The following is a 143,914-nucleotide window of genomic DNA, read 5'->3' on the forward strand; positions in this document are numbered from 1 at the left end:
GAGCTGGTTCTCCTGGAATACAGTGCTTTACACTACTTAATAATTCACTTGTCAGACAGCTGCCTGTTGGGGTCAGCATGTGGTACTGAAAAAGCAAAATGTTCAGGCTTTCAAGTCAGAGCTGCCAAGGTTTGGGTCCCACCCTGCCATGTTCTATGGTGTTGTGGGTTGGATATCTCAGGCTTGTGGGCTTCGGTTTCCCATTTGTAAAATGGAAACAATATCTTAGCTCTTAGGTTGCTGCCAATATCAAATAGTACATCATAGGAAAAGTGCTTTCTCACAGTGCCAGGCATCTAATATCTCAGTGAATAACAGCTGTCTGTCCTTCTCTGTATGTACCTGCATATTGCTGACGCAGATAGTAAAACCAAATAAGACTCACTGCTGGTGGGAAAGTAAAACTCTGGACAACAGTTTGGCAGTTCCTCAAAATGTTAAAATAGAGTTACCATATGACCCGGCAATTCCACTCCTAGGTATATACCAAAGGAATTGAAAACAGGTGTTGAAACAACCACTTGTACAGAATGTTCATAGCAGCACTATTCACAATAGCCAAGAGGTGGAAACAATTAAAGCGTCCATCAATGGATAACTGGATGAATAAATGTGGTCTATCCATACCATGCAACATTATTCAGCCATGAAAAGCAATGAAGTATTGATACATGCTAGGACATGGGTTCACTTTGAGAACAAAAGTGAAAGAGGCTGAACATAAAAGTTCACATATTACGTGTTTCCATTTAAATGAAACATCAAGAATAGGTAAATCCATAGAGACAGAAAGCAGGTTAGTGGTTGCCAGGGGCTCGGGAGCGGTGGAAATAGGGAGTGACTACCTACTGACCAACAGGTCTCCTTTTGGGGTAAAGAAAATGCTTTGGAACTAGATAGAGGTGGTAGTTACACAACATTGTGAATGTACTAAATGCCACTGAATTGTACACATTTAAATGGTTAATTAAAAATAAAATAATAGAATAAAATAACACACCTGCCTTACCTTTAGGAGTTCACAATCTTAGCTGGGTCTCTTTAGACTCTTAAGAGTTGGCTGAGGGAACTTCCCTGGTGGTCCAGTGGTTAAGAATCCACCTTCCAATGCAGGGGACACGGGTTCGACCCCTGGTCAGGGAACTAAGATCCCACATGCCGTGGGGCAACTAAGTCTGCACCACAACTACTGAGCCTGTGCACCACAGCTGGAGAGAAACCAGTGTGCTGCAACAAAAGATCCCACGTGCCGCAACTAAGACCCGATGCAGCCAAAAATAAATACATATTAAAAAAAAAGAGTTGGCTGAGGCACATTTGCAGCAACATGGATGGACCTAGAGATTATCATGCTAAGTGAAGTCAGAAAGAGAAAGACAAACACCATATGATATCACTTATATGTGGAATCTAAAATATGACACAAATGAACTCATCTACGAAACAGAAACAGACTCACAGACGTAGAGAACAGACTTGTGGTTGCTAAGGGAGAGGGGGTGTGGGGCAGGGATGGACTGGGAGTTGGGGATGGGCAGATGCAAACTATTATATATAGGATGGATAAACAACAAGGTCCTAATGTATAGCACAGGGAACTATATACGATATTCTATGATAAACCATAATGGAAAAAAAATCTGGAAAAGAATGTACATATATGTATAACTGAATCGCTTTGCTGCACAGCAGAAATTAACACATTGCAAATCAACTATAGTTCAATAACATAAATTAAAAAAAAATAAAGAAGAAGTTGGCTGAGGCAGAGACAGGTAGATTCCCAAGCCTCAGTTTCATCATCTGCATGCAGGGCCAAGAGTCTGGAATGTGCTGAGACTTCCAGACTTCATTTCTTACACAGAAAATTACCCATAATTCCTCTATCCAGAGACAAATGCTGCCAATGTTTGGTGTAACCATTCAGACTTTTCTCTCTGCATGCTTGTGTGTATTAATTACTTTTGTTATATTTTTCCAAAAATGAATGAAAACATATTGTGTTATAACCTTTATAGCTTGGTGCTATATTTTGACAATTATTTTTCATGTCCATAAGTCCTCCTCATTATTCATGGCTATGAGGAAGGTTGAAAAGCTTGAATGTAAACCAAGGCCACTGGGTGTTGAGGAAGCCACAGAAGCCGGTGTTGAGAATACAGGAAAGAGAGGGCAGGGACAGGTCAAGGACCTCTGGCCCCCCAGCTTGACTGTTAGGTTTCTGACTGGTTAGTATCAGACAGACTCATTAGGGATTCTCAGCTGAACTTTGGAGCCTTCTGTTCTCTTTCGATTCTTAGTTCAAGTTTTGCTTAACATTTAAAAAAATATTAAAATGTACTGAAGACAATGTAACATACCCATGGCTCACCACCCTGCCTTCATGTTAGTTAAACCCTTGTGGCCTTTCTGCATGCCGAAGATCTGGAGCCTCAGCAGTCTCCATCACCAGCCCTGGATTCCAGCTGCCAGGACGGCACCTTTGGGGTGGTCATGATCTTTCTCTCCAAGTCTGGTCTCTCTCCAGCGTCTTCCTAGATGCTCTTGCCAGAAATCTGGCTGTCATCTCTGACCACTTCTTCATCCTCATATCATCAACTCCTGACATTTCTGCCCCCAAAGTGCACCTCCAAGTGGGCCAGGTCACACCCATGGCCCAACTCTGGTCCAAGTCACTGCTTTCTCTCATAGGACCCCTGCTAGCCTAGATGGCTCCTTTGTGAACATAGAACAGGCACCCCCTTCACAAAGACACAACCTATTGGAAACACAGTTCAGTGAGCAGCGACACCTTTGAGCAAATAAGAAAAAGGTGCCTTTTCCTTTGGTCAGACTCAGCTCTGTGCCAGGTCTCATGGATTTTAGTTCCCACTAGCCTTCTTGGGTGAGGTGCTCTTTTACAGTGAGCAGCCCGCATATCTGTATCTGGAGGCCCGTCTTTTGCCTGGACTGCTGGGCTAGCCTCTGGGGGCAGGGGGATATATGCTTCCATTCCTGGTTCTTCCAATCCATTTTCTACATGTAGCCAGAGTAATAGACACACACCACACACCCCACCCCTACCCCTGGTTATGTTACTCCCCAGCTAAAAGCATAGCAATGGCCTCCTGGTGTTCTTGGAATAGAGTCCAAACTTCCTAACCTGGATGATAGGTCCTGCATGGCCAGGTCCCTGCTGCCCTCATCCAGCTGTGAAGCACCTTGTGTGCTGAGCCAGGGGACTTGGACTCTGGTCTGTGTTGACAGAGCACAGGGTGAGGGGCAAATTCCCCAGGGTCATAGCAGCTGTGTGGAGGGGCTGAGGGTGGGCATCAGAGAGCACCAAGGTGCTGGGTGAACTCCCACGGTGTGCGGTGTAGGCCGTCCACAAGGGCAAGGACTCCTGAGCTGTTCCAGACCCTGCGTACCCCTTCCAGGCTAATTCCCCAGTGACCAGAGAGTGCAGAATGGACTCCCTGCTCCATCATAGCCCAGCTACTTGAGCCTGGGATTTATGATGAACAATTATCCAGGAGCTGGCCAATGAGGTGCCATGCAGGACCTGGTCCCTGGCAGTGGAGCATGCCCTTGCCGTCTCTCCTGGATGCCAGGTGGAGGCTGAGGGCAGCGGCTTCCCTGGACACTCAAGGCTCTTGTGGTAGCAGGTGAGAGGCTATGGGTGGAAGGACAGTGTTCTTAGGTGTGGCCTGGAGCTCTGGAACCTCCTCTGGCTCTCAAGGCTGGTCTATTTTTGGTGTTTGGCTCTTATGCCACCTCAACAGCCTGAAAATTTGCAAACAAGTGGGAAGAAGCTTTTGTTGAAACTTGTACTTGGAAACACAGGACTACCGCAGTGTATGGTCCCTGGGAGAGGGACATATGCTTGGCTGCTGCATGGTGCCACCCCAATGTATGGAGAAGCTGCGAGAGCCAGGGAAAGGGGAAAGAGGGAGAGGGGAGGGTACTTCATAACCAGAGATTTGTATATGTTATTTTTTAAAATCCTCTAAACAACTTCAGAAGGCAGGTTCTTAGAGAAGATTATGTAACATGCCCAAGGTCATGCATGGAGACAGGATCAAATGCAGACCTTTCTGCTGACTTTACACCTTCTCCCAGTGGTTGTGGCCTATTTCCTCTTGGGTAGAAGCAGAAAGACACATCCTTGAGCAGGGTCATCCCCGGTTCTGGGGGGTGGGAGGATAAGCCACTCACATGGCTTCTTCTCTCTCCCCCAGGTCTGCCAGGAAGTCATACAGGGACTCCTACCTCTCTCTTGAACTTTGAGATCCAAACACAGAAGTCTTCCATGGCTCCTTATCAAATCCACAAATAACAGGAAAATTATCGCAGATGGGTTGTGGGCTTGTTCTCCAAGGTGATGACCGAGCACCTTCCCACCACTTTCCACCACATCCTAAAGCTGCCCTGAAGCCTTGTGCTCTTGCTCGCTGGGGCCCCTTGCCCTATTCCTGGTCTCTGGCTCCTGGGTCCTGGACTTCATGGCCAGCCTCGCCCTCCTTGCTGGCCTGAGGTTTCTTGCTGAACACCCCTGGATCCAGTTTGAGGTCATGTCTTTGCACACAGACATGTCTGTCATCACCAAATCCTACTTCAGTGAGAGTGGCTCCTGCTTCTGACTGGTGGAGTCTGAGGGGTAGGTGGTGGGCATGGTGGGAGCGCTGCCCATTAAGAAGCCCACTCTGTGGAATGAGCAGTTGCAGCTGCTTCACCTACGTGTGGCCCTGGAGCACCGTGGTCAGGGGATAAGTGAAAGCCCTGGTCAAGACTGTCCGAGTCTGCGTGGCACCAGGGCTACAGTGAAGTGGTCCTCAGCACCAGCACACTGCAGTACTCTGCCTGGCCCTTTACCAGCGCCTCGGCTTCTGGAAGATGGGCTAGTTTTTCTTCTCCACAAGCTACAGGCTAGGTGCTGTCCCTGCAATTCAACTTATCTACCGTCTCCCCTTTGCTCAGGTCTCTCAGGCACTGGAGCAGGGAGGGGGCCTACGATCTGTGTCGTTGTGGATTAGTTAGGAGGGGTCGGCTCTGCTGCAGTAATAAGCAAGCCCTGAAGTCTCACTGCGACGGCACAGGAAAAGCTTACTGCTTGTTCACATTGGAACACAGTGGCCTTGGTGGTGGGGTGGCTCTGCTTCATTCAGTTTTTTTGGGTTGCTACTGTTTCACTTATCTAGTGCCACGAGAATGTTGCACAAAAAACCACCACAAAATAATGATAAACATTTTTTTAGCTCATGAGTCTGTGGGCCGGCAGCTTAGGCTGAGCTCGGCTGGGCCACCCCTTAGATCTCCAGGTGTCATGCCCTGCCTCTTCAGTGAGAGAAAATGCGAAGTCACGTGGAAAGGGCGTGGAGCAGGAGTGTGAGAAGAATTCACGTGAGAAGGATCAAGGCCATCAATCTGCTATGGCCCCCAAGGTCTCTGCTGAAAGGTAAGAAGGCAGCCAGGGACAGAGTGTGGGGTTTGACATGGACTAGACCTAGAAGTGGCACAACCCACACCCCACTGGTCAGGACCAGGTCATGATTTAAATCAAGCTTCTGTTGCCTCTTGAGTTGTGTCTACTAAAGGCTAATGGCCCCGAAGGAAGCTGGAATGAGGCAAGGAGGTAGCTCTGGACCCAAGGCACCTGTGTCTGCTGAGAGTCTCTGGGCCCACCTGATGGCTACCCTAACCAGACACAGTCTGACACCAAGTCAACAAAAGGGCTCTCACCGTGTTATGCTGCATTTCTTTTCCTTGACTGGTGCTTTTAGATGGAAGTTCCCCACATACCTCAGGGAGACACTGCATAGCTCCCTGCACCTCTACAGATGGGAAATAAATAACCCTGTGCTGCTTGCTTTACTATGAGTCAATCAGAGGTTATTTTCTATAAAAACACAAACAAAAAGGGACTTACTCTTGCCTAGAATTAAGATAATACCATTGTAACAAACATCCCTGTGGGCAAGGCCACTGTGGAGAAAGTATTGCTCCTAAACCTAATCTTAGTCATCATTCTACCCAAGACTCTTTAGAAGGTTACTACTTCTAAATTACACATGGACCACAAGATAAGTTTTATTAAACCAGACTCATAAAAGTAAGGATTGTGCTCCTCCAGGCTGATAAAATATAATTCCAAGGCTCTGAGGAAAATACTCTTATGTCAGTTCCAAGGAACTTTTCTCCCCAAGAGTTGATTGGTTACTTTTGTGGAAGAAAAGAAAGGCAGGAAAGAAGTTAGATACTCTTTTGCCACTAGAGGCAGACAGCCACTCCTCACCCCAGACACGTTGCTGAAGAGACCAGCGTTGTTCTCCCCAAATCTTGTTTGTCTTTCCCAGCTACAGAAACTATGGTAATTATACAAAAAATACTTCCTGAACTGTTTAGGGAAGATGATCTGTAGTCTATTATAGTTTATACAGAAATATAGTACTAATATAATCCTAATAGACTAATCCATCCATCAGTTCACAAACACACAAGCACAATAAGAGGCCTGGCCTTGTGATGCTGACACACCAGACAGGCCATGTAGTGCCTGGGGTGTCCCCACTTGAGGGAGCCCAGCCTGAGCTGTGGTATGCGCTCCAGAAGCAGCTCTCCAATCCCACATCGGTCTGGTATGAGCTCGTCTCTTGGTTTCTGACTTTCAGAGTCCTCTGGGGGTGAAGTGAGGGGGTTGGGAAAGAAATGAGAACACTGAAGGATCTGGACCTTCAGGCATAGTAGCCCATCTGCTTTCTCAAGGAATTAATTGGTAGCAAGTCCCCTGGCCTGTGAGGTCCTTGGACTTGCAGTACCACTGATTCTACTGGGGCTGTGGGCAGGAAATGGTAGTGGCTTCAAGGTTCTGAGTACCCAAACTCCCAACTTGTATGCTACACTTGGACATTTTCCAATTTATTTAAAAAGTTCTAGTGGTACACGACTCACCCATAAGGGGCACAAAACTATCATTTGGGACTCTCGATGAAAACTCATCAGTTCTGAAAGATGTGGGCATTTCCAGCATGGCATCTAAACTGACACCCAAGTATGAAATTTGGTTTCATTCCAAATGTATGCCTGGAAGGTGCCTTATTTATTTATTAAACAATTTAAAAACTTTAAAACAATTTTTTTTTTTTTTGGCCGTGCCGTGCGGCATGTGGGATCTTAGTTCTCTGGCCAGGGATCAAACCTGTGCCCCCTGCAGTGGAAGCATTGAGTCTTAACCACTGGACTACCACGGAAGTCCCTGGAAGATGCCTTTTTTAGATTTGCCTTTCTAGATTTTCAGATTTGAAGTCTAGTTACAGGTGCTTTTATCTTCTAAATTTTAGTAGTGGTACAATGCGTTATGAGCTTAAGTTCACTTTCCAAATGTGGTTAAGTCAAACAGGTCAGATGTGTTTTTCTCAATTTCTGTTTCCCCTGATAAATCTCATCCATCTTGCTCTAGGACTGACTGACCCTTTTATATAGCTGGGCTCGCAGCCAGTATGACTTACATTCCAATCTCCTCTTTTCCTCTTCTCTCTTTTTCTGTACTTCTGGAAGCTGTTCATAAATCCTTAGAAATGGCACCAATGGAAAGACAGAAAGCAGTGAGGTCACCTGACCACAGGGGAACACGATCGTTCCTCCCCACATCTCCCTAAGCTCTACTGCTCTCAAGGCACTCAGTCCCTCAGACAGGCTGTGGGTCTGTTGTGTGCCCAGCTTCCTGTTAGACACTTGGACGCAAAGAACCCTGGCCTAGAGTGCTCATGATCTGAAAAGGGATACAGATAAAGACATAATAAAATCCTGCTAATAGTGGTTACTTATGGGAAAGAAGTGGAATAAGGGGTGGAGATGAACTTCTTTTCACTCTATATGGAAAAATGTAATGTTTCAATATAAGATAATGACTTTGTATTACTACAATTTTTTTTTTTTTTCGGTACGTGGCCCTCTCACTGTTGTGGCCTCTCCTGTTGCGGGGCACAGGCTCTGGACGCGTAGGCTCAGCAGCCATGGCTCACGGGCCTAGCTGCTCCACAGCATGTGGGATCCTCCCGGACCAGGGCACGAACCCGTGTCCCCTGCATCGGCAGGCGGACTCTCAACCACTGCGCCACCAGGGAAGCCCTTGACATAATTATTTTGAATTTGGATAGCGGTGATGGTTGCACAGCATTGTGAATGTATTTAATGTCACTGACGTATACTTGAAAATGGTTGAAATACTAAATTTTGTTTTATGTATATTTTACCATAATAAAAAAAAAGATGAATGAACAGCATAAACCAGAATTAGGTAAGATGATAGAACTCAGGACAGAATTCAAAATAAAAGAAAAAAAATTCAGAAAAGCCGACTAAATTTAAAATAATACAAGAGTGGGGACTTCCCTGGTTGTCCAGTGGTTAAGAATCTGCCTTCCAATGCAGGGGATGCAGGTTCGATCCCTGGTTGAGGAGCTGAGATCCCACATGCCGCACGGCAACTAAGCCCGCACGCCGCAACTACTGAGCCCACGTGCTGTGGAGCCCACGCGCCACAACTAGAGGGCCCACGAGCCGCAAGGAAGAGCCCACGCACTGCAACGAAGAGCCCACGTGCTGCAACTAATACCTAACACCTCCAAAAATAAATAAATTCAACAGAATAATACAGGTGAATGAACATTATGGATAATGCCTTAAGAGAAACAAACAAGGAAAGGAAAATGTTTTTTAAATCAAAAAAGATAAAAAGAATTTTAGAGAAATGGAAAACATAAAAGATAGGCAAAAAAGAGTCAGGACAGCTCTGAAAAGAGTAATGTAAGTACGTATAAGAATCTATTATACCATAAAAGTGACATTTCAAATCCGTGGGACAGATGAGTCAATAAATTGTGATACATCCATGTTGAGGTATAAATAGTTCTCTGAAAGGATCCACAGCAGGCAAAAGCAGATGCCTCTGAGGAGGGAAATGTGTGGCTGGGGAACGTGGGGAAGAGGGTGACTTTTCATTGAATACCCTTGTGTACCTTTTCTAATGTTCTGTCATGTGAATTTATTAACTCTGAAGGTCGCCTGAGTTCAAACCCCAGTTCCGCAAATTACTAGCTCTTAATCTTGGGCAAACTCTTCACACTCTCCAAGCCTCTTTATCTGTGAAATAAGGTCAGTAACGTAGCCTGGTGCTGCCTGGCACAGAATCAACTGTCAATAACTGGAGATTATTAGTGTAAAAAACCGAAATGCCCATCAATGGATGAATGGATATTTTAAATGTGGTGTATATGTGAAATATTACACAGTCATAAAAAGCAATGAAGTACTGACACATGCTATGACATGGACGAACTTGAAAACATTATGCTAAGTGAAGCCACACAGTGGTCACAATTGTATTATTTCATGAAATGTCCAGAAAAGGCAAAACCATAGCGACTGAAAGGAAATGAATGGTTGCAGGGACTGAAGGAGGAGGGGATGAAGAGGGCCTGCTGATGGTTACGGGGCTTCTTTTTGGGGTGATGAAAACGTGATGGGTTAGATGACGGTGATGGTTGCATAGGCTTGAGAATGTACGAAATGAATTTGCAGTTTCAGGAGGTAAATTTTATGGCATGTGAATGACATCTCAAAAAATTAATCTTGAAAATGAAAATTGCCAGTTTTCCCATGGTCACTATCCACGATCCACTCTCTCCAGCTCTCCGTTCTCCCCACGTCATTCCTTTTCACGCCCACCCCCTGCCGCTCTCTCCCCTCCTCACTCCCTCGAGCAGCCCCATGAGGCCTCCCAGGGAGCCCCTGAACCGCTGGGCGCCTGCGTCCTGTGGCTGTTGGAGCGGCTGCCCCGTGCACGTGCCCCCACCGCTCTCACCCGTGACAGTGGACGCTTCCATCGGATTTTTCTCGTGCATTTCAGTTGATGGTGATGTTTAGAGAGGGTGGCACGCGCCCTGGTCAGTGGAGGAAGCCCCTCAAGTTAATATTTAGGCCTGTCCAGAAGTTTGGGCTCGTCCACCAGTAACCTCAGGATGCTGTGCTCTGAAAGCCAGGTTGGACGCCTGCAGGCACTTGCAAATACTGAGGACTTCAGAGGCATTTGGGCCTCAAATTGAGGCCTTGCACCTCCACATGCGATGTGACCTCAGCCCTTTGCTGCACCTCTCTAAGTGAAGTGGCACAGGAATGCTGGCCTTGCCTGTCGTTGCCAGGATTAAGTGAATAGTGCATTAGCTGCCCTGGTGCTTAGGTGTTGAGTACATGGTGATTTGCATACCAGGCCCTATTCGTGGGCCTCCTGAGGCAGCACTTCCCTTGGCTCTGCCCCTGTCGTCAGCTGCCCCTAGGATAACTCTGAGCCCTAGCCACCTCTCTGGTAGGTTTCCCTATTCCCCCACTATAATCACACCTGCATAAGGCAACTCAAACATTTCAGCGATGTGTCCTGAACCCCTTGTTTTCTTAAATACCTATGTGGTGGTTGTGAGACTTAAGGCCAACCTCCCCAAGAGACTTTTTCTATTTCTCCTAGTAAACCTAGACTCACATTCTGTCATCTTCAACTCTACTCACATTTTGTTCTTTCAACCCTGACCTCTGACCCTGCTTTTTACTTCTGCCATTTCATCCTCACTCCTGCTTCCTTTCATAAATCCATAAATCTCTTTCGACCTTCCTAGACCTGGGCCAAGTTCCTTCCTCTTTCCTCAGTTTTTACCCCTTTCCTTCATTCTCCAATCCAACTTTCAGTCCTTCCTTTCTCATGCAGACTTTGATTCCAACCCCATCAAAAACAAAACAGAACAGAAAGAACTAAAACACACCACCGTTAGCAGCATCTCAAAATTCAAAAGGTTTATTACTCATCTATTAATTCTATTACATTTATTTATTCAGTTTTATTGTTTTAAAATATATCAAAGTAAATAGAGAAATTTATACCTATCTTATCTATATATGGAAGAGCAGCTGGTACCCAAGGTGGCACAAACGATCCTAGCAGCTCTTACTTTAAATATCTGTAGCAGTCAGCAATTTCCATTTCTTTTTCTCTCAATGAAAAATTGCAGTTTCCCCAAAGAGGTGTATTTCGCAGGCTTCTCACGTGCCTGTAGAGCCTGCCTCTTCGTGGCCTTCCATTCTGACTTCTGCTTTTGTTCGATGGGCTTTGACATGACTGGCTCAGGAACATTGGGTTCCCTCCATAGAATTCGTTGCTTGCTGAAGTCTTGGAGTAGAAATGGGGTTTGGAGCTTGGGTGGGGACTGGCGCTTAGTCACAGCAGGGGGAACAGGCTCCTGCTGGAGAGAAGTGCAAGATGAAGTTTTTGTAGGGTGCAGGCCTAGGAGCAGCAGAATGATGGACACTAGGCTGGGTATGGTCAGTCCAACCCGGTTGGGTTGGGTTGGTCAGTTGGCTGAGCTGCTTTGGCAGGACCTGGCAAAGAGGCAGGAGCTGGCTGGGATGGACTGGCTGCAGCAGGTTGAGCTGAGTTAGTAGAAGCAGGCTGGGCATGGTCCGCCACAACAGGCCGATGTGAGGCCAGAGACAGTGGCCTCCGAGGAGCAGGTCGAGCTTGAGGCTTGTCCCAGGCAGAAAAAGGCAGAGGTATCAACTTGACCTTCCCCGGAGGAGGCAGCTCATACTGGAATGGAAATGGACACTCTTTTTCAGCACTGCTGTCTGGTTTCTGGGCTTCGACTTGAGTTTTCTCAGGACTCTTACCCTCACGTGGGGTACACCACCATGGCTGGATAGCTGGGGGTCTTTAGGGTTGCTTGAATTTCCCAAGACCTGACAGGAAGAGAGCCCAGTTTTCTTATCATTCTTCTCTCGCAGTGCATGAAAAACCTTCCCAGACTCCAGCATGCGCATGCCTAGGGAGGTTCGAGGCTTTTTAAAGCTCTCTTGGATAAGGTCAGTTTGGTGTTCCTTTCGCTTCGTCTGGGGAATTGTTGGCTTCTCTTCTGCCTTGACTTTGTTCCCTGACTGCTTATTCTCTTCAGCCTTCTTTCTTTCTCTGGTCCTTGTGGTCCTTTCCTGCCCATGGCTCTTAGCTTTGCTCATCTTTCTGGATGCAGCTTTCTGAGGTTGGCCTTTAGAATGCTTGGCCGCGTTCACAGGAGCCCTGTCACTGACTGCAGCATTGCATAGAACCACTTCTCCCCCTAACAGGCACTCCGGATTCTTTGGCTGGATTTTGGCCTTGGGAGCACCACTGATAGGCTCAGACGCTTTATGTTTGTTCTTCCTGGGTTGATCAGAGGGAACCTTTATGACACTTGGCTTTTCCTGCACCTGATTCACCTTAATGGCTCTGGTGTCTTTGGCTTTGATCACGTTGGGACCTTTGGATTGATCAAGATCTTTCAAAGAATGCAAGAGCTGGGGAAGGTGAATATCCTCCGCCAGTGCAGTAATGTCTGCAAAACCACTGCTAGATTCCATCCCATTTTCAAGTGTCCCTCGGTCCTCAAGACTCAGGCTGTTCTTTCCCAGATCAGCATTTTCAGAACCAGGCTGCTCCTCTTGGCTGACAGGGTCAGTGCAGCCCGGGAGCTGGTGAATATCAGGGATTTCTGAAGGGAGTAGTGGAGGCTCTTGGTTTTCTCTTGGGATCTGGTAGGCATCCAGAGGCTTCGAAAGCTTGGTTTTAATATCTTCCAAGTTCTTACTCTCTATTTGTCCCTGGTTTGAAGCTGGAGGCAGGGCCAGGAGACTACTGGCACTCTGGACTGGAGCTGTCCCTGAAATGTCCCCAAGTTCAGGTGGTGGGTTACTCTCAAGTGTCTGAATATTTCTGCCCCTGCAGGACTTGGGGAGTTCTTGAGTTTGTGTCACACAAGATATCTGGCTTGAAGGTTGCAATCTCAGGGAGTTTTTCATCACCAGGGAAGTCTCCATCCGTTCCAAGGAATCAAGGTAGAAGTCAGTCCCTGGTAAGTGAGATGCTCCCCCTAAACACCAACACAGCAGTCATGTACCTTTCAAGGTACATGGTGTTTGGGGGCAAGATGGGCAAGGCATTTCTACTAACTCTTCTTAAGGATCATGGACAGCGTCCTATGCTATGAGATAAGCGGTGACTGTTGTAATTCTTACTGGTGATCATTTCATGTCACTGATTCTTGGCTTTCTTTGTATTTCATAGGGTTGTTATAAGTCAATTAAAAAATGAGTGTTATTTTTAAAAAATGAAATGTTTTACAAAGCCTAGCATTCTCATATAGAGTCCGTTCAATTCTCCCCACTTTCCTGAGAGGCGAAGAACTCTTCACACCATGAACTAGGAGAGGGAGTAGAGCCCTTCCTGATGAAATAGATAAACAAAGACAGAGTCTTGGCTTGCTTGCTCTGGACAGGATCTCGGACCCTAACGTCTTAAATCCTGGTATATATTAAGGAAGTGAGGACAGTTAAACTGGCACCATCATAACAAGAGTTCTGAAACACCTTCCAAAGAGACTCTAGCAGTAGATCAGGGAAGGCAGTGATACAGTGTGGTAGTACGGGGGAATGATCGGCTACAGCAGTGAAAAATGTGGTACCTATTGGTATGCTCTCAGGGTTCTTGTACATGTAGCATAGATGACCTTTGCAGTGTCCCTCCCACCTTCCCCCTGCATTAGGTGTTCTTTTTTATATTTACTTTTATCTATTTATTTTTTGAACTTATTTATGTATGTACTTTTTTGGCTGCACTGGGTCTTCATTGCTGTGCATGGGCTTTCTCTAGTGGCGGCTAGCGGGGGCTACTCTTGGTTGCGGTGTGCGGGCTTCTCATTGTGGTGGCTTCTCTTGTTGTGGAGCATGGGATCTAGGTGCGTGGGCCTCAGTAGTTGTGGCTCATGGGCTCTAGAATGCAGTCTCAGTAGTTGTGGCACATGGGCTTAGTTGCTCTGCGGCATGTGGGATCTTCCCAGACCAGGGCTCGAACCCGTGTCCCCTGCATTGGCAGGCAGATTCTTAACCACTGTGCCACCACGAAGCCCTTGGTGTTCTTATATAGAGTCCTAAAACAGAGAGCCCTGAGCGAAGATAGTGGTTATTAAAGGCTCAGGATCTAAATTTTACCTGTCTATACACCACTTCCCAGCTGTAGATTTGATCCCATTTTTGAATGCTGACCCCATTGTTCAACTTTCTTGCTGTTTGTACTCACCCTGAAAACTTGTCTCTGTGATGGGTTGAGCAGACACAGGGTAGTAGATTCCAGAGGTGGAAGCTGGTGGTAAGATATTTGTGGGCTAAATCTCCTTTAGTAACCATGACCATTTCTGGTTGCACAGAGGCCCTACTTCCTGTGTATGACACAGAGCCATAGGATTGCAGGCAGGAGCCAAGTTCTCAATACAGTAAAGACCCCAGTGTGCCTTGGTTATAGTAATATACCTGGCTTCCTTCCTGGTAGGGAAGTGACAGGCTGTGTCCCTGATTTGGAATCTGAGATGATGTTCCCTGAGCAAGGCTGCCAGAAGGTGATGGATATAGAGGGACCATGTTATTGGTGTCTGTAGTTTTATCATATGGGCTGCCATAAACATGGAGGAAGCAGCTGTGTGCTGGTCAGTGAGTGCCAGAGTAAAGTCTCCGAGTGAAGAAGAATTCTTTTCAGTGCTTTCTGTGATGCCCCACTCAAAAACACCTGGATAGGAAGCAGCTGAATTCGGGATCTGGCTCTGGTCAGTAACTCCAGATAACATAGTCGTGCTAGAATGTTGGTGAAGGTCGGCACTACCCATGAGTGTCTGGAAAGAGGTAGCCATAGCTGATGCCGAACTGACGGCAGGAGCAGAGACTCTGGAGAAGTTGCAGGCACTTCCTGTTAGGGAAGCTACATTGTTCACCACAGGAAGAGAGTGCTGCAGAGAATTTAGAGTTCCAAGTACAGATGGATTTTGGAAATTTTCTGTAAGAACAAGCGGGTGATGAAAAAATCAGGGAGATTGATAAATTCTCACTATGTTTGAGGAACAGCATTATCTTAAGGTTCTTGCTGTCAGGACACCTCTAATGTCAATACTTACTGAGAAACCAAAAATCAGACAGTTATGATGGTTGTAAGGACTGAGCAGTTTTACACTCTTCTGTATTAACTGCCTGTGCTCCCATCTTGGGCACAGATGGGCAGAGACCCAAGTGGTATGGTTCAGACATTGTTCTTCTCTAGGTATGGTTCAGACATTGTTCTTCTCTAGGCTGGAAGCAACCTTCTCCCTGCCCTATCTTTCCCTTCAGCCTGCACTAGTATTGACTTCTATGCTGTTTCCTAGACTGGAAGCATTTTAGAACTAGGAGGACCTTAGAGAACTTCTATTTTCACAGTCTCATTTCATGAGGAAGGAAACTGAGGCTCAGAGAGGTCGGGTTGACTTGTTCAAGTTCTCTCATTATGTTAGTATCCTCACCAGGTTTCAGAACCTAAGTATCCTGACTTCCTTGCCAGGACGCTACTCTGAGCATGATACTGCCAGAAAGCAGGAGAAACAGAACTTATAATATGGGCTTTTGTCCGTTAGAAAACTGTACGGCTCTTACCATTGTAATCTTCAGTGTCTCACTTTGCTTGTGCAGTTCCCACGCTATTACCTAGAGTTCACATACAGCTCAGTCCAACTGGTAAATTTAAAGAGTCATTTTTACCCTTTTCAAGCCTGGTTTCTCATCCTACCTCAAAATGATTACCTGAAAGTGAATTTCTTAAGTGCTTTTGGAAAGAAAAAAGTTATCTGATTACTTCAGATTACTCATCTGTAAAGTGGTTATAACACCACCACCAATAATAATAGCAGTAATAATTAATACATGAATAAACTGATATATAGCATATGATTTACATGGAGGAAGATACAATAAGTTCTAGAAAGACAAAGAAAAATCATGAAAAACATATTATATAACAAAAAAGAAATACACAGATATTAATGAAAACTGGGGTATGTGGCAAGTATCAAAGCATAATGAATTTAGTAGCAAATGACATTCTGTACCATACATGCGATATTATGAAAGTGTATTTTGCCCACTCTATTTTAGTGAATACTATTAACCAAAAAACATGATAGAAGGTGATTTTGAATGAATTCCTAGCCAATACATACAGACAGAGAAGATATATCAGTAAAAATGCATATAACAAGCAACAAGGTTCAATCAATGTGAATGTATAGGTAGCCACAATATATAGAGACAAGTATTTCAATTGAAACTGGTACAAAGCAGACAGCCAAATAATAAGTGTAAAAGAATTTCATTATTGTGCTCATTTATATTTTTACCCAGCAAGTAACAGGTATTAACCCTGGCAGAAATATATATTTCAAAGAATAGAAATATATCATAAGCAGAAAAGAAGCTTAAAAAGTATCAAGAAGGTTTCTGTATTTATCCTAGAACTTAGATTATAATCATCTTCAACATCCAAGAAGATGACATCCCAAAACCTAAAAAAACCATCATCACTAGAATCCAATTAAAAAAGATTTTCAAATGTAAGAAAATCCAAAGGACTCCACAATATTGTTTTAGATAAATGGTGTTTTTTTTTTTTATGCCATGCTGCGTGGCCCTGGCAGTGAAAGCACCGAGTCCTAACCACTGGACCGCCAGGGAATTCCCTCAATGTGTTATTAGAGATGTGGGGCTTGACTTTTTCTCTTTCTTCTTAGGTAGCTAAGATCTAAAAACGAACGGTGCCTGTTGATCAATGTGCTCTCTGCGTTAGGAGGGAAAGAACTGTAAAGATGAAAAGCAACCTTGCCTTAGAACCTACATATCACACAAAGGACATAGTCCTTCTGATTCAATTTAGAAGATATCATTTAAAAATTTTAATTGGTAAAACGTCTACATAGTTTAAAAATTAGAAAGAATAAAACATTGAAAGCAGACCCCTAGATAACCACTTTGGTTTCTTGTATATAGGAAGCATCATTTCTAGAACATATTTCTAAAATGTTTATATTCAAAACTGTCAAGTGCCAACTGTATTCAGAGAGGCAATAAAAGAAAAAAAAACTGCGTATGACTTTTCCGATAAGCAAAGATACCCTGTTCTGTCCTTACTTTCCTTCTTAGTCTGTTAAAATAAGGATTTGCTACAATCAACTTTGTTTTGCCCTGCTCTGAGCAGAATTCACTCTATGCTGTTTCTGCTTTAATTTAAAATCTTTGGTTCCCATCAACATTCCATTGCAAACTACGTTTTTCTTGAGAGCTCCTCTATGCTTTCCCTCTTCATTCTTATATTTTTTCCTATCACTTGGTTCCTGTTGGCCTGTGCTGATGAAAACAATCCTAAACTTCCTTACGTTTGACTCTGGGCCTCCCTATAGCCCAGTACTCTCCATCCTCTCTCCCTATTTTCTCTTTTCAACTAGTCGAAATATTAGTGGAGGGAGACCATTACACATGAAACATCTTGGTATATATTGCTAGTTTTCTGTGTCACCTGGCTTTTCTATGATTCTGTTGCAATACTCTGGAGAAGTCTCTGATTTCATTTTCTACATGGGTACCCTTTAAGGCTCAGTATTAGAAAAGAAAGGGATCAGAGTGATCAACCAATGTAGTATCCTAACCTAACAGATAAGGAAAAAATCAGGCTTTGTGAGACCGTCAATGATTTGTCCAAAGTCACACAGATAGTAAATGCCAAAGTGAAAACTGAAATTAGGTCTCCAGACTTCTAGTTCAATACTTTCCCTCATTATTCCATGCTATTTTGAATCTACTACTAAATTTAGGGGCAAAATAAATCTAACGAAAAACTTTAAAAAGTTTCTTTTCTTACCTGATATGGTCAGAGAAGAAGAGGAAACATCAACTGCAGATACAAGGGATGAGGTGAAAACACCAGAGGCTGTCTGAGTGGCTGCAGCTGAACGGCACGTGTGTCCAGTACAAAGGTCACTGCTTACTGGTCACTTGTGATGATCCAAATTTATTTACAGTCAACTCCACGGAAACCCGAAGACTCTATCAAGTGGTAGTAGGTTTGGTAGGAGAATGATGTCACAAGGCAGGCAGTTGAAAGGTATGAGATAGCCAATAGGGAGGTCCGATGCCCAACAGGAAGGCGGGGTTGGGTGGAGAGAGTGTAGGACAGCTAAAACAACACGTAAATTTCTGAGCTCTTGGGAGGAAATCCTAGAAGACAGATTTACTTCCCCCAGGCTCTTACATTAGGGAAACCATTGCAACATTTCTTACAGACGTTCATTAATATAATTAACTAACAGTTACTTATATTCTACAGAGTATTATATTTTATTTATCATATACTTTAAGCTATATATATCTTATTTAATATCCTTAGGAAGGAAGGAGCCATCTAGTTTGAACTATTACAGTTGTTCTGTAATCATATCTGTCTAATTAGTGAAGTTATAGCAGCTTTTAAGGAGCAAAAGCAGGGATTAAGAAGCTCTTTTTGTAATTTGGTTAAACACTAGGGTGAAATTTGTTGAGTGTACCTTGTGGAGAATGTTGTGGTCCAAGGCTCTTCTCTTTTAGTTTCTTCTCCTTGACTCCCACCTTCCTTGGGCTGGGCTAGGCTGGGCCTGGTTGGACTTACATTTCTCTTCTGCTTTCTTTCTTTCTTTCTTTCTTTTTTTTTTTTTTCCATTATGGGCATTGTTTCTAGGACAAGACTTGATCTTGCATTCTTACTGTCATGGATGTTACTTGCTATCAACTTCCAGCAGCAGGAGTCTTCTTTTCTGTGCTTGATGCTTCACAAAATAGACTGTGTCTGTTGGAAGCAAATACCAGAGAGCTAGGAGACAAAGCTGGTTGCAAACTTTCCTCTTCCAGCCTTTGGTGGCAATTCTTTTGCCCATAATTTGCTACCTCTGGTTCCTTGGGCCACATAGGTATCCTGCCATCCAGCTCTTTTATATGTGAGAGACATTCTGAATACTGTCCGTTTTTCTTTGCACAGAAGTATATACAGTGTGGCAGTTACTGTAATCTCCTCCCCCTTGCAAAGAGCCACTCTAGAATCTTGGACCTCTAGGATTCGCTGTCTTGCATGCTTGGGTGCAAGGCCAAGCAAAATGAAGAGGAGAATAATTAGAGAAGGAAGAGGACATTCGTGGAGAACTGGGAGCAGATAAGGTTAAAGGGCCCAGGAGAGAAGAGATTCATGTAGATTTTTTGGTTTCTGTGGGAAACAAGTTGACACACTTTGGCCTCATTTTGTATTACCAGAACAGAGTCATAGATATAAGTAGCTCGATAGTGCAGCAACTGCCATGAATTCTGTACACTAAAGAGAACAGTCTTACATATATTTCTCATTTTGTTTTATGTCATATTACCTTATTAATAGCATTCACTGGTATGTTTGTAGAATACAGATTTTTTAAAATGCTCTGGTTTTGTCTACATGGTTATTTCCTTGTCATATTTTTAAGGACTCCAACATTGTAAGACATATTGCATGTTTTTCTCTTGAGGATTGTTTATCTTGAATTATCATGAACGAACTTGACCTGTTGGATTTTGTGGAGAAACTTTAAAAAGGGTCTATGAAAAAGGCATTGTGGTGAGTCACATTATGCACCCAAGCGTAAGGAGCAGGTATCTGCCATCAGCCCAACTTGGCCTGGATTGCCTCTGTTTTAGTTCCCGTGGTTAGTGCTTTTCTCCCTAACCACTCTTGTGACTGTGATAATGTGGGTAAGTGCTGAGCTAATGAATTATATGTGAGGTAAGCTGGTATGAGGGAGGAAATCTATGGATCTAGTCATTTTCCTTGGTGGTAAGCTTTCACGGGTGCAAAGATCGATCTTTGGGCTTCCCTGGTGGCACAGTGGTTGAGAGTCCGCCTGCTGATGCAGGGGACACGGGTTCGTGCCCTGGTCTGGGAAGATCCCACATGCCGTGGAGCGGCTGGGCCTGTGAGCCATGGCCACTGGGCCTGCATGTCTGGAGCCTGTGCTCCGCAACGGGAGAGGCCACAGCAGTGAGAGGCCTGTGTACCGCAAAAAAAAAAATAAATAAATAAAAAAAAAATAAAAATAAAGATCGATCTTTCTGCGGACTTTTCTAGTACCAGGAAGATATCCCATAGATGGGACCTCCAAAGACACACGTTTAATTTTTAGGCCTATTTTTCCTATTATGAGATATGAGTTTTTTCACTGATGGAAATGATGCTTATCTGAGAAGAAATTGTGAAAGGTGTTGTAGTATAGAGATGTGGCTTAAGCTTTTAAGATTTTTCAAGGTTTTTCCCCTAAGCTTCCTACTTCAGATGGCCTACTTACATGATACTAGTATGCGATGTGAGGCTAACAACTTACTAAATACCTGCAAGCCAGATCAGTGTCTCTTTCCTCTATATTTCCATGGAAATCAAGGGACCCATAGCTACTGCAGGTTAGGGTGGGTGGTGTGAGATTGGGGGAAGTGTGGTAAGACACATTTTGGTATCAGTAATATGTTTACATATTAAAATATTCAGTTCCAACATTCAATTCTATTTATGCAAACCCGTAGTTAGGCTTTTCCTTGTTCCAAGCCTGTAACTTATTTTCTCTCTCTAGTTCCAGCCATTTAACTTTAGCTTGCAGGATCAGCATCATCTTAACCTCTAAAAGAATCTTACATGTAGGAGGAAGAAACTAAAGAGCTCTATTTCAACACTTAGGAATATCAGGCCCTACCCTGACGTAAACCTTTATTCTTATAGTTAGGGTATTGTCTTGTCCCGTATATCCACTTCCTGCATTTTGAACCCATCAGGTTAACTGAGACATGTTTTGGTGTAACATCCCCAGTTCATCTACCCCTGAAGCTCTCCTTAATTCTTCCCATTGTCACATTGTGATTTAATTAAATACTGGAATCCCTCAAACCCTTGCATGGTACCCGAGGCCCTATGGGATACTGGTAGATCATGTTAGTGTCAAATACTTAGCTGTCTGATTCTCCAAATATCCCTTGCTCCTATATTTTCCATCCCAGCATATTACATACCCATTAAGGCACTGTTTTATCTCATGTTTTACCCACTCCCATCCAGAGGCCTACACTTTGCTAGTTCCCATACTTTCTGGAAACCCTGTTATGGCCAGGTCTGGATTTTTTTGTGTTTCCACCCAAAGCCTGTATCTTTTAGCAAGCTGGAACTATAAGACCAACATAGATTTTCTAGTTTCTGATAGATTTATGTCACAATTTGTACATTGTCATGTCTACAGATGTTTGTATCATTTTTCTTTTTGGCCATTACATGCCTATTGGATATTTTTCATAAATTGCAAAAGAATATTTTATGACTTAGCACCAAATTGAATGTGCCTCATCGTAAGTTTGTAAACTGTGTTGTGCTAACTCGTATCTTTTCTTTGTCCAAATAGTAATTTATTAATATTGTCCCATTTGTAATTATGTGGAAGTTTTCAGAATTGTAAATAAATGCTTGTGGATTGAAACTTCGTTAGACTATGACTGTCCCAGATACGTTAAAGCTAGTGATCTTTTTCTCATTCATTCATTCATTCAATAATTCTGACCTTCCTGACTCAGTTTACCCAGCTCAAATGGCTGTGAAGCTTACTAACAGTGTACGTAAGGTACTTTCAGAAATTAGAAACCGAGACAGGACAAGATGGTGGAAGAGTAGGACGCGGAGATCATCTTCCTCCCCAGAAACACATGAGAAATACATCTACACGTGGAACTGCTCCTATAGAACACACAGTGAACGCTGAAGACCTCACACCTCCCAAAAGGCAAGAAACTGCCCATGTACCTGGGTAGGGCAAAAGAAAAAAAGAAACAACAGAGACAAAAGAATAGGGACGGTACCTGCACTAGTGGGAGGTAGCTGTGAAGGATGAAAAGTTTCCACACACTAGGAGCCCATTCCCGGGTGGAGACTGCGGGTGGCGGAGGGGGGAAGCTTCGGAGCCGCGGAGGAGAGAACAGCTACAGGGGTGCGGAGGGCAAAGCGGAGAGATTCCCGCACAGAGGATCGGTGCCGACCAGCACTCACCAGCCCGACAGGCTTGTCTGCTCAGCCGCCGGGGAGGGCGGGGCTGGGAGCTGAGGCTCGGGCTTCGGTCGGAGCGCTGGCGGCGTGAACACAGCCTGAAGGGGTTAGTGCGCCAGGACTAGCTGGGAGGGAGTTCGGGAAAAGTCTCGAGCTGCCGAAGACACAAGAGAGTTTTTCTTACCTCTTTGTTTCCGGGTGCGCGAGGAGAGGGGATTCAGAGCGCTGCTTAAAGGAGCTCCAGAGATGGGCGCGAGCCTCGGCTAACAACGCGGACCCCAGAGACGGGCGTGGGACGCTGGGGCTGCTGCTGCCAAGAGGCCTGTGTGCGAGCGCAGGTCACTGTCCACGGCCCCCTTCCGGGGAGCCTGTGCAGCCCGCCACTGCCGGGGTCCCGGGATGCAGGGACTGCTTCCCCGGGAGAGCGCACGTCGCGCCTCATGCAACGTCACGCCGGCGCGACGTCACGCCGGCCTCTTCCGCTGCACGCTCGCCCCGCCTCCACGCCCCTCCTTCCCCCGCGGCCTGAGTGAGCCAGAGCCCCTGAATCAGCGGCTCCTTTAACCCCGTCCTGTCTGAGCGAAGAACAGACGTCCTTGGGCGACCTACACGCAGAGGCGGGGCCAAATCCAAAGCTGAGCCCCGGGAGCTGTGCGAACAAAGAAGAGAAATGGAAATCTCTCCCAGCAGCCTCAGAAGCAGTGGATTAAAGCTCCACAATCAACTTGATGTACCCTGCATCTGTGGAATACCTGAGTAGACAACGAATCATCCCAAATTGAGGAGGTGGACTTTGGGAGCAAGGTAGATTATTTTTTCCCCTTTTCCTCTTTTTGTGAGTGTGTATGTGTATACTTCTGTGTGAGATTTTGTCTGTATAGCTTTCCTTTCACCATTTGTCCTAGCGTTCTGTCCGTCCGTTTTTTTTTCTTTTACTTTTTAAAATTTTTTTCTTAATAATTATTTTTTATTTTAATAACTTTATTTTATTTTATCCTCTTTCTTTCTTTCTATTTTTTTCTCCCTTGTATTCTCAGCCATGTGGAGGACAGTCTCTTGGTGCTCCAGCCAGGTGTCAGTGCTGTGCCTCTGAGGTGGGAGAGCCAACTTCAGGACACTGGTCCACAAGTGAACTCCTAGCTCCACGTAATATCAAACAGCGAAAATCTCCCAGAGATCTCCATCTCAACACCAACACCCAGCTTCACTCAATGACCAGCAAGCTACAGCGCTGGATACCCTATGCCAAACAACTAGCAAGACAGGAACACAGCCACATCCATTAGCAGAGAGGCTGCCTAATATCATAATAAGGCCACAGACACCCCAAAACACACCACCAGACGTGGACCTGCCCACCAGAAAGACAAGATCTAGCCTCAACTGCCATAACACAGGCACTAGTCCCCTCCAGCAGGAAACCTATATAACCCACTGAACCAACCTTAGCCACTGGAGACAGACACCAAAAACAATGGAATCTACCAACCTGCACCCTGCGAAAAGGAGAGCTGAAACACAATAAGATAAGCAAAATTAAAAGACAGAAAAAACACAGCATATTAAGGCACAAGGTAAAAAACCACGAGTCCTAACAAATGAAGAGGAAATAGGCAGTATATCTGAAAAAGAATTCAGAATAATGATAGTAAGGATGATCCAAATTCTTGGAAATAGAATAGAGAAAATGCAAGAAACATTTACCAAGGACCTAGAAGAACTAAAGAGGAAACAAGCAATGATGAACAACACAATAAATGAAATTAAAAATACCCTAGAAGGGATCAATAGCAGAATAACTGAGGCAGTAAAACTGGTAAGTGACCTGGAAGATAAAATAGTGAAAATAACTACTGCAGAGCAGAATAAAGAAAAAAGAAAGAAAAGAACTGAGGACAGTCTCAGAGACTTCTGGGACAACATTAAAAGCACCAACATTCGAATTATAGGAAGAAGAAGAGAAAAAGAAAGGGACTGAGAAAATATTTGAAGAAATTATAGCTGAAAACTTCCCTAATATGGGAAAGGAAATAGTTAATCAAGTCCAGGAAGCACAGAGAGTCCCATACAGGATAAGTCCAATGAGAAACACGCCAAGACACATATTAATCAAGCTGTAAAAAATTAAATACAAAGAAAACATATTAAAAGCAGCAAGGGAAAGCAACAAATAACACACAAGGGAATCCCCATAAGGTTAACAGCTGACCTTTCAGCAGAAACTCTGCAAGCCAGAAGGGAGTGGCAGGACATATTTAAAGAGATGAAGGAGAAAAACCTACAAGCAAGATTACTCTACCCAGCAAGGATCTCATTCAGATTCCATGGAGAAATTAAAACCTTTACAGACAAGCAAAAGCTGAGAGAGTTCAGCACCACCAAACCAGCTTTACAACAGATGCTAAAGGAACTTCTCTAGGCAAGAAACACAAGAGAAGGAAAAGACCTACAATAACAAACCGAAAACAATTAAGAAAATGGGAATAGGAACATGCATATCGATAATTACCTTAAATGTAAATGGTTTGAATGCTCCCACCAAAAGACACAGACTGGCTGAGTGGATACAAAAACAAGACCCGTATATATACTGTCTACAAGAGACCTGCTTCAGACGTAGGGACACATACAGACTGCAAGTGAGGGGATGGAAAAAGATATTCCATGCAAATGGAAATCAGAAGAAAGTTGGAGTAGCAATTCTCATATCAGACAACATAGACTTTAAAATAAAGACTATTACAGGAGACAAAAAAGGACACTACATAATGATTAAGTGATAAATCCAAGAAGAAAATATAACAATTGTAAATATTTATGCACCCAACATAGGAGCACCTCAATACATAAGGCAAATACTAACAGCCATAAAAGGGGAAATCGACAGTAACACATTCATAGTAGGGGACTTTAACACCCCACTTTCACCAATGGACAGATCATCCAAAATAAAAATAAATAAGGCAACACAAGCTTTAAATGATACATTAAATAAGATGGAAAAAATGGATATTTATAGGATATCCCATCCAAAAACAATAGAATACACATTTTTCTCAAGTGCTTATGGAACATTCTGCAGGATAGATCATATCTTGGGTCACAAATCTAGCCTTGGAAAATTTAAGAAATTGAAATCGTATCAAGAACTTTTTCGACCGCAAGGCTATGAGACTAGATATCAATTACAGGAAAAGATCTGTAAAAAATACAAACACATGGAGGCTAAACAATACACTACTTAATAACAAAGTGATCACTGAAGAAATCGAAGAGGAAATCAAAAAATACCTAGAAACAAATGACAATGGAGACACGATGACACAAAACGTATGGGATGCAGCAAAAGCAGTTTTAAGAGGGAAGTTCATAGCAATACAATCCTACCTTAAGAAACAGGATACATCTCAAATAAACAACCTAACTTTGCCCCTAAATAATTAGAGAAAGAAGAGCAAAAAACCCCCAAAGTTAGCAGAAGGAAAGAAATCATAAAGATCAGATCAGAAATAAATGAAAAAGAAATGAAGGAAACGATAGCAAAGATCAATAAAACTAAAAGCTGGTTCTTTGAGAAGATAAACAAAATCGATAAACCATTAGCCAGACTCATCAAGGAATAAAGGGAGAATACTCAAATCAATAGAATTAGAAATGAAAAAGGAGAAGTAACAACTGACAGTGCAGAAATACAAAAGATCAAGAGAGATTACTACAAGCAACTCTATGCCAATAAAATGGACAACTTGGAAGAAATGGACAAATTCTTAGAAATGCACAACCTGCCAAGACTGAATCAGGAAGAAATAGAAGATATGAACAGACCAATCACAAGCACTGAAATTGAAACTGTGATGAAAAATCTTCCAACAAACAAAAGCCCAGGACCAGATGGCTTCACTGGTGAATTCTATCAAACATTTAGAGAAGAGCTAACACCTATCCTTCTCAAACTCTTCCAAAATATAGCAGAGGGAGGAACACTCCCAAACTCATTCTATGAGGCCACCATCACCTTGATACCAAAACCAGACAAGGATGTCACAAAGAAAACTCCAGGCCAATATTACTGATGAACATAGATGCAAAAATCCTCAAAAAAAAATACTAGCAAACAGAATCCAAGAGCACATTAAAAGGATCATACACCATGATCAAGTGGGGTTTATTCCAGGAATGCAAGGATTCTTCAATATATGCAAATAAATCAACGTGATACACCATATGAATAAATTGAAGGAGAAAACCCATATGATCATCTCAATAGATGCAGAAAAAGCTTCTGACAAAATTCAACACCATTATTGATAAAAAATTCTCCAGAAAGTGGGCATAGGAGAACCTATCTCAACATAAAAAGGCCACATATGACAAACCCACAGCAAACATCATTCTCAATGGTGAAAAACTGAAAGCCTTTCCTCTAAGATCAGGAACAAGACAAGGATGCCCACTCTCACCGCTTTTATTCAACATAATTTTGGAAGTCCTAGCCCCGGCAATCAGAAAAGAAAAGGAAATAAAAGGCATCTAAGTTGGAAAAGAAGAAGTAAAACTGTCACTGTTTGCAGATAACATGATACTATACATAGAATATCCTAAAGATGCTACTAGAAGTCTACTGGAGTTCAGCAATGAATTTGGTAAAGTTGCAGGATACAAAATTAGTACACAGAAGTCTCTTGAATTCCTATACACTAACAGTGAAAGATCAGAAAGAGAGATTAAGGAAACACTCCCATTTACCATTGCATCAAAAAGAATAAAATACCTAGGAATAAACCTACCTAAAGAGGCAAAAGAGCTGTACTCAGAAAACACTGATGGAAGTAATCAAAGATGTCACAAAGAGATGGAGAGATGTACCATGTTCTTGGATTGGAAGAATCAATATTGTGAAAATGACTATACTACTCAAAGCATTCTACAGATTCAGTGCAATCCCTATCAAATTACCAATGGCATTTCCCACAGAATTAGAACAAAAAATTTTTACACTTTGTATGGAAAAACAAAGACTCTAAATAACAAAAGCTATCTTGAGAAAGAAGAATGTAGCTGGAGAAATCAGGCTCCCTGACTTCAGATTTTACTACAAAACTACAGTAATCAAAACAGTATGATACTGGAATAAACACAGAATTATAGATCAATGGAACAGGATAGAAACTCCAGAGATAAACCCATACACCTATGGTCACCTAATCTATGACAAAGGAGGCAAGAATATACAAAGGAGAAAAGACAGGCTCTTCAGTAAGTTGTGCTGGGAAAACAGGACAACTACATGTAAAAAAATGAAATTAGAACACTCCCTAGCACCACACACAAAAATAAACTCAAAATGGATTAAAGACCTAAATGTATGACCAGATACTATAAAACTTGTAGAGGAAATGTAGGCAGAACACTATCTGACATAAATCACAGCAACTTCTTTTTCAATACACCACCTAGAGTAATGGAAATAAAAACAAAAATAAATAAATGGGACTTAATTAAACTTAAAAGCTTTTGCACAGCAAAGGAAACCATAAACAAAACAAAAAGACAACCCTCAGAATGGCAGAATATATTTGCATATGAAGCAACGGACAAGGGATTAATCTCCAAAATATATAAACAGCACATGCATCTCAATATCAAGAAAACAAACAACCTGATCACAAAATAGGAGGAAGACCTAAATAGATATTTCTCCAAAGAAGACATACAGTGGCCAACAGACACATGAAAAGCTGCTCAACATCACTAATTATTAGAGAAATGCAAATCAAAACTGCAATGAGGTATCACCTCACACTGGTCAGAACGGCCATCATCAAAAAATCTAGAAACAATAAATGCTGGAGAGGGTGTGGAGAAAAGGGAACCCTCCTCACTGTTGGTGGGAATGTAAACTGATACAGCCACTATGAAGAACAGTATGGAGTTTCCTTAAAAAACTAAAAATAGAGCTACTATATGATCCAGCAATCCCTCTCCCAGGCATATATCTGCAGAAAACCATAATTCTAAAGGATACATGCATCCTGTTGTTCATTGCAGCACTATTTACTATAGCCAGGACATGGAAGCAACCTAAATGTTCATCAGCAGATGAATGGATAAAGAAGATGTGGCACATATATACAATGGAATATTACTCAGCCATAGAAAAGAACAAAATAGTGCCATTTGCAGAGAACTGGATGGACCAGATGATAGACTGGCATACAGAGTGAAGTAAGTCAGAAAGAGAAAAACAAATATTGCATAATATCACTTATATGTGGAATCTAGAAAAATGGTAGAGATGAACTTATTTGCAAAGCAGAAATAGAGTCACAGATGTAGAGAACAAACTTATGGTTACCAAGCAGGGGAGTGGGGTGGATGAATTGGGAGATTAGGGCTGACATATATACACTACTATGTATAAATTAGATAACAAATGAGAACCTAGTATATAGCACAGGGAACTCTACTCAGTGCTCTGTGGTGACCTAAATGGGAAGGAAATCGAAAAAAGAGTGGATATATTTATACGTATAACTGATTCTCTTTGCTGTACAGCAAGAAACTAACACAACAGTGTAAAGAAACTATACTCCAATAAAAATTAATTTTTAAAAATAAAAACTTTAAAAAGTGGCACAAGCCAATATAGATGGTGTTAATCTAAAGCCCAGGGGAATGGGATGATTCCTGCACTTGTTGCCAAGGGACTGAAACCACAAGGGCAAGAACCCAGATTTAGAGAGGCAGATTGAACAAGATTTTTGGCAGTTGTTACTAGCCAGTTAGATCACTCAAAAAGGTATAATCAAGCCAGCCATTGAGGGTTTCAAGCAAACTATTGCCCCCTTGGGAAACAGATATCTGTAATCGTTCAGTTCTTAAGACAGACTTCCAAGCCCTTATCACAGATAGTGAGTTCCCAAAGTAATAGAGTGTCCAGCTGAGGAAGTCTCCCAACCATCTTCTCAGGTATGATGACAAAGCCAATGAACCAGGGAAATCCAGTAGGAAGGCTCTGGAGCATCCAGACAGGCTGACTAAACAACCCACTGTATGGCCAGAGAAGGGATCCGAAAGACCAATAGAATGCATTATTGCCGTCTATCAGGCTGGAGGATGCTGCTTCCTCCTCTGTAATCCATTTTTAAATGTGGTTCAGCCTTGCCCCTCTTCCTTCCTTACCAACTTCCCCTCTCAGTATGAGGCCACCATATTATTTCTAGCCTTAGGTAAGTCTTCTATTCCTCTATCAGCTTAACAATCACTCAACTATACTGTAATCATAACAGAAACATACAGAAAATGAAAAGCCCCTAGGGGCCATGTCTCCATTCTCCAGTTTCTCACAATTCTCCAGCTATTTGAAGGGCCTGGCAAAAGACCATACCCAACTATATAAAAGGGCTGCTGTTTAGGGTAAGTGTAACCACAGAGATAAACATAAAACAAAAAAAAGATCTTATGTAACATTTATTTTTTATCCCAACTTAATTTTGGCTTTATTCCTCACCTCCCATTCCCATTCTTTTCTTAGAAATCCAAATGTTTTTTTTAACAAATTGTTTAAAATCATGATTACCTAGAGTCATAACAAAATTTTCTTCTCTCCAAAAGGGGGAAAAACACAGCTTTTATTCTTGTGCTGCATTTCCAAATGCATGTAGCATTAACTGCATGTTAATATATTCTTTATAAGCTATTTAAAATAAAACCTTCATCCTTTGAGGTTACTGACATTTTTCTAGTTCACTGACACATCTCCTATAATACATTATTCATTTTCATGAGTGAAGTGGGAACTGTAATAAAAAATAGGATTTTAATCCCTGAGGTTGCCATTGCAACACAAGATCGAAAGAATAGACCTTTAACAATAAGCATTGATCGTGCTATCTGGATCAAAATCACCTCCATAGCATGGAGTCATTTAGAAAGTTGCATTTACTGGGTTAAGTTAACCCTGCTCTTCCTAGCCCTCATGCTGTAATAATATTTCCTTTTGTAAAGAAATAACACATAGCAATGAAGTCTGCAGAAACTTCTGAGATCCTCAGAAATCAAGAGAAACCACAAGTTCCATTTCTCTAATCTCCATCCACATTGCTGGAGAAGGGTTTTCAGCACCATTCCAAGACCTGGAAAAGTTAATGAACCAACTTGGTTTTTCTACTTCTCCATAAATTTAGTCAAAAGGGAGAAATCAGTCCTCCTGGCTAGAAAATGGGAATGTCCTGCTTATCTCTGCCACCATAACATTAGCAGAGCTGCGTTCAACTCTTTGTGCCCGCCCTCCTTGTGGAACCCTTTCTCTACCAGGCGGCTAACAGTGGGGTGTGGATTCCTGCTCTTGCCCCTAGTAGTAGCGGTTCAGGCTCCTGGTGCCAGGAACCTCGGGCTGGCCATTCATCCAAATCTCCCTGATGATGCGTTCCCGCTCCTCTAGCCGCTGGGCACGCTCTAGCTCCTCGGCTGAGGTGAAGACGTTCTTGTTCAAAGTCCTCTCGAAGCGACGATGTCTCCTGACTGAGATGTCGGATGCTGCATAGGAGCTGCCATCCTCGCTGTCGCTGCTGTTGCTGCTGCTTTCTTGGTCCTGCAGGAACTTCTTCTGGGGATGCTGCCGGCAGTCTGTGTGGCAAGAGATCCTCATCACCAAGGCAGCTACGGTGAGGACCAGCCCGATGCACACACCAGAGACAAAGTACAGAGCTGCTCGCTCAGGATTTTCTGGAAGAGGAGGAGGAAGAGAACATTTGAGAGATGACCACTATATATGCAGAGAGCAAATATGACTCCAGCACAGGATGCACGCCTCTCACCAGACCTCAAAGCTTTGATGGTTACAAATATTGCCTTTCCATGTGACAAATTGCATAATGTTTTCAAAATATAATTTTCAACAAATGGTGAATGTGGGTAAAGAGTGTATGGAATTCTCTTACTATTCCTGTAACTTAACTTCAAAATTATTTCAAAATGAAAAGTTAAAAAAAAGAAAAAATATTATTTAGCATTTACTAGAAACAAGTAACTGTGCCATTTACTTATACCAGAAAAATCTTTGCTCCTGAATTTGCTCCTGCAACCCCTTGAATTACCTTTTAATCATAGTTGTAGGTAACTTCTGAGATGACACCCCACCTCTTGGTATTCATATTCTTATGCAAGCCCTTCCCTCCAAGGGCTGGACATAGTGGGCTGGACCTAGTGACTTACTTCTAACCCAAGACTGACTTCCAACTTACTCATGCTCTCTCTCTAACTTACTCACTTGCTTGCTCTGATGCAGTCAGTTCCCATGCTATGATCTGTACTACAGAGAGGACTGCATAGCGAGGAACTAAGGGTGGCTTCCAACAGCCTTCAAAGCTTGGAAGTGTATGAATATGTTTTGTGTATTTTAAATTTTATTTTGCTTAGCTGTATTTTTAAGTATTCTATTCTCATTGACATTACTTTTGTAATAAATAACATTATTTTACTGGAATTTAAAATTTTGAAGTGAATCATCCCCTGGTGGAGCATTGAGGTGGCCACAACCCTGGTCACGCAGCAGCCTTGTGGGACACCTTGAACCAGAGAACCCAGCTATGCCAATCCCAGATTCCTGACTTACAGACACAGAGAGATAATTAATATGTGTTGTTTTGAGGTACAGATGGTCCCTGAATTGCAATGGCTAGACTTATGATTTTTTAACTTTACAGTGGAGTGAAAGCAATATGCACTCAAGTAGAATTTGTACTTCTAATTTTAAATGTTGATCTTTCCCTATGCTATCAACATGCAGTACAATACTCTCTCCTGATGCTGGGCAGCAGCAGTGAGCTGTACTCCCAGTCAGCCATATGATCACTTACAGCCATTCTGAACATAGACAACCATTCAATTTTTCACTTTCAGTACAGTAGTCAATAAATTACATGAGATATTAAACACTTTATTAAAAAATAAACTTTGTGTTAGATGATTTTGCCCAACTGCAGATTAATGTAAGTGTTCTGAGCACATTTGAGGTAGGTTAGGCTAAGCTATGATGTTCCACAGGTTAGGTGTATTAAATGCATTTTTGTCAATATCAAAAGAAAAAACCCAATCAAACAATGGGTAGAAGACCTAAATGAGACACTTCTCCAAAGAAGACCTTCAGATGGCCAAGAGGCACATGAAAAGATGCTCAACATCACTAATTATTAGAGATATAATTACATTGAGATATCACCTCACACCAGTCAGAATGGCCATCATCAAAATGTCTACAAACAATAAATGCTGGAAAGGGTGTATAGAAAATGGAACTCTCCTACACTGTTGGTGGGAATGTAAATTGGTACAGCTACTATGGAGAACAGTATGGAAGTTCCTTAAAAAAAATAAAAATAGAGCTACCAATGAACCAGCAATCCCACTCCTGGGCATATATCTGTAGAAAACCATGGTTCGAAATGATACATTCACCCCAATGTTCATTGCAGTGCTGCTTATAATAGCCAAGACTTGGAAGCAACCTACATGTCCATTGACAGATGAATGTATATATATATATATATATATATATATATATACACACACACACACACACACACACACACACACACTGGAATATTACCCAATCATTACAAAAAATGAAATAATGCCATTTGCAGCAATATGGATGGACCTGGAGATTATCATACTAAGTAAAGTAAGTCAGACAGAGAAAAGACAAATATCATATGATATTGCTTATATGTAGAAGCAAAAAAATACGATACAAATGAGCTTATTTACAAAACAGAAACAGACTCACAGACTTAGAAAAAAACTTATGGTTACTAATGGGGAAAGGTGGAGGGGAGGGATAAATTGGAAGTGTGGGAATGACATATACAGATCTGTAATTTGCTGTGCAGCAATAGATAACTTATACAACCACAGATTGAAAGACAGTGTGGGCATTTTTGCATACCCTCATCAGGTTAATTTGTGGGGGAGTAATTTAAGCCCTTTCTTGGTGAGAGAAGAAAATAATCATTCTGCTGATGAGTAATATACTTAGTGGGCCCAGTGATGATCCCTGTACGATGTGTTCAACAGAATGGGAGGCTCTGAATGAAGAGCTCTCACCTTCTACATGTGAGAGCACTGGGACAGGCCTGGCCTTGAGTCAAAGGGCATGGTCAATCAGACCAGACCCAAGATTGACATCAGCAAATTGGATCCATAATCTATATTCACCTGTAGGTATGAATCATAATGTATATATTGTTTTGTGGTTTTTTAAAGAATATAAGTGGAATCATATATGATTTATATTTGCTTTTTAAATTTAAGAATATTTCTTAGAGAGGTTTCAACATATGTCAATAGTATTCTTTTTGACTGCTGCATATTTTTCTGTAGTATAGACATCAAAGTTTAACCTTTTCCTTGTTGATAGCATATAAATTGTTTCCTATTTTTCACTATTACAATCAATGCTAAAGTCAGTATCTTTTTGTCCTTGTATATATCTCTCTATGCATTGCAGAATTATTTCTACAGGTTAGTTAATCTAGAAACAGAACAGCTGTATCAAAGGGCTTAGGCATTTTCAGGTTTTATACATTTCAAATTGTACCCAAAAAAGGTTCTATCAGTCTGAACACAGAATACTGAACACATGTGTTTATGATCCCTCCTTCTCTCTGAAACCTCCACTGAAATGACAGTGATGTGGTAAAATATATACAAAGTATAGGTACAAAGAAAAGAATAGAGAAGAAAATAGAAAACACGCATCGTCCAATGTTTACTGCAAGGGAAGAAATGTATGCATCTGATTGAATACCAAAAGGGACGATGTGAAATAAAAACTGTTTAAAGAAGAAAAAAGAAAACACGAAGAGTCAACATAAGAGTAGTCAACAAACCATGAAACATAGTAAAAAGGGACTGACATTAACATCATGTTAGTGTAAGACATCCTTCCTCTTTGTACAACTAATGAGGTATCTATCCATAAATCACAGTGCCTCCGTGGGAATTGTGTGATCTAATATCATATGCCAAGGGACCAGGGAGAAGTCTTGCTTACCTGTTCATCTGGTAATAGACAGACAAACCCTGGTTTGGGCTGCAGAATCAGCAGAGCGAGCAAACCTGCCTCAACAACTCCCAGCCACGATTGGGGAAAACCTGGAGAGTGCTGACTTGGGCCGATACCCACAGATGAGAGAGAATTTGTAAAATTCCAGCGCCCTGGAGGTGATTAGAGCACACCACTGGAGGGAAAACACACACACACACACACACACACACACACGAGTTTGAATGCAGCAGAGAGGGAAAGAGGAACTTTTTCAGCTTTGCCCCTCTCCACAAGTTGACACAACAACAGACTGAACTATCCCGTGGTCACCTGTGCACAGGTGAAAAGGAGAGTACAGTGTGAGTGCCCGGCTACCCCAGCTCTGCTGGATGCTGCAAGAGAAATCCATTTTTCTCCAGCAACACTAGGAGTACTGGAAACAGGACCTCTATGACTGGGGGAAGGGAGAAGATCAGAAAAGGCTAATAAGAACATCAAAAGGCGTTAAAGGGGCATGATTCCTGCTGTCTGTGCTCAGGGCTTCAGCAGGAAGTCCACTCAAGAGCCCCTGGGAGAACCTCAGCCAAGGATATCCCCACCAGCTGGTGGTTACCCCCAATGCCCCAAGTACTAAACCCACACCTCCCCTCACTCTGTGGTGTCCTCTTGTTTGCACTCAGATTGGCACCAGAAGTGAGCAGGGTGAATGGAGTGCTATTAGAAAAATAGACCAGGATCTGTGGGCAAGAGAGAAAACACAAACTTGAGCTGTAGTGCTACCTTCTGGAAAAAACAAGAGAGATTTCTAGCAGCCAGCCAGGTGAGTTGTAAGAACCACAGAAGACATAAAAGCTTAAGAATTCTGCCACAGGAGGGAGCAAGAAGTACAGAGCAGGTGTATAAATACAAGGTCAGAGAGAACCCCAGATAGAACAGGATCAACAAGCAGTATACCCTATCTAGTAAAGATTTGAGGAGGTGTCTGAACTACAAGAAAGAGGAAGAATCAAGAAAACACATCATCACCAAAAGATAATAATCCTTCAATAACTGAACTCAAAAGCAAAAAATCTTATAATCTACCTGATAAAGAATTCAAAATAGCTGTTTTGAGGAAACAGTGAGCGACAAGAAACACAGAAGACAATTCAATAAAATCAGGAAAAAAATACATGTACAAAGTGAGAAATTTAGCAAAAAGTTAAAAACCATAAAAAGGAACCAAACAGAAATTGTGGAGCTGAATAATTTGATGATTAAAATGAAAAATGAAACAGAGAGAATCTGCAGCAGGGTAGATCAAATGGAAGACAAAATAAGCAACCAGGAAGACAGTAATTTTGAAATAACCCAATCAGAGGTGAACAGAGAAAAAAGAATGAAAAAGAGGAAAGAAAGTGTACATGATCTATGGGATTCAATCAAACATACAAATATATAGCATAACTGGAGTTCCAGAGGAGAAGAGAGGGGCAGAAAGTTTATTTAAAGAAACGCTAGCTGAGAACTTCACAAACCTAGGGAGAGTCTTAGACATCCAAGTTAATGAAACTAATAGATCATCCTACTATTTCAATGCAAAAGACCACCAAGAACATTATAATGAAATTGTCAAAAATCAAGGAAAAAGAGAGAATCCTTAAAAAGCCAGAGGAAGAAAGATAATAAACTTACAAAGGAATCCTCATTAGGCTATCAGAGGATTTATCAGCAGAAATGCTACAGGCCAGGAGAGAGTGGAATAACCTATTCAAATTGTTGAAAACAAAATTGCCAGCCAAAGAATACTTTACCTGGCAAAATTATCCTTCAGATATGAAGGAGAAAATATGATAATTAGTGACATGAAAACACATTACAGTATACAACGCACTGGTAAAGGTAAATATACAATAAATATACAGTTTCAGATTTAGAAAACTCTAATTCTGTACTATGGTGCTGTGTTAACCACTTAACTGCAGTATAAAAGTTAAAGGAAAAGGGTACTAAAATAACTAAAACCACTATAGTCTGTTAAAAAATACACAATATAAAAACAGGTAAATTGTGACATCAAAAATGTAAAGGGGTTAGTAAAATGGTGGAGGCTTTGTGATCGAAAAACTTTCATCTTTCACCAATTTGTATGCTGTTAGCTGTGGGCTTGTCATATATTACCTTTATTATACTGCAATATATTCGTTTTATACCCAAGTTGTTGAGGGTTTATCATTAAAGAAAGTTGTATTTTGTCAAATGCTTTTTCTGCATCTATTGGGATGATGAAGGAAACAGGAGATGACATCACCATCTTAAAGAGATAGCTGCATTCCCATGTTTATGGCAGCATTATTCACAATAACCAAATTATGGAAACAACCTAAGTATCTATCAACAGATGAATGGATAAAGAAAATGTGATATATATTACAGCATTATTCAGTCATAAAAAAAGAAGGAGACCCTGCCATTTATAACATGGATGGACCTCAAGGGCATTATGCTAAAATGAAATAAGTCAGACAAAGGCAAATAATATATGATATCAGTAACATGTGGAATCTAAAAATGTTGAACTCATAAAAACAGAGTAGAACACTGGTTACCAGGGGCTGTGGGGTGGAGGAACTGGGAATATGTTGTTTAAAGGTACACGTTAGCAACTTGTAGATAAATAAGTCCTGGAGACCTAATGCACAGCATAGTCATTATAGACAACAATATTGTATTATAGACTTCAAAGTTGCTTAGACACTAGATCTTAATTGTTCTCACCAGAAAAAAAGAAGATAGTAATTATATGACGTGAAAGAGGTGTTAGCTAATGCTACAATGGTGATCATACTGCAATACAGAAATGTATCAAAGCAACATGTTCTCACCTTAAATCTATACAATGTTCTATGTCAAATTATATCTCATTTAAAGAAAGAAAGGAAGGGAGGGAGGGAGAGAGAGAGAAGGGAGGGAGAAAGAGAAGGGAAGGGAGAAAGAAAGAAAGAAAAGAAATAAAGAAAGAAATGAAGGAAGGAAGGAAGGAAGGAAGGAGGGAGGGAGGGAAGAAAAGAAAGAAAGGGAGAGAGAAGGAGGCTGAAACTGAACTCTGTCCAGATAATCAGCAAACACTGAGAGGACTGAGTGAGCTCTTTGCCTTGAGGAGCTTAACAGCCCAGCAGGGAAGATAGCCTTATCCGTTGCGGTACCAAAGGGAAGTACAACTATAGAAACATGAATAAGGATTTTTGGAAATGCAAAGGTGAGTGGAAAAGCTAAGTACAAATATGGGAATCTGAAAAGGCTTTCTAGAAAAGATGTACAAATCCATGCTTTTACCAGGGTGGAAAACCATCAGGCAGACCTGTATTTGAAGCCTCATCTCAGACTCTTCTTTTAAACAACGATAACACTACCAACTCTGCTGAATTGTGGTAAAGATATTACAAATGAGAAGCATAAAGGGATTATCCCAGATCCTGGCAATAACTGATAACTTATTCTCACTCTATTTGTTTTTCCCCCTCTTTCCCCTTCCTGCCTTCCTCCCTCCCTCTCTCCCTTCCTTCCTTCCTACCCTCCTTTCTCTCTCTCTCTCTCTCCTCCTTCCCTTCCCTCCCTCCCTCTCTCTCATTCCTCTACCCATCTATCTGTTTTCCTACCTCTTTCCTTCTCTCCCTTATTCCCTTCCTTTCTTTTCTCATCCAATCCTCCCTTCCCTGTGAATTAATGTCTCTCTTTCACAACCTGCCCTCACCCCACCTATAACATAGGTTAACTTGAAGATGGTTACTGAACTGAATGTTGGAAACCACTATTCTCCCTCTAGCGTAACTAACAGGGTTTTCTCATACATCTTATAAGCAGTAAATTTGTGAAACTCTTTAAATGCCAATTTGGTAATACTTATCATAAATAATAATTATTATACATTTGATACAGCAATTCTACTTTTGGTAATTTATTCTACAAATGCACTTGAACACGTATGTATGTCACGGTTATTTATTGCAGGTTTCTTGTCCTGTTTGAAAAGATTTGAACCATTCCCACTGGCCATGACTGGTTAAACTATGATTCATCTGTACAATGGAACAGTGTGTAGTTGTCTAAAAGAATGAGGAAGCTCTCTATACACTGATATTAAATACAATATTTTCAAAATACATTTTTCAGTGAAAAAAGTGAAGTACAAAACAGTATATAGGATATGCTACTTGTGTATAACAGTGGGGAAGGTGAGACTGTATGCTCATATTTTCTTATATCTGCACAAAGAACTCTGGAAAGATGCAGAGAAGCCTGGTATGGATCAAATTTGGGGACTAGAAGAGACAGCTCTGGAGTAAGACCTCTTACTAGATGTCATTTTGTATTGTTTGATCACTGAGCAATATTCATTCACTAACTTGTTGAGCATCTAACAGGTGCCAGGCACTATTCTAGATGCTGAGGATGTGGCAGTAAATAAATGAAACACAAACCTCTGTGCTCTTGGGAGTTTACATTCTAGTAAGCTAGTAAGGAGATGGATAATAAAAAAGATAAATAAATAAAATAGGTGGTATGTTAGGTGGTGATAAGGAGAAAACAGAAAAAATAGGAAGGAAGATATGATATGTTAAATGTGTGCTGGAGGCAAGGAGGTAGACAAAGTGACCAAAAGGGATCTCACTGAGAAGGTGATTTTTAAAGAAAAATCTAAAAAGAATGGAAGAGTGAGGTGGAGAATGTATTATCACTTCAAAACATTAAATTAAAAAGAGAAATCATTCAGCTTAATCTTTCTAACAACCTTCCTAGAAGTTATTAATGAGGTTATTATGATTAATGAGATTATCCTCATTTTAAATTGTTATATTATGATACCAAGGGGTTGCTTTCAAGTAGTTAGAACAAGAAGTGTTTACTGCTCCAATCCAAGTGCTGAGATAGAGGAAACCAAACACGTGTAGGGAGAACACATGGATGTTTCTTAGGTGGATGGGCACCTAAGCCAGAGTAGGGAATAAGGGCAGAGGATGACTGAGAGAGTTCTAAAGACTGGGAAGGAGTTAGCCAGTCCAAGACTGAATGGAAGAATTCCTGGGTAAGGAAATAACTCTGCAGAAGAGATGAGAAAAGGCTAGGCAGGTGGTTTAGAATAATTGAAGTGAGGCATCGGTCAGGGAGGATTATAATTAAATAAGAGCATGGAGAAGTCAAGGTTAGACAATAAAAGCCCTGGTAAACCACATAAAAAACTGCAGATTGGAGTACCTCAAACCATCCCTAAGTCCCTTCCCTCTTGCTTGTCTCTATTCTAGCATGTTTTCTAAACCTTGGCACGACCTACATTTGAAAAGTTAATTCTTTGTCATAGGGGTTGTCCTGTGCATCATAGTATGTTTCTCCACCCACTAGATGATACTAGCAGCAACCCTCACCTGTTGTTATAGCCAAAAATGTGTCCAGACATTGGCAGAAATCCCCCTACTGTGCAAAATTACCCTGGATTATGAACCACTGGTCTGGAAGTTGAAAAGGCTAGTATTCTCATTTTTCCAGCCTCTCTTACAGCTAGAAATGGCCATATGACACAGGTCTAGCCAATGAAACATGAGATGAGGTCGACTGGAACCTCCTTCCTTTTTCATCCGTCTTTCAATCTTGAATCAAAAGGCAGGAGCAACAGCAGCCATTTTGCAGCCATGAGATGACAAGTATAAAAAAAAGGCCATGAGAATCACAGAGAATCTGACCCCTACATTTTTGAGCTAATGCTAGCAACCACCTACCTCCAGACTTCTTGTTATGTGGGTAAGATAACTCCTATGTGTTTAGGCCACCAAATTGAAGGTTTCTACTATTTGCAGCTGAAAACAACTCTATCTGTTAAACCATAAAAAAGTGTTTGGATTTTATCCTTGATATAACGAAGATCCACAAAGAGATTCTAATAAGTAAAAAGAATTGCATCATCACACCTACATTTTAGAAACATCATTTCACTACAAAACACGTATTGGAGGTTAGTAGACCATAGAAAATGCCATTATGGCAAAGCAGGCAAAAACATGAATGAGCTTAAACCAACTCAGTTACAGTGGGAATAAAGTAGAAGTGAGGCATTTCAGGGACATTGAAAGGTGAAATGGACCAACTGTAAGTGATTGGATATGGGCAGTGAAGAAGATGCATCAAAGGCTAAAAATCATATTTCTAGTATAGGTGATGCCCTAGATGGTACACAAAATAAGGAGTATATTTAATTTGCAAACAATGCTACTGATAAGGGATTAATTTCCAAAATATACAAACAGCTCATACAGCTTAATATCAAAAAAACAAAAACCCAATAAAAAAATGGGCAGAAGACCTAAATAGACATTTCTCCAGAGAAGACATACAGATGGCCAACAAACACATGAAAAGATACTCCACATCACTAATTATTAGAGAAGTGCAAATCAAAACTCTAATGAGGTATTACCTCACACCAGTCAGAATGGCCATCATTAAAAAGTCTATAAATAATAAATGAGGGAGAGAGTTTGGAGAAAAAAGAACCCCCCTACACTGTTGATGAGAATGTTAGTTGGTACAGCCACTATGGAGAACATTATGGAGGTTCCTTAAAAAACTAAAAATAGTTACCATGTGATCCTGCAATCCCACTCTTGGGCATATATCTGGAGAAAACTCTAATCAAAAAGGTATATGCACCCCAATATTCATAGCAGCACTATTTACAATAGCCAAGACATGAAGCAACCTAAATGTCCACTGACAGATGAATGGATAAAGATGTGGTATATATATATATATATATATATATATATATATATATATATATATATATATATATACACAATGGGATATTACTCAGCCATAAAAAAAGAATGAAATGATGTTATTTTCGGCAACATGGATGGACCTAGAAATCATCATACTAGTGAAGCAAATCAGAAAGAGAAAGACAAATATCATATGATACCACTTATATGTGGAATCTAAAAAAATGATACAAATGAACTTATTTACAAAACAGAAATACACTCACAGACATAGAAAACAAACTTATTACCAAAGGGGAAAGGTGGGGAGGGATAAATGAGAAGTCTGGGATTAACATATACACACTACTATATATAAAATAGGTAAACAACAAGGTCCTACTGTATAGCACAGGGAACTATACTCAATATCTTGTGATAACCTATAATGGAAAAGAATCTGAAAAAGAATATATATATATATATATATATATATATATATATTCTTTTTATATATATAAAATATATATATTCTTTTACATGTGAAAAAAATATATTTAAATTTATATTTTTTATATATTATATATATTATACATATTATATATATATATATATCTGAATCACTTTGCTGTATACTTGAAACTAACAGAAAATTGTAAATGAACTATAGTTCAATTTTTAAAAAAGAAGCATATTTAAAGGGGACAATATTCCATTCCAGGCCAGGTTCAATTTGAAACACTTATGGCACATCTAAGTGATAACGTTCAGGTCATTTAGATACTCAGCTAGAGAAGTCAGAAAAGAGTAAGGCAGTGGTAATTTTATATATATATATATATATATATATATATATATATATATATATATATATATACACACATATATATATATTTCAAAATTTTAAATTTCAATAAAATAACATTACTTATTACAAAGCTAATATCAATGAAGTATAGAACACTTATAAATACATCTAAGCAAAAGAGAATTAAAAATACACAGACACATACTCATAAAATCCCAGCATCCAGATATAGTTTGTAGTAAAATGTGGTTATATATACATGTGAATATACACATATAATGGGATTATACTGTATATGCTGTGTGGTAACAGGCTTTGTTTACTTAACAGCACATCATAAACATCTTTCTACTTAAATTAATATTCACCTACATTTTTTTTACTATTATAAACAGTTCTGAGATAAACTGTCTTCACAGTAAAATTTTGACCCATATCCCTAATTATTTCATTAGGATAAATTCCTAGTTGTGGAATTGCTGGCTAAATGCTATATGTAGTTTTAAGGCTTTTGACATTTGTTCCCAAATCATTTTCTAGAGAGGCTGTAGCAATTTATAATCCCATCAGCAATATATGCAAGTACTCATCTCCCTACACTTCCTCCAAAATTGAAATTATAAATGTAATCACACAAATATTTGAGAATTGTATAAAATTAAAATGTTAACCTCACTGTTGGCTTCATTTTGCATTTGTTTAATTACTAGACATTGAGCTGCTTATGTTTTACCAGTAATCTGTATTTTTTCTTTGGCAAACTGCTGATTCTTATCCTTTGTCCACTTTTCTTTTGGGACACTTATCCTTTGTTGATCTGTAAGAGCTCTTTATATATTAACTTTAACCCTTCTTCATTAACGCTGCCTTTTCTTCTTAGTTTGCATTTGCCAACTACGGGTACATTTTGATAAACAGATATTTTAAATTATACCTTGGTCAAGGCTTAAAATGGGTATTGTGAAGAATGGGAGCAAGATGTATCCAAAAGCAAATAGAAAAAATGACGCAGTATTACAAAGCCTCAGCTAAGGCCAAATTCCATGAATTTCTTAATGGTTTCAATCTGCAAAGTTGTAATAGTGTTTGGTTACTTGAGTGCAGAGGGAGAAAGGGGAGAAAGAAGGGTTTACTTAAGAGTTGGGATTTTGCCTGTTGGTTTAATCAGAAACTAGACAAGGGAATAAGGGAGTTATGTGTATTAGCAAGTGTGTTCCTGAAATGATGGACCACATGGATGAGGCAACTGATAAACTGGGAGAAAATAGGAGCAGTTAGGGGCTGTTATCTTCACCTTCATATTTTAAAGTTTTAAATTCATTTCCTTTATAGCCAGGCAGTGTTCTGAATCACACTCAGAATGAATTTTTAGCCACCAAGTCTATTTACTTGATCTAATGAATTTTATTTTAGACACTCCACTTTCCATTTCCTTTCCTTCTCTTTTTATCTCAGCCCGTATTTACTTAAAAGAAGCATTATCTTCCTGCATCCTATGCAATATTTAATTCCAGAATATGGAGCGGTAAGAAAAAAGGTTGAAGGGGAGAGAAAAACAGGGCCATGTACCCTTTCACCTTAACAAGATCATAAGACACATGGTAAACACCAGGGCATTCAATGATCACAACTCAGGGTCATCCTGGCCAAAATGGAAAGCTGCCAGGTATTTCTTGTGCTGAGTAGAGTTCCAAAGTCCAGAAGCCTGTTTGCTCTCACCCAAGATATTTTCTTACAACAGCTTATTTGCAAGTGTCATCTGAGGCCTGGAAACTCCAGACCCTCCCTGCCACACCCCACTTCGTTTTGGGGTGTCCTCACTATAGAGTTGAGGAGATCATCAATTTAATTGCTTGTGAAAACATGATACCAGAGTTTCAAACATCTCTTTTCTAGCTCCAGTGTCCTTTCTCTTCAGAACAGCCTAGAAGAAAGAGCAGAACTGAGATTCCTCCGATGTGTGGGTGCCCAGGTAAGGAGGCCCCAGGCACTGAACTTCCTTTGGGAGGTGAGGAGCTGACTGATGACCTGAGCCTTTGCTGATCTGAAAAGGGAGAACCCTGGACTTGAGGCATGTGAAGACTACATGCTGCATCTTGCCAACCACAAAGGAGCCAGCCAGGCTCCTGAGAAGTCCTCCTTTCTAAAATCAGGTTGCACGTCATCCAAGATGCTCTCTCAACAAAAAGCCATGAACTTCCTTATCCTCAACCCTAGCTCAGATTTGCCATTGTAAATAGAAGTGTCAGGTTTTGCACCTGAACTCTGAGGTCACCACATATCAACCCTGACCAGAGAACTAGAAAGTAAAACCAGTCCCCCAGGGGAAATCTAATCAGAACCTCAGTCCCTTCCTTTTATACAACAGAGACATAAGGCCAAATAAAATAAAGAAAAGCAAACTACCAAAACCTTAAAAACTCACTCAAGCAGCAGAAAATCAATTTGGTCATTCAAACTATTCAGCATTTTCATGTATTTTTTTAAGTTTCAGGTTTATTGGGTACATTTTCATGTATTTTTAAATGACTCCTTTTATATGAACAGCACCCTGTTCTCAAGAAATGATCTTGAGGAGAAAGTCAGCCATCTTTCTAAAAGAAACAACTGTGAACCAAGGAGGGAGCAAATATCAGACTCACATACTTTCTGTCTCCATGTCTCCCAGAAGGTTATCAAACTTCTCACACAACCCCCCAAACACAGACTACACATAAACACACACACACACACACACACACACACACACACTGGGTGGAGTTGAGAACCACTGCATAGAAATAATCAGGCTGAGGTTACTCCATTCTGGCCTTACATATCAGAGTTAAATGCTTAATGACAGAAGCCAACAGTAGCCCCAGGCTACTTGATTCACTCGAGCCCAAAAGGAAACCAAACATTTTTCAGAAAGATAAAGCTCTTAGAACCCCCCATTTGCCAAATTAGAGAAAGCTTAAGTTTCAAACCAGAAAATTTTTCATCTCAAAACTCAGTACCACAGAGCCCCTCTGTTATGAGGGGCATTTCTCTCCTGAGTATAAGACCACCCAGGAGATAGCTCTACCCAGCCCCAGGCCTCAGACGTGGCCCAGCTGAGACTGAACAACTACCTGAGACAAAGGAATAGGCCTCTAGGATATTGCTGAGCAGAGCCATGTCCACGAACTCGGGGATCACCAGCTGCGTGTTGTGGCAGATGGGCAGCCTCGAAGTGACATTCAGAAAAGGCCTTCTGGAGATGCTTCAGCGGGATCAAGGTGGCTGCCCTCCCTCTCTTCTCTTCTGTTTGGGAACACAAAGTGAGTGATGAGAACACATTCTGATTTCCTGAGGCTGTGCTCCAGGTAGCCTGGGCTCAAGAACAAAAACCAGTCCAACCTTCCCAGCCAGGAGGCTGCAAAGATCTGAGATCTTGTACTCTGTGCTCTAACAGCTTCTTGGCTTTCAAAGCAGCAGCAACTCCTTAAATCTGTCTTTCCTGGCCTTTCTCCTTTCTCTTCCCCATCTCCTCCCAATTTCCCATTTTAACACTTCTCCTCACCTTTCCTTGATCCTTTTTATTTCAATCTTCCTGGTTGGCCTATGAGGTTCAGTCCATCATCACTTTATTCACTGCATTTTAAACCCAAGCCACAGCCTGCTTTTCACCCGGCTCTGTTTTCCCCTGTACTGATGGCACTTGTGTACTTTGATCAGTTTGCTTCATCCCACATATCACCAAATGTGCATTCTTGGCGATGGGTTAGAGCTGACTATTTCAGAACTCCCAAAGTGGTTCTGGTTCTAAAATGCCCCCAAGAACTTGGGAGCTCAAGGCTGCTACCTGCCCTTAGCTCCATGACTCCACCTGTGACTGTGATGGGCCAACCAAACACACATGCACTGCCACAAAAGGCCCATCAAAGGAACTGATCACCAGAGTTTAGAACAGGAACTTGGGATCTCAGTATTCAGTGGCCCAGCCTCTGGCTGGGGGAGCACATTCTTTCCCCAGCTGCTGCTGCTGTTTAGAACCAGCATTATCATTACCTATTCAGTGAAGCCCTGGCAGAGAGCTGAGGATTTCAAGTGGCAAACCTCTTAATGACTCCTATTCAGTGCCACTCTATCTGAACACAGGGAACTGAGTCACAGGGTATGGAAGGATGTCAGGTTAGGGAAGGCTAGGGAAGAAGAAGGTTCCAGTCCTTTCAGAAGAAACAGGTTCTCAGGTGGGTCACAGACATTGGTAACATGGATCACATTTAGAGGGCTTGGAGAGCTGCAATTCCATAGGTGGATGGAATGGGTCACAACAGATAAGGCAACTCTCACTTTGGTGAATTCCAGTGGGCTCAGGGAAGACAAGAGCAAGAAAAGACAGACCAACCCATAGGTAGGACAGAAACGAACACAAGGTCCTTGGAGCAGCCAGAGGCCCAGAGAGTGGCAGATGAGGAGTGGGAGCCTGGGGGCCCTGAGAAAGGGCTAGCTATTGCTGAGGGACCCCTGTACCTCTGAGTCTTCAACAGCCATTTGAGTTCCTAAAAGGTGACAACTGATGATACAGGTGAAGACTTGGAACCACCACCCTGAGTTCAGAAACTGCTCTGCACGTCTGAGGACTTCAGAACCTAGGAAGAGAGTGAAGCCACTGGAATATTTCTGAGTATATAGTAGGACAAAACTGTTTCAGGTCCATTCCCTCCTTCCTATCCCCACTAATCCTACTATAGTGCAAGTCTCATCATTTTATTTATGTGAGTTTTCCAACAGTCTCCTATCTGATGCTTCTGCAAATACCTCTTCCTATTCAATCTAGCACCCACTTTTATCATCAGGGTTATCTTTATAAAGTACAAATCTGATCACTTCACTCCATAGTGCAACCCTTCATTAATGTTAAGAAGTTTAATCCCCATTAAACTTCTTAACACAAAACACATCCACTTTCACAATATCTGACCTCTATTTTGGCTCTTAATTCATCTCCTACCCAAGTCTACACTCTCACACATATACACAGAGATACAAGTATGCCTAATGTTTCAACAATACCAGATTACTTTCAGTTCCCCAAATACACTAAGCTCTTTTATGTTTTCATGCTTTTAGCTGTGCCCTTCCTTTTGCCTAAATGTCCCTCCTCCCTGGCTAACGTTTCCTGTAAGAGAGAATTCAAAAGTTCTACTGTAGTCTCAAAATCCCAAAGACTTCCTTTTTTCAGAAATAGAAAAATCCATACTAAAATTCATATGGAATAACAAGCAATCCAAATTACTAAAACAATCCTAATAAAAAAAAAACAAAGCTGGAAGTCTCACACTTCCTCATTTCAAAACGTATTACAAAGCTACAGTAATCAAAACAGTGTTGTACTTGCATAAAGACAGGCATATGGATAAATGGAATAAAATAGAGAGCCCATAAATAAAACCTTACATATGTGGTTCAATTACTTTCAACAAGAGACCATTCAATTTGGAAAGAATAGTCTTGTTGAGAAAACTGGATATCCACATGTAAGAGAATGAAGTTCAACCCTTATCTTACACCATATTAAAAAAATTAACTAAAAATGGATAAAAGACCTAAGCGGAAGAGCTAAAACTATAAAGCTCTTAGAAGAAAACATGGAGAAAGAGCTTCATGACACTGGATTTGGAAATGATTTCTTGGACTTGACACCAAAAGCACAGGCAACAAAATAAAAATAGATAAGTTGGACTACATCAAAACTTAAAACTTCTGTGCATCAAAGGATACAATCAACAGAGTGAGAAGCAACCCATGGAATGGGAGAAAATATTTGCAAATCATATATCTGATGAGGGATTAATATCTAGATTATAGAGAACTCCTACAACACAACAACAGCAAAAAACAAACAACTTGATTAAAAAATGGGCAAAGGATTTGAATAGACCTTTCTTCAAGGAAGATTCATGAATGGCCAATAAGCATATGAGAAGATGCTCAACGTCACTAATCATTAGGGAAACACAAATCAAAAACACAATGAGATACTACCCCACATCCATTAGGATGGCCACTATCAAAAACAAAACAAAACAAAACAGAAAATATCAAATGTTGGAGAGGATTGGGGAGGAACCCTTGTACTGTTGATGGGAAGGTAAAATTGTGGAGGACTATGGAAAACAGTGTGGCAGTTTCTCAAAAAATTAAAAATAGAATTACCATATGATTCAGCAATTCACCTCTGAGTCTACACTCAAAAGAATTGAAAGCAGGGACTTGAACAGATTTTGTACACAAATTATGATGAAGAACTATTATGGCAGCCTAAAGATAAATCAATCAAAGTGTCCCTCCACAGACAAATGGATAAACAAAATGTGGTATATGCATACAATGGAATATTATTCACAGCATTTATTTTTTTTAACATCTTTATTGGAGTATAATTGCTTTACAATGGTGTGTTCGTTTCTGCTTTATAACAAAGTGAATCAGTTATACATATACATATGTTCCCATATCTCTTCCCTCTTGTGTCTCCCTCCCTCCCACCCTCCCTATCCCACCCCTCTAGGTGGTCACAAAGCAACGAGCTGATCTCCCTGTGCTACGCGGCTGCTTCCCACTAGCTATCTATTTTACGTTTGGTAGTGTATATATTTCCATGCCACTCTCTCACTTTGTCACAGCTTACCCTTCCCCCTCCCCATATCTTCAAGTCTATGCTCTAGTAGGTCTGTGTCTTTATTCCCATCTTACCCCTAGTTTATTCCTGACCTTTTTTTTTTCTTAGATTCCATATATATGTGCTAGCATACAGTATTTGTCTTTCTCTTTCTGACTTACTTCACTCCATATGACAGACTCTAGGTCCATCCACCTCACTACAAATAACTCAGTTTCGTTTCTTTTTATGGCTGAGTAATATTCCATTGTATATATGTGCCACATCTTCTTTATCCATTCATCTGATGATGGACACTTAGGTTGCTTCCATCTCCTGGCTATTGTAAATAGAGCTGCAGTGAAGATTTTGGTACATGACTCTTTTTGAATTATGGTTTTCTCATGGTATATGCCCAGTAGTGGGATTGCTGGGTCATACGGTAGTTCTATTTGTAGTTTTTTAAGGAACCTCCATACTGTTCTCCATAGTGGCTATCAAGTTACATTCCCACCAGCAGTGCAAGAGTGTTCCCTTTTCTCCACACCCTCTCCAGCATTTATTGTTTCTAGATACTTTGATGATGGCCATTCTGACTGGTGTGAGGTGATATCTCATTGTAGTTTTGATTTGCATTTCTCTAATGATTAATGATGTTGAGCATTCTTTCATGTGTTTGTTGGCAATCTGTATATCTTCTTTGGAGAAATGTCTATTTAGGTCCTCTGCCCATTTTTGGATTGGGTTGTTTGTTTTTTGTTATTGAGCTTGCATGAGCTGCTTGTAAATTTTGGAGATGAATCCTTTGTCAGTTGCTTCATTTGCAAATATTTTCTCCCATTCTGAGGGTTGTCTTTTGGTCTTGTTTATGGTTTCCTTTGCTGTGCAAAAGTTTTGAAGTTTCATTAGGTCCCATTTGTTTATTTTTGTTTTTATTTCCATTTCTCTAGGAGGTGGGTCAAAAAGGATCTTGCTGTGATTTATGTCATAGAGTGTTCTGCCTATGTTTTCCTCTAAGAGTTTGATAGTGTCTGACCTTACATTTAGGTGTTTAATCCATTTTGAGCTTATCTTTGTGTATGGTGTTAGGGAGTGTTCTAATCTCTTACTTTTACATGTACCTGTGAAATTCTGACACATGCACAACATGATGAACCTTGAGGACATTATGCTAAGTGAAGTAAGCCAGTCACAAAAGAACAAATATGGCATGATTCCACTTATATAAAGTACCTAGAGTAGTCAAATTCATAGACAGAAGGCAGAATAGTGGTTGTCAGGGGTTGGGAGAAGGGAGAAATAGGAAATTATTATTTAATTGGTACAGAGTACAAAGTTTCAGTTTTGCAAGATGAAAAGTGTTCTGGACATGGATAATGATAATGGTTGCACAACAAAGTAAATGTACTTGATGCCACTGAGCTGTGCACTTAAAAATGGTTAAAATAGCAAATTTTATGTTATATGTATTTTACCACAATTTTTAAAATTAATAATAATAAATATGTTGATGAGGTACAACAATTAATTTTAAATGTTAAATTTTAAAGATTCTTTAGAGAATCCAGCAATCAAATACTGATTTTCAGTTAATAGGAATGGTAGCAGAATTATAGAGATATTAAAATTAAAGTCAAAATACTATATGATATCACTTATATGTGGAATCTAAAAAATACAACAAACTAGTGAATATAACAAAAAGAAGAAGACTTGTAGATATAGGGAACAAACTAGTGCATCAGTGGGGAGAGGAAGGGGGGGCAATATAGAGTAGGGGATTCAGAAGTTCAAACTATTATGTATAAAATAAGCTACAAGGATATATTGTACAATGCAGGGAATATAGCCGATATTTTATAATAATTAAAAATGGAGTATAACCTTTAAAAACTGTGGGGACTTCCCTAGTGGCAGTGTGGTTAAGAATCCGCCTGCCAATTCAGAGGACAATTCAGAGGACCAGTCCCTGGTCCAGGAAGATCCCACATGCCATGGAGCAACTAAGCCCATGAGCCACAACTACTGAGCCTGTGCTTGAGAGCCCGTGAGCCACAACTATTGAAGCCCGCGCGCCTAGAGAAATCAAGTAAAAAAAATAAAGAGGGCTTCCCTGGTGGCGTAGTGGTTGAGAGTCTGCCTGCCGATTCAGGGGACACGGGTTCCTGCCCCGGTCCAGGAAGATCCCACATGCCGCAGAGCGGCTGGGCCCGTGAGCCATGGCTGCTGAGCCTGCGCGTCCAGAGCCTGTGGTCCGCAACGGGAGAGGCCACAGCAGTGAGAGGCGTACCGCAAAAAAAAAAAAAGAAAGAAAGAAAAAAAAGAAAAGACTAACACCTCTTGGCCCTCCATTAAAAAAACAAACTGTGAATCACTGTATTGTACACCTGTAATTTATAGAATATTGTACATCAACTACACTATGATTTAAAAAATTGAAGTCAATAAAATTCTAATTTAAATCAAATTATGGATATTGCTTTATTTTAAGTAAAAGATGTTACTATCTCACTTATAAAAACATTGAATGTAAATAATTGTAATCTATCACATTTATAGATTAAGAGGAAAAACATCATGTCAATGGATGCAAAAATGGGTTTGTGTAAAAATTAATAAAAATTCATGTTTTATTTAAAAAGAAAGGTCTAATGCAGTAAAGGTCCAAATCCTCCAGACTCTTTTTTTGTCTATCAAAGTACTAGAATATTTTTCTAATATTGCACCTATGATATTGAAATTGGAATTATTGGTTTACTGAAGAGACTTCTTACAAGTCCTTATTACCCTGGTACCTAGCATGGTGCCTGATAAAAGGAGGTTCTCAGTAAATTCTGGCTGGCTGAAAAACAGAAAGAGCAATTAGGCATGAGCTTTGTATGCATGAGGAAGTCCCAGAGAGTATTTCTGAACAGGTCTTAGAGTGAGCCACTTTGAAGACTAAAAGGACACCAGGGTTGACTGGCTCTGAGTGGGGTGCCAAGCAGGGTACTTCCTCAGGACTATGAAAGGACCACATGCAAGAGGGAAGCTTAACCATGGCACAGAAATTCTTCCTGCAAGTCTCTCCATGCCCCAGGCACTAATGGAGACGGTTGCAGGAGCCAGAGGTAAAAGAAAGGGGGACAAAGAAGGCAGGCTGATGGTCAGGAAAGACAACTGCTGGTGGGCCACCCTATAGAGTGAACAGGAAAACCCCCTATGGTCCATGTAGCACAAGTCAACGTAAAGCTGGGGTCAGTACACATTTATAACTTTACTATGAAAGGGCTCTGAGGGCTATATGCTCTCTGTCTCAACTACTCAACTTTTGCCATCGTGGTGTCAAAACCACCACAAACAACCATAAACGAATGAGTGTGGCTGTGTTACAGTAAAACCTTATTTTCAAAAGTAGGTGGTGGACCCAGATTGGCCCATGGACCATACATAGTCTGCAGTCCTCTGGCCTAGATTCTTACTACTCAAATTACGGTACAAGGACCAGCAGGATTGACATCACGTAGGAGCTTGTTAGATCTTCATAATCCTGGGCACCCAGACCTTTGGAATCAGACTCTCATTTTGTAAGATGCCCAATAGAGTTTGCAAAATGCTCTGCCTGACTTCTGTGATCCCCCTCAGCCTGAGCACTCAGATATTATAAGAGCATAGGCTTAGGAGGAGTTTCACTTAATGCATCCTTTATAAATCTGATCTAGGGTAGGAGGGCAAGTCCTTCATGAGGACACTGAGACAGAGGGCAGGACTCAGCATAGGAGATTCTGTTCAGGGCAGCTGCCAATGAGACAAGGTCTGCAGAATTTAGATACGTGATGACTCCCAGAGCCAAACTCTACTACCAAACCCTCTCCCTGAGCCCTCCCTTAATAGTGATGAAACTACTCCAGGTAGTTCTAGACACTCTCCACTGGTGATGTGCCCTGTAATTAAAACATTTCTGCATCTCCTACTGTGTTGGTTAACTTTATGAGTCAACTTGACTGGCCATGGGATGTCCAGATTAAACATTATGTCTGGGTGTGTCTATGAAGGTGTTTCCAGATAAGATTAGCAATAGGTAGACTAATTAAAGTAGATTGCCCTCCCCAATATGAATGGGCATTATCCAATCCATTGAGAGCTTGAATAGAACAAAAAGCAGAGGAAGGAGGAACTTGCCTCTTTTTTCCTGTCTCACTGTTGAGTTGGAACATCACATCTCATCTTGTCTTCTCTGGCCTCAGACTGAGATTTATACCATTTGCTCCCCTGGTTCTCAGGATTTTGGACTTGGATTGAACTACACCACTGGCTTTCCTGTGTCTCCATGTTGCAAGGTTGTGTATGGCAAATCATGGGACTTCTCAACCTCTATGATTATGTGAGCTGATTCTTCATAATAATAATAATTTATTGTTATATATTTATGTAAAAAATATATATGTTTCTGTTTCTGTTTCTCTGGAGAACCCTAATACACTTAACCAATACAAAGGTAAGGGGCATGAAGAACTCATCCACCTACAAGTGAAATTTTGTGCTCTAGTCCTCAAGGAAATCCCTTATCACTGGTTACTTCCTAAAATAGTGATCCTCAACCTTGGGCAGTGTGCTCCCCAGGGTACAGTTGGTTGTCACAACTGCAGTGGAGGTTGACATTGGCATCTATTAGGAGGCAAGGATACTGCTAAAATCCTACAATGTATAGAACAGCACCCTCACAACAAAGAACTATCTGGCCCCAAATGTTAATGCATCGAGGCTGAGAAACCCTGCTCTAGAACAAACATCGTTACCTCATTGATCAACCTAAGAAATTCTCAGTGTTTGTGAACCTCATGCACATCACCATTACAGCTAGATAGGTGTCAGAGAGAGGTTTGCTTGGCAGCTCCTAGCAGCCTTGATCGGAACACCACAGGTCCAAGCCCTGGGCCACCAATTCAATGTTCCATGACCAGGAGTAAATAGATTCTGGGAGAACAAATCACGCCAACCAAGCCCTCAAGAAAATACAACATCAGGGGACTTCCCTGGTGGCGCAGTGGTTAAGAATCCGCCTGCCAATGCAGGGGACACAGGTTCAAGCCCTGGTCTGGGAAGATCCCACATGCCGCGGAGCAACTAAGCCCATGTGCCACAACTACTGAAGCCCGTGTGCCTAGAGCCCATGCTCTGCAACAGAGAAGCCACCGCAACAGAGAAGCCACCGCAACAAGAGAAGCCACTGCAATGAGAAGCCTATGCACTGCAACGAAGAGTAGCCCCCTCTTGCTGCAACTAGAGAAACCCCACGTGCAGCAATGAAGACCCAATGCAAAAATAAAATAAAATTTATCTAAAAAAAAAAAAGAAAAAAGAAAATACGGGGCTTCCCTGGTGGCGCAGTGGTTGAGAATCCGCCTGCCGATGCAGGGGACACGGGTTCGTGCCCCGGTCCGGGAGGATCCCACATGCCGCGGAGCGGCTGGGCTCGTGAGCCATGGCCGCTGAGCCTGAGCGTCCGGAGCCGGTGCTCCACAATGGGAGAGGTCACAACAGTGAGAGGCCCACGTACCGCAAAAAAAAAAAAAAAAAAAAAAAAAATACAACTTTTGCCATCGTGTTTATTAATTCATAACTGGAGAGCCACCTGGCATAAGATCTAGATCAGATTCTCTTCTAGACAAGTTGACTCTGGGGATTATCTTGGCTAGGGCAGAATTACAACTAAGCAGCCATATACTTTCAAAACCAGGGTTTTCTCCCTGTGATCATCCATTGGATTAACCCCACACCATTCTAGGGGAAAATGATGTCTAGAGAACACTCTAGGGCCAGTAAACCAGAATTGCAGCACACTTTCTTTGGACAGCACCCACTAATTCTTATATTTCTTACTCTTTGACAGCTTTTTTTCATCTATGACCCAAAGGTCCTTCACCTCATTACTGAAAACCTGTGGCACAATTGAAGAGGCAGCTTCTTTCCATCACCTACCTCTCAGAATTGTGTCTTCCTGTACACACGCTGGCCTCCTGATGAAGATGACAAGCTGGCTTATAAGCACCATCTCTTAAACTGAATGACTAATTGCATGCATTGCATGCCACTTTCACTGGTTTCCATATTAGAGATAACCTATTTCCCAGGGCTGCAAATTCATATTCTCTGGAACCTTGAATCTACCCACATATACTGAGTGTAACCACTGGATGTACAAAATGAAGTATGCCTGATGATAGTACATTTCATCTTATATTTCAGTAGCAGCCGTGCACATCCCTGGTATATGACCCACCATGCAGATGACTATCTCATCACTTGGTGCGCAAAGGGTCATAAAAAAGTCTTATTATCAGGACTTCCCTGGTAGTCCACTGGTTAATACTCTGCACTTCCAATGCAGGGGGCACCAGTTCAATGAATGGTCGGGGAACTAAGATCCCACATGCCACGCAGCACAGCCAAAAAAAGAAAAACGAAAAACAAAACAAAACAAAGTCTTATTATGCCCTTAGCTACCTGGGGAGAGGCGTACTGTTAGGAGCAGAAGGGTATCTGCTTAGAATGGCTCATCCTTGGAGATGCTAATATCAGACAGTAGAGGTTCTGAAACTTGGTTGACCTCAGTTGGCTTCTCAGGCTCTGAAAGAAAAGAAAAATGGCATAAAAAATATCAGAGAGCCCTCACATGGCTGAGAGACCACATCATGCCTTAGACCTGGGGTTGTTATGAACTGCTTAGCAGAGAAAACTTGGTGGTCTTTGTCTGGACCCCTGAAGACACGAAGTAGCATTCCCTGAAAGGATAAAGCCCACTGCCAGAGTTTAATCTGGAATTTGAACCTGACAGCCAGAGAAACCAACCTCCCAAGGTCAGAGCAAAAAGGGGAGCTAAGGGTAAAAAAAATCAAAAGATGTATGCTTCCTCTTCCCTCCTGTCAGCCAAAACCCGCAAAATAGCTACAGTGGCTCCTGCGTGGCTCCTCATCAGTGAAGTTTGCAAGCCAGCCTCTCTGGAACAGGAAGGGAGGAAATTTAGTTTCCAGATAGTAATGTCCAGATGGGCCATGAGATGAAGTCTCATGCAGCTCTGTGGGCACAAAAAGCCTGGACATGCTGCCAAGTGGATTCCCACAGACTGTATCTTCCATCGAGAAATCTCAACGCTTCTGTTCAACCCAGCTAGAGAAGTCACCAGGGGTCTCTGAAAGACCTAGATTACACACAACTCCTTTAGTTTGCCAGTTTCATTTAGAATTGTGTAGAAAAAAAATGAAATCAGTCACAGAGGTCACAGAGGAGCCCTAAGCAGTCCCCTTGCTCCATGCATACACACTCATTCGTCATCACTGCTTCCTGCCAGCTCCTGCAGCATCCGACTTTTGCTTATTTATTTACATCTTTACTTATCCCAGCTGCCTCTGCTCACAAAGGATTTGTGACATCGTCCTATCTCCATTTTACTGGTAAGGGCAAAAAAGCACAAGATCAGTAGTTCTTTAGAGACTCATGCACCAAACCATGGAATCAGTTCCTTGAGTCGCACTCGCTCTCCACTCTACACTAAAGAAAACCATGCAAGGACTGACCTCATTGTGGTCACATGGAGTCTGAGATGCAAAAGCTTGAAAGGAAAAATAACTCCCAGGGACTTCCCTGGGGACTTCCCTTCCCCAGTGGTTAGGACTTCATGCTTCCACTGTGGGGGCATGGGTTTGATCCCTGGTCAGGGAACTAAGATCCCACAAGCCAGGCACCATGGCCAAAAAAAGAAAAAAAGAAAAGAAAAATAGCTCCCACCTCAGAGGATGGTAAGAGGATACACATGGCCCTGGAGAAATGACTGAGCAGAGAGAAACCCTGACTTTCTCTACAGGACTGTTAAACACCTATGGATGACACATCCAACATGCTAGCCTACCAGCTGCGTGGTTTCCTTTGCTCCACCAACCCTCCCCTACAACCCACTGCAGTAAACCACTTCCAAGAACATATCCCGGACTTTGTTTTCACTTAGAAAAGCATCACCTATGAAATCTGGGCTGTGAGCTCCTTAAGGGCAGGGACCACCTGGGATCCATTCTTCTCTTTGTTCCTAGAGCCTCCCACAGTAAATGGACAAAGCCAACGTTCAGTGACTGTTGGATGCATGACTCACACTCAGAAATCCCACTCTTCAACCAGCTCTTTCTGTCTTCCTACTACTCTCACCCCTAGAATCAAAGTAAATGTGCTCTCCAACCTCTCTGGTTCCTCAAGCTTCTTATACTCTCCAGCTCACCCAGTTAAGTCTCATCCTCCATTCACTTTTCTCTACGCAGCCTGGCTACTATAACTACACTCCACTTGGCTCTTACCAGGACCTTTCTGCTGCCCTCCCACCATCCCCAGGCCTAACCCCAAGACCACTCTAACCCTCGCCTGCCAGCTTTCTTGTCCAAAGGATAAGTGTTTCTGAAAAAAAAAATCATTCGTATTAGCACCATTGTAAATGTTTGGTTTACAACCTCAGTAAGGCCCTCATTTTGCTAGGAAAACTTCTAAGTCCCTTGCATTGTCCTTTCTCATTTCCAAGAGAAAATGTACCAAACCACTACCCCATTCTTTCAGCCCCTTTCTCCATCCTCACCCCTCTTGTGTTTCCTATCTTCCCAGAGGAAACAGCAGCCAAGTTACATGAACTGTAACTCCCTTCTCTTCCATCTGATCCTGACCTTCCTCCCTCATTTCTCTAAGGGAGTTTTTACCTGTGCTTTTGATCAAATCTTTTCCTCCTTCTTCCTATAAGATTTCATTCCATCAGTGATTCATCCTTCTTTTACCTTTCTTGTTTGACCAATCTCCATCTCTATCTATACAGAGGTAGGCAGATAGAAAGATATACTTTACTATATACTATTCACACAGAAAGACAGATAGAGAAGGAGAGAGAGATTATATATGTGTATAATTCTCTCTCTCAAACTTGCAGTTTCTCCCTTTCTCCTTTCCTTCTCTCCCCCACCTCCGTGTGTGTGTGTGTGTGTGAGGAATGTATATATGTCATATATTTACATATATACACACGAGATGTGTTTAGGCAAAAACATGCATATATGTGCACATACATGTATGTACACACACACGTCTTTCTCCTTCAACCATTTTCTCATTCTTTCCTAATCACTGTCAAAATCTCTGTCTTTCAATTTGCTGGTCTTACCCACAAAAAACTTGCTCAATTGCCCTCACCCTTTTAAAAAAAAAATTTTTTTTTTTGGCTGAGTTGTGTCTTTGTTGCTGTGTGCAAGCTTTCTCTGATTGTGGTGAGTGGGGGCTACTCTTCGTTGCAGTGCATAGGCTTCTCATTGCTGTGGCTTCTTTTGTTGTGGAGCATGGGCTCTACGTGCACAGGCTTCAGTAGTTGCAGCATGCGGGCTCAGTAGTTGTGGCTCACGGGCTCTAGAGCACAGGCTCAGTAGTTGTGGCGCACGGGCTTAGCTGCTCTGCCACATGTGGGATCTTCCTAGACCAGGGATCAAACCCATGTCCCCTGCAGTGGCAGGTGGATTCTTAACCACTGCACCACCAGGGAAGTCCTGCCCTCACCCTTAAATGACCTTCCCTTTATTCAGCCTCCCTGCTAAACTTATACTTCTTCTCTCCATTTTTTTTTACCATCATTCAATCCTTAGGGATCTCATGTCCCATCCTTCTCCATTTATGCTGCCTAGCACAGTGCCTGAGCACATAAGTTCTTTAAAATAAATTCTGTCATGGATATGAGTCAATGTTTTAGACACCTCTGTGATCTAGTGTTTGACTCATAGTGAATGCTTCCATTGACTGAATGAATCTAAAAATGAACAAACGTGGTTAGTGAGAGAGATCTGCAACCTAGCTAAGCAAACAGAATGAAGTATAAAAGCAATGTAAGTTAAGTGGTGAGGGTGCAGATGGGAAAGAGTAATTAATTCCAATAATGGGAGAGCAGTGGGCAGAAATCATAAAAACTTAATAGAGAGGTAAGATTTAAATTGAACTACTGAGTATTAATTTAATACAAATTATACTAATAACTCATATTTATGGATACCTTCCTCTGTAACCAGGCAATGCTTTATGTAGAATATTTAAGAATGTTTAATGTAAGTATATTAATTTATAACAATCCTGTGCTATTATTATTCCCATTTTTCAGATGGGAAAATTGAGGCACAGAGAGGTAGGGCTATATAAGATCACTCAGCTAGAAAATATTGGAGACGGAATTTAAACTCAGGCAGCCCATCTCTAGTGCTTTTAACTTCTAAACCATACTTCCCAGAGTAAAGAAATGTACTAGAGACAAAAGGAATAATGTGAGGGAAGGTATATGGCATGTCTAGAGCAAAAGAGTAGGCAGAAGGATTTACTAGCAATTAAAGATGGAAAGGCAAAGTAGGAATTGGACCTTGGAGAATCTGCAGTGCCTTACAAAGGAGATAGAATTTTATTTTATGAACAATGGTATTAACAGAAGGGTGACATGGCCAGTTCTGCTTTCTAGGAAGAAAACACTGGCAGAAGTGGAGGCTATGTTGGAGAAGTCAGAGATTATAGATTATAGTCTGAAAGACTCACTAGGGGTTAACTCAACAGTCCAGGTAAAGGATGAAAGTACCTGAAACCAAGATGTCTGAAATAAAATGGGGATGAAGCTGCTGAAGAAGTCAGCAACCCAGAAACCAAACCTAACAGGTGTAGACCAAAACAAAAGAAATCAAAGCAAAAAACCACCAAACGCATGTTCTTTAGTCAAAAGACCAGTTAAGGGACCGTCTAGCAAGACAGAAAACTCTTAGACAATAACTACTCTACCCCAGCCAAACACCATAGGAAAAACTGTGGCCCCAGCCTACACCCATAACAGCAAAGGCTGAGTGGGGGAGCGTAGACTTCCATCCTCGAGAGACTAAAAGAAGACACCCCAACGTCCGCATCAGAGTGGCATTAGAGAAGACCAAGTAGGGAAAGGGGACTTTCATACCAGACAGCTGGTAATGAGCCACTCTTCCTGGCAGTATCAGTGGAGAACACATAGAAAACCTGGACTTCACCCCACCCAGCTCCTCTCCCTCCTTGCTGGAGTAATGTAATAGGAGACCTAGTGAAGGGTCAGGACTTTCACCAACCCCAGTGGTTAGAAGCCCCACCATCACCAACATCATGTCAGTGGAGGCCACATGGGATCTGGAACTCTCATTCTCACCCAGCAGTAATAAGAAGCCAGTCAATAGATGCCAACACCAAGATGATAGAGATGTTATAATTATCTGACAAGGATTCTAAAGCAGCCATGATAAAAAACACTTCTAATAGCAATGATGAATGTGCTTGAAATGAATTTTAAAAAATGGAATGCCTCAGCAAAGAAATAGAAAGCCTTAGCAAAGAAATGGAAGATATAAAGAAAAAAATGAAAATTTTAGGATTGAAAAATATAACCAAAATTAAAAGCTAAGTAAATGAGATCAACAGTAGAGTGGAAAGGACAAAGGAAAGAATCAGTGAACTGGAAGGTAGTACAATGGAACCTACTCAGTTGGGCAACAGGGAGAAAATAGATTTAAAAAAATTGAACAGAGCCTTAGGGACCTGTGAGACTATAACAAAAGATCTAACATTTGTGTCATTAGAATCAAAGGGGAGGCAAAACAGGCAGAAATGAAAAAGTGTTTTAAAAAATTAAGAAATAATGGCTGTAAAATCCCCCTACTTAGGAAGAGATAAAAATCTACAGATATGAGAAGCTGACCAAATCTCGAAAGGATAGACTCAAAGAAATCCATGCCAATCCGAAGGATCAAGATGGTGGAGGAGAAGAAGGATGTGGAGTTCATCTCTCCCACAAACGCATCAAGAAAACATCTACTAATGAAACAGTTCTCACAGAGCGCCTGCTGAACACTAGCAGAGCGCCCGAGACACCTAAAAGGGCAAGAAGAATCCCCGTGTAACCAGGTAGGATGAAGGAAAGAAGAAAGGAAAAGGAAGAGGAGAGGAAGCAGGATGGGACCTGCACCCCTAGCAGGGAGCTGAAGAGGAGGAGAGCTTCCTGCATCTGGGGAAGCCCCCTCACCAGTGGGGAGATCACCTGGGACAGAAGGGGAGCTTCGGGGTCCTGGAGGAGAGCACAGCAACCGGTCTGTGGCAGGAAGCACAGACTGAGACCTACCCAACTGGTCCATGCCACAGCCCTGCATGCCCCGGCCTGAGACATGTGCCCATCAGTGTGGAGGGGGGCTGGGTGCCAAAACATGGGGTTGGGGGAGCAGACCCGGGGAGGGGACTGCTGTTGGCTGTGAGGAGACAGCCTGCGGGGCCGGGACTGAGGAGCTCTGCAACCTGGAATGCTCCTGGAGGAAGCCCGGACCACGATAGAAGAAATGCACCATCGTTGAGTGACGTGCAAAGGGCAGGGCCGCCATTGCAGCCTCTCTCCTCATGTGCCGGCCCTGCCTCCACAAGCACTAGGGAGGGCTCCCGCTGGAGAAGGCTCACACATCTCCGGCCATTGCCTCCTCTGCATCCACCCCGCCTGGGTAACTTGCTCGCCCCAATCGCTTGGGCGGCCCACTCACCTGGATTGCTGCCTCGGCTCCCTCCCACCTGACAGGCTTGTGTGCTCTGGCAGCCTAGGGAGCAGAGGCTGGTGGGTGGCCCACATTGAGAGGTGGGGCTGAAACAACAGCTGAGCCCCGGGGGTTCTGTGACTAAGAAAGAAGAGCTGTAATCTCTCCTTGTGGCTGTGCAAATTGCGGAGTTAGACCTCCACAGACAGCTTCCTAAATTCAGTGTTTGCAGAACATCCAAATGGACAAGTGCTCCTGCAGCTGAGACGGGTCTGGCTTTAGGACCTGTGGGCTTTATGGGCACATACAGGGGATGGGTAAGGCCAGAGTCTGAGCTGCCTCCATAGCAGGTCCAGGTACACAGTTACTGCAGTCCTGAGACCTGACCTCAGTGAATCTGTGATGGTGGCCTGGTGAAAACAACATGTGAGAATCATCAGGGCCAATTGACAGCATACCCACAGTTAAGGTAGGACCGAGAGCAGTGCCAACAACAGTGTACCTTGTGTGCCCACACAATGAATGAAAGGGGACACAACTGAGCACACTCACAGGTAAACAGCTACAGAGGAGGAATATTCAGTGGATTCTCTCCCAGTGGGAGTGCTCCAATCTCACCTAACTCACACCGCAGATCAGAATCACAGCTAAGAAACAGATCTGAGGTCCTCTATTCCAACAAGTAGGGAGCAGACCATAACCCTGACAGGGCAGTGACCATGACAGAGCAAAGGGGAGGCTGCACTGCATATCCAGGGCAGGCTCTGGCCATGACAACACCAGTCAAACCCCTTATTCAGGGGGATAACAGCCAGCATACACTGAGGGAAGAGGTGGCAGTCACCCATACTAAAACCAGAACTTGGACCAAAATATATATATATATATATATATATATATATATATATATATATATATATATATATATATATATATATATATATATATTTAACCAACGAAGGCTACATAAGGACCTTCCCACATAAAAATAGCTCTCCAAGACAATCTGACAGTCTGGCATGAGGAGGGAGAACCTCCAGAGCATTTAGCCTTGAAGGCCAGCAGGGCTTGAGTGCAGGAGCTCCACAGGGCTGGGGGAAACAGAGACTCCACTCTTGGAGGGCACACACAAGGTGTCAACACAAAGCAGTACCTCCATAGGAACCTGGGATACACCTACCTAGGGGTCTTGGAGGGCCTCCTGGGGAACCAGGCATTGGCAGTAGCTCATTGTGTGGCAAGGGGACTGGTAGCAGAGGCCCCAGGGAATATGAATTGGCATGTGCTCTCCTGGAGGTCCCCATTTTGACACCAACACCCGGCTCCACCCAACAGCCTGCAGGCTCCAGTGCTGGAACAGCTCAGGCCAAACAACCAGCAGGACAGGAACACAACACCACCCATCAGCAGACAGGCTGCCTAAAGTCATAATAAGCTCACAGACACACCAAAACACACTGCTTGACATGGCCCAGCCCACCAGAGGGACAAGACCCAGCTCCACCCAACAGAGGCAGGAAACTGGTCCTCCCACCAGAAAGCCTGCACAAACCCCTGGACCAAACTCACCCACCAGGAGGCAGACACCAGAAGCAAGAGGAAATACAATTCTACCACCTGTGGAAAGGAGACCACAACAGAATAAGTTAGGGAAAATGAGATGACAGAGGAATACGTTACAGACGAAGGAGCTAGGTAAAAACTTATAAGAACAACTACATAAAGAGGAGATCGGCAGTCTACCTGAAAAAGAATTCAGAGTAATGATAGTAAAGATGATCCAAGATCTCGGAAAAAGAATGGAGGCATGGATCAAGAAGACACAATAAATGTTTAACAAAGACCTAGAAGAACTAAAGAGCAAACAGAGAGGAACAATACAATAACTAAAATGAAGAATACACTAGAAGGAATCAATAGCAGACTAACTGAGGCAGAAGAATGGATAAGTGAGCAGGAAGATACAATGGTGGAAATAACTGCCACAGAACAGAATGAAGAAAAAAGATTGAAAAGAAATGAGGACTGTCTCAGAGACCTCTGGGACAACATTAAATACACCAACATTCGAATTATAGGGGTCCCAAGGAAGAAGAGAAAAAGAAGGGCCTGAGAAAATATTTGAAGAGGTTATAGCCAAAAAATTCCCTAACATGGGAAAGGAAATAATCACCCAAGTCCAGGAAGTGTAGGGAGTCCCATACAGGATAAACCCAAGGATAAACATGCTGAGACACATAGTAATCAAACTAACAAAAATTAAATACAAAGACAAAACATTAAAAGCAATGAGGGAAAAGCAACAAATAACATATAAGGGAATCCCCATAAGGTTATCAGCTGACTTTTCAGCAGAAACTCTGCAGGCCAGAAGGGAGTGCCATAATTTATTTAAAGTGATGAAAGGGAAAAAATACAACCAAGAATACTCTACCCAGCAAGGCTTTCATTCAGATTCAACAGAGAAATCAAAAGCTTCACAGATAAGTAAAAGCTAAGAGACTTCAGGACCACCAAACCAGCTTTATGACGAATGATACAGTAACTTCTCTAGGCAAAGAAAAAAAGAGAGGCCACAACTGGAAACAATAAAATCACAAATGAGAAAGCTCACTGGTAAAAGCAAACACACAGTAACAGCAGGAAATCATCCATACACAAATATGATATGAAAACCAGCAAAAGTAAGAAGACAGGAGTACAAATGCAGGAAATGGGAACTGCATTTGAAATTAAGAGACCAGTAACTTAAAACAACCTTGTATAAATAAAGACTGCTATATCAAAACCTCATGGGAGGGACTTCCCTTGTGGCACAGTGGTTAAGAATCCACCTGCCAATGGAGGGGACATGGGTTTGAGTCCTGATCTGGGAAGATACCACATGCCACAGAGCAACTAAGCTTATGTGCCACAACTATTGAGCCTGTGCTCTACAGCCCATGAGCCACAACTACTTAGCCTGCATGCCACAACTACTGAAGCCCATGTGCCTAAAGCCCATGCTCTGCAATAAGAGAAGCCACCACAATGAGAAGCCCATGCACTGCAATGAAGACTAGCCCCTGCTCACTGCAACTAGAGAAAGCCCATGCACAGCAACAAAGACCCAACACAGCCAAAAATAAATTAATTAAAAAAAACTCATGGGAAATGCAAGCCAAAAAACTACAATAGATACACATACAAAAAAGAAAAAGCAACCTAAACACAGCACGAAAGATGGTCATCAAACCAAAAGAGGAGAGAGCAAAGAACAAAAGAGGAAGGGAAGAAAAAAGACCTGCAAAAACAAACCTAAAACAATTAAGAAAATGGCAATAGTAATATGCATATCAATAATTACCTTAAGTGTAAATGGATTAAATTCTCCAACCAAAAGACACAGACTCGCTGAATGGATACAACAATAAGAACCATATATATGTTGTCTACAAGAGACCCACTTCAGACCTAAGGACACATACAGACTGAAAGTGAGGGGATGGAAAAAGATATTCCATGCAAATGGAAATCAAAAGAAAGCTGGAGTAGCAATACTCTTTTCAGACAAAATAGACTTTAAAATAAAGACTGTTACAAGAGACAAGGAAGGACATGACATAACGATCAAGGGTTGAATGGGTTCAATGCAAGAAAAAGTGTTCAATGCAAGAAAAAGACATAGCAATTCAATGCAAGAAAAAGACATAGCAATTCTAATATATATGCACCCAACATAGGATCGCCTGAATATATAAGGCAATTGCTAACAGCCATAAAAGGGGAAGTCAACAGTAACACAGTAACAGTGGGGGACTTTCACCCCACACTTACACCAAAGAACAGATCATCCAGACAGAAAATGAAGAAGGAAACACAACCCTTAAATGACACATTAGACCAGATGGACTTAATTGATATTTATAAGACATTCCATCCAAAAGCAGCAGAATACACTTTTTTCTCAAGTGCACATGAAACATTCTCCAGGACAGATCACATCTTGGGTCATAAATCAAGCCTTGGTAAATTTAAGAAAATTGAAATCATATCAAGCATCTTTTCCAACCACAATGCTATGAGATTAAAAATCAATTACAGGAAAAAACTGTAAAAAACAGAAACACATGGAGGCTAAATAATATGTTACTAAACAACCAATGAATCGCTGAAGAAATCAAAGAGAAAATCCAAAATTACCTAGAGAAAAATGACAATGAAAACACAATAATTAAAAACCTATGGGACATGGGACTTCCCTGGTGACACAGTGGTTAAGAATCTGCTTGCCAATGCAGGGGACATAGGCTCGATCCCTGGTCCGGGAAGATCCCATGTACCATGGATCAACTAAGCCCATGCACCACAACTACTGAGCCTGTGCACTAGAGTCTGCAAGCCACAACTTCTGAGCCCACATGCTGCAATTACTGAAGCCCGTGTGCATAGAGCCCATGCTCCAAAACAAGAGAAGCCACCACAATGAGAAGCTCACACACTGCAATGAAGAATAGCCCTTGCTCGCCCCAACCAGAGAAAGCCAGCAACAAAGACACAACACAGCCAAAAATGAATTAACTAATTCATTTAAAAAAATAAACAGAACCTATGGGACACCACGGCAAAAGTAGTTCTAAGAGGGAAGTTTATAGCAATACAATTTTACCTCAAGAAACAAGAAACATCTCAAATAAACAACCTAACCTTACACCTAAAGCAGAGAAAAAGAACAAAACCCAAAGTTGGTAGAAGGAATTAAATCATAAAAATCAGAGCAGAAATAAATGAAACGGAGACAAAGAAAACAAGACAACAGATCAATGAAAATAAAAGATGGTTTTTGGAGAAGATAAACAAAATTGTTAACCTTTAGCCAGACTTATCAAGAAAAAAAAGGACTCAAATCAATAAAATTAGAAATAAAAAAGGAAAAGTTACAACTGACACCACAGAAATACAAAGGACCATAAGAAACTACTATATACAAGAAACTATATGCCAATGAAATGGACAACCTAGAAGAAATGGACAAATTCTTAGAAAAGTACAACCTTCCAACACCGAACCAGGAAGAAATAGAAGATATGAACAGATCAATCACAAGTACTGAAACTGAAACTGTTATTAAAACAACTTCCAACAAACAAAAATCCAGGACCAGATGGCTTCGCAGGTGAATTCTATCAAACATTTAGAGAAGAGCTAACACCTATTCTTCTGAAACTCTTCCAAAAAAATTGCAGAGGAAGGAACACTCCCAAGCTAATTTATGAGGCCACCATCACCCTGTTACCAAAACCAGACAGAGATATCACAAAAGAAGAAAATTACATGCCAATATCACTGATGAACATAGGTGTAAAAATGCTCAACAAAATACTAGCAAACCAAATCTAACCACACATTAAAAGGATAATACAGCATGATCAAGTGGAATTTATCCCAGGGATGCAAGTATTCTTCAGTATATGCAAATCAATCAATGTGATACCTCACATGAACAAACTGAAGATTAAAAACCATATGATCATCTCAATAGATGCAGCAAAAGCTTTTGAAAAAAATCAACATCCATTTATGTTAAAAAAAACTCTCCAGAAAGTGGGCTTAGAGGGAACTTACCTCAAAATAATAAAAGCCATATATGATAAATCCACAGCAACATAATTCTCAATGGTGAAAAACTGAAAGCATTTCCTCTAAGATCAGGAATAAGACAAGGATGTCCACTCTCGCCACTTTTATTCAACATAGTTTTGGAAGTCCTATCCATGGCAATCAGAGAAGAAAAAGAAATAAAAGGAATACAAACTGGAAAAGAAGAAGTAAAACTGTCACTGTTTGCAGGTGACATGATACTATATATAGAAAATCCTAAAGATGCTACCAGAAAACTGCTAGAGCTTGTCAGTGAGTTTGGTAAAGTCCCAGGATAAAAAATTAATACACAGAAATCTCTAGCATTCCTATACACCACAACAAAAGATCAGAAAGAGAAATTAAGGAAACAATCCCATTTACCAAAAACAGAGAAACATAAACAGAGAAAATGTACAAAAATCAAGTTGATTTCTATATGCTAGTAATGACCATGTGGACACTGAAATTAAAAATACAATACCATTTACAATTGCTCAAAAAATGAAACACTTAGATATAAATGTAACATAACATAATCAGAACTTGAATGCCGAAAACTACATAATGTTATGGAGAGAAATCAAAGATCTAAATAAACGAAAAGGGACCATGGCTGTGGATTGGAAGACTCAACATAGTGAAGATACTAATTTTCCCCAAAGTGATATACAAGTATAATATGATTCTTATTGAAACCCCAGCCAAAACAAAACCAAAACCAACAAAACAAAATGAAAAAATCAGCAAGATTTCTGGTAGATATAAATAAGATTATGCTAAAATTGATACAAAAATGCAATGGAACTAGAATGGTTAAAATAAGTTTAAAAAGAATAAAGTGGGAGGAATAAGTCCTCCTAATTTCAAAACTTACTAGTATACAGCTACATCAATCAAGACTGTGCGTTACTTCTGAAACATAGAAACATTGGAGCAGGTTATCTATGGAGCAGAATAGATAACCCAGAAATAGACCCATGCAAATATGCCCAACTGATTTTTGACAAAGGTGCTTTGCAATTCATTGGAGGAAAATGCCTTTTCAACAAATGGTGCTGGAGAAACTGGACAGCCATAGGAAAGAAAGTGAACCTTGACCTAAGCCTTACATCTTATATAAAAATTTACTCAGAGTAGATCAGAAACCAAATGTAAAACATAAAACTACAAAACTTTTAGAAAAAAAAAAGAAAATCTTTGGGATCTAGCACTAGGCAAAGAATTCTTACACTTGACACCAAAATCACAATGCATAACAGGGAAAATTGATAACCTGGACTTCATCAAAATTAAAAACATTTTTTCTGGGTTAAGAGGATGAAAAGACAAGCTAGAGAGTGGGAAAAAATGTGCAAATCATATATCTGCCAAAAGGACTAGTATCTAGAATATATAAAGAATCCTCAAAACTCAACAGTAAAAAAAAAGCAAAGAATCCATTTAGGACAGGGATAAAGTCATGAAGAGACATTTCACCAAGGAAGATACTGAAGTAGCAAATAAGCACATGAAAAGATGTTCAACATCATTAATCACTAGGAAAATGAAAATTTAAAACAATGAGATACCACTACTCATCTACCAGAATGGCTAAACTGAAAAATAGAGACAACACCAATTGTTGACAAAGATATGGAGAAACTGGATCACTCATACACTGCTAATGGGAATGTAAAATGAAGCAACTACTCTGGAAAACACTTTGGTAGTTTCTCAAAAACTGGATGTTGCAACTATCACAAAACCCAGCAATTGCACTAATCCTGGGCACTTATTTCCAAATAAATGAAGACTTACATGCACACAAAACCCCACACAAATATTTAAATTAGTTTTATTTGTAATATCTAAAAACTGTTAACAACCCAAATTTCCTTCAAGGGGAGAATGTTCAAACAACTGTGGTATTTTCATGCCATAGAACACTACTCAGCAAGAAAAAAGGAACAGACTTTTAATGTACACAACAACCAGTATAAATCTCCAGAAAATTATACTGAGTGAAAAACTCAATCCAAAAATGTTGCATATTTTATGACTTTATTTATATAACATTCTTAAAATGCCAAAATTATAGAAATGGTGAATAAATTAAATAAACGGTTTCAGGGATTAAGGAGGAATTAGAGTCAGAAAGGAAGTGAGTATAGCAATAAAAGGGCAACAGTGGGATTCTTCTGATGATGGAAACGTTCTGTATTTTGAGTGTATCATGTCAACATCCTGGTTGTGATATTGTACTATAGTTTTGCAAGAATTTATCATTGGGGAAACTGGGTAAATGGAACATGCGATCACTGCATTATTTCTTGCAACTGCATCTAAATATAAAATTATATCCAAAAAAAGTCTAATTAAAAACATTTTTAATGCATGATCTCTAGAGTTGTCCTGAATAATAATCTTCACATTAAAGTTTAAGAAGAAATAACCCAGAGGACTCAACCAAAATGTTAGGGAAATTCAAAATTCTTTTTCATGAGGAACAGTTGAAGAGACATACATTTCATCTTGGGAAATCTTGGAGAAGGTGGTTATGAGAGTTTTCTTTTTCCAGAATATGAAGGGATTATACAGGAGAAATTAGACCCCATTCACATAGCAGCAGGAAACAGAACACATGAGTATGTAGGGGAAAGGACACAAGCTTCAGGACTGATCAGGCCTGAGTTTAAACCAAACCTCTACTATTTCCTGTCTTTAAGACTGAGCAAGTTAGTTTACCTCTCTGATCCTCTGTTTCCTCATCCTTAAAATGAGGCTAATGATTCCAGCCTCAATCCATCAATCAGCTTCTAACCAGAGAAACAGAAACTGCTTCAAGTATTTACAACTAAAGAAATTTAATGCAGGGAACTGGTTGTATGTGATAAAGATAGAAATACAGGTTGAAAGTGATAGAGAAGCTGGGATTTGAAGGCTGCTACAATAGATGACAAAGTCAAGAATTTAAAGATCTTTTCAAATTGGTATGAACTTTAAAAAGAGGAAATTAGTTGGAGTAAGATTGTATGAGATGGGATCATGAGGTAAACCAGAGATTAGCAACAACAAGCAGAAGGCAACTTAAGGGGCAAAGGGAGGAGCCAGGGTCACCAGAAAGAATCTGGAACCATGGAGGACTCAAATAGTGGAAGCTGGAACCATGGAGATGCAGCCACTACTGGAGGAGATGCTTGAGGATAAGAGAGAGGAAGGAAATAATCCGCCTTCCTCCTTTCCTCACCCTCCAACCTCTCACTGGTGACTCTATTTGGCCAAACCTAGCAGGAAGCCAGAGCACCCTTAAGCCTGAGAAAGGCAGCCTCCAGTTTAGTCCCTCCTACCCAGGGCAGAGTATGGATCAGAAGGCCAACAGACCTGGGTTTGGCACACTCACAGGATGTTTTTGAGGATGCAGAGCATGGTAAGATGTCTGGCACGTAGTAGGTACTCAGTAAATGGTAATCCTAATTTTTATATGCCAATGCTATACGATGGGCACTTAGAACTGCATTTTCTCATCGCTTTATATCTGAGTATACAGAAACACAAGCTGGGATATTTGGCTCAGGCCACATGGATTCTGCCAAGAATGCTTTTTTTTTTTTTTTCCAAATGAGCTACATATCTGAGAAATGTAAAAAAAATCATGTCCTAAAGTTTCACTGCACAAAGCAAATGTTGAATTTCCACAGCTGCTGGCATCAGCCTATCCAGAGGAATAGTTTCAGTGAAATATGAATTTGTGAGAAAGTCACACTGGGGTAAATGTATAGTAATTCAAGCAGCATGTGCAAAATTTATTTGGTGTTGGCCGGGAATGGTTTTACTTATGTGAAGTCTTCAGAATGAGAAGAAAGTAACTGAAGATGTTTGACTAAGTCAGTCACAGAGGCTCTGGATACTCCCAGATCCCTCCCCAGTTTCAGTTCATTTCTGAAGTCCCCAAACCATAAACATAAAGGAAGTGCCCATGGAATTGGATGATGACACTGTCAGAACCAAGGGGCAACCAGCAGCAAAAACAATCAATGTACGAAATATCAGCACCAGCAATCCAAAGACCCAGTGTACCATGAAGGTCAGGTGTCCAGTTGTGTGGGAGGACAACCAGGGTAGAAGAGAGAGAGGAGTCATAATCTAAAGGAATGTTCAAAACTTGGGAAGCAGGATGCAAGATGCTTTCATAAAAGGTCCCAGATAGGTACAAGATGCAGAGTGTGCCATGCACATGTTGGACACTTCACATTTCCTAGAAGTCACTGGTGAGATGTGGTGCTGGATTCGAAGTAGCACCTGAGAGTGGGGAGAGAACCAGGGCCCATCCCTAAGGATGATACAGGCACTGAAGATTTGACCTTGCAGAGAGAAGAACTGAGTCAACCCTATGGGCCTTAAAAATGGTCAAAATCCAGGAAGTTACCTTTAAAAACTAGCTTTCAGTCTCTGGGTTCTGTCCCTGGATATCAGAACTCTGGCAATAGCCTGGGAGCAGGGGTTTCTATCCCAGGAGGGCCTACACGAGTGAGAACATAAGAAAGGGGACAAGAATTTGAAAAGGAGACAAACAAAAACTGGTCCTGTGACGCAGAGCACATGGGTTGAAGATGGGCTGCAAAGTCCTCATGATCAGCTCTAGTTTGACCTATTAGGATTGATGCCCCAATATGTATGCCCAGGGGGTCAGAGGACCCTCTTAAGTATTTACTGCCTCAAGTCAGATAGGCCTGGGCATACCAAGGCGGAGCTGATCCTAGCTGGGAAGAGCTGGGCAGGAAGCCAGACCATTTTAACCTGAAAGGGAAGTCTAGAGTACTGGGGATGGATGAGGTGGGATGGGAGTCTTCACTTGGATTTCCCAGAGATCTCTCCAGCCCAATGTGTCCTAAGTTCATTACCCCCCCTAACTACTTCCAATTTTCTCTACAGTGTTCACAGTATCCTGAGCCTCCCCATCATTCACACTTAAACTTGGGAGTCATCTTAGGCCCTTCCTCTCCCTTGCCCTGAAGATTCTACCTCATATCCCTTCTAACTATTTTGTCCCCGTTGTCACTCACCTAACTTAAGAGTTCTTCCCTTTTCTTATTCCCCTACCCTAAGATCATATATTGGTGCCAGACTGAGCATTCAGAAACAACGTTCTACTAATGCCACTCCTCTGTTCTAAAATCATCACCTACAGACTAAAATGCAAGCGTGAGCCTGTAAATAAAGGCCCTTCATATGTTCTTCCCAACCTACCTTTCCAACACAGCCAAAGTCCAAGCAAATGGAATCATGTTCTTCTGCATGTACTTCCCACCCAGTTCTACCTCTGCGTTTTGCCCTGCTGAATGCACTTCTCTATATTAATGCATTTCTGAGTCCTACCCACCCTTCAAGATCCATGTCACATCACCTCCTGTAAGAACGTTCTCTGATTCTCCCCTCCATACATAATTGCTCCCTCTTTTGCAGCCCTGTAACCCTGTGTGCCAATTTTTGCATATGGTAAAATTATGTGTTTTCTATATTTTTGCATTACACTATGATTTCTTCAAAATTAGGGGCCTTACATCCGATTCTCCTTCATGAAGTGTAGGGAGACCCAAGAACATTGAATTTGGCCAGCTTGTAAGAAATGTAAAGAGGTTTGGGGGAATAACATTCTAAAGGAAGTCTAGAGTCATATTGTGATCCTGGAGTGATAATTAGAGGCATTTGAGAGTCATCAGCTGAAGTATGAAAATAGATGAGGTAACCCTGACAAAGAATACCAAAGGTAGAGGAAAAAGCTCATGGCTGAACCCTAGCCTGCCAGTGTCCGATGGAGAAAGAAGAAACTGTCATGGACACTGGCAAGAAGTAGTCAAACAGAATCGCGGCATTCATACCACACTGGGCATGAAAAGAATTTCAGCCCTAATAGTCAACAACCAACATGTGCTTGAATAATTCTGAACAAATCCTGTGTGATTTTCTCTCTAGAATTGCAAGTAGGGCAGGACATGATGGCAAACTTCTGGATCCTTAATCCAGGACATTAAAAAAGGTGACCCACTTGCCATTTTATTCTTAACCAGTATTCCTCAAGCAAATGCTTCAGTCTGTCACTAGTGGGGCCTCCCAAGACCAGTATATCTGAGGCATCTACAAATGTGGAGAACTCACAAAAATAATGCCCTACCGAGGAACACGCAAATGGGAACAAGAAGCATTCCTGGTCATCTGATTCTTTCCCATTTTGGCGCCCCAGTCCCAAGCTGACTTCTAAATCCATTATAATTATTAAAACCAGAGCATAAGCACAGGAACACTGAAGAAATCAGAAAGAGTAGATCAAAAACAAGGTAGAGTCTGGAAACCCAGGGATGTCCCTCAGGGAGCCAGAGAAAATGGAAATTCTGGGTCGGGGTGTGCCAGCCTTCCTTGGCAGGAGCTATGTAGATTCTTGAGAAGGTGGATAGCTTCCACCTGAGACCTTGCTGATGGTTCCTCACCAGGGGGAGCTAGTCTATAGCCACACAGGACATGCTTTGTGCCAATTCAATTCAATGCAAAGCAGATAAACTGCTGAGCACCTGGGAGATGAAAAGCCATGAGCTGGGCAGACATTTATCTGATGCTAACAGGGAGGCTCTCTCAAGTCAGTTTTGCAGCTTCCTTGAAACCACCATTGTCTTACACCATACTCCAATACACTGGAGTTCAATCTATTTGTTTCAAGGGTTCTACAAATGTTTGATTCAGATTACGTTTTTAAAAATATTTTTTAAACCGTAAACGGATATATTCAGTGTGTGATATGCCAAACATGAACAATCACAGAATAAAGGTTCTCTTGCCAAAACCATGAATATGTTTGAACACATTAGATATGTCATTAATTAGGAAAGCTGTAGTTCTGAAGATGTCATTAAATGATTCAGATCCATGCAAGTCTTATGCTATAAAACTCTGGCTCAAGCGCGCCATGTTCAATTAAATGTCAGGCAAGATTCAGGGATATCCATTGGGTGCATGCTCACATAAAGATATAATAGTAAACTGTACCATAATAAGTGACCACATTACCTGTTGCATTGTGGTATTATTGGTATTATTACTGTTTTATTCTTAGAGGGCTTGAAAGGTTTTTATAAAGCCAAATAAGACCAACTCAGCAATGCAGGACCAGAGTGTCAGTGATGAAAATGACAACTGAAGTTTGGACTCAACATGCCAAATTAAATATTTTTTGCTGTGTTAAAGGCTTTAAGTGATTACTAAAGAGAAACAGGCACTGGAGTTTCTCACAATAGTTTTAATAACATAATTAACATCTCATAATGGCACTATATGTTTCACGGAAGAATTTTCTATCAAAGGAAGATAAAAATTCATTGAAGAACTTGTTCATCTATTCCTTTCAATTAGATTCCTTATAATTAAAGAATGCCAACAGCTGTTACATAGTATTAATGAGTCAACATTAAAACCAAATTTTCTTATATTCTTCTTTCCAGTTTCTGGATCAGTTAAATCAGAATAACCCAAATCTGCAAGGTATCCTGTTTAAAAATGCTATCACTTTGAATGTCTGGCTGCCATAATTTTCTCAAGGTTGTACATCCAATACAAAATATGTATAACTATATGTTACAAACTAGAATTATCAAATAAAATAATTACATATATACAATAAAATTTTGGCTTCTCCTTTTACTCATTGATATTCCATATAAGATTTCATTTGAAGAGTATTAATGCTAAAAAAAAATTGAAAATCACTGTGTTATTCAATACATAGGAGAAACCCAATATACTAAGCAGGAAGGAGTAAAAGAAGCAGGTCTTTTTTATCAGAAAGAAAGGCAGAAACTAGATAAGAGTTAATGTGCTTCAAGCATAACTCAGGTATAAACTAGGGGCTCAAAAAATTACTTGTTGAAATAATCATTGTAGCAGAAATGCTATGTCCCTTCCTTCTAGAATTGAGAGAGGGGGAAACTTTGGAAATGAAGAAACAGAGAAGACCATGGAAGAAGTTTTGCTTTTCCTATGAGAACCATCTTCCTGCATGCAAGCAAATAGGACTTTCTTTGTGTGAAGCAGGGCAGGTGAAAGAGATGGTGGTCAATGGGTAGCCAAATGTATCCACTGACCATAAAGGCCAGCATAGCTGAGGTGTCAGCATATTGGAAAGAATGCCATGAGCTACTGCTCTGGTCATGTGGTAGAAAAAAAGTGGTGACTAGACAGGATTTTGAGGGAAGGATGCCAAAGGAAAAGTACAGCCTGGAAAGCAGAAGCAAAGTCCAGTCTAGGAATCATTCATTCATTCACTTGTTTATTGATAAAGCACCTATTAACAGAGGCATGATACTAGTACTGGGGATATGAAGACAAACAAGCCTTGGTCAGTGACTGTTTGGGGGAAAGGAGCACTGTTTCCAAAGGTAAAGCTCAGGGAGTGAAGAGAGGATGGTAGGAGGGCATAGTCGGCTCCCTGGAAGAGGAAGCCCCAGAGATGAGTCTCAAAGAAGAAACATGAGTTAATCAACTGGATAATGGCTGAGGATGGGGGAGGGGAACACATTAAACAGAGACAGCATTCACGTAGAAAGACAGAATTTGAGATGGAAAACTATATAGTTGGAGAAAAGCATGTGGATCAAAATGGGTGAAGGACAAAGTGAAAGGAAAGGAACAGCAAGCAGATGAAGCTGTTGAAGTGACCTGGGGTGCTCTTGTTAGCACTAAGGAGACAAGGCAGACGCTATGCTGGGGATAGCACAGTATTCAGAATCTGCACACGCACTTCCCTCTTCAACTGTTTCACACTATTTGCTTGTGTAGCCTCCCATGAGAACTCCGAGAGCAGAAACTGTCTTCTTCACCTTTTTCATCCTTACATCCTTGGAGCTTAGCATAGTACCTGGAATGCAACAGGAACTCAACACTTACTGTTATATGAACACTTACTGTTAAATGAACAAAGTTCAAAGTAAGGAAAGGAGAGGCTGGAAGGACAAATGCAGTGAGTGTGGCCTAAAGAACACTGACAAGCGCAAAGGCTGAGAAACCATCTAAAATATAATTAACTAGGAATAAACAGAAACAGAATCCCTATGTCCTAAGCACCATATAGAGGAAGTGAACAGCAAAATGACCACAGATGAAGATAACTTAGAATAGATGCACTCAATCACCTTGGTAAGAGGATGGAGTCCTGAACTCTCCCTGAGAAAGGGCTGTGTTATAGGTTGAATTGTGTCCCTCAGAAAAGATATGGTGAAGTCTCAGAATGTGGCCTTATTTAGAAGTAGGATCTTTACAGATGTAACCAGGTTAAAATGAGGTCATTACAGTGGGCCCTTCCAGATGACTACGGTCCTTATAAAAAGGGGAAATTTAAATGCAGACATACACAGAGGGAGGGCAATGTGAAGAGACACAGGGAGAAAACAAAAATGCCTAAGGCTACCAGATGCCAGGGGAGAAACCTGGCACAGACACTTCCCTAGTACCTTCAGAGGGAGCATGACCCTGATGATATTTTTCTAGCCACCCCAACTGTGAGACAATAAATTTCTGTTGTTATAAGACATCCAGTTTGTAACACTTTGTTATGGCAGCCCTATGAAACTAATACAGGCTGGTGGTCAAAACTGATCAACAACTGTGGCAGGCACTGGTGTTTAACTCCAACGTGCATTCCTCCTTACCCCTTGCTGGAAGAGCCCCACTTTGTTTGTGTGTCCATCCTCCCTGGCCCAAGGTATGCGTCATGCAATTGATTCACTTCAATCACAGAGGTCTCTTTGCCATTCCGTGTACCACGTGACCCAACGCTGTCCAATAGATATCACTAAAAGGACTGCTGTATCCATGATATAATTCAGTTGTTCTAGGATATTTCTCTGTCCTGTTTGAAATATTCTATGTAGAGACTGTCTCTTACTGAACCTGGACAAAGCACTAAAGTAATGATCAGTGGTGTTACTAGACAACCTGAGGTAGAATGGTAACTGAATTGATTTCCTTGACCATAATTGTCAAGTTTGCCTTTTCAGAAGCTAATCTTGACCTCCAGGGTTTAAATCAACAAGTTTTCCCTTATCAGGTATTATTACCTGAATTTGACAGTTATCTCCTGGGTGATTAGGCATGGAATAGGACAACGTTCTAATCTAGACACTTAAATTCAGGGATTCCCTAATCCACAACCTAATACCACACTGTCTTCTCCAAATTGTAACATGCAAAAATCATCAGGTTAGAACCTCAAGATGGGGTCTCAGTTTTGCTGCATGTCCTTTGTCAAACACAGAAGAATTATCCCATACCTAACAGATTTTTTCAGCTAAAACACAGCTCTAGTCCTTGCTATGCCAGAAGCTGATTGAGAAACTTAAAGGGCTGGGTGGGTCTTAACAGGGACTGAGAGAAGAGAGAGGAGGGAGTTGCATAGGCTTATGGAGTGGGGCTTCATGACATACCCTGAGAGGTGGGGAGAAGATTCTACATTTTAGGAATGGCACAGGCTTTGATGCCAGATCCAGGTTCAATCTCAGCTCCACCATTTACCAGCTACATGACTTTGGACAAACAACTTAGCATTTCCAAACCTCAGTTTGAAAAATAGGAAATGAAACTTAATATTCTTAAGAATTCTGCTTAATAATCTATATAATGCACCCAGCATAGTGTCTTGTGACCAACAGGTGACCTCCCAGGATGTGCACATGATTCTGAGTCCCAAATACAGAATGTCTACATTTTTTTTCTTCACTGGGAGAATCACTCCACTGAGCAACAAAGACACAACTAGACATGTTCCCATCAAATTGGTTATGTAGTCCTGTCATTTTTACCTTGGAGCCTGTCACAAGCCTTTTCTCTTCATGGTCCCTCCTTCTTAGTTCCCCTGATTAAAGCAATGGCTCCTAAGTGGCCTCCCTGCCTCCATTCTCTCCCCATGCTCCAGTCCAATCTCCAGTGAGCCCCTAGAATTATCATTCTAGAACAGGGATTGGTAAACTCACAGGTAAATCAAGCCCACTACCTGTTTGTGTCAATAAAATTTTATTGGAACAGAGCCATGCTCATTTGTTTATGTATCATCTATAACTGCTTTCACACTATAGTGGCAGAGGTGAGTAGTTGCAACAGAAACTGTATGGCTTGCAAAGCTTAAAATATTTACTATCTGATCCTTCACCAAAAAAGTTTGCTGCACCCTTGGTAACTTGTTCTAGAACACTCCCCTTGGTAACTCATCACTCTCCCCAGTGACTTGCCTCCAAGATAAAGTCTAATCTGTGTTCATTGGCCCTTACCAATCCTTCCTGATGCATCTCTCACTATTCCCCTACTTGAAGCCCAAACTCCTTGCTGAATGAGGGTCCTATAAACACACCAGGTTCTCTTCACGTAGAACAACACTACTCCCTTTCCACATAAAAAAAAAAACAAAAACTTCCACCTATTCTTCAAGATTCTCCTTAATTATCCCTTCCTTTATGAAGCTTTCTAGAACTGCCCCCTCAGACTTATACAAGGGTCAGGCACTCCTTCCTTGGAAACAGTATCCCACCAATAAATGGTACGTCATATACAGTAGATATGGGTCTACATATCTGTCTTCCTCACTAGACACCCCCAAGCTAAACTATCTCCTCTCTTTCCCTCCTGGAGCACCCTGTTCTTTTCCAACATAGTGCTTACCATAGTTTGTAATCATGTATTTCTTTGTGTAATTATTTCTTTAATGTCTGTCCCCTAACAAAGTGAGCTCCAAGAAGACAGGAACTAAGACTGTTGGATTCACCACCACATTAAAGTCACATATCCTGGAGCCACAGCCACATAGTAGCTGTTCAGTCTGTTGAATGAATGAATGATTGGATGAATGAACAAAAAAAGACAGAGGGAGAGATTTTACTAATGAATCAAATATCAATGAAATAACCTAAGGAATCAGAAAGTGCTGTTACTTTCTGAGCACACCAGATACTGCCCCTCAGACCCTTCTGGTACTCCCATGGTCCAGAAGGTTGGGCATAAGCACCACTAATAGCTTTGATATGGATGTTTGGAGCATGTATACAGCCCTATTCACTCATTCTTGGAATATGTGTGGAACATTTACATAGCCCTTTCCATGAGATCAAATTCAAACCCCATGAAACTAGAGTAAAGCCACATGTACTTTTATATAATTGAGTCCACATTTTCACTGAAGCATACAGTATCCTGACCATGCCCTCCTGGAGAAGGACATCCTCTATTCCTTTCTACTAGGAAAAGGTGGGCAAGACTACTACAACTTCTTCCCTCTGTCCCTAAGGAGAGTGTCCTGTCTGTGCATCACACCCATACCCAGCCAAAGGCACTCCACACCATGCCTACATCCAGATGAAAGACCTGCGTGGGAAAGTTTGGAGAGGGAGTTAGGCTGGAATGATTCTTCCTTGACTCATACAGAGGGAACCTTCAAGCTCAAAATGTGACTCTTGAAAGTTGTACTGTTCATTTTTCCTAATACCTGAAGCTCAAGATCAAACAAATAATTCAGCTGAGTTGCTGCTTCATGTGGAAAAAAATATCCCAAGGCCATTTCTTGTGTGGCCTTTCTGATTTTGGACAGTGTCTCTTTGAGAGACAGCCCTATCCATAAAGGCCTTCTGTGGAGGTGTGTGTGCATTTCACTGAGATGTTTCCAAGAAGATTCCAACCATTCCAACCAAGGCAAATTTATGAAGTTGGCAGCCAAACCCTATTTCCAGCCTGCAGCCTCAGGGATGTCAGTTCCATGAACGAAGAAAAAGCTGAATATCATGTTTAAGTCAAACTTTTAACCCTCTGTGGCATCTACCTCTGGTCTGAATGACAAAAGAATCCTATGTATTAAAACACAGAGATTGTCTTTGGATTTAGATAAACACTTCTTCTCAGAGCTTGCTGGACTTGTCCTTTAAGCCTGGTAACAAACCATTCATAAGGAAATGCCAGTCTTTCCCATTATTAAGAACTTAAATTGCAGCAGTCACATTATCTAGATTCATTTTAAGCATAGGGTTGTCGCCCTAGCAAACCTCCTTAAAAAATATGCCTTCCATTTCCTATAAAATCCAAGCAAATCTCTGTTTCCTTCTATAGATTTATCTTAATCTCCAATCGCCTTTCCCTCTGCTCACAGGATATGTCTCATGTCCAGTTCAAAATCAGTGTCCCCCTCTCCTGGGCTGCAGTCCTCATTTTGCCCCAAATAAAACTTAACTCGCACACACACATGTACACAAAGATCAGTGTCCCCTCCCTTCCACCCACTGTTCTGTGAGTCACTTTCCTTCCTCTCAAGGCTTTCTGCCACCCATCATTCTTACTATTCTGGTATCTATAGAGCAGACACCCCTCTTCCACATGCATGACAGGGAGCTCTAGCACATTGTGCTCTCCTGGAATATTTCAAATTAAATTCAGTAGATGATGTACTGTACGTAAATTTGATATGGTCTGGATTTAACAACATGTGATAATGACTCACCACTGGGTACTATGAAAGAAATTTTCTCTACTCCACCTAATAAAAGCTGAAGATCTGAAACACATTTCAGGGGCTTCTTTAGTGAGTCCTAACCATCTACGTGGAAGCTGTCCAGAACATGGGGAGAGATATTAAAAATCTGTATAAAAACGAAAAGCGAACATAGAGATACTTTCCCCAGTGTGCATAGTGCATTTGTGGCCACTCTGTGAGGCCTCCTCTGGTTCTGTCCCTCCATAGATGTTGACAGGTCTTTTCCATCTCTAAAATGTTCCCTCTACCTAATACCTTTAGTTAGCATCTTCCCTCTCTTGTTGCTTCCACAGCCAAGCATCTGGAAAGAATTGCCTATGTTTGGTATCCCTACCTACTCACCTCACATTTGCTCCTCAACCCACCTCATCTTTCAAATTCCCCTCACCAAGTCATCAATAACTTCCTTATTCCCAAATCCATGGATATTTCATTTCTTTTCTTAATGGATTTCCAGATAATTTGATGTTACTGATCCCTCCTTCCTGGAAACTCTCCTGTATTCCAGTCTCCCATTTCCTCCTACTTTTCTGCCCAGCTCCTACTCCTGTTGCCTTCACTAGAGCCTCTCCTTCCCCTCCCTCAGAGGTCACTGTTGTGCCCTAGTCCCCCCACTCTCAGAGGCAGTCTGGCAAAGACATTAATAGCACAGGCTCCGAATCCTGACTGCCTCACCTAAAATCCTAGGTCCGTTACTATAGTTGTATGACCTTGGGCAAGTTACTTACTATCCCTGTGCCTCAGTTTATTCATTTGTAAAGTAGGTATAATAGTCTTCTCTGGCAATGGTTATTCAGGGCATTAATACACTTAAAATATTTAGAACAAACACATAGTACACACTCAATAAGCACTGCCTGTTATAATTCCTCTTCCCATGCTTTATACTCTCCTTGAACATCATGACTTCATTACCTCTTGTTAAAAGTTTGTCCTTGAATCTTCTTTAAGACTTCTCTCCTGGATGTCAAATCTGCTAAACCATTTGCCCACTAGACATGTCTCTCTGGCTGTCCCCAAAATTCTTCAAATTCAGTTTGTCTGAAACTGAGCTCATCATCTTTTCCTGCAAATGCTTCTCCTCCTCCATAACCTCTCCTAATGAATAGCTCCACTATACTTACTCTTGGTTGCCCAGGCCAAAATCCCAGTCAGTCCTAGACTCCTGCCCCTGCCCCCAAACTCCACTGCACAATCAGTCACCAAATTGTGTCAACTTTATTGCCAAAATATTTCTTGAGTCTGTGCCCAATTCTCCACTCCTATTACCAGTGTCTTAGATAGAGCCTCATTTTTTTCACCTACATGATAAGTAACAATGATATTAAAAATAATATTCACCACTATTTTCACATGCCAATTATGGATCAATTACTGCAGTAGACACTTCACATACTTCATTGTCCATAGTCTTGACAGTCATCTCTCCATGAGGGAGGGGATCATCTATCCCTGTTTTCAGATTGAGAAAGACAGAAGCTCAGAGGCACTTAATAAATAGCCTAAGTTACACAAAAATGTTATGGGGCTGCTATGTAGACTGAGGTCGGTCTGACCCAAAACCCCAGATCTTTTCTACTCTCTAAACTACAGTGGTGTCCTGACATGGTCTTCCTGCCACCTGTCTTATTCCTCTCCAACATCTACTGCCAGAGGGGTCTATTTTTACAATGAAACTCTGACCTAGTCTCTCCTCTGTGTGAAATCCTGTAGTAGCTCCCCTGTGCCTTCAGGGTAAAATTCAAACCCTTTAGTAAGGCTTTTCCTGGTGTGCCACTTTGCCCATTCAGAGATCCGCCTCCCTCCTCTCCAACCACATCTACCTCTCTTCCCTTCCTGGAGCACACCATGCCTGCTCACCCGGCCATGCTGTATTTCTCGCCGGTCCCTCTGCCTGTGATTCTCTTCTCATCAGCCTAGATGCCTCCATCTCAGCCTCCTAGATGCTCTTGGACCCACCTGCTGTCCAAGCTGAGTTTAGCTGTGCCTCTTCTGGACACAAAAAGCACTCTGTCTTGCCTCTAGTGCTGAATTTTAGAGTGATGCAACAGTCATTGATTGAATGTCTGCAATATGTAAGAATTCATGGTGGACTCTAGTGATTTAGGAATCAATAAGACATGTCTTGCTTTCAGAGAACTTACTTTAATGAGAGAGATGGATAGCAAAATGTTTCATTACTATCTTTGATTCCCCTGTCTGCACACTGGATTTCAGAGATTCTTGGGCAGGAAGAGTACTTGTTCATCTCTGTGTCCCCAGGGCCTAGAACTATGCCTGGTACACAAGGGAGTCGGTAAACACTAACAGCTTGAGCTAAAGAGACAAACCAAGGCCACCAAGCTATCTCTGTGAGCACACAATGCCATCTACAAGCACCATCTTCACTTTCATGTGTATCTTTTCCAGACTCTAATATGTCCAAGTCATTGTTTTCTGATTTTCATGAGGTCCTCAAAGTTCACTCCAGAAAGGAAGGAAACTAATGTCAGAGGTTGTTCAGCCAAGTGGAACACAGGATAGGCACTTCAGTAAAATATTGTATGTGTCTTCCAATAAGAGGCCCTTCCAGCCCCTTCTCATGGGCTGCTGTGCCCTGTCTTGCCAAGATAAGTGAGTAAAAGGACAAGTCAGCCATATTTGTGTTTGTCCTTAGGGTAAGACAGGTTTGGGCAGCCCTTCTGAAGGGGGTCCCTGTGTAGAAACAAGACCCCCTGAAGTCAGTTCCCTCCCGCTACTGACCATCTGAGTGACACAGGCAGGAGGGCACAGGGCAAAGGGCAAAGGCTTAAATTACAGCAGGTATTTTGTAAAAAAGACTTCTTTCCTTCAAAAGCTTATGGTTACTTCTCTGCTGAGCAGCATTTCTGCCTCCTCTCACCTTGAAGAACAAAGTACAAGCTGCCTTGGAGATCAAAGAGGGAGCAAGAGGAGGAAGAGAGAGTTGCTGACCCCCAGAGCAGACAGCTTCTAACTACTTCTAAGTTCTGACAAGGCAAGACCTCAGACATCAGGCAGAGGAGAGGGAAAGGAGGAAAAACATGGAGGAAAAGGCCACTCCCACCTGGACCACAGCCACCCACACACCTGTACTTTCCTTTGTGAAAACTAGATTTTCTAAAAGTGTCTCTGATGATAATATGACCATCCCGACACTGTCTGAAGCAATGGTGGAGGGCTTAGAGTCCGGTGGCCTGGATCTGATCCCAGGTCTGTCTTTTAGCTGAGGGTGGGATCCTGATTCCTCCTCTGATACTGACCTCAGAGGATGGTTGTGAGGATCAATGCAATAAAGGCATACAAAACCCTTACCATGGGTTCTGGCACCCACCCCAGGTGCTCCTATTGTAACTGACCACTGGGAACCACCTATGGGACCACTTTCTGTGGAGGAAGGATGTTCCTCAAAAGAGATCTCCCTTCTCACTGCCTCTATTCCCTGACCCCTGACTGGATTGAGTCTTCCTCTGCATCTGTATCTTCTCTGTCACAGAACTACTCCTCTGTTTTGTGCTGGTTTTCTTGTCTATCTCCTCATTCAGGCCATGAGCATCTTGAGGGTCAAGATGTGACTTTCATGTTAGGGCCTTCATTCACTCATTTATCACTTACTAAGTGTTTCCTACATGCCAGGGGGGTCACTAAGTGGTAAATAAATTACTGAAGTCTGGGAATGACCTATAGAATCACCCATATAAATTGTCCAATCAACAAGCGTATGTTCCTATCACCTGTGGTGAGCTTTGGCAAAAGGCTTTGGGATCAAAGAAAAGGACTGCAACTGTGAACATGATTCCCAGGAAATGTATCAGTCATGACAGTTGACCTGCTAGCTCACATGCTGGATTTTATGTAAAATGGACCCAAATGATCAAGTACACTCTAACTGTCTCTCTCTCTCTCTCTCTCTGTCTCTGTCTCTCTCTCTCTGCCCCTGCTTCCTTCCTCCCTCTCTAAGTCCAGAGAAACTTAGCAACTACTTACCAGTTCATACAGACTTTTGGCTGCTCTAAAGGTAATGGTCAAAAGCCCAGACTCGGGAGGGGCCATCCGTACAGTTCATCAGCCAGGGCATTACCTTCCTCATGTTTGTCTCTCTGGCACCCAGCACAGAGCTACTTACCCCACGTGTATTCCAAACTCACCCTAATTCCTCAAGATACCATCACCAGTCTAGTCTAGTCTAGTCTAGACTAAATGACCCTTTCAGAACCAAACAGGATTTCACATAGAGTCAAATAATCGGGGTACATTTCACAGAACACAGCCCAAGACCTGAACAGGGTGAGGTGTCTCTCCTTAGAACCAGACACACAAGCAGAACCAGCTTCATCATTAGGAATCTGCCTGCTGGTCAGTTAAGAGGCAGCTGAACCATGACATCAGAGGCCTGAATACATAGTGCCCGTTCTGACATTCCTCTCCTGGGCTACTTTATCTTCTGGATCAGGCTTTAAATACCTCAGTGAAAATACAAGTGATGCCCCAAAAATCTTGAGTCAGACTTTTACTCCAGTCATTAATATCCTAGGGGAATCTGTTTCTCAGATCAGCCATCTGGTGACCCAGGAAAGAGGATAATGCCAGAGGCAGTAAGAATCTGGTATCTGAAGGGGGAAGGCAGTGCTACAGGGGATCTGAGTGGTCTCTGATGTGTTGATGGACAGGGAAGTTCTCACTCTGCTCCATCCTCAAAAGCAGCCTTACTAGAGTATCTCTGTGACCCCCTAACAAAACCTCAAGGCCTTGCACACCCAGCTAACCTCATGCCACTAAAGTTTGAGAGACAACCTGCCAAAACAAGCAAACTCAGGGGGATTACAACTGTGCGATTCAGATGTGGAAGAAGCCAGAGTACACAAATGTGCAGATATTTGTGCAAGGTAGTCTGGCCTATACAGCAAGTGGCCAATGGACCAGCAAGGAACGGGTTCAGCTTTCAAAGGCAGGGCTGCATTCAGGGAAAAAGATTTCAACTTAGTGAAGTGATCACCTGTAACCTAGTATCCAGTGTCATGCATAACTCAGATAGGGGGTCAGTGACAGGTTCCAAACCTGGTTCTCCAAAACTCCATATGAGTCATTAAATTCTCTTAACAAGTTTTACCTTTAATATATAACAGTGGTCCCCAACTTTTTGGCACCAGGGACTGGTTTCATGGAAGACAATTCTTCCACAGACCGGGGAAGGGGTATGACCAGTTTCTGGATGATTCAAGTGCATTACATATATTGGGCACTTTATTTTTATTATTATTACATTTTAATATATAATGAAATAATTATACAACTCACCATAATGCAGAATCAGTGGAGCCCTGAAGTTGTTTTCCTGCAACTAGATGGTTCCATCTGGGGGTGATGGGAGACAGTGACACCCAAAGTGTGTTGCTTATGTCCAGTCTACTCCATAATCTTGTTTTGGTTTCTGTCACTACAAAAAGGCCTGCTTCACAAGGATAGGATGTTGGAAATGAAAGCAGGTTTTTCAGTGCTTTTGTGGCAATCTCAGGATATTCTGCCTTGACTTTAATCGGGAACGTATGGAGATTTGAAGTTGTCTCAAACTTACTTTTAAGGTCACCGTCATTTGCGATTTCAAGAAGTTGCTCCTCTTCTAGCACGGACAAAGTCGATTCACCTAGTTTATTCGCAAATGGGTCATGGATCCATTCCTTCTTAGGTCAGGGGTCTTTTGTGATTGGGAAGTAATGCTCAAACTCTTTTGAAAGATGAGATGGGTGATCATGTACCAGCTGAGAGAAAGAAGGTGCTGGCTCAGTCTCTTTCAAAACCTCTGCTAATATTTGAAACACGTCAAAAATCCCAATGTTCACTCATTGCCCCCATAATTCCAGTTTGGCGTTGAATGCAGCCACTTTATCTGCCGACTTGAACACAGTTGTCACCCTCTCTTGAAGTGACAGATTGAGCTCGTTGAGCAGGTGGAACACGTCACACAGGTAAGCAAGTTGTGCGACCCATTCTGTGTCACTGAAATGTGCTCTCAGTGGTGACTCTTTTTCTAAAATAAATCTCTGGAGCAGCTGTCATACCTCAAAAACTCTGGCCAGTGATCTACCTTTAGAAAGCCATCTCACTTCTGTGTATAAGAGAAGACGTGTGTGCTCTGCGTCCATCTCCTCACAGAGCTGCACAAACAGACAGGAGTTAAGAGCATGTACTTTACTTATTTATTTATTTTGAGAATGAGGTCTATTTAATTTATTTTTTTAAAAAAATTTATTTTATTTTTTTATACAGCAAGTTCTTATTAGTTATCTATTTTATACATATTAGTATATATATGTCAATTCCAGTATCCCAATTCATCCCACCCCGACCACCCCACTTTCCCCCCTTGGTGTCCATGCGTTTGTTCTCTATATCTGTGTCACTGTTTCTGCCTTGCAAACCGATTCATCTGTACCATTTTTCTGGATTCCACATATATGCATTAATATATGACAATTGTTTTTCTCTTTCTGGCTTACCTCACTCTGTATGACAGTCTCTAGGTCCATCCACGTCTCTACAAATGACCCAGTTTCGTTCCTTTTTATGGCTGAGTAATATTCCATCATATGTATGTACCACATCTTCTTTATCCATTCGTCTCTCGATGGGCATTTAGGTTGCTTCCATGACCTGGCTATTGTAAATAGTGAGGCAATGAACATTGGGGGTGCATGTATCTTTTGAATTATGGTTTTCTCTGGGTATATGCCCAGTAGTGGGATTGCTGGATCATAAGGCAATTCTGTTATTAGTTTTTAAAGAAACCTCCATACTGTTCTCCATAGTGGCTGGATCAATTTACATTCCCACCAACAGTGCAAGAGGGTTCCCTTTTCATCACACCCTCTCCAGCATTTGTTGTTTGTAGATTTTCTAATGATGCCTATTTGAACTGGCATGAGGTGATAACTCATTGTAGTTTTGATTTGCATTTCTCTAATAATTAGTGGTGTTGAGCAGCTTTTCATGTGCCTCTTGGCCATCTGTATGTCTTCTTTGGAGAAATGTCTATTTAGGTCTTCTGCCCATTTTTGGATTGGGTTGCTTGTTTTTTTAATATTGAGCTGCATGATCTGTTTATATATTCTGCAGATTAATCCTTTGTCCGTTGATTCATCTGCAAATATTTTCTGAGGGTTGTCTTCTCGTCTTGTTTATAGTTTCCTTTGCTGTGCAAAAGCTTTTAAGTTTCATTAGGTCCCATTTGTTTATTTTTGCTTTTATTTCCATTACTCTAGGAGGTGGGTAAAAAAAGATCTTGCTGTGATTTATGTCAAAGAGTGTTCTTCCTATGTTTTCCTCTTAAGAGCTTTATAGTGTCTGACCTTACATTTAGGTCTTTAATCCATTTTGAGTTTATTTTTGTGTATGGTGTTAAGGAGTGTTCTAATTTCATTCTTTTACATGTAGCTGTCCAGTTTTCCCAGCACCACTTATTAGAGAGACTGTCTTTTCTCCATTGTATACCCTTGCCTCCTTTGTCATAGATTAGTTGGCCATAGGTGTGTGGGTTTATCTCTGGGCTTTCTATCCTGTTCCATTGATCTATATTTCTGTTTCTGCGCCAGTACCATATTGTGTAGATTACTGTAGCTTTGTAGTATAATCTGAAGTCAGGAAGTCTGATTCCTCCAGCTCTGTTTTTTTCCCTCAAGATTGCTTTGGCTATTTGGGGTCTTTTGTGTCTCCATACAAATTTTAAGACTTTTTGTTCTAGTTCTGTAAAAAATGCCATTGGTAATTTGATACGGATTGCATTGAATCTGTAGATTGGTTTGGGTGGTCTAGTCATTTTCACAATATTGATTCTTCCAGTCCAAGAACATGGTACATCTCTCCATCTGTTTGTGACATCTTTGATTTCTTTCATCAGTGTCTTATAGTTTTTTGAGTACTGGTCTTTTACCTCCTTAGGTAGGTTTATTCCTAGATATTTTATTCTTTTGTTGCAATGGTAAATGGGATTGTTTCCTTAATTTCTCTTTCTGATCTTTTGTTATTGTATAGGAATGCAAGAGAATTCTGTGCATTAATCTTGTATCCTGCAACTTTAACAAATTCATTGATAAGCTCTAGTAGTTTTCTGGTGACAACTTTAGGATTCTGTATGTTTAGTATCATGTCATCTGCAAATAGTGACAGTTTAACTTCTTCTTTTCCAATTTGTATTCCCTTTATTTCTTTTTCTTCTCTGATTGCCATGACTAGGACTTCCAAATCTATGTTGAATAACAGTGGGGTGAGTGGACATCCTTGTCTTGTTCCTGATCTTAGAGGAAATGCTTTCAGTTTTTCACCACTGAGAATGATGTTTGCTGTGGGTTTGTCATATATGGCCTTTATTATGTTGAGGTAGGTTCCCTCTATGTCAACTTTCTGGAGAGCTTTTATCATAAGTGGTGTTGAATTTTGTCAAAAGCTTTTTCTGCATCTATTGAGATGACCATAAGGGGCATGTACTTTAATGTGGTTGATAATTTTAATCACATCCTGCAAAACGTTGTTAAATTCAGGTGACATTTTTTGGCTAGGCAGCATTTCTCTATGGATGACACAGTGCATAGATTCACATTCAGAGGCAACCTCTTTGACCAGAGTAGTGAAACAAGAAAGCTCTCCAGTCGTGGCAGCCACCCCGTCTGTGCATATACCAACACAAAATGACCAATTCAGTTTTCCTGTTATGTAATAACTCAAAGACTTGAATAGTTCTGCAGCTGTGGTGTTGGTCGGCAACAGAAGTGCACATAACATATTCTCATGCACATCCTCCTGAAAAATATATTGCACAAAAACAAGCAATTGTTGCCTTGTGGTCAACATCGGTAGACTCGTCAACCTGGATTGCATACCATGGTGACTCATTAATTCTCTCTAACAGTTGTGCTTCAATATCCTCTGCTATTTCATCAATTTGTCAAGTTATGGTGCTAGCCGAAAGAGGAACACATGCCACCTTTTGAACTGCAGCCTCTCCTAAAAGTTCACGACAAATGTCCTTAGCAGCAGGCAGGATCAACTCTTCACCAATAGTAAAGGGCTTCCTAGCTTTAGCAATGTGGTTAGCCACTAAGAATCATGCTCTCAGTGCAGACACATGTGATGAAGTGGTGACCTTCAGTAATCGCTTCTGTTCTTTGTGTTCACGTTTGTTTCTTTTGAAAAACCCCAAAGGCTTGTCTTTTAATGCAGGGTGCTTGGTCTCCACGTTTGGGTAGGGTTAGCTTGTGGGCTTACCAAAACTGTGACTGAGACAAGTGTGCAGTGTGGGAAAGAGGTGTGGATGGAAGTGGTAAATAAAATAATGGGCAAGCCACACGCAGACTAAAATAAGTGTCGGATACTGACTTAAAATCTGCCACCAGATGCTGTTGTACTATTGAAGTACATCAACTCACTTGCCCCTACAAAGCCTGCCACCAGATGCAGCTTAATTGTCACTTGTCACTCAGTGATAGGGCTTTGATATGAGTCTGCAAGCAGTTGATTTATTATGGTCTCTGTGGTCAAACCTCTCTGCTAATGATGACCTGTATTAGCAGCCACTCCCCAGCGCTAGCATCACCGCCTCAGCTCCACCTCAGATCACCAGGCATTAGATTCTCATAAGAAGTGCACAACCTAGATCCCTCACATGCACACTTCACAGTAGGGTTTGCACTCATATGAGAATCTAACGCCACTGCTGATCTGACAGGAGGCGGAGCTCAGGCGGTAATGCAAGTGATGGGGAGAGACTGTAAATACAGATGAAGCTTAGTTCGCTCGTCTGCTGTTCACCTCCTGCTATGTGACCCTGTTCCTAACAGGCCATGGACCAGTACCATTCTGTGGCCCAGGGGTTGGGGACCCTTGATATATAACACTTGGAGAGAAAACATACTCTGCATCATCAAGTATAAGGCAAGAGACCCACCTGGTGCCATTCATCCATCCACCCCACATTCCTTGATTGATTTAACCCAATATTTCTGTGCTAGGTGCACACTGCAAAGGGCACATGCTTAGAAAGGACAAAGCTGGAGTCAGGTAGCTCCTGACCCCTCGTCTGCACCTCTAACCTCAAGCAGGTGTGTTGATTCCATAGGACCATCCCCAAAGAGTTAATGCCATTCTGACTCTGACCTGGCACACGTAAAGCTCCATTTAGCATCAAGTTCATTGGTGCTGACCTAGAACTGTGACAGGAGACTGACCCCGATGTCCTGTCCCTCTGAGACTGGGTTAGGGGCAAGAAGGAGAGGGAAGGAACAGGATTGTAAAAATAATGGCACAGTCTTAGATCTCAAGTGTGGTGCAGTTGAAAAACCCAATGGACTTTGGCTCTTATCAATGTACACATCAAACTCCAGCTCATATTTATGGAGCACTTACTATATGTGGGGCACTGGTTTAAGCCCTTTACCTGCATAGTGTGAAGAGTGTGTGTTTTGCAGTTCAGATGTCTGTGTGAATACTGGCTTACCACTCATTAGCTGTGTGACTTTGGGCAAACTGCTTAGCCTCTCTGTGCCTCCATTTCTTTGCCTGGAAGATAGGGTAATACCAGTACTAACTTAATAAGGTCCTCATAAAAGTTAAATGACTAAAAATATAAAATGCTAAAGTTGAGCCATGTCCTGGCACAGAGTAGCCACTCAGTACTAAGATGAAGAATCATTATCCTACTAGTTAATCACACTTCTCTGCAGAGAAGGCAGACTCTTTCTTCCTATTTTGTTAATAAGGCTTTGAGAGGCTGAGTCAATGTGCTCAAGGTCACAGAGTTCAGTGGCAGAACTAGGATTTGAATGCAGGCAGCCTGACTCCAAAGTCCGCAAAGCTTAACCACCAGCATGGGGACAGCACTGTGCTAGGTCCAGGTACAAAGAAACAAGTCAGGGGATGAACAAGAGATCCCTCTACAGAACAGTAAACACTGTAAGAGATACACTGAAAGGAAAAATGGGGGAGGATGGCTGGTGCTAGGGTAGCAGGGAGGGTCAGAACCGAACCATCTGCAGGAACCGAATAATGCTTCACCAGGGGACTTGAGATCTAATCTCAAAGAATAATGAGCAATTTGTCAGCCACGGAGGAAGAAGCACATTCCGAAAAGTCAACACCGAGAATCTCAGAAGAATAGTGAGTTGGGTGGAATGGAAAGTGAATACAGGACGTGCCATAAGGTGAGGCTGGGAAGGTAAGTTGAGGCCAGTGTGAACAGGCATGTAGGCCAATGTCTGTGGTTCGATTTTATTCTGTAAGACAGTGATTCTCAAACTTTTAATATGCACAGGATCTACCTCTGGTGCTTGTAAAACATGTTCACATGTGCAGATTCCCATCCCTCCTGTTGGGGGGTGGGGGCAACACTTACAAGTTAACAGTCAAAAATGTTTCCAGACATTGCCAGATGTCATTTGGGAGGCAAAATCAAAACCCCAGTTGAGAGCCACTTCTCGCATCCCTACTTTACAGATGAGGAAATCCAGCCACAGAAAACTACAGAAAGGCCACATACAGGATTCAAATGCTGGAGGTCCCACTCCAGAGTTTGGGTTAGCCAACAAGCCTAGTAGCCTTTTGGGGAGAGAGACTCAAGGCAGCCTTCTGGGGAAGAATTACATGTTTGCTGACAGACTGGATGATGGGTAGAGGATGAAAGAGTAAGGTTCCAAGGTGAAACTTCAGTGCTTGTCACTGGATTGTGAGGATAGTAGGTACTAAATAAATCATTTGGATTTGAATAGAACCAAGATGTATTTGCTCAAAATGGAAAAAGCCTGGTTCCTCATGGTATGACCCAGCGGTAGGTGTTGGGATTCTGCTCAGACTGCATAGAGGAACTCTCTGTAGGGCTGGGTGTGGGTTGTGCGGTACAAACCAGCTGATTCACAAATCCTGGCTGCGCCCCTTCCCAGGTATGTGGCCCCGGTAGCATTATTTAACGTCTGTGCGTCTCATTTTGCCCCTTTGTAAAATAGGGATAGGAGTCCCTACTCAGAGCCTTGATGTGAACACTCGGGCAGTTAATAAGAGCAAAGTGGCAGCTAGCACCAAGTGCCTGCCTCGCCTATGCTTCCAAGCCAGCCTCATCACCTCCACGCGAGTCCCATATCCAGCGCTCCTACCCACCCGCACACCCCAATCCTTGGGAAGCCCAGTCAGGGCTGCAGGAAGCTGACCGCGCCCCTCTCCACGAGCAGAGCGTCCCCCTGAGGACTGAAGGGGCGCCAACGACCTTGTCACTCCCCAATCCGCTTTGATTTCGGGGTCCTGGGGGTCGTCAAAAGCTCGCGGCCAGCTGAGTGCCTCGAAGGGTAAATGGGATCGATGAGACCCATGGAAATTTCGGACAGATCCGCCTCCGGCAGGCCCGGGGTCAAAGCCAGTCACTGTCGCGGGCCCGCACGCTCAGCCCCTGGTCCCAGGGGCGCAGGAGGAGAGAGGCGCTGAGATTAGGGAAGGGCTCCCTCTCGGAAGCCAGGCTGCATTAGCGAGGAGCAGAGAGTCGTTGGGTCCAGAAGAAGCAGCCAGGGGGGAGGGGGAGGGGGAGGGGGAGGGGGAGGGGGCGGGGGAAACAACAGGAAAGTAAGAGGAAGAGAGAGGGTGAAACAAGCGCCGGGAAGCAGAGCTCCCTGGGGGACCCAGGCTACGGCACCTGGCAGGGGGTCAGGAACAAAGCAGAGGCTTCAGGTCAGAGGTGCTCTGGGTGTTTCCGAAGAAGGGGTGCTCCGGGCAGACCAGGGCCCGCTGGGGATGCCAGGCGCCCCTGCGCCCTTAACGCTCTCACCGGCGCCGCTTACCTTCGCCAGAGCCACCGACGCGCACTTCCGGGGTCCTTGCTCGGGGACCAGGAGCCGATCACTAAGGGGAGGACGCAACAAAGCTGTGGCCAGGGTTTGGGCCGGCACTGGCGCCTCGGAAAGAAATCCCCGGGGAGACACGCCGAGGCGGGCGCGGGACGCTGGGTCTCGGCCTGGGCGCTCACGGGCAGCGGTAGTGAGCCCCGCAGCCGCTGGAGAAGCGCGAGTCAGTGGGAGGAAAAGGTTGTCTCATTTCCTTCGGTCTTCCCCCTCCACTCCACCCACTCCGCTCCGGACCTGCCCTCCCTCCCCCCTCCCCCTCCCCCCTCCCCCCTCCCCAAGCCAGTGGCCCATGTGGGCTCTGGAAAGACACGAAACTTCAATGGCTGCCGCAAGCGGCGCCTCCCTCCGCGTCAAGTTAGTTCTAGCTCCGGAACTCCAGCCTGACCCGCGCACTTCTATGGAAGTTTCTCCGTCGGCTGTCCCGGGGCTCTTCCCTTTCCCCCTGCGGGGACGAGCCCAGATTGGAAAGCAGACCTCGAAGCTGCCTCCAGCATCCACCCTCTCCTTCCTCTCCCATCACCTGCTCTGAGCCCTTTTTTTGGTTGTTTGGTTTTTTGTTTGTTTGTTTGTTTTGTTTTTGTTTTGTTTTGTTTTGGCCGTGCTGCAGAGCATGCGGTATCTTAGTTCCTCCCGGGAGGGATGGAAACCAGTGCGCCTGCAATGGAAGCTCGGAGTCTTAACCACTGGACCGCCGGGAAGTCCCTGAGCCCACATTAAACTACAGGAAATAATACTTACTTTGTTGAACTTGATCGACTTTTTTTTTCTCCAACTGGAGAATTTAAAACCTAAAACGTAATTTCGAAGGAATGTTCATTTTGATCCGAAGGAGATCAGCTAAGGTCTTTGGGCTTGCTCATTCAGAGTTGGGGTTTTCTTTCTTAAATTGAACACTTACTTTATTTAAGAGCCTGATAGGTGCTGAGCTGGGCTCTGGGAACTTAGAAAAGAACTAGTAGGGCATGTTGTTCCTAGACAATCGTCATATGTAACTAGTGCAGGCAGAGAAGAGGTCCAGGGATTCTGCGGTCTCTTAAGAGATAGGTCAAGGACGGGAAGAGCTTTCCACAGAGTAAAAACGGCGTGCACAAAGCCAAGGAGGAATGGGCAAAAGCCCCATCAGGAGGTGGTCTAGCAGAGAACACAGCCGGGATGGGGAGTGATGGTGGGTGAACATGGAAGAGAGTGTTGACCAGTCTACCAAGAAAGGACAGGAGCTGCAGAGAACTCTGGGGTGGAGTTGACGAGAAATAGTGACCAAGAGCTCATAGGGTGCAGATGAGTGGATGAAGGAAAGAGGTAATTTCCAGGCCTCTGGCTGGAGTACCTAGTGAGTGACCAGTGGCTGACCAGAATCCAGAGCACCTTCTGGAGATGCTATTCCAAGTGTGGTCTGGGGACTGGCAGTATTTTTTTTTTTTTTTTTTTTTTTGCGGTACGCGGACCTCTCACTGTTGTGGCCCCTCCTATTGCGGAGCACAGGCTCCAGACGCGCAGGCTCAGCGGCCATGGCTCATGGGCCCAGCCACTCTGCGGCATGTGGGATCTTCCCGGACCGGGGCACGAACCCGTGTCCCCTGCATCGGCAGGCGGACTCTCAACCACTGCGCCACCAGGGAAGCCCAGGACTGGCAGTATTAACATGAACTGGGAGCTTGTTAGAAGTAGGAACTTTCCAGCCCCACTTGACCTACTGAATCAGAATCTGAATTTTAACAGGATGCCCAGATAATTCAAATGTGCATTAGAGTTTTGGAAGCACTGATCTCTAGACCACTGACTGTGTATTAGAATGACTGGATATTAGACTGTGAAGCCCTGACCATACTTTAGAAACACCTGGAGAGCTTTAAAAACCAATATGAGGCCCCTGGTCCCACAAATCCATATTTAATTGGTCTGGGGTAGGGTTCCAAAATCAGTATTCTCAAAATGATGTTCAGATGATCTAATGCAATCAGAGTTAAGAACCACTGTTCTAGGCTTATCCAAATGCTATTTCATTTAACCTTGAAAAGCACCTCTTCAGAAAGAAAAAGAATACCTATGTGTAAGTGAAAATGTAAAGACTAGTTATCTCTCTCTCATACAGAGGCAAGTGGTCTGCTGGAAAGGGCTCTTTTTTCCTAAACTAATCAGAACCAGATTCTAGCCTCAGATGGCCACAAAAGTACTGTCTGAACTTGGGGCAAGTACTCCCCTCTCAGGCCTCAGTTTTCTTATCTGTAAAATACACACATGACTAACTCCCGATTTCACCCACAAGGTGCCATGATCAGAGCTCCTCCTAACTCTCTAGCTTTATCAGAAGGCAGCTGGAAAAGTGATATTGAGAAGTGGGTTTTCCTGGTGTATTCGTTCCACCCTGGTGCAAATGCCATGCATAAACACCAGAGATCAGAGAACTGTGTGCTGAGCAAGGGCAACACACATAAGTGATGCTCAATAGATGTGTACTAAGTATATAAATAAATACATGAATGAATAAATAACAGTCGGTGGCATAGACTTTCCATGGATTGGCCCTAACCCAGAACCTATTCACTTGCTTCCTAATCTAGAGGAAGGAGTCTGAAATTTGGAAGCACTCTGACCCATGAACCTAGCTTTGGATTTAAAACTACTACTATTAATAGCTACTAACATTTGTTGAATGCCTAGTACACACCAGGCATTGGGCTAAATGCTCTGCTTAGGATAACCTCATTTCATTATAATGAAGAAGATACTGTTGAACCTCTGCTGTCCAACTGGTTTCAGGAATCACAGATATAACAGGATGAGAGCTGCCATCTAGATCAGCCCCTGCCTCTGGTTCTGCAACTGGGTATAAGTGGCCAGAGAGTCCTCTTGGGGGTCTTTGGGGTCATTCTCCAGAGAGATCAGCCTGAGGGAAGGGGTTTGGAGTGACTGTTCCAGGGTCCTATAGAAACCAGTGCTCCCAGAAGCTATCTCAGGAGACCTGTGGACTATGGTTAAACCTTGGACAGGAACTCTTCAAAGCTACCCACTTCATGGTTGCATGTGTGTGCACTTACTGCCTTACTTACTTATAAGAGCCAAACCCGGTACCAGTCCTTCTCACATATATTTCTCTTAACTCTCACAGCATCCTGACATGTTAAGTACTCTTGTTTTCATTTTTCATAAATGAGAAAACTGAGATGTCATGAAGTGAAAATCTGTTTGTCCTTGCAATCCAAGTTTCTCAAGTGGTACACTTTGCTACCACCACTGTCTGCATTTACCGCCACCGTTTTGCCGCCACCCTGCCACTTTGATAGAAAGGAGAGTCCTCATTTCAGGTCCCATTCACTTATTACAGTTACACATCATCAAAACTCTCTGTGACCCATTTTCCCACCTGTAAAATAAGTTGTCCTTGATTGCCCTTTTACTAAGACACTATGTGTGCTTTGGTCCTCCATAGCCTGAGATGAGATGACAAGAGTTAAACCATAGACGGTTACAAGAAACCAAATGTATGGGGGAGATTTATCCCAAAATGAGAGGGGCCAGTACTTCACTAATAGCACAACTGTCATAAAAGAGGGAATCCTCTATTTTCCATCTCTAGGGGGATATAACTAAAGCATAGTATTACATAGCCTTTCAGACTTTAGATCAGATATCAGGAGGAGTATTAAGTCCCTCTGCTAGACCATGGCAGATGCTCAGGGGCTATCTTGTGAAGTTTCCCCTGGTTATGGGACAGCTGGCTGGCCTTAAGGCTGAAGTGGATAGGAACACAATCTGGGATTGAGATCCACAGGATGAGCCAGGCAGGAACAGAGGCAGGAGGGAGTCTGTGTGCACAGGAACAGCCTCAACTCCAGTTATAGGCAAGGGTGGGGAATTAGAAGTGGAAGAGTGTTCATCCCAGGAAACCAAGATCTGAAGTAACTACTTCATGCCTGGGTCCAGGCCCAGGGCTGTGAACTAAGCTCTCAGTGTAAGCATTCTTGCTGATGTGTCAGCAGGCTTGGGTCTCCCTGCAGAGTGTGCAGGGCTCCCAAGGCGCTGGTGGTAAGAGCAGGGCTCCACCATCCTGCATACTGGTGTCCTGGCCAGCAGCAGGACCTCTGACTCATGGAAGAGGTCTAGTCCCCAGAGCCCCTTCATTTAACACAAAAGAAAAGTGGTAGTTTTAACCCTCAGGGGCATTTCTTCAACAGTACTAATGTCATGATGCTGGGATTTGGTAGGAGAATCCCTAAGTCCACATCATTGCTGAGCCCTATCGATCAACTTTGACAAGTACCCCAGACACATTTCTGCTGCTTCCACTTCCTAAACTCCCATTTGTGTTTGCATGACAGCAATTTGATGATTTTACACAAAGCTCATTGTGGCGAATTTTTACTGGTACTGGTTTTTGCCTCAAACAAAAATATGACCTCAAACTTTGGTTATTTCCATTTTACAGATGAGGAAACTAAGGCACAGCACCCAAAAGGGGGACAACAAAACAAAACTGATCTACCAACTCAACTAAGGTAAGACCTTCAGGCCCCTGTGGTTTTACCCCAAAATTATGAGCCACTTAAGGTACTACACAATGCCTGCAGTGGACTATGTCCAGATATGTCCTCACCCCCAATCATCTGGCCCTGTGTAGCCTGTTTATCAATGCAGTTCAGTTTAACTGCCATTTCCTGGAGACCACCTGCCCTTCACAAGGAACTGTCCCAGACACTGTAGGTGACCTTGCTGCACGTTACACTCAATCCTAACCTGGGGAATATTTTGAAATTACAAGCTGGGCTCTAGACCAGATCAATTGAATCAGAATCTCTAGGTGTGGAGCCCATTTTTTGAACCTCTGCAGGTAATTAAAATGCACAGTTAGGATTAAGAACCACTTCTGTAGGAAATGCAGAGACAAAGCCTAGGTCCTAACAGATAAGGAGTTTGCAAAGTAAGTAAGACGCCCAGTTTCGTAATGGATGATCTCCAAAAGTCATCAGGAAAGGGAAAATATCAAAATCTCTCTCTTGACCAAAGCATGCTAAGATAATACCAAACTAACAAAAATCCCTGGATTTATCTCAGCCTTGAGCGGGTAATGTCATCATCGCATGGTCAAGAGTAGGAAATCTGGTTCTGTCCCAAGAAAGTACAAATGATTGAAACCAGAATTCTTGTCCTTTCTCTTATAGCACTGCTATTTACAAGAAGCAGTCAAACATCAAGCGCTTATGAATTCCAGAAGTAGTAAATGATCTCTAGGAGCGTCAGAGCAAGGCAGTCATGTAAACCAGATAATGAAAGACAAATGAAATTGCCTCATGGCCTGATGAGAGGCTAATGGATGTGCAGACAGAGACATCAATGTGTCACCATTAATGATGTCACTTTAGGAAAATCAGGAGGCTGAGTTTTTTTTTAAATGTTCTATCTTACAGTCATTTCATATTTATTCATCTTAACAAAAGTGAGCCTGAAAATATTGTTTAAAATATTAGGGGAAGCAGGACAATTTATCTCTCTCTTTTTTTCTTTGTTTCTTCCTTCCTTTCATTAACCAGGTGGCATTTAAATTCATTCACTTCACAACTACCTGCTGAAATGACACTAGTCATATGATAGTATTAGCTACTAACACCTCCTAGACACCAAAGGTTGAAGAATGAAGCACCATACATTTACAGCCAGACCTTTCACCAACTTTTTACAAGGTCTAATGGATGCCTTTAATCACCAAATAAATCAGCATTGACGGTTAGGCTCTCCTTAGTTTCCAGAGGTAGATAATGAAATTAACGTTCCCAGGTCTTCTCTTCCTTTTCAAAAATTGAAGTTTTGCCTGTACAGAGGAATATAAGGGGGTGCTGGACACACTAGTCAAAAAATTTTTTTAATAAAACCAGAAAGCACAGGGAACTTGAGCCACACAGCTGAGCGCCACCCCCCAACTGGCCCCCCAGTGTTCTAATCACCTCCCCCACCTTTCTTAAAATGTTATGTGTCCAAAAGGGATGAAATAATGAGGAACAAGCATCAACTAAGCATGTCTTTATTCTATTGCGAAGTGGAAGCTTATCTCTCATTGAATTAATTCTTCATGGGCCCAGTCAGAAGAGTAGAAATCTAAATCCTTTTGGTTCTCAACCACTTTACCTTGCTTGAGGCAACAGAGTAGAAATCAAAATATTTCTCTTGCCAGTTTCTGCTGCCCAATACAACATTACCTGTGATTAGTGATAGTTTTTTTTAAAATTGAGATATAGTTGTTTTGTGATGTTGTGTTGGTTTCTACTGTACAGCAAAGTGAAGTAGACCCCCCTGTGCTATCCAGCAGGTTCTCATTTGTTATCTATTTTATATATATTAGTGTATATATGTCAATCCTAGAGTGAAGTAAGTCAGAAAGAGAAAAACAAATATCATATATTAATACATATATGTGGAATCCAGAAATATGGTACAGATGAACCGGTTTGCAGGGCAGAAATAATGATAGGTTTTGAATCAAAACATATTCACCAGTTAAACCATAAACATAGCTGAGTGTAAATTTTGCTCCTTTTATTCCATCTATTTTCCATAGGGAGATTCTCATCCTTTTGTTGAAACCTCCTTTACATTTTTCATCTTGGTTAACAAGGTTAAGTAAGCATGAGTAAAACTTTACTAAATCATTCATACAAAACACTCTCTTTCTAACCAACAGGAAGTCGCTGTAAAACTGAGAGGTTTTAATGATAAGAAATGAGACAATGGAATCATGAAACATGCCTAGTAAAGTTGCTAATAGTTGTGCTTTAATAAAAAGCAAGTTATGTCTCTATCCACAACTTATATGACCCTAAACAGTTGTCTATAATATAAATGACTTTTTATATTGAAAATACCATTGACTCATTATAAAATTAAGACATTCTGCTATAAGTAATTTTAGTCCCACAACCTATTAAAAAGTACACTTCATATGTAGCAAACTACTAAAAGTCATTTTTAGAGGAATAAAAAACAGTAGAGCTCAAAATAAAGTATAAAATTTGCGTTACAGTAGCTCAATCTAACAGCATAACTGAACTAAACTCTGAGCTTTATTCAGTACTACTTTACGAGACTGCCTACAACTCTTCCAAATTCCTCAAAGACTTGTCTCCTGTAACTCTGTGAAAGGTGTGAGCTTGAGAAATTAGTAGAGTGATTTGGTCTGAAAGATAAATAGGCAAACACAGGACAGATGACAAAACATACCAAACTATACATTTCTTTGAAGACTGCACTAACCAGAGCAGATGGTTGAGGTAACCCTGAACTTCTTAAAACCCTACAGTACATTCATTTAATCAGTTCTCTGATTCATAAATTTCATAGTAGCAAGTTCTGGAACATGGTGTCCTTATGCACAGGTGTGCTAGATCTAGTCAAACCAAATGGATGACACTCTGTTCATTACCCAGTGCCCAAATTGGAGTGATTTCCATTCTTAAACTGATGCCGGTATCCAGCAAGCAGTCAGCCTCCTGTGTCTGGGCACAGCTAATGGAGTTGAGGGATCTACTTTGGATGTGAACAAGGAGTCTAAGATTATGGTCCTAATAGAAGAAGAGATAATAAATGAAAAGTTGATTCATTTGTTTCAACAGAAGGTCCATACTAGGTATCCTTTAAATTAGCAAGTTTGATTAATGCATTTAAAATATGACCCATTTGATTTATGTTTAAATGGTTTACTATACTTCTCAGAAACATAAAGTTTAGTTGTACTGAGATGTGCAGAGTAACAGTTTCCACACAGATGTATGACCCCAACCCCTTGGGCACATGGGAGGTTTGGTCAGTCAGGAGGTTCTTCTCTGTGCTTCAAGCCTCTGCTTGCCAGACTTCCTTCCTTGCTCTAATTTCTCTTCCCTCATTTCTGATCTTCCCATTGCCTCCTCCCCCTAAATCTTGAAGATGCTTAAGCCCTCCTCATCATTTGAAATACATACATAAATTACCCATTTATAGGTATTTTTCTGTATCTTTATTTCTTTTCCAAATTTCTCAAACAAATGGGTATATTTATTGTCACTTTCTCAACCTCCATTCAATTGTCAACTCACTGTAGTCTGGTTTCTGACCCCCAACACACCACTGAAATTGCCCTCACTGGAGTCAAAAATAGCCTCCAAATTTCAAAATCCAGTGGCTGTCCCTGAGCTTGTGTTGGTACCTCTCTGCAGTATTGTCCACTGTTGGCTACTTCTTCACAAACTCTTCTCCCTTCACTTCTGCACTTTCTCATCTCCTAGATTCCTTCCTACCTTTGTGGTCATTCCTCCTTTGTGACCTTCCTTAACTGGCTTTGATTCATAATAAATGCACATATTCACATTACTAGCATCGTTTGGGGGGTGCCCACCTCTTACAGGATAAAGTCTAGGCTTCTTAGCATGGGATTCAAAGCCCTTCAGGGTCAGCCTCCACCCACTCTGTAACAATCTATCATGCTTCAACTGTATCAACCTCTTAACCGTCTCCCAAACATGTCATGCTATTTCACACTTCTGTACCTTTGTACAGAATGTTCTCAACTCCACCCCCCATCCTCCACTGAGGAATTCCAGCTCATCTTTTAAGACTCAGAATAAAGGTGAGCAATTCTGGAAAGACTTCCTGGCCTCCAAATAGAGGCAGTGCTCCCTCCTGAGTCCCTGGCATCTGTGACATGTCTTTGTTGTGAACTCTGCAATGTGTTTCCTCACCCGTGAGGGCACCAGGTGCTCGTTCATCTCTTTGTCTCCGGAGTTTGCACAGTGCCTATCACCTAGTAGGTGCTACTACTTAATTAGGATGCAAGAACTATCACACTTCTCTTATGTCTCTAAATTGAATTTAATTTTCCCTGAGCTCTTTATTCCCTCCATAGGGAAATTTAATCTCAGTCATTACTGGGTACTTCCCAGGGTCAGGGGTAGGTCCCTGGTGACTTGTACCATACAGAACATGCAAAGAGGGGCCTCTTCTCTCTATACTGATTACCACATCCGGGCTTATTTTCCAAGCCTGCATGGAACAAGGAGACAGGTACTTCTGAGGCCTGGGACCTGAGGTTTTTTTCACAGGGGTTCTCAAGGCCACAGCCTCTAATGTTTGGTTGTTTCTACTCCACCCCCTTCCCCTCCTGCCGTTCCGCAGCCCTTGCTGTGAGTGCTGTGGGAAAGCAGGGTCCAGGCATTCGTACTTGATGAACACCCTCTGTAATCTTGTTCTTTCTTTCCTTTACAGGGGCTTCCTTAGCCTCCAGTCAGGATGTGTACCCTCAGATACCCAAAGCTCCTACTCCAGCCCCAGCGCAATTCCCCTCAATCAGCATAGGTGACCAAAACAAAACCCAGAAAAAGGGCTTCTTCTTCTACTAGAAAGTTTTCAACCAGCAACAAAAAAGCCCCCAAAGACAAGGGTCTTCCTACCTTCTTGAGGCAGAAGAGAGAAGAACACTGATAACAAAGAGGAGAAGACATGAAAAAGTTTCCCAATAAATTATCATGCCACATAACACTCGACGAATTTGTTCAAATAATTAAAAGCAGAAATATCCACGAGAAAAACATGAATGTCTTTCTTTGCTCTCCCAAAGAAAGTCACCTCCCCTTAGCAGGCCTCCTCACTTAGCCTAAGTCTCTTCATTCCTCCCCTGGAGATGGAGGCCTAAAATCTCTGGATCCCCCCATCTATGGCACAGGGACACCACTCACATGGCTGAGTTAATTTAAGCTGCTGACTTGGATTGCTGACATGGGCATTTGTAACAGCTGTATTAACCCACTTTCTCTCATGGTTGATTTTAATCTCTTTAAATTTTGCCCAGCCAGTGAGAAAACTGAAAGCATAGTTGAGAGGGGATGGGAGATAGAAGTTGCAGGTCATAAGCTGAGTGGTGGTTAAATCCTATGGAAGGAAGCAAACACATGTATAATCCTTTCAGGAAAACAAGTATTACTGGAGAGGAGAAAGCTGCCAATGTAACTTTGTTCTAAGAATAAATAGCACATTTTCCCTCAGTGTTTGCTTTTCTCTCTTTGATCCCCTTGAAGCTCTCTGGAACTGCTGACCCAGAAATTTTTCTCCCCTCTGAGGCTGAAGAGAAGGAGCCACAAACCCTCTCTTGAGATTCCTCAAATGGAGACATAAATAGGGGCTCCCAGGCAATGCTGGAGCCAAGAGGCCTATGGAAGCCTAGGATCCAGACATTTTAGTGAAGTTTAATCACCACAAATATGCCACTGTGTTTCCAAACATGCTGTCATGATACCGAGAAGCTGTTTAAAAGGGAATAATAATGGAAAGGGTCTATGACCAAGGTCACTGAGAGTCATGGGAGTTTGAAAAACAAAAAGAAAAAGCAGATCTCAAGTGGGTTAATGTTTAGCTTTAGTCCTAGGCAGTAGTAAATATCTGCATGCAAATAAGCTGACTAGAGCATACCCTCACCATGGGAGTTTATGATTCAAATACTCTAGAAACCACAGTCCCTAGTTACATAGTTTTCCCCTTTTTTTTCCCAGACAGCTTCATTTTTTCTTCTTTTTCTTTTATTTTTATCTTTTTATTAGTTTCTGCTTTATAACAAAGTGAATCAGTTATATATATACATCTGTTCCCATATCCCTTCCCTCTTGCGTATCCCTGCCTCCCACCCTCCCTATCCCACCCCTCCAGTCGGTCACAAAGCACTGAGACAGCTTCATTTCAAGGGAGTTGTAGGCAGGATGATACCAGTGAAAGATAAGGGCCTTGGTCTCAAATAGATCTGCATTCAGTTCTGGTTTTTCTACTTACTGGTTGTAAAATAAAGAAAATTAAGTACTTGGTTTCCTTGTAAGATGGGAATAATTATACTTATAGAATGGTCATCAAAAATATATGAAATGATATATGTAAACTTAGCAATGTGGTTGGCTCTAAGTGTTCAATAAATACCAATTCCCTTCCATCACTCTTCCCCACAATATAGCATTCAAATCAGAAAATACTTACTAAGCACTGATCAACGCTGAAAGCCAAGACGTATAAATCCGACTCAGTGGGAAACTACATACAAAATGAGTATTCAGATCTGGAAAGTGTCAAGTAACAGGTACACTCAGCCTTCCACATCCACAAATTCCATATCTGTGGATTCAACCAACTGCAGATTGAAAATACTAAAAAAAAAAAAAAAAAAAAAAAAAATTTCCACAATGTTCCAAAAAGCAAAACCTGAATTTGCTGCACACTCCAGCAACTATTTACATAGCAGCTGCATTGTATTAGGTATTATAAGTAATCTAGAGATTACACAGGAGTCTATGTAATGGTCATATGAAAATATTATGCCATTTTATATAAGGGACTTGAGCCTCCAAAGATTTTGGTATCTGTGAGGGGAACCAGTCCCCTGCAGATACCAATGGATGGTTGTATGGTCATAAAACTTCACAGCAGACACTGATCAATGGCCAATCCTGACAGTCAGTCCTAGGATCCCCCAGAGGGTAGAGGTATCTGAGGGAAGACTATATGAAGAGGGATAGGCTTGCTCTAGACAGAGAGGTAAGAAAGAATCAGACATATTTTGGAAAGCTCATAGACTTACCTTGCTTCATAGGATTTTCTTGAGTGATTTTGGGAGGTATTTGGAATGGAAATTGGGGAATGTGGTAGCTTAAATATGAGGGCAAATTCTTTGTCTCTATCCCTATCTAAGAGAGACTTTGCTACTCCTAATTTTGAGTCTGGGCTGGTTCTGTGACTGATTAACAAACAGAATGTAGCAGAAATAATACCATGCCAGTTCTGGGCCTAGCCTTTCAGAGAATAAGTAGTTTTCACTTCCTGCTTCTTGGAACTTTTGCTTTTGAGACACTGACTCTTTGAATCCAGCCACCATGCTGTGAGAAGTTCAAGTCATATGGAAAAGCCACTTGTAGGCTTTTTGATCAAAGCCCCAACTGAGCTCCCAGCCAACAGACAATATTAAGAACAGCCAAGTGAATGAGCCATCTTGCATATTCCAACCCAAAAAAGCCCCCAGATGACTGCAGTCAATACCACATGGAACAGTTCTACTCAATTGATCCCAGTCAACTCACAGAATTGCAAGAGATAATAAAATGGTCTTGTTGTTAGATACAAATTTTAGAAGTGGTATGTTATACAATAAGAGATATTCGAAACAGGAAGGGACTTGAGGGAGGCATTGAATGACAAACACCAAAGCTCACACTTTATCATTATGCTCATGATTATCACCATCATCATCATAGAAACCATTAGTAAATGATCACTATGTGCCAGACACTACGTTGTAAGTTTTTAATATACTTTAAAAATTTAACCTGTTTATAAACTTGTGTGGTAGGTACTATTATTCTTACTTAATAGTCAGAAAACTAAAATTTAGAAATTTGCTCAAGATTATACAGCCAGAAAATAGTAGAGATGGGATTCAACCAGTTACATTCTGACAGCTCTCAAACCTGCCATCTTCTTTCTGCAGGAAGAATAAGCAGTGGACATGCTGATAATCTTGGGAGATGCAAACAACTCTTCCAGCTGGGAATTGGCAACCAGTTTGAAAAACACAAGATGGCTTGACTTAAATAATTCCAGGCAAGAAAATGACAATGGACCTGACTAACACTGCACAGGGACTGTATAGGTACATAAGACAAATTGAGAAGACTTAAAATGAAAAGTTTTTTCATAAGCTTTTGTTCAGGAAAATGGAAGCCACTTGTATTAGTTATCTATGTCTACATAATCATCTTCCCCCCAAAAAATTAGTTGTTTATAATAACAGTAATCAATTATTATCTGTATCTGTGGGCCAGGAATTTGTATGTGGCTCAACTGGGAAATACTAGCTTGCTGTCTCTCATGAGGTTGACTGGGGTTTAAGTCATCTGAAGACTTGCTTGAAACTAGAGAGTCCATTCAAAGCAACTCACTCACATGGCTGACAGGTTGGTGCTGGTTTTTAGTAAAAGACCTCAGTTCCTCATCAAGTGGGCCTCTCCACAGGGCTGTTTGAGTCTCCTTATGAATTGAAAACTGGCTTCTCCCAGAGCAAACTTTCCAAAGGCCAAGATGCAAGCCACAACACCTTTTCTGACCTAGCTTCAGAAGTCACACACCATCCCTTCCACCTGATTCTGTGGGTTACACAGAGCCATCCCTGATTCAGTCTGGGAGGGGGGTTCACAAGCAATCTTTGGGGCCATCTTGGAGGCTGACTACCACACTTCTTGATCTACTCCAAGTACTAAAGCTTTAAAATGGGATATTTGAGCGTTTCGTATCTGTTTGCAGGACTAGGGAGCAAAGGTCAAGAAGGCTATTTGTGACAATCTCAGCCTGCATCACCATCATAAGAGGCTCTAAAGAGCTTACTTGGACACTGCTTCAAATATCAGAAAACTTTGAGAAATTCCTGCCATGCATCTTAGCCAGAAACTATGCAGTGAGAGATTCTCTAGAGGCTACTGCTGGCTGTCTCAACTGCCTACAGTATCCAAGAAGTTCATTCAGAAGAATACCCTGAAGTTGTTGAGAGCCTCACATCTGCTTCCAGAGAGTGTGGCCCTTCCTACTCCTCTGCCTTCCAATCTTATGCAAATGCCTCGCATTGACTGATGCTACCCTGGAATCATAGAGAAAAGGGAATTCTGGGGAATGTCATTTCTAGCTTATCCTTCTTAATGCAGGGAAGAAGGTGGTAGTACTGCTGAGCTGACCACAGATAATCCAGCTGAGACTTTTGGGAGTTTTCAGTCAACGAAACATGCATAGTTCTGTTTCAAGCATTTTGGCTTGAAATTCTCCCATCTTTCCCAAAGTAGTAAAAAACAGTTAAAACAGTTAAAAAAATTTTTTTAAGTAACATAAAGCATGCTCACAAACAAGATAAACATTTCTGTGAACAAGATAGTAATGAACAGGAGCTGAAGCCATGAATCTATGGATCCAGAAATTGGCAAAGAGGGTTAGAATTCTACTCCTTCAGACATGTTATGGACTGAATGTTTATGTCCCCCAAAACTCATATGTTGAAGCCCTAATTACCAATGTGATGGCATTAGGAGGTAGAACATTTGGAAGGTAATTAGGTTTAGATAAGACCATGAGGGTGGAGTCCTCATAATGAGATTAGTGTCCTTACAAGAAGAGAAAGAAAGACCAGAATTCACTCACGAAGAGCACACAAAGAGGTCAAGATGTAGCCAAGATAATTCTGAAACAAAGAACCTACTCCACAAGCTATATAGGCTTACTGAAAAGTAAGACAGCAAACAAATTACTAAGATAATAACAGCCTATAAATGGACAAATAGACCAATGGAATAGAATAAAGAGCCCAGAAATAGACCCAAGTATAAATGAGTCCTTGGTATAAAGTAGAGGGGGCATTATAAATCATTGGGGGAAAAATGGGCTATTTAATAAGTGGAACTGAGACAACTTGATTTCCATATGGAAATTTCCAAATCTGGAAAACACCATTGAATATCCACCTAACACCATTAAAAAAATAAATTCCAGATTGATTGAAAAAATAACAGTATCTAAAGTGGTAATGAAAGTAGGGCATTTAGCATCAAACCTGCACATACCACTTGCTCAGTGAAAAGTAGTGATGATGATAATGATAATGATTATGATGATGATGGTGATGGTGGTGATTTTTAAGCATTGAGGGAGAATGCAATGATCATTAGGGACTGTGAAAAATTTATTAATCGTTGTTCCAGACTAATTTCATGTACTATTTAATTTGGGTTATTAAGCTGATAAATCAAGGAAATACCATTAACCCTAATCTGTCTTCAGTTTCTTAAGCAGAGTCTTTGATTATATCATAATGTTTGGCAGAGTCTTTCATTATATCATAATGTTTGTATTCAAAATAATATCATGTTATCTATGAGGAGGAATCTTTTGTCTGTGAGCAATCATACCAAGCCCCTAAATTTGGATCAGTCTTGAGGGTAGCCAGAGTGTTTATGATCAAAGTGCTGCCTTGTTTGTTGATGGTTTGTATCAGTTCATAATAAAGACATTTATACGTTTAACCCTCCAAAGAATTGAGATCATCTTGACAGATTGGGAAATCCGTATTTTGTTGAAGATAATAACTGTATGACTTTCATTATCACCCCCCCCCCCCTTAGGAGAACATTTTACTTGACTTAATTTCTCCCTGAGAGAAATTAAATACCAAGGAATAAGATTTTATTAGGTAAGGCTGAGCTTTGGAGAGCCACTGCCGTTGTAACACAGGGATTTTTTTCACTGCTTACTCCCATTGAGAATGCATGGGTTAAGACTAGGGTAAATAATCCATTCATTTTATTTTTGAATAGGGAATATTCAAATTCTATTATTTATGTCATAAACATTTCCTCATATTAAAACCAACTTTTTATTTGGTATTAACAATTTATTTGAATAGACATTCAGTCAATAAAGATACAGCTGCCAAAGGATGTATGAGAATCATGGGCTGTGTCAAAAACCAAGTGTTGAAGATGGAATGTACTTTGTGTTGGTGAGACTTTTTCTTTAAAATATATTAATTTATTATTTATTTTTGGCTGCATTGGGTCTTTGCCTCTTGGAGGGAGGGGGTGCTGGTGGGGCTACTTTTACATTGCGGTTGCACGGTCTTCTCATTGCGGTGGCTTCTCTTGTTGTGGAGCATGGGCTCTAGGCATGCGAGCTTCAGTAGTTGTGGCTCCTGGGCTCTAGAGCGCAGGTTCAGTAGTTGTGGCACACAGGCTTAGTTGCTCCGCTGCATGTGGGATCTTCTCAGACCAGGGCTTGAACCCATTTGCCCTGCACTGGCAGGCAGATTCTTAACCACTGCACCACAAGGGAAGCCCTTGGTGAGACTTCTTGAGTGTTGAACCAGTTCTAGACAGCAAATGACCAGTGAAATTCTGACAAGCTACAAGCAGTCAGAGCTATGAAACCTTGTCAAATATCATATAAGGAACCAGATCATATGAGGAACCAGATCATAGAAGGAAAACTCAAGGGGCTTATAGTGACTAGACTGAAGAAAAAAAAATGTGTAAGGAGCATGATAATATATTCAAATGTTTAAAGGAGGAAAACTAAGACTCAAGAATCCCACCCACAACAAGGTTGTCATTTATGACTCAGTAAGAGGAAGACATTGTGAGCTAAGCAAGGATCCAGAAAACACATAACTCAGCTCCCTTTCTGAATAAGCTACTGTCACAATTTTCTAAAATTTGAACCCTGAAAACAATATGGTATCCTGGATTGCATCCTAGAACAGAAAAAAGACATGAGTGAAAAATGGGGAAATACTGAAAAAGTCTATACTTTAGTTAATGTATGGCACCTATGTCAATTTCTTAGTTTTGTTAAATATACCATGATTATGTTAGAGGTTTATTCAGATTTCCCTGGTTTTGTCCTTTAAACATTTGAACTTTATGTTGGAGAGACTTCCGGAATTTTGAGTCTAGTTCTAGGCAGCAAACTACCAACCTAAGAAAATAATTTTAAAAATCCACATGCACAAAGATGTTCATTACATCATTATGTGCACTCATGAACATTTAGAAACAAAATGTTCAACAATATAGGAGTTGTTAAATTATGGTACATCTCTATGATTAAATGTCTTGAAGCCATTACAAATGTTTATGAAGTTTGTATTAACATGAGGAAATGTTTATATTGTAATACGAAATTTGAAATGTGGATACAAATCTGAGTTGTAGCCCTAACTACTACACAATTTAAGTGAATAGAAAAAATTAGGAAAAAAAAACCTCTCAAAACTAATACACATTTTCTCTGGATATTGTGGTTTTTTCTCTATTTTCTAGCTTTGTCTAATAGATGTATAATACTTTTGTAATAAAAAATTCATAAAAAGATTTGAACTAGTTCCATTATATATAACAGTTTAGAGGTCAACTTCTCTTCTCACTCCTCCAGGCTTTGCCTGCCTATAGAATGTTAAAGGACTGAGAATGAAAGTCTGAAAATTGCCCAGAATAAAATAAATTATAAGAATTTTTTTAAGAACATAAACTATGGCTTAATCCATTAGAGCTGGAAAAAAATTGTCTACATGCTTCTAAGCAGTCACAAATGGCTTAGAGGCAGGAGGGCCAGCAAGATAGAAATGTGTGCCAAAGATATCTCAACTGGAGAAGAGTGTTCCATATATAAAGACAGAAAACAAAGCTAGAGAGAGAGGAGTTAGAATCTGTCACAGACCTTGGAAAAGAAAAACCCAAAATTATATCTCAGTGTACACAATGTTCATAAAATAAATAAGGCAATAATCTAAGCTAAAAAGCATATACTTACAGATGACATTTATCCAGAACAAAGATTTAGGTCTCATTATCAAAAATGCTTCATGCAACCGTCAAATACAGAGCACAGAAAATCCAAGTTAAGGAGCTGAAATGCCACAGACAAAACTCTGAACACAAAGTATACAGGGATTGCATTGTGTTGTTTAGAGCTTTTGCTTGGATGAGCCAGTCAACCCCTCTCCATGAGGGTCCCTCACAGAATGCCGATGAAAACAATCTCATGCAGAAAGATGAAAGAGAGTATCATCCCTTTTACATGGGAAAAAACGTAGTCTGGCCAGATGATACCAGTGCCTGTGCCCATCTAGCACAGCTATCCTTGGGTATTTAGGAATCCAGAAACGGTTGCAGACACTAGCCATAAGTCAGTAACCCTCCAAAGTCACCCCATCCAGCTGGGGATTTCATTTTTCCAGTGATGGGCCACTTATATGGGTGAACTGTTTATAAATTTCATAGTCTGTTTGCTGTCTGTTCCTAGCCCCAAATTTGGGCTTTTTAGCTTTAATACCAAAGCAAATCAAAACACATTTTGATAAATGTTGTTTCTATAAAACATTTATAGGCCTGTTACTGGTCTCAGTTCAATTTTATCCCTGTTAATTATAGAACTGGTACCAAGAGCCTAAGTTGTTATCAAGCCTTTGGAATATATTCATAGTTTAGTCTAGTATGCATATCCTTTTCTCCAAAACTCCAGGATTATGACTTCTTCTCAGTGGATACAACGTACTTTTAACAGTCAAACTGTTAGAGCTAATCTTCATCATTTCTGAAGATCCTGATACTTCCATTCTAAGAACAGCTACAGAAACTTAAAGAATGACTTGTATGCACTAAAAAAATCTGGGACTGGGACTTCCCTGGTTGTCCAGTGGTAAAGAATCCGCCTTCCAATGCAGGGTATGCAAGTTCGATCCCTGGTTGGGAAACTAAGATCCCACATGCCACTGGGCAACTAAGCCCGTGTGCCACAATTTCTGAGCTTGCTCACCTCAATGAGAGAGCCCGCGTGCCACAAACTACAGAGCCCAAGCGCCCTGGAGCCTGCACACCACAGCTAGAGAGAAAAAACCCACACACCACAACTAGAGAGAAGCCCACATCCACAATGAAAGATCCTGCATGCCTCAACAAAGATCCTGCATGCCTCAACAAAGATTCCAACTAAGACCAGATGCAGCCAAAAGAAAGAAAGAAGAAAGAAAGAAAGAAAGAAAATAAAGAATTTTTTAAAAAAGAATACAGAATATTAATAAATAATAAATAAATAAATAAATAAATAAATAAATAAATAAACAAACAAACAAACTCCTGCGAGGATGAAATGACAAAATGCATAAAAAAAATCTGGGACTAACACAGTGAATTCATTTCCATCAAATATTTTTAATTTCCATGAATCTGTATTCTTACTGAACTCAGGGCAGTTTGATAAAAGAAAATAGGTCTAGTTTGAATCGAAATACCTTCACTTCCTTCAACAAATGAGAGGTACTCTTGACTTTTTCCCTTGCAGTTTAAAGGTTAATGTGTTTGAATGTCATGTCATTTCACCAAGGATGAAAAATTCTCCCAGCCATTGAAAGATGGATCAATAGGGTCTCTTAGGGATAATATTCTTTTTTCAAAATTCTGGATCCAAGAACAAAGTCCAGTAAAACTCCTCTGACTATATTAAATAACATAAACTTTTATTCTCTGTTTCAACTTATTTAAGTATCTCTCAATGTTTAGTCTTAAAGAAAATTGAGCCTTGCTCACTTTTTCTTATCATGTAAGAAAACTGATACAAACACTCATAGGAGGAAATTTCCTGATGGAAGATTAATGAAAGCTGGGGACAACCACCTTCTCTGTTAACATAAATGTAGATGCCTGTTCTACTTTTCATTGTAATGGACCATGAGAACTAAATTTTTCCAAGGTATTGTGTATATTGGTAAAGAGCAAAATTCAGTAGGTGTCACACCAGGATCAAATAACACACTGACTGAAACTCACTGAGATGATTAATCTTTTTGATCCTTTCCCATTCTTATAGGTCCCTTGGCTCTCATAGAGAGCCTGGATTCCTCAAAGTGAGGGAGACAGAAAGGAAAAATTAAGAGCTGTTTGACAAGGCCCACAATCCTGCTCAGTGGACCAGAAATCAGGAAAAAGTTACTAAAGCCTGGGATACAGATAGGATTGGATTGAAGAAGAAAACCACAACCAAAATGCATACAGGCAGCTACAAAAGGTGAAGCAAAGACAAGGCACAGCCTACCAGGAGGAGTAGGTAGAGAAGGAGGGGTCCAGGAATCACTAACCGGGTTAGTATCTAAGGTTCTACAGTAAGAGCCATCAGGTTTGTGGAATCCTTCCTCTCCTTCCACTTTCCCATCTTCCCACCCATCCGTCTTACTTGGACTGATCTACTTGGATCAGGCAGCAGATGACAGAGCTGTCTGCACTTAGAGATGAGCAATGAGCATGCGTGCTTGGACAGAAAAACAGACTTGCCTTGGGCAACTCACAACCCCTTGCAAGTATGAGGAGCTCTCCTGCCTAAGAGTCTATCAGAGTAACATACCTGGCAGCAATTTGCTTCTGCCTAGGCTTACTTTATGCACACTAGACTACAAGCACAGCAGCATGCAATGCCCCTCTCTCCTTCCTCTCACCTATCCTATGCAGGCTTGCAAACAAGAATGCATGCATAGCCGTTAAAAGGGAAAAAAATACAAAGAATCGCTCACAATCACAAATCATTAAACGTTTGAGGAAAGCTAACACCACTAAAAAGAGGTGCCAAACTCAAGGAATAGAAGAACTTGACTAATGGAAAACAGAGGTAATGGGGCAAGCAGAAAAACAGCCACAAAGTTAAAAGAGACATACTCAGAGAAAATAATTGCCATGAATATGACCGACAAAGGAGAGTATGCAGAATATATAAAGAACTGCAATAAATCAACGAGAAAAAGATAATCCAATAGGAAAGTGAGAAAAGATTGTAAAGAAGTAATTTACAGAAATAAAAATATAAAAACAGTTTAATCTCACTATTAATTGAAGCAATGCAAATTAAAATGAAAGATCACTTTTGTCTTCAAGAAGTTTCTTAATGTAGAATGTTGGCAAAAATAGGGGGAAATAGCTGCTCTTATGTAATGATCCAGCCACTTGGAGGGAGATTGAGGAGAATCCATTAAAATGAAAGTTCCAAAACAAAATGAGGTACATACATACAATAAAATATTATTCAACCTTAAAAAGGAAGGAAATTCTGACTAGCATTACAACATAGATGAACACTGAAGACATTATGACAAGTGAGATAAGCCAATAACAAAAGGACAAATAATGTATGATTCCACCCAAACGAGGTACTTAGTCAAATTCAGAGTCAGAAAGTAGAATGGTCGTGGTCTGGGGATTAGGGTAGGGGGAAATGGGTTTAATGTGTAATAGATACAGAGTTTCAATTTTGTAAGATGAAAAAATTTCCATGGATAGATTGTGGTGATGGTTACACAGTATGTGAATGAACTTAATGCTACTGAAAATGGTTAAAATTGTAATGTTGTGTATATTTTACCACATTTTTAAAATAATATTTTTTAATAAAGTAAAAAGAAAGCTTTGATGAAACTATTACATTTTCCTGTGTCAACTCTAAGTCAACATTCACATATGTGCACAAAGTCACATATATGAAGATGTTTGTGGTCACACTATTTGTAATACAAAATCTGAGAAATAACCTTAGTGTCTTTAAATAGGGAAATTATTAAATGTACTATGTCACATCCACATTATAGAAAACAATGAGATTTCTCTATTTCTACTGACTTGAATAACTCTCTAAGATATGTTAAGTGAAGAAAGCAATTTGCAGACAGTATATACAACAAATTCCATGTAAGTAAAGAAAATTAAAACACAAAAATGCTATATAATTTTGAAGGTACATTTATTACGTATAAATATGTGTATAAAAATTTAAAGACATACACATAAAATTAGTAACAGCAATCCACCCTGGGAAGGAGAATGGGAAATGGGATGTGGCAAAGAGGGATTTCAACGTTATTTGCAATATTTGAATTATTAACAGAATATATACACATTACTTGAATAAATTGTTAAAACTTCTAATTTCAGAAGCTAAATTCAAGTATAGATCAAGTAGGGAGAGACAATTACTTGTTAAATAATAAAGAAAACCTACTACCCAGGATACCAGAAAGCATTGGTGACTATTTTTGCAAACAAGATGAAAGAAAGCATCCCCTCATTTTATGTTCTCTTTCTAAGGAAAAGAATAATAATCAATAACAAGTCACAGCGGCATAGATGCAGCCTCACATGCTGGCTCAGGAGACGAAGTAACACTTCCTCCCTTTGAATATCAGGGCTCTCAACTTCTCTACCACAATGTGAGAGAAAAATGATGTCTGAAAATAGACTTAAGTAGAGCACACTATTTCTGGGTGTAGAAAACCTACACTCATTCACTGACAGAGACATTATCTCACACCAGCAGCTTTTCAGAAAAATCAGGAAACATGCCTTGTAAGACAGCCTTTTAAAAAGACAATATTCCACATAGTATTTGAAACATTTAAGTAGAACCTTCTATGAGTTAGTTTATGCCCCAGCATTCATAATTATCAGAGTCCCATGGAATAGGCAAACAAAAGCCATAACCTTTCAACAGGTAACATCATGTTCTCAGTACCTACTGTCTGTTCTGAGAATAGACAGGTCCCTGACAAGTTTTCTGGGAGGAAAAGTGTTCGTTCATGCAAGAACAGGAATAGAACATTGTAATTAATGTCTTTAAAGTGGAAAAACATAAAAATTCAAATTTGTTATAGAGTATGCTTCTAACCAGTAAACATAAGAGAGAGGAGGTTTCAGAGTGATAAGCCTACCATTTCTGGCTATATCATAACCCAGACTAGTCTGGGTTATGCTACAATAACAAACATCAACAAACCTTGTAGGGTAAACAAGGAGGCTCTGTACCTCATTGTCACTCAGGAGCCCGTGTTGATAGAACAACCACCATTCGGAACATTGCAACTCATGATGCAGATGAAAAGAGAATTCTGGAGGGTCTTGGACTTGTAATAAAATGTGCTGGCCCAAAAGTGACACACATCATCTGTTCATTTGCCAGAGTTATTTATTTGGTTCTATTCAATTGCAGGGGCCAGGAAATGCAATCCTATTATATGCCAAGAAAAGGAGAGAGCCTCTTCAAATAAATATTTGGCAAACAACACTAATGACTAATTAGTCCCTTCCTTTTATTTACACACATTAGCCTGGTCCAGGGTCATCAGAAACATCTACACTGAGGTCCTAGGCCAACACCAAGTTAAATGAAGGGTAACTATGCTAAGAACTTGGCCTCAGATTGGCTTAACCAGGAAGTAGGAATAACTCATTCTGCCCAGGAATCTTAATACAAATGGAAAAATTCCAGAAATGCCTAGTTTAGGATAATCTGTGCATTAGTTAGTGATGCTGGAACATTTCTCCAAATTGCTCATGCATAAATCATGATTGATGGTTTCCAAAGCTGGTTGATCATCAGAATCACCTGGGAAGCTTTAAAAAATAGAAATGTCACACACTTAAGGATGCTAATTCAATACACAACTGGGATGGGCCTCAAGAATCTATATACTTAAGCCCCAGATCCCAGGATTCTCATGATCATTAGGTTTGGTGACTTTTGCTGAAGACCTGCAATCATCGAGCAGTCCTCATGCAGGGTAATGCACCAGTTTTTCCAGCTTCACAGACCACTGAGACTGGTGAGTGGTCTGCATGACCCAGAGGGAGACAGTGAGCACTAGTGTGAAAGAAACACTGGCTGAGGGTCAGAGCACCTTCTTCTGATTATCTATTGCTACATAACAAACCATCCCAAACTTAGTGGCTTAAAATAGCAACAAGCATTTAATTTGTTCATAAATCTTCATTTGGGGCAAGGCTATGCAGAGATGGCTGTTCTTGCTCCATGAGTTTTCAGCAGGAGACACTTGACTGGAGCTAGAGGATCCACTTCCAAGTTGGCACAAAATGCTGACTGTCACCAGGGACTGTTGACCAGGGACCTCAATTCCTCTCCTATGTGTCTCTGTGGGGTTATTTGGGCTTCCTCACAGCATGGCATCTGTGTTCAAAGCGTCCATGTTCACAGAGCAGGAAGTGGAATCTGCTAGCCTCTCAAGACCTGAGTCCAGAAACTGGCACAGTGTCACTTAGGCAGCTTTCTATTAGCTAAGTAGTCATAGAGCCTGTCCAGATTCATGGGGAGGGATATAGTTCTCACTCACAATGGGAGAAGTGTCAAAGAATTTGTAGTCATCTTTAATCTGCCATAGTCCTTGCTCTGCCTTTTGGGCCTCTGGCTTCTCACCTGTGAAATCAAAGAGTCAAACTGGATTACCTTTGGGGGCCCTGTCAATCCCCATAGGTTATGAGTCACTGGTTCTGATGCATAATTCGCTAATTGAAAAAAGGGGCTCAGTCTGTGAGTCCATGCCCTTTGTAGGCCTGCATGTGGTGACAGCTGAACTCAGCCCAGAAGACATGTAGAGCTCACAGGGTAGTGATGACCCTGGGTACCCAGGCTCCAATTCATTTCTTGTTAAATTCACTGCTATTTTTCTCCCCAAAGCCAAAGTTGTATCCTAATTCCTGGAACCTGACAGCAGGCCCCCTGAGGGCTTCCTAACTGTCCACATCATTCTTGTCCCCTCTCTTGGTCTAAACTTGTTAAGTAGACAAGCAATTTCAACAAGAATTTAGCAAAGCTCACGAGTACAATGAGGGGTGTCAATGAGTGGACTCTAGTTCCAGACAGCCTGGGTTCAAACACTCCTAACATGAGTCAAGATGGTCAGCACAAGAGTCCCTTGCAGACACTCACACTCTGACTTTCCCTTGGTTTCCCTTGGGAACCTTGACTTTCCCAAGTTTTCTCTTCTCAGGCCACTTACGTATTTGCTGTGATTACTCCATGCTGTCTCTTTGCTGGTATATTCTAATTAAAGATATGTAGACCAAGACTCTCCCCTGAGTCCTCTATTGAGGCACCTCCTGGACACCTCCACCAAAGGTCCCACCACCCTTTAAACTAAGTGTAATGGATTGAATTGAGTGTCCCAAAAATATGTGTTGAAGTCCTAATGCCCAGTACCTGTGTATGTGACCTTATTTGGAAATAGGTTCTTTGCATATATAATCAGGTTAAGATGAGGTTGGTAGGGTGGGTCCTAATCAAATATGACTGGTACTCATAAGAAGAGGAAAATGCCATGTGGAGATAGAGACACACAGGGAAAAGTTCATTTGTTGGCAGAGGAAGAGATTGGAGCTGCAAGCCCAGGAACACTGAAGATTGAGAGCAACCACCCGGAAGCTAAGAAGAGGCAAGAAAAGAAGGATCCTCCTCTACAGCCTTTGGAGCGAGCATGGCCCTGCTGACCATCTTGATTTTGGTCTTCCAGCCTCCAGAACTGTGAGAGAGTAAATTTCTGTTGATTTGAGCCATGCAGTTTTTGAACTTAAGCCCTAGGAGATGAATACTCTCAACATGATCCAAACTGAGTTTGTTTTCTACCTTTCTCAGATTTGCTTCTCCTCTGATATTTCTTGTTGTGATATTTCTGAAGTTGCCAAATCAGAAATTTGAGGGGTCAATTTGACCTTTGACCACTCCAGCCCATCAAACACTGAGTCATGTCAACTTGACCTCCTTAGTACTTCACAAATCCCTCCTCTTTAAAACCTAGTCTCTGTTGTGGTTCAGCCCAGATTACTTCTCCAATAGAAGGTTGTAGTAACCTCCTTTCTGTTGCACTCCTGGCCAATCTCCCCTTATCTGATAATCATCTCCTGCCCCAAACTTCATTTCTTGTCAGTATGATCTAAAATCTCTCATATCACACCCCTGCTTAAAATATTCCTCAGTAGTTCCCCGTGTAAACTTTAAACTCATGTGCATGGCCAAGCAGAGACCTTCGTCAGTATAGCTGCTTCCGAGTTTCCCTGGTGGCGCAGTGGTTGAGAGTCCGCCTGCCAATGCAGGGGACATGGGTTCGTGCCCCGGTCCAGGAGGATCCTGCATGCCGCGGAACAGCTGGGCCCTTGAGCCATGGCCGTTGGGCCTGCGTGTCCGGAACCTGCACGGCTGGAGCCTGTGCTCTGCTACGGGAGGGGCCACAGCAGTGAGGGGCCCGCGTACAGCAAAAAAAAAATAAAAATTAAATATATATATTGCTGCTTCCATTTATGATCTTTCTTATACTCCTTTTCCCAACCTGAGTTTACACTCAAGCAACACCAAATCTGTTGAAGTTTTTCAGAATATGTTATGCTCTTTCATGCCTCTGTGCTCTTGAAGGGGCTGGTTCTTGGGCCAGAAACATCACTCCATCCTCTTATTTTCCTGGTAAATGTTTATTTATCCTTCAAATCTCTGGTTAAATGTTTCCTCACTTATGAAATCTTCCAGACTTTAGGTAGCTTATGTTCCCTCTGTCCTATAACAATAATCATCTCTTTCTTTTATAACTGGGCTGCTTACATGCCTGTCTCTCCATCATGCAATTTTGAGAGCACAGACTATGTTTTCTTCTTTGTATCTTTAATGCTTGACATTCATTCATTTTTTTCTTCTTTCCTTTATTTATTCAACAAATATTTATTGTGTTTAGTACCTACAATGAGCTAGACAAGGCACTGGGGACACCATGACAGAAGCTATTCCTCCATTCTTGGTACTTACTATCTAGTGGGGATAAAACTAAGTAAACAGGCAATACAGCAATACCATCAGGGACATAGGTGCAAGGAACTATAAGAACGTTAAGGTGGGTACTTTGCCCAGTCTCAGGGATTCCCATGGGAAGTGAGATCCAGGTGTATAGGAGGGAATAATGGTGCCAAGAATGCTCCTGGTCCTGCACAGCTGGAGAACAGAGGAGAAAGAGCAGAATAAAGGGGAAAAAGGCTGGTGCTGTAGGCAGGCATCAGATCCCAGGGTTCTTGTGAGTCCATTAAAGAGAATGGACTTTAACCTGAGGGCCAAGTGAGTCATAGAAATATTTTAAGCACTTTGCCATTTTTTTCACTTTAAAATTTCCTTTAGGGCTTCCCTGGTGGCACAGTGGTTGAGAGTCCGCCTGCCGATGCAGGGGACACGGGTTCATGCCCCAGTCCAGGAAGATCCCACATGCCACAGAGCAGCTGGACCCATGAGCCATGGCCACTGAGCCTGCGTGTCCTGAGCCTGTGCTCCACAACGGGAGAGGCCACAACAGTGAGAGGCCCATGTACCGCAAAAAAAAAAAAAGCCTTTAACTGATTCCTTTTAATTAAAAAAGCAAAAACATGATTCTTGTAAAAAGCAGACCAACCAAAAGTATAGAAACAATAAGATAAAAATCACTCTCTCTCATTCATATTACCTGAGGGAATTTATGCTGTTAAGCCATACTTGTCCAAGCTGTTATAAATACATGCAAACCCAGAACAGGCATGAGTCTTGAGCTTTATTTGCTTATTCAACTTTTTTACAAAAATGCAATTATAGTATACACATTTGGAATAAACTTGATTTTGCACTTAATATATTAATATTTCTCCATGTGAATATGTTGATAGATCTAACTTATTTATTCTTTGTGATAGTTACATAATATCCCACAGCATGGAGGCACCATGTTTATTTGGCCATTTTATCATTAACGGATAATGGTTCATTGCACAATATTTTGTCACAGCAAACAGTACTTCCGTAAACACCCCTGTCATATATTCTTAGGCACTGGCACTTTTATATCTACTGAAATGACAGCTTAAAATGGGGTTGCTGAAACAATGCAACCAACAAGGGATTAATCTCCAAAATATGCAAACAACTCATACAGCTCAATATAAAAAACAAACAAGCTAATCAAAAAATGCACATATCTAAATAGACTTTCTACAAACAAGACATACAGGTGGCCAACAGACACATGAAAAGATGCTCAATATCACTAATTATTAGAGAAATGCAAATCAAACTTCAATAAGGTATTACCACACATAGGTCACAATGGCTATCATCAAAAAGGCTACAAATAATAAATGCTGGAGAGGGTGTGGAGAAAAAGGAACCCTCCTACACTGTTGGCGGGAAGGTAAATTGGTTCAGTCACCGTGCAGGTTCCTTAAAAAACTAAAAATAAACTACCATATGATGCCGCAAACCCACCCCTGGGCATATAACCACAGAAAACCATAATTTGAAAAGATACTTGCATGCCAATGTTCATTTATAATAGTCAAGACAGGGAAGCAACCTAAATGTCCATCAACAGATGAATGGATAAAGAAGATGTGGTATATATATGTACAATGAAATATTACTCAGCCATAAAAAAGAACAAAATAATGCCATTTGCAGCAACATGGATGGACCTAGAGATTATCATACTAAGTGAAGTAAGCCAGACAGAGAAAGACAAATATCATATGATATTGCTTGTATGTGCAATCTAAAAAAAATGATACAAATGAACTTATATACAAAACAGATATAGACCCACAGACTTAGAAAACAAACTTATAGTTATCAAAGGAGAAGGGAGGGAGGGATAAATTAGGAGTTCGGGATTAATATATACACACGACTATACATAAAATAAATAACCAACAAGGACCTACTGTATAGCACAGAGAACTATGCTCAATATTTTGTAATAAACTATAAGGGAAAATAATCTGAAAAAGAGAGCAGAAGCAAGAAGAATTACAATCCTGCAGCCTGTGGAACAAAACCCACATTCACAGAAAGATAGACAAGATGAAAAGGCAGATGGCTATGTACCAGATGAAGGAACAAGATAAAACCCCAGAAAAACAACTAAAAGAAGTGGAGATAGGCAAACTTCCAGAAAAAGAATTCAGAATAATGATATTGAAGATGATCCAGGACCTCAGAAAAAGAATGGAGGCAAAGATCCAGAAGATGCAAGAAATGTTTAACAAAGATGTAGAAGAATTAAAGAACAAACAAAAAGAGATGAACAATACAATAACTGAAATGAAAACTACACTATAAGGAATCAATAGCAGAATAACTGAGGCAGAAAAACGGATAAGTGACCTGGAAGACAGAATGGTGGAATTCACTGCTGTGGAACAGAATAAAGAAAAAGAATGAAAAGAAATGAAGACAGCCTAAGAGACCTCTGGGACAACATTAAATGCACCAACATTCGCATTATAGGGATCCCAGAAGGAGAAGAGAGAGAGAAAAGACTCGAGAAAATATTTGAAGAGATTATAGTCAAAAACTTCCCTAACATGGGAAAGGAAATAGCCACCCAAGTCCAGGAAGTGCAGAGAGTCCAATACAGGATAAACCCAAGGAGAAACATGCTGAGACACATAGCAATCAAATTGGCAAAAATTAAAGACAAAGAAAAATTATTAAAAGCAGCAAGGGAAAAATGACAAATAATATACAAGGGAACTCCCATAAGGTTAACAGCTGATTTCTCAGCAGAAACTCTACAAGCCAGAAGGGAGTGGCATGATATACTTAAAGAGATGAAAGGGAAAAACATACAACCAAGATTACTCTACCCGGCAAGGATCTCACTCAGACTTGATGGAGAAATCAAAAGCTTTACAGACAAGCAAAAGCTGAGAGAATTCATCACCACCAAACCAGCTCTACAGCAAATGCTAAAGGAACTTCTCTAAGTGGGAAACACAAGAGAAGAAAAGGACCTACAAAAACAAACCCGAAACAATTAAGAAAATGGTAATAGAATTATACATATAGATAATCACCCTAAACGTGAATGGATTAAATGCTCCAACCAAAAGACACAGGCTTGCTGAATAGATACAAAAACAAGACCCATATACATGTTGGCTACAAGAGACCCACTTCAGACCTAGGGACACATTCAGACTGAAAGTGAGGGGATGGAAGAAGATATTCCATGCAAATGGAAATCAAAAGAAGCTGGAGTAGCAATACTCATGTCAGATAAAATAGACTTTAAAATAAAGAATGTTACAAGAGACAAGGAAGGGCACTATGTAATGAACAGGGGATCAATCCAAGAAGAAGATATACCAATTATAAATATATATGCACACAACATAGGAGCACCTCAATACGTAAGGCAGCTGCTAAGAGCTATAAAAGAGGAAATCAACAGTAACAAAATAATAGTAGGGAACATTAGCACCTCACTTACACCAATGGACAGATCATCCAAAATGAAAATAAATAAGGAAACAGAAGTTTTAAGTGACACTATAGACCAGGTAGAATTAAATGATATTTATAGGACATTCCATCCAAAAACAGCAGATTACACTTTCTTCTCAAGTGTGCATGGAACATTCTCCAGGATAGATCACGTCCTGGGTCACAAATCAAGCCTCAGTAAATTTAAGAAAATTGAAATCATATCAAGCATCTTTTCTGACCACAACGCTAGGAGATTAGAAATGAATTACAGGGGAAAAAAACATAAAGAACACAGACACATGGAGGCTAAACAATACAGTACTAAATAACCAAGAGATCACTGAAGAAATCAAAGAGGAAATCAAAAAATACCTAGAGACAAATGACAATGAAAACATGATGATCCAAAACCTATGGGATGCAGCAAAAGCAGCTCTAAGAGGGAAGTTTATAGCTATACAAGCCTACCTCAAGAAACAAGAAAGATCTCAAATAAACAATCTAACCTTACACTTAAAGGAACTAGAGAAAGAAGGACAAACAAAACCCAAAGTTAGTGGAAGGATAGAAATCATAAAGATCAGAGCAGAAATAAATGAAACAGAAACAAAGAAAACAATAGCAAAGATCAATAAAACTAAAAGCTGGTTCTTTGAGAAGATAAACAAAATTGATAAACCATTAGTCAGACTATCAAGAAAAAGAGGGAGAGGACTCAAATCAATAAAATGAGAAATGAAAAAGGAGAAGTTACAACAGACACCACAGAAATACAAAACATCCTAAGAGACTACTACAAGCAACTCTATGCCAATAAAATGGACAACCTGGAAGAAATGGACAAATTCTTAGAAAGGTATAACCTTCCAAGACTGAACCAGGAAGAAACAGAAAATATCAACAGACCAATCACAACTAATGAAATTGAAACTGTGATTTAAAATCTTCCAACAAACAAAAGTCCAGGACCAGATGAATTCTATCAAACATTTAGTGAAAAGCTAACACCCATCCTTCTCAAACTCTTCCAAAAAATTGCAGGGGAAGGAACACTCCCAAACTCATTCTAGGAGGCCACCATCACCTGATACCAAAACCAGACAAAGATACTACAAAAAAAGAAAATTACAGACCAACATCACTGATGAATATGGATGCAAAAGTCCTCAACAAAATACTAGTAAACAGAATCCAACAACACATTAAAAGGATCATACAGCATGATCAAGTGGGATTTATCCCAGGGATGCAAGGATTCTTCAATATATGCAAATCAATCAATGTGTTACACCATATTAACAAATTGAAGAATAAAACCATATGATCATTTCAATAGATGCAGAAAAAGCTTTTGACAAAATTGAACTCCCATTTATGATAAAAACTCTCCAGAAAGTGGGCATAAAGGGAACCTACCTCAACATAATAAAGACCATATATGACAAGCTTACAGCAAACATCATTCTCAATGGTGAAAACCTGAAAGCATTTCCTTTAAGATCAGGAACAAGACAAGGATGTGCACTCTCACCACTGTTATTCAACATACTTTTGGAAGTCCTAGACACAGCAATCAGAGAAGAAAAAGAAATAAAAGGAATACAAACTGGAAAAGAAGAAGTAAAACTGTCACTGTTTGAAGATGACATGATACTATACGTAGAGAATCCTAAAGATGCCATCAGAAAACTACTAGAGCTAATCAATGAATCTGGTAAAGTTTCAGGATACAAAATTAATGCACAGAAATCTCTTGCATTTCTATACACTAATGATGAAAAATCTGAAAAAGAAATTAAGGAATCACTCCCATTTACCACTGCAACAAAAAGAATAAAATACCTAGGAATGAACCTACCTAGGGAGACAAAAGACCTGTATGCAGAAAATTATAAGACACTAATGAAAGAAATTAAAGATGATCCCAGCAGATGGAGAGATATACCATGTCCTTGGATTGGAAGAATCAATACTGTGAATATGACTATACTACCCAAAGCAATCTACAGATTCAATGCAATCCCTATCAAATTACCAGTGGCATTTTTTACAGAACTAGAACAAAAAAATCTTAAAATTTGTATGGAGACAAAAAAGACCCCAAATAGCTAAAGCAGTCCTGAGGGGAAAAAATGGAGCTGGAGGAATCAGACTTCCTGACTTCAGACTATACTATAAAGCTACAGTAATCAAGACAATATGGTACTGGCACAAAAACAGAAACATAGATCAATGGAACAAGATAGAAAGCCCACAGATAAACCCACACACCTATGGTCAACTAATCTATGACAAAGGAGGTGAGGATATACAATGGAGAAACGACAGTCTCTTCAATAAGTGGTGCTATGAAAACTGGACAGCTACATGTAAAAGAATAAAATTAGAACACTCCCTGACAGCATACACAAAACTAAATTCAAAATGGATTAGAGACCTAAATATAAGACCGAACACTGTAAAACTCTTAGAGGAAAACATAGGAAGAAAACTCTTTGACATAAATCACAGAAAGAGCTTTTTTGATCCACCTCCTAGAGTACTGGAAATAAAAACAAAAATAAACAAATGGGACTTAATGAAACTTCAAAGCTTTTGCACAGCAAAGGAAACCATAAACAAGATGGAAAGACAACACTTAGAATGGGAGAAAATATTTGCCAACGAATCAATGGACAAAGGATTAATCTCCAAAATGTATAAACAGCTCATGCAGCTCAATACTAAAATAAAAACAACCCAATCCAAAAATGGGCAGAAGACCTAAATAGATATTTCTCCAAAGAAGACATACAAATGGCCAAGAAGCACATGAAAAGCTGCTCAACGTCACTAATTATTAGAGAAATGCAAATCAAAACTACAATGAGGTGTCACCTCACACCGGTTAGAATGGGCATCATTGGAAAGTCTACAGACAACAAATGCTGCTGTTGAGAGGGTGTGGTGAAAAGGGAACCCTCTTGCCCTGTTGGTGGGAATGTAAATTGATACAGCCACTATGGAGAACAGTGTGGAGGTTCCTTAAAAAATTAAAAATAGAATTACCTTATGATCCAGCAATCCCAATACTGGGCATATACCCAGAGAAAACCATAATTCAAAAAGACACATGTACCCCAATTTTCATTGCAGTACTATTTACAATAACCAGGTCATGGAAGCAACCTAAATGCCCATTGACAGATGTATGGATAAAGAAGATGTGGTACGTATATACAATGGAATATTACTCAGCAATAAAAAGGAAAGAAATTGTTCATTTGTTGAGACGTGGATGGATCTAGAGACTGTCAAGCAGAGTGAAGTAAGTCAGAAAGAGGAAACATATATCGTATATTAATGCATGTATGTGGAACCTAGAAAAATGGTACAGATGAACTGGTTTGCAGGGCAGAAATTGAGACACAGATGTAGAGAACAAATGTATGGACACCAAAGGGGGAAAGTGGTGCGGGGGTGGGGCAGGTGGTGTGATGAATTGGGTGATTGGGATTGACAAGCATACACTGATGTGTATAAAATTGATGACCAATAAAAACCTATTGTATAAAAAATAAATAAAATTCAAAAAAAAGACTATTGCTTACAAAAATAAAATTAAAAAAATTTTTTAAGTATGTAAACATACTGTGTCCATTCCTGACATCTAGCCTATTCCTTTGAGAAATTCATTCATGTGCCAAAACATATTTTTTGATGACAATAATTTATCTTATATTTTAATATTTGGTAAGGCAAATATCCCCTCTTTTCTTTTTTAAAATTGTCTGTCAGACTCTACAAGTACTCTATTACAATGCCCCGCTATAATTATGCTTTTTAATTAAATGCATCTATGTTTCAAAGAGGATGTGAGTAAGAGAACCTCAGCGAATCTCGGATGGCTGCACACATGCACACCAGGTCATTCACACAGCCTCAGTCACCCCAGGTGCCCTCGTGAGCAGTTTCATACTCCAATTCCTGCCCACAATACTAACCAAAAGTCTCAGAACTCTGGGCCCTGACCCCTATTCTCCCCTTTCCCTCATACCCAAGGGATTGCCTCACCCATATCCTAGGGGCAACCTGCCCGTGGCTCTCCTCTGGTAACTGTATCCCAGGCTAAAGGGCTGCATGCTTGGGGTTTTCTTCCCCTTCAGGTTCCTGCTATGTCTGAGCACAAAAGCATAGAAGACGAAAATCCCTGGCACCCGCTAACTGCTGCTCCTCACTTCTGCAGCTGTCCACGAGACTTCCACGGGCCATGCTGCTCTCCAGCACAAATCACTCTGACCTCTTTTTCTTAGACACTGCTGACGGCAGGAAGAAGAGGATAAAGTCAGAAACATGATGTTATGGGTAGAACTTTGTCCCCCTACTATTCATACACTAAATTCGAACCCCCAGGACCTTAGAATGTGACCTTATTTGGAAATAGGGTCATTGTAGATATAATTAGTTAAGTCATTAGAGTGGACTTTTATCCCATATGACTGATATCCTTATTAAAAAGAAAAATTTAGAGACGCACACATAAGAAGGCCATGCGAAAATGAAGGCAGAGATTTGGGTGGTGACTCTAAAAGCCAAGGACAGCCAAACATTGTCAGCAAACCACCAGAAGCCAGATGAAAAGCCTGAAACAGATTCTCCCTCACAGCTCTCAGAAGGAACCAACACTACTGTCACTTTGACCTTGGACTTCTAGCCTCCAGAACTGTGATACAATACATTTCTCTTGTTTAAGCCACCCAGATTGTAGTGTTTTGTTACAGCAGCCTTAGCGAACAAAAATACATATGCAACCCAACAGAGATGAAGGCAGACTGCCTTCCACCTGAGCTCCTCTCTCTGACCTCACCTGGGACGGAAACACCTCAAACTCCCTAATGCCTGCCACCCACAGCCTCGACCCCATGCAGAAGCAGGCTGAAAGCCAAGACTTCACAGGGAGAGCAGAGCTCAGGGGGAGGAGTGTTGTGCCCAAATTTCAGAGGTTTAGAAGGAGACAAGTAGTTAAAAATCACTCTGTGAACTACCCAAGCATGGCATGCTGAGGTTTCTGTGAATTATTCTCTAGTCCCTCCCCACTGTATTTTGGCGTCCACCACACAAGAGTCCTCACTCTGAAATGTGTGAAGATGACCTGTGGTCATTCATTATGGTTGTGTGCAATCATTCCTCCTGCTACCCCAGTACCTAGCCCAGTGCCTGCCTCACAGTAAGTGCTCAATCTTCATTTATTGCATGGATAAATGGATAGACAGATAGAAGATCGATGGATGGAAGATCAGTGGATGCGTTGATGGAAGGAGGGGCAAATGTATAAGGAGATTCTTTGGGCTAAACTTCCTGTGGTACATGATTCAACAAAGCAGCTGTGATGTCATTACCACGAGGAGCTACTAGGAACTGAGTCAGCTGTTGAGTCACTGTAGGTTCCTGTTCTTGCCACACGGATCCTACACTCATTCTCTCTGGGCTGAAAATTTCCCAGGTGCCAATCACCACAGCAAGGCTTCCTAGTTCCCTTTCATTAGTGCTCTCTTCTGGCAGCTCTTCACAATAGCTTCACACACAGGAAGTTGAAACAGCCTCTGACAAGTCTCCCTGGAATTCACAAGCAGCCCCCACCCCAAAATCTACCAAAAGCTTCAGACAAAACCCAGAGAAGAAACTCCGTATTTAAAAACAAGTCTCAAAGAAGTTTAGTTAATTTTTGATATTTGGGAAGTTTGTTAAAAATATCAAAAATATTTTAAAACACAACAGGGTCATAGATCTCTATGAAACAATACTTATTCATTTAACCAAGTCAGAAAAATATTTTAAAAATTAAATACAGATCGCTTAAGGGCACAGACACTCACACAATCGATTATCAAAAAGGAGCACACTAAGAGAGAGAAATCAAATTCCAGTCTTGTATTAGCTTACTAAATGACAAAATCCATTTACTTAATTAACTTCAATATAAAATTTGTTAATCTGAAAATGCATAAATTTGTTTTTCCTCAATAAAATGTAATTACATTCCGTATACATTCTTTACTAAAAACACACATTCTTACTTTCCTTAACTTGGGATATCTGGTTTTCTTTAAATAACAGTAACGTTTTGATGTTCTGAATGCCTGCCCTTTGTTGCAAAACTTCTATATAACATGGCTCCCCACCTCCCCTCCTCGGAGCAATTCTCTCTGGGTTACTTGAGATGCTGCCTCCCGGGCTTGAAGTCCTAAAAATCCCCACCCAATAAAACATAACTCTCAAAAAATTAGTTAATTAATTAATTTAAAAAAAACCCCAAAATCTCTTTCCCTGATGCTTCAACAGCTTCTTCTTTTTTAAAAAGTAAAAGCTCATCTTGAAACAACTGTCCCAGGGAAGATATGTGAATAAAGAAAAGAAAACAAAACAAAACCCTAAGGCCTATAAGTCATTGTACTCCAGAAACTTCCACAGATTGAATCTGTACTGAGGAGGGTGATTGCCCTAGGTGGGGAGAGACTGCGAGAGACGTTGGGGACTTAAGAGCTGGAGATAGCAAGAAAAGTGCTCTGAGCTTGGCCCAACCTGGCTGTTAAAGAGAACCCCACCACTCATTAACTAACCCTAAAACCTGCTAAGTGAAAAAGAAATGAGCTCATTAAATGCAGAAATAGGGAAGACCAGGAGGCTTAATCAAGGATAGTCCCAACTCCCAGGAAAACAAAGGGGTGTCGGGCACAAGTAGATTCATGGCCAAGAGTAGGGGTTGAGCTATCCTGAACTGTCATGTGGGGCTCAGGTATTTACAGTTCTGCAAACAGACACCTAGAGAGGGAAGTGTTGCTCAGGGTGTGGCTGGCCAGGATGGTTGGTGTGGTTTACCAATTCAAGTGGTCCAGGTCTTTGGTCAAACCTGTGGGGAAGTCAGCTGGGAAACACAGAGGGAAGTTCCAGGAGCATGATGAGTTCTTGGGAGAATTATGATTTCATTCCTGATTGCAGCAACTGCCTGTGACAAATACAGCCTCAGGTTTGGCTTAAGAAAGGCTGTTCATCATTACTGGTTCCTCTGATTCATCACCTGCTTACTGAGGACAAACCGTCTACATGCAGGCCCCTCACTAGATACTGCACCTTCCGACTTGACTTGCTAACATTTGTTTCTGTCACCCTCTCCAGGTTCCTGGTTCCTGGTTCCAGCTTCACCCCCTAACCATGTCTGCCTCTGGGCTACGCAGACTCCCTTCATATCTCCCTGTTCTTGAATGGTTGGGGCTCTGAGCATTCCTGGCATCTGTTTTTGTCTTGTGTAAAAAATAACTCCCCTGCCATCCTGTTTAGCCCTAGGCCTAAACAATGACCGTGCTTTGAATAATGCGTGCTGTACTAGTGCCTGCACAAGGACAATGGGGACACAGATGAGAGAGTGCCTAATTCTACCTGTGTATTGGGGGATGCATCAGGAAAAGAAAACCTTCTTTTGCAGAGGAGATTGTCAGACTTTCCCCAAGCTGGGCAAGGCAGGGGTTGAAGGTAACTCCAGTCAGAGGAGCAGTGAGGGCAAAGGCGCAGAGACATGAAAGAGGCCAGATGAACAAGAAGCCCACCCACCACCAGGGAAAAGAAGGGGTCACATTTGTCCTGTGCCCTTGGCTTCCACCACTCTTTCTGCCAGAGACTGTGGGTCAGAATAATTTTCATCCTTGACTCACAGGCAAAACTATCATTTTTCTAAACTTTAAATCTCACAAGGAACCCTGCAATATGGCAAGATCCATTCCCAGCCACCTCCTCCTTGCCATCCATCTTCCAAGGTGGACACTATTCTTGAGAGCCAACATAGGATAATGGGAAGAGAATGAGTTGTAGAGTCCTAAGAATTGGAACCCTGCAATAAGACAAGATCCATTCCCAGCCACCTTCTCTTTGCCATCCATCTTCCAAGTTGGACAATATTCTTGAGAGCCAACATCAGATAATGGGAAGAGAATGAGTTGTAGAGTCCTAAGAATTGGAACCCTGCAATAAGACAAGATCCATTCCCAGCCACCTTCTCTTTGCCATCCATCTTCCAAGTTGGACAATATTCTTGAGAGCCAACATCGGATAATGGGAAGAGAATGAGTTGTAGAGTCCTAAGAGTTGGAACCCTGAAATAAGACAAGATCCATTCCCAGCCACCTCCTCCTTGCCATCCATCTTCCAAGGTGGACACTATTCTTGAGAGCCAACATAGGATAATGGGAAGAGAATGAGTTGTAGAGTCCTAAGAATGGGTTTGAATCCCAACTCCACAACCAGCTGTGTGACACTGGACTGGTTATTTCTCTGAGTCACTCTTTCCTCATCTGTAAAATGGGGGTAATACATATCTACCAAATAGAGTGATCATGAAGATTAGAATTAACGTATGCAAAGTAACCCCCCAAATGCTTTGCATATAGCCCATGTCCAAAGATGTTAACTGCTGTTTTCCCAGCTTGTGGGAGGTCCTGCCTCACCCTCCCACCTCTGCTCCCCTCAGTGCCTGGCTCCTACTCACTAAAGGTAAGAGGTGGCTTAGTCACTAGTGTGACATCCAGCACTCCATGACTTCCATCCCCTGCAACAGAAACACTGGGTTCCCCACTCTGCATCTCCATGGAGACTAACCTTTGTTCTTAGAAACTTTAAAAGTTTCTAAACTTGCATGAAAAAGCCCTTGGAATCTAAAATCACTTCCTTAAGTCAGAGGGGTCAGACTGTGGCACTATTTTCAAACGCACTCCCAGAGGTCTGCTCTGAAGGTGAGGGCCATGGACAGTTCCAGATCTTAAAACATGTGAGACATGCCTTTACTTTGAGGCAGAGTGACTTTGAGGCACCACTTACTTTGAGGGATGCCCAAGGAAGATGAAAAGATTACATTTGTAGCCCCTTTATTAAGTGAGAAAAGTGCCAACTTCTTCTTGGCCTGTAGATTCTGACAGAAAACCAATTTGGCCTCCATGGGCTGCTGACATGAGGTGGAGGGGAGGGGAAGGGAAGAGATAGGGTGTAACCGAGTCCAAGTTCGCTCTGCTCTCTGCACAACAAGCCAATAAATCAGGAGATGAGGTGTTGAGGCAAGGAACATGATTTTATTTGGAAAGCCGGCAGACCGAGATGTCAGACTAATGTCTGCAAAAAACCATTTGTCGGGTTTGGATGCCAGTTTCTTTTGTAGAACAGAGAGGAGGAGGAGATGAGGAAGTAAAGTAAAAACGCCATAGGATTTGCAAATGTCCCCTGGAATGGCTAGCCTTGGGGAGGGGATGTGTTAATTTCTTCTTCCTTGCCTCCATCCACAGGTGGACAGTGTCCGGATGTTTCCCTGAACAAAGGCACTTTTGTTGAACCTTCAGGCAGAGGGGCAGGGTACCTTGAGGCAGGCCACTTTGTATAGACAGTATCCTTTTAGTGAACAAAAGCAACAGGAAGCAAAGGTTAAAGTAAAAGAAACAGATCCAACATGAAGTCAGATTTGCCTCTTCCCTGTTACAAGGGCATCCTGGAATTCCCTAGCAAGTTATTGAGAGTACTTTTTTTCAGAGTTCTAGATGATTGGCAATTAGCCCAGTTGTTCAGGAAGAGGAGGTGATAACAGGACACTTTGTGTTTTGAGTTGAAAACAAGGGCTCACAGGGATTCCTGGGAGCCTGTGCTGCCCTGGGGATCCATGAACCAGTTGGCACCTGGAGGGGGGCTATGAAAAAAAACTGGCAGCTGATCTCAGCTAAGCTGCAACCTCGTGAGCTCTAGTTGGTGTGTGGAGGTCACCCCTGGCTGAAGTTACCGCTTGGGGGAATGGGGTCATTCTCCTTCAGAGAACCTGAGCCGCTGTGCAGGGACAAGGACAAAAGCCCCTTTGTGGAAGGCTGAAGGACTTTCAACGGCGCCACCGTGTGGCAGCATTGAGCAGCGGCAGCAGCGGACACAGCAGATCCCAGTGCTCTCCCCATCATACATCCTGGACCTTCTCAGATCATCTGGGACAGGTGAGAGGGGCGACCTCAAGGAAAGGCTGATTTTCGGCTGTGTAGATGGAGCTTACTTGCTATGCAACTGGAAAAATGAGAGAGATACGCCCACATTTACACCCCAAGATTGTGGAGCAATTTTGACCACTTCCATATGCTGCTGAATTTAGTCCCAGTCAGTAGCCTCACTAAAAACTGCTGACTTGGAGACAATCCAAACTGAATGCAATAAGGGCTGCTTGACTGTCCAGTTAAGCTGGACAGTCCCTGGGCTGTTTCCAGCTTCCTGACTCAAAGAACAGGTGCTGTGTGAGTGATGAGGGAGTGAGTACATGAGGGAGTGAACTGAGAATGTCTGAACTGACACCTCATCCTACCAGAGCATTATGTCACAGACTTGTTAGGTGGGACTTTTCCTGCCTCAGTCTCAACTGAAGCCTGAGCAAGGTTGAGGGTGGGTCAGCTCACAATGTGCAGAATTCACAAAGGAAATTTCCAAGATCTGATTCTACGATCCTCAAGCACTGTCCTCTACTTGAGAATATAGAAGAGTCTGTATCTAGACAGGAGGGGAGCGGGGAGTTTCACAAAAGTTTATTTGTAGGTGCTGTGGCCAAGTCCCTACTCCCTTTTGAGGAGTGTCCAGAGGCAGCCTCTTCCCCTCAAACTTATTGAAGGGGGCTTCTGTGGTTGCAGCAGAAGATCTTGCACTGTGTTCCCAAAGGCGGGAGGGGAGGGTACAGGAAATGTTGATATAGCTAAGGCAGCCTGGGCAGCAGGATAAAAGATACTGCCTCAGAACTGGACTAATTCTCCCAGAACTTGTCAGAGTAAGCATGTGTGAGTGTTTCACAGACCGTGAAAAGGCAGAAGAACCTGACGGAAGAGGTTTTAAGCCCTGCCTGAGAGCAGAGTCTTGGAGGTTGAGGGGACCCCAACAGTGAGATTCAATGAAGAATGGGCCGTGAGCAAACCAGGGACTCGGGGGACTGACATCCAAAGGGACAGGAGGGCACTGCCCATGTCACAAGGCCTGTGGTCAGAGGGACTGGCAGGGGGTGTCTGAAGGGACCATAAACGTACCACAAGGGAAAGACTCAGCTTCAGATATCTGCTTCTCGAGGAGGCTATGTTAGACACAGGTCCCATGGCAGAAGACCTTGTCCTTGTCTGCTAATTACTTGTGTCCAGTCCAATAGCCAACCTTCTATAGGGGGTTGGGGGAACATGAGCTGAGAGCGCAAGAAGCTGACAACCTGGGGCTCTAAGACAGCAGTTTTTTTCACCTACCTTCTGCTGCAGGTAGGAAGAGGGGACAAGATTGAATGCTAATTTCAGTTCTGAATTTTTAATTAATTTTTTATTGGACTATAGTTGATTTACAAGGTTATGTTGGTTTCTGCTGTACAGCAAAGTGAATTAGTTACATATATATATATATATGTATATATATATATGTATATATATATATATATATATATATATATATATATAAATCTCCACTCTCTTCTAGACTCCATCTCCATTTCCATATAGGTCATTACAGAACACCAAATAGAATTCTCTGTGCTATACAGTAGGTTCTTATTAGTTATCTTTTATATATAGGAATGTGTATATGTCAATCCCAATCTCCCAATTTATCCCTCCACCTCCTTGCCCTCTTGGTAAACATGTTTGTTTTCTACATCTGTGACTCAAATTTCTGTTTTGTAAATAGGCTCATTTGTACCATTTTTTTAGATGTCACATATAAGCGATATCATAAGATATTTGTCTTTCTCTGTCTGACTTACTTCACCCAGTATGACATTCTCTATGTCAATCCATGTTGCTGCGAATGGCATTATTTTGTTGTTTTTTATTGCTAAGTAATATTCCATCGTATTATGGACCACATCTCCTTTATCCATTCCTCTGTTGAGGAACATTTAAGTTGCTTCCATGTCCTGGCTATTGTAACTAGTGCTGCAATGAACATTGGGAAGCAAGTATCCTTTAGAATTATGGTTTCCTTCAGATATATGCCCAGGAGGTGGATTGCTGGATCATATAGTAGCTCTATTTTTAGTTTTTTAAGGAATCTTCATACTGTTCTCCATAGTGGCTGTACCAGTTTACCTTCCCACCAACAGTGTAGGAAGGTTCCCTTTTCTCCACACCCTCTCCAGCATTTATTGTTTGTAGATTTTGATGATGGCCATTCTAACTGGTGTGAGGTGATAAGTTACTATAGTCTTGATTTGCATTTCTAGAATAATGAGTGATGTTGAACATCTTTTCATGTGCCTCTTGGCCATCTGTATGTCTTTTTTGGAGAAATGTCTACTTAGATATTCCACCAATTTTTTAATTGAGTTGTTTGTTTTTTTTGATATTGAGCTGCATGAGCTGTTTGTATATTTTGGAGATTAATTCCTTATCAGTTGATTCATTTGCAAATATTTTCTCCCATTCTGCGGGTTTTCTTTTCATTAAGTTTATTCTTTCCTTTGCTGTGCAAAAGCTTTTAAGTTTAATTAGGTTCAATTTGTTTATTTTTGTTTTTATTTTCATTACCTAGGAGGTGGATCAAAAAAGATCTTTCTGCAATTTATGTCAGAGAGTGTTCTGCCTATGGTTTCCTCTAAGAGTTTTATAGTATCTCATCTTACATTTAGGTCTTTAATCCATTTTGAGTTGATTTTTGTGTATGGGGTTAGAGAATGTTTTAATTTCATTCTTTTCCATGAAGCTGACCAGTTTTCCCAGCATCACTTATTGAAGAGACTGTCTTTTCTCCATTATGTACTCTTGCCTCCTTTGTCATAAATCAGGTGACCATAGATGCGTGGGTCTCTCTCTGGACTTTCTATCCTGTTCCATTGATCTATATTTCTGTTTTTGTGCCAGAACCATACTGTTTTGATGACTGTAGCATTGTAGTATAGTCTGAAGTCATGGAGCCTGATTCCTCCAGCTCCATTTTTCTTTCTCAAGATTACTTTTGTTCTTTGGGGTATTTTGTGTTTCCCTACAAAATGTGAAATTTTTTGTTCTAGTTCTGTGAAAGATGCTATTGGTGGTTTGATAGGGATTGCATTGAATCTGTAGATTGCTTTGGGTAGTATAGTCATTTTTGCTATAGACATGACATAGAACATGGCATATCTCTCCATCTGTTTGCATCATCTTTGATTTCTTTCATCAGTATCTTATAGTTTTCTGAGTACTGGTCTTTTGCCTCCTTAGGTAGGTTTATTCCTAGGTATTTTATTATTTTTGATGTGATGATAAATGGGATTGTTTCCTTAATTTCTCTTTCTGATCTTTTGTTGTTAGTGTATAGGAATGCAAGAGATTTCTGTGTATTAATTTTGTATCCTGTGACTTTACTGAATTCACTGATGAGCTCTAGTAGTTTTCTGGTAGCATCATTAGGATTTTCTATGTATAGTATTGGGTAGCCAAAAAGTTCATTTGGGTTTTTCCATAACATCTTATGGAACGAACTTTTTGGTCAACCCAATATCCTATCATCTGAAAACAGTGGCAGTTTTATTTCTTCTTTTCCAATATGGGTTCATTTTATTTCTTTTCCGGTTGCTCTGGCTAGGACTTCGACAATGATGTTGAACGAAAGTGGCGAGAGTGGACACCCTTGTCTTGTTCCTGATCTTAGAGGAGATGCTTTCAGTTCTTCACTGTTAAGAATGATGTTGGCTGTGGGGTTGTCGTATGTGGCCTTTATTATGGTGATGTAGGTTTCATCTATGCCCACTTTCTGGAGAGTTTTTATCATAAATGGGTGTGGAAATTTGTCAAAAGCTTTTTCTGCGTCTATTGAAATGATCATCTGGTATTTATTCTTCAGTTTGATAATGTGGTGTATCACATTGATTGATTTACAAATGTTGAAGAATCCTTGCATCCCTGGGATAAATCTCACTTGATCATGGTGCATGATCCTTTTAATGTGTTGTTGGATTCGGATTGCTAGTATTTTGTTGAGGATTTTTGCATCTATGTTCATCAGAGATGTTGGCATGTAATTTTCTTTTTTGTGTGATATCTTTGTCTGGTTTTGGTATCAGGGCAATGGTGGCCTCATAGAATGAGCTTGGGAGTGTTCCTTCGTCTGCAATTTTTGGAATAATTTCAGAAGGATAGGTGTTACCTCTTCTCTGAATGTTTGATAGAATCGCCTGTGAAGCCATCCGGTCCTGTACTTTTGTTTGTTGGAAGTTTTTTGATAACAGCTTCAATTTCAATACTTGTGATTAGTTTGTTCTTGTTTTCTATTTCCTACTGGTTCAGTCTTGGAAGGTTGTACTTTTCTCAGAATTTGTCCATTTCTTCCAGGTTGTCCATTTTATTGGCATATAGTTGCTTGTAATAGTCTCTTATGATCCTTCATATTTTTGTGTTGTCAGTTGTAACTTCTCCTTTTTCATTTCTAATTTTATTGATTTGAGTCCCCTCCCTCTTTTCATGATGAATCTGCTATAGGTTTATCAATTTTGTTTATCTTCTCAAAGAACCAGCTTTTAGTTTTATTGATCTTTGCTATTTTTTTTTGTTTCTGTTTCATTTGTTTCTGCTCTGATATTTATGATTTCTTTCCTTCTACCAACTTTGGGTTTTGTTTGTTCTTCTTTCTCTAGTTCCTTTAGGTGTAAGGTTAGATTGTTTATTTGAGATTTTTCTTGTTTCCTGAGGTAGGCTTGTATTGCTATAAACGTCCCTCCTAGAACTGCTTTTGCTGCATCCCATAGGTTTTGGATTGTCGTGTTTTTGTTGTCACTTGTCTCTAGGTTTTTTTTTTTTTTTTTTTGCTTTTTTTTTGGTACGCAGGCCTCTCACTGTTGTGGCCTCTCCCGTTGTGGACCGCAGGCTCCGGATGCGCAGGCTTAGCGACCATGGCTCACGGGCCCAGCCACTCCATGGCATGTGGGAACCTCCCGGACCGGGGCACGAACCCATGTTCCCTGCATCGGCAGGTGGACTCTCAACCACTGCGCCACCAGGGAAGCCCGTCTCTAGGTATTTTTTGATTTCCTCTTTGATTTCTTCAGTGATCCAGTGGTTATTTAGTAACATATTGTTTAGCTTCTGTGTGTTTGTGTTTTTTACAGGTTTTTTTTTCTTTTTTGCCTCTAATTGATTTCTAATCTCATAGCGTTGTGGTTGGAAAAGATGCTTGATATGATTTCAATTTTCTTAAATTTACCAAGGCTTGATTTGTGACCCAACGTGTGATCTATCCTGGAGAACATTTCATGTGTACTTGAGAAGAAAGTGTATTCTGTTGTTTTTGAATGGAACGTCCTATAAATATCAATTAGATCCATCTGGTCTAATGTGTCATTTAGAAATTACGTTTTCCTATTTATTTTAATTTTGGATGATCTGTCCATTGGTGAAAGTGGGGTGTTAAAGTCCCCTATTATTATTGTGTTACTGCCGATTTCCCCTTTTATGGCTGTTAGCATTTGCCTTATGTATTGAGGTGCTCCTATGTTGGGTGCATAAATATTTACAATTGTTATATCTTCTTCTTGGATTGATCCCTTGATCATTATGTAGTGTCCTACTTTGTCTCTTGTAATAGTCTTTATTTTAAAGTCTATTTTATCTGATATGAGTATTGCTACTCCAGCTTTCTTTTGATTTCCATTTGTGTGAAATATCGTTTTCCATCCCCTCACTTTCAGTCTGTATGTGTCCTTAGGTCTGAAGTGGGTCTCTTGTAGACAGCATGTATATGGGTCTTGTTTTTGTATCCATTCAGCCAGTCTACGTCTTTTGGTTGGAGCATTTAATCAATTTACATTTAAGGTAATTCTCCGTATGTATGTTCCTATTGCCATATTCTCAACTGTTTTGGGTTTGTTTTTGTAGGTCTTTTTTCTTCCCTTCCTCTTTTTTTCTTTGTTCTCTTCTCTTTTGGTTTGGTGACCGTCTTTAGTGTTGTGTTTGGGTTGCTTTTTCTTTTTTGTGTGTGTATCTATTGTATTTTTTTGTTTGCATTTCCCATGAGGTTTTGATATAGCAGTTTATATGTATACAAGGTTGTTTTAAGTTGCTGGTCTCTTAATTTCAAATGCAGTTCTCACTTCCTGCATTTGTACTCTTGTCTTCTTACTGTTGCTGTTTTTCATATCATATTTGTGTATGGATGATTTCCTGCTTTTACTGTATGTTTGCTTTTACCAGTGAGCTTTCCCATTTGTGATTTTCTTGTTTCTAGTTGTGGCCTCTTTTTGTTTCTCTGCCTAGAGAAGTAAGTGTATCATTCGTAGTAAAGCTGTTTTGGTGGTCCTGAAGTCTCTTAACTTTTACTTGTCTGTAAAACCTTTGATTTCTCTGTTGAATCTGAATGAGAGGCTTGCTGGGTAGAGTATTCTTGGTTGTATTTTTTTCCCTTTCATCACTTTAAATATATCGTGCCATTGCCTTCTGGTCTGTAGAGTTTCTGCTGAAAAGTCAGCTGATAACCTTATTGGGATTCCCTTATATGTTATTTGCTGCTTTTCCCTTGTTGCTTTTAATGTTTTGTCTTTGTATTTAATTTTTGTTAGTTTGATTACTATGTGTCTCAGCATGTTTATCCTTGGGTTTATCCTGTATGGGACTCCCTACACTTCCTGGACTTGGGTGACTATTTCCTTTCCCATATTAGGGAAGTTTTTGGCTATAATCCTTTCATACATTTTCTCAGGCCTTTCTCTTTCTCTTCTTCTTCTGGGACCCCTATAATTGGAATGTTGGTGTGTTTAATGTTGCCCCTGAGGTCTCTGAGACAGTCCTCATTTCTTTTCATTCTTTTTTCTTTATTCTGTTCCATGGCAGTGGTTTCCACCATTCTGTCTTCCAGCTCATTTATCCTTTCTTCTGCCTCAGTCATTCTGCTATTGATTTCTTCCAGTATATTTTTCATTTTAGCTATTGTATTTTTCCTCTCTGTTTGTTCTTTAGTTCTTCTAGGTCTTTGTTAAACATTTGTTGTATCTTCTTGATCCATGCCTTCATTATTTTTCTGAGATCTTGGATCATCTTTACTATCTTTACTCTGAATTTTTTTTCAAGTAGATTGCCTATCTTCTCTTCATTTAGTTGCTCTTGTAGGTTTTTACCTTGTTCCTTCATCTGCAACATATTTCTCTGTCATCTCATTTTGTCTAACTTATGGTGGTTGTGGTCTCCTTTGCACAGGTGGCAGGATCATAGTTCCTCTTGCTTCTGGTGTCTGCCCCTTGGTGGGTGAGGTTGGTTCAGAGGCTTGTACCATTATCCCCTTGATAGGGGGTGTGATTTGTGTGGTGACCAGAGCCTGCCCTGGATATTGATCAGGGCCTCCCTTTTGTTGTGTGGTTCTCACTGCCCTTCAGGAGTGTGTTCTGCCCCCTAGTCGTTGGAGTAGAGGCCCCCCAATCTCTTTCTTTACTGTGTTTCTGATTTGTGATGCAAGCTAGCCGGGATTAATCACTCACACTAGGAGGGAAGTGACTGAGTATCCCTCTTCTGGAGCTGTTCATCTGTAGGTATTGTCTGTCGTGTCACCTTTCACCCTTTGTGCAAGCTCTCAGATTACACTGTTATTGACACTGATCTCGGCTACACCTTAACTCTGAGTATGTTAGCAGTTGGCCCTGGTGTCTCTCAGATGTTTTCACCAGTCCACCAGCACAGATTCACTGAAGTTGGTCCCAGGATTGCAGTAACCATAGATGTGGACCCACTGTGGGTGCTATTGGGGCAGCTCAGACTCTAGCCTGGCCCAACCCCCATGTGTATATGTCCACAAAGTCTACAGCTGCTAAAGCCAGAACCGTCTTGGCTTCAGGAGCACTTGTTGTTCATTCAGATGTCTGTAGGCACTGAGTTTACAAAGCCAATTGCAGGGGTGTCAATTTGTGGTTTGCACAGCTGCAAGGAGAGATTTGAGCTTTTTTCCCTTAGTTGTATGGTCCCCTGGGGCTCAGCTGTGGTTTCAGCTCCATCTTTACATGTGGGCCACCCACAGAGTCTGCTCCCAAGGCTGCTCTGGAGCACAAAAGTCTGCCCTGGTGAAGAGGGTGTGTGGAGGTGGCATAGTGGACCGGGTCATGGGATCCCAGGCAGCAATAGGTGCACATGGGAGCTGGGAGCCCCAGGTAAAAGAGAGCCAGCCCTGGTAGTGACAAGTTGTGTAAGGGAGACAGAGGTTGCAGGTGCAAGAGAGCCAGCCCCAGTGGGGGTCCCTCTCAGTGCCCAGGGAGGCAGGGCCAGTGCATAGGGAGAGACACTGCAATGGCAGCCTCGCCCCTTGTGTGTCACTTAACAATGGTGCTTTGTTTCTGTGGCAGTCCAGGTTTCCTCCACAAGCATTCCCGGTTGCAGACTTCCTCACTCCCATCCCCGCAGGCCTTTTCCTTGCAGCCAACAACAGTCGTCTTCCCGGGGTTGCTCTCCAAACCTCAGGTTCCAGCACCCAGCCCCCGTCTGCACTGGCAGACACACGTTTCAGGCTGGCGTGTGCAGGGCTGTGGCACGGACTGCCTGTGTAAGTCTCACTCTGTCCTGCCGGCCACAGCCCAGTTGCTGCACTCTCCTCTGAGAGCCCCCGAACCTCCCCTTCTGTCCCAATGGATTTCGCCACCAGTGAGGGGACTTCCACGGATGGAGGAACCTCTCCTCTCCTTCAGCTACCGCCACCCCTGGGAACAGGTCCTGTTCTGCTTCCTCTTCTCTTCCTTTTCCTTTCTTCTTTCTTTCATCCTACCCAGTTATACAGGGATCTTTCATGTCATTTTAGGTGTTCGAGGTCCTCTGCTAGTGTTCAGCTGGTGCTCTGTGAGAATCGTTCACTTTGTAGATGTATTCTTGATGCATTTGTGGGGAGAGATGAACTCCACCTCTTCCTACTCCTCCACCCTCTTGACCTCCTTCTAAACAGCATTTTTGATAGCTGTTTTCCTTCCATGAATTGTTACTAAGGTGCAGCAGTGTCTCAGGATTGAGGTCAGCCCTTTTCCCCAAGGACACGCATTATGTGAGAAAACCACCAATTTTTTTCTGCTTTCTGTGACTGCCCCTCCCTTCTGAATTTTTATTATCACATAAACTAGCTTTTCTAACTATTTGAGTGACACTTGAATCTTTACATGGCACTCTCTCTTTGCCATGCCTTGCTGGGTCTTTAGAAGCCAGAGGAGGAGGAGAAACTAGAGTCCCTACCCTCAAGGGCCTGCCAGTTGTTTGGGAGAAAAGTCTAGTGCCTCCACTGTGACATTTAGCCAGAAGAGAAAGTAGTTCAGGACCAGAATGGGTGTCGTTGAGTTCAGAGATCATTGAAGCCAATGATCTCCTCTCTTTCTCTTTTCCTCTCTACACTGAGGACCCTGTGGTGAGGACCTGCCTTATGAGTCTTCTGCCCAGCTCTCAAAGGATACTGTCATCCTGGGGCTACCTTAAGCCTGGTAATTCTCTCCAGGGCCCAGGGAGGGGACTGATGTGGCAGTCCCAGGCCTGAACCATCCTGATTCTCCTAGGTCACAGATGTTCTCTGCTCTCCTTCCCCCAAAACAATTCCCCAGCCATCTACAAGGCACCAACTCCTCCCCCACACCTCATGTCCCTCCTGCGTCTATCCTTCTTCAGCATCCAGTCTTCTCTGGGCACTGACCTGGCTCCATACTCATCCTGCATGCTGCTGCCATGCTTCTGAAGACAGATCAATCAGTAGTAACCATCATCTGAAGTCCCTCTTCCTTCCCTCCTCACGCCCTGCTCCTGCTTAGAGGTGGGACCACATTGTGGCCCTCATTTTACAGGGGACGGAGGCCCAGTAAAGGTGGGCCATGATGTGGATACGAAGTAGCATTGTCAAACTAGAAGAGGTGTCTCTGGCTCTGATGTATTCACTTAGAGAGACGGAGAACATTTCGTTCTTTAAGTTTCCTTCTGGTCTAATGTTCCCCATCAACTGTTGTATTTTTCAATTGTTAGCATTTCAGTTATCAACTCTAGCCCACAGCACTCTAACAGGTCTTTGTGAAATGAGTGGGGCCCTGTGGTATGCAACATTGCCCCCATTTTAGAGATGAGGCCACAGAGTAGGAGAGAGAATTATGTGACTTACCTAAGTCTCCCAGGCTCACAAAGACTCTCTTGCTCATGTGTTCCACGTCCTAGTAAGTGGCCTCAACTTCTACCCCCAAGGCCCCAAGCAAGAAACTTGGGGCTCATTGCAGATGCTGCCTCTTTCTCCTTTAGCTCCCACATCAAATTGGTCATTATGGCTATCTGCTCTCTCTCATCACTGTCTCAAGATTCTTTCTCCTCCTCTTCATTTCTGCTGTATTACTGTCTAGTATTAATTTCTGCATTACTGTGTAGTATTGATAAGAAAACAAGATGCATCTGAGTTTCAGGGAGGAATCTCTGTCCTCAGACTCATATAAATGAAATATAACTTCATCTAGATTTACTTCAGTTTCTATTTGGAGCCCCACGACTTTCCATAGGAAGAGTGGAAATTTAATTCCAATATATTTTGGTTCATCCCCACCACACCCCACAGCTCTGTGCCATCTCTCTGATATCACTGCTTGTTCACTGGCCCTGGGTCCTCTAAGATCTCTCTGGAGTCTGAATGCCCTTTGCTCTCCCCACTCACCCAAGAACTCTGCCCAGTTAGCATCATGCATAGACCCTCTCTTCAGGACCCATCCAATGCTCTGGGCTTCAGAATTGGGAACTACCTCTGGGAGGCTATGACCACTCCTTTCTGGAATCTTCCTACTCTTCGGACTCCCAACTTCCTCCCAGCCCCACCCCACCTAAAGGAACTCTTAATTATGGTTTTAGGTTGAAAGGCACTCCCTCTATTGTGGTGTTTACCCTCAGAGACATCTCACTTAATCTCCTTAGTGAATATGAGCTTTAGCCAGAGACTAGCAGGGTGTTTTCTGCTATTGCTCTTCTTCCCTGAGACAATTAAACTGGACCAGCTTCTGGGATGGAGACGGTTGAGGGAAAGTTCAGAAAAAAAAAATAAAGGAAAATACACAGAGGAGAAAAACATCAATTAATATCTCAATTAATATTACTCTAATGCTTGTATTTATTTGTATTTCCTCAGAAGAGGGATGGTGGAGGGAGGGAACAAAAAGTGCCCACCAAACTGAGAAGACATCTTGAGATTGAAAAACGAAGCAGGCAGCTCCATAGAATCAATGGATCAGTTTACTACAGGGTAACGTACTCACCGGGTGGGATCAGGCAGATGACGATCCGAAAGCATTAACAAATGCACTTTGCACCACCAAAGGGCCACTGGGACAACTTTAGAGTTAACCTAGGGTATGGGAGTACATGCTTGGAAACAGGATATGCATTCCTAAGTCAACATTTATGAATGGGTAACTAGTCTCACGGGTGCCAGGATTACATCAGCAAAGGTCTTCATCATTGTTTGGCGACTAACAGAGCATAGAGCCAACCTACTCCTAATGATTATTAAATAATATGTATTAACTACAAGGCCTTTGATAACAGAGAAGTGATTTGCCACATAGTACAGTCCTGGGTAGGGTCAGTGGAAGGACAAGA

General features: G+C 41.5%; 1 protein-coding gene, 1 long non-coding RNA gene and 2 pseudogenes across 15 annotated transcripts; 2 read left to right on the forward strand and 2 right to left on the reverse strand.

Annotated features, from left to right (window-relative positions):
• Positions 1–3,160: 3,160 nt before the first annotated feature.
• On the forward strand, positions 3,161–4,881 carry LOC308628034 (N-acetyltransferase 8-like; annotated as a pseudogene). The gene is made up of 2 exons: positions 3,161–3,254; positions 4,218–4,881. The product of its transcript is annotated as an N-acetyltransferase 8-like (transcript).
• Positions 4,882–10,791: 5,910 nt separating this feature from the next.
• Positions 10,792–22,409, reverse strand: LOC308628035 (uncharacterized protein C2orf78-like; annotated as a pseudogene). Its single transcript, XR_014017913.1, has 4 exons — positions 22,349–22,409; positions 17,759–17,884; positions 14,129–14,875; positions 10,792–12,902 (listed from the first exon to the last, which is right to left on the reverse strand). The product of XR_014017913.1 is annotated as an uncharacterized protein C2orf78-like (transcript).
• A 7,021-nt stretch (positions 22,410–29,430) lies between these two features.
• Positions 29,431–92,965, reverse strand: EVA1A (eva-1 homolog A, regulator of programmed cell death). Of its 11 annotated transcripts, none has more exons than XM_081254334.1 (7): positions 92,697–92,965; positions 85,186–86,042; positions 81,287–81,342; positions 54,667–54,789; positions 46,050–46,168; positions 44,666–44,837; positions 29,431–30,694 (listed from the first exon to the last, which is right to left on the reverse strand). In XM_081254334.1, exons 6-7 carry the CDS (start codon positions 44,709–44,711, stop codon positions 30,321–30,323), a joined length of 420 nt encoding a protein of 139 aa, XP_081110460.1. In that variant the 5' UTR covers positions 44,712–44,837; positions 46,050–46,168; positions 54,667–54,789; positions 81,287–81,342; positions 85,186–86,042; positions 92,697–92,965; the 3' UTR covers positions 29,431–30,320. The 11 variants fall into 11 exon arrangements, with proteins under 11 accessions (XP_081110460.1, XP_081110459.1, XP_081110455.1 ...); XM_081254333.1 differs by having other exon boundaries at positions 81,232–81,342; XM_081254329.1 differs by lacking the exon at positions 81,287–81,342.
• Positions 90,442–102,229, forward strand: LOC308627881. Of its 2 annotated transcripts, none has more exons than XR_014017458.1 (3): positions 90,442–91,090; positions 97,186–97,255; positions 101,985–102,229. It is a non-coding gene; the product is annotated as an uncharacterized lncRNA (long non-coding RNA). The 2 variants fall into 2 exon arrangements; XR_014017459.1 differs by having other exon boundaries at positions 90,442–91,076.
• Positions 102,230–143,914: the final 41,685 nt, after the last annotated feature.

Source organism: Mesoplodon bidens, assembly GCF_964165515.1.
Source record: "Mesoplodon bidens genome assembly, chromosome: 14".
NCBI classification, from domain to species: Eukaryota; Metazoa; Chordata; class Mammalia; order Artiodactyla; family Ziphiidae; genus Mesoplodon; species Mesoplodon bidens.

Excerpts from the sequence above, each read along its gene's own strand:
- EVA1A (XM_081254330.1), bottom strand. The coding sequence starts at position 44,711 with ATGGCTCTGCTCAGCAATATCCTAGAGGCCTATTCCTTTGTCTCAG. Across the intron at positions 30,695-44,665 it reads GGCCTATTCCTTTGTCTCAG|AAAATCCTGAGCGAGCAGCT; the intron begins GTAGTTGTTCAG and ends CTCCTCTTCCAG.